Source organism: Acinonyx jubatus, chromosome A1 (assembly GCF_027475565.1).
Source record: "Acinonyx jubatus isolate Ajub_Pintada_27869175 chromosome A1, VMU_Ajub_asm_v1.0, whole genome shotgun sequence".
NCBI lineage: Eukaryota > Metazoa > Chordata > Mammalia > Carnivora > Felidae > Acinonyx > Acinonyx jubatus.
This window is the reverse complement of record NC_069380.1, coordinates 75,739,549-75,883,727: the sequence shown is the minus strand read 5'-3', so window position 1 is coordinate 75,883,727 and position 144,179 is coordinate 75,739,549. Positions and strand designations below refer to the sequence as shown.

General features: G+C 43.7%; 2 long non-coding RNA genes across 2 annotated transcripts; both read right to left on the bottom strand.

Moving 5' to 3' along the window:
- Nucleotides 1-31,714: 31,714 nt before the first annotated feature.
- On the bottom strand, nucleotides 31,715-125,617 carry LOC113601117 (uncharacterized). The gene is made up of 3 exons (XR_008296502.1): nucleotides 115,271-125,617; nucleotides 102,074-102,227; nucleotides 31,715-42,652 (listed from the first exon to the last, which is right to left on the bottom strand). It is a non-coding gene; the product is annotated as an uncharacterized LOC113601117 (long non-coding RNA).
- Nucleotides 125,618-128,509: 2,892 nt separating this feature from the next.
- Nucleotides 128,510-135,793, bottom strand: LOC128314638 (uncharacterized). Its single transcript, XR_008296505.1, has 2 exons — nucleotides 129,959-135,793; nucleotides 128,510-129,739 (listed from the first exon to the last, which is right to left on the bottom strand). It is a non-coding gene; the product is annotated as an uncharacterized LOC128314638 (long non-coding RNA).
- Nucleotides 135,794-144,179: the final 8,386 nt, after the last annotated feature.

The window sequence follows — 144,179 nt, the reverse complement described above, 5'->3', positions numbered from 1 at the left end:
ATTTTGGATTTTCAAACCAGCGGGGCAGAAGTTAACATCCTTGATTTGTCTTGTGAAACACACTTGGGTACTTGTTTCCAGAATAAATGATGTCGGAGATCTTAATTTTCTTCTCCAACCACAAGACAAAAGGAGCATAACGATGCCGATACTTAAGAAGAGGAGGAATCTGACCCAAGACCCAAAAGTCTGTGAGAGCCCAAGCCACGTATTCCACACGTGCTGCGATACTAGTATTTTGTAAGATGAAGAAGAAATGGCATTTTACTTAAGGTTCCAAAGTTTACAAGATAAAATGATCAATTGATTAGCGACCTCTTAAAGTGCTTTGAGTTTGTCAAAATTGCATAGTCTACGTTATTATATTTGCCATATGAAGTCAGATAAATAAGATTATGTCCGAAAGGGCTAAATTTAAGAGTATGGCTCTGGTTTGCATATATTTGCAAAAATTCTGCCTGGCAAAGCTGAACTTTCAAAATCTGAGTGAATTAAATCCACTTAGGATTTTCCCAAGGTAAGAAACCAACCATAACCTGGGGTTGGGGGGTTATTCAAATCAAATTAATATTTCCGAGAACTAACCATGTTCTTTGAATTCAATAGCATATCTTCAGCATATCATTAAACACTTACATGAAAATCCCCAGGGATTAGAGCTGAACCTGCTTCACATAAACCATCCACAATGACACCATGCTCCCTATTTGAATGAATGGGAAAATCTGAAAACAAAGTAACAAGAATCAAATATAAAAATAATGCCACAGACTTTTCGAGAACGGGTGGGTGCATACGGGCTAGGGGTGGTCAAATCAGGTTTGTCCTAAATCCAACCCAGTGTTTTCAAGGAACCTCTCACTGTTCTAAGAGAAAGGTTTTTCTCTTAATGGCAATTTTCCGTTTGCTTTCCTAATTTGAAATGTTAACATGGAAACATTTTACAGAGGTATGTTTTATATAAAACAATCTTCTTACAAAAGATTATTAAATTTACACACGGTTTTAAACAGTATAGCTTAAGTTAAAGAGGTAATATGAAAATTACAATGAAGCATTGTAAGCCCTATTTGACAACGTATTTTCCATTGTTACTTCTATTTTTTAATAAAATGAGCTTGAAAGCAAGTAAGACACCTTCATCCCTAACGGATATATCATTTTTTACATATTTATAAATGCATTTGAAAAACAAACATGTTGACAGGTGAGTCCTTTTGAATTTCATTAGTGAGATTATATTTGATCTTATTATTTAAGCCCTTTTCATTTTCCAGGGTTTCATCTTTATATTGATTAAGTTGAAATTTTTAAGGCAACAGTAAAAAAAAATGCATTTCTCCTGCACATGTTTTGTTGAATTCTTAGCTATTTTGTGTAATTCTGTTTTTAAAAATAGTTTGTAACGTCATATGCTTAACATTCTCAAGATTACTCAAAAGTTTCTAGGTCACAACATCCTTTTTTTTTTTTTAATGTTTTTTTTAAGTTTATTTATTTTTGATAGAGCACAAGTGGGGGAGGGGCAGAGAGAGAAGGAGACACAGAATCCCAGAATCCGAAGCAGGCTCTAGGCTCCCAGCTGTCAGCACAGAGCCCGACGTGGGGCTTGAACTCACGAACCACGAGATCATGACCTGAGCCAAAGTCGGCCAATTATCCGACTGAGCCACCCAGGTGCCCCTAGGTAACATTTTTAAACAAAATAGCTTATAAGATAAAAGTGAGCCCTTGGTTATCATACTTAACACACTTGCTTCTTGGGATACAAATAAAACCTTCAACAGCTGGCATTATTCTTTCATCAAAAAAAAACAAAAAGAAACCATGAAATTGTCTGAACTACAGAAAAAAATGTATGCTTTTTTTTTCTTCTCTCTCTCTCTCTCTCTCTCTCTCTCTCTCTCTCTCCGAAGGACAGAATGAAGCACAATGTTGGAAATTACAATAACAGGCAGACTTTAGGTCATTGTAAGTGGAGACATTTAGGATTTCAGCTGAACAACAGTCAAAATGGTTGCTTTGAGTTGTGGAAAGCTTTGTACCATTGCAATTATTTAAGGGAAAACAGAAAAACAAGAAAAGAAAAAAAAAAAAAAAACACTTTTCTGGTAATAGGGAGTCTTTATGGGCATGCAGTGGCCCTAAGAGCCCATAAGGTCTGTCTCCGGTCTAGTATGTTACATTCTGCAAAACCATGAGTGAGTCCGAAGACTACCTCTTCAGATGTGGGTACACACAGGTACCCAGGATTCACAGAACTTTTGGAACAATGCCCATTTGGGGCTGCTTTGGGGCAATCATGATAAGACCCATCCAGGCTCACACTGGAGAAACTGATTAAATGTTCTCTTGGTATAAGACATTAACAAGTCCGAATGCTTCTAATAACATCTCCTTATATCACACGCTGTGACCTCACCCACCAGTACGGGAGACGGATAGATACACATGATTGTGTCTTTCGTACACCCTGTCCCCCTGAGAGAATTCTGGAAAAGGTGAGAGGGCAGGGGTAGACATGGAAGGAGAAGGAGGAAGAAATACACACGGAGTCTGTTGGGGGGCAAATGATCCCTGAGATTTGAACCAGGAAAGAGTTCTTTATTTGGGTATATTTTCCCCCTCAAATAATAGCAGATATGAATAACACCCCCCCTGCCCACCCCTTGGGAGCCTTTCCTCATCCTCCAGATCTGACTGGGGCCCCGCTGAGTGGTCCCCACCTCCTGTGAGCCCTGCTCTGCTGTCACTTGTGCCCTGAGTGGGAAGTGACGATTCGAGCATCTGTGTGCCTAGGGAAGTGAGATCAGTGAGCAGGGGAGCCCAGCTTCCTGTGACAGAGCCAACATTTCTCCAACGTTCACTGCGTGTTGTGCATGGAGAGCCTCACTCGACGTTCGCGTAGCTCTCAAGGCGGTACTGTTCGTGGTGCCTGGGAGAGCACAGCACTGCATGGAGATGTGAGACTCTGGAATCAGAAGTGCCTGCATTTCAATCCTGGCCCTGTCATTACTGGCTGTTTATATGTCATTATATGGCTGTTTAGCTTAGGTAAGTCAACTACCCCTGCATGCCTCCGGCTCCTCATCTGTAAAGAGAGGATAGAAATAGTGCACGCCTCCTACGAGCACTAGGTACCTACTAGGAATAAGGCACTTGGAAGGGTGCCAGGCATAAGTGGACCGTAAGGCAATGGTGGTTAGTATTACGCTCATTTCGCAGATGAGAAAACTGAGGTTTGGGGACTCTGCGTCACCGGTGGCCAATGGGGAAGTCATCCTACGGTTAAACACTATGCAAAGATGCCCTAACATATAAAAATGTCTTATTCCCAGAACAGAGAACAGCCATAGGGGATGGACAAGTGTTGTTAGAAGGAATGAATGGTGGAAATACTGTCCCCTTAAGACAGCCACCCAAGGCAAGTCAGGGGCATGCAAGAGCCGCTCAGACACCTCCGGGGCCACAGGCGCTCAGACATCTCTGCTTGAGAAGCTGTTTCCACTGGGAAGCAACCCGAGAGAGACCTTGGTAGGAAGTGTTCGTTCCCAGCATTCCCAGCTTTTCAGACCATCGGTTCTTTCCTAATAAATCATTATCATTGCACACCTTCAACGGACAGATCCGTCTCCAAAACAAATCCTTATTAAAGCAACACGTTGTCTGCAAGATGTGACCAAACATCCAGGGGAGGGGACCAGGACACGTTCAGGAAGTATTCGTTTACCCAACAGGTATTTAATCTAGCAACTACTATGGACCAGACGCCACACTAGGTGTAGGCGTCTGTGACACAAAAGGAGGAAAGGCCAGGTACTTTCAGGCTTGCGGTCAAGGTCTTTCTTCGGTGGTTGATGCTGAGGAAATTGGTTAACCACTTAAAGACGGAGGACAGATTCTCACCTTGCACCACACAGAGAAATGAAATCTTAGGTGTCTTAACTGTAAAACAAAAAGGCAAACAAAACCCAACTGCAAGCTATGAACGAGTCATGATCTGACCTGCTGGTAGAATAGAACTTTCCAAATGCCGAAGCTCAGGAAAAAAAAAAAAATTAACTCAATATTACAATACTTGCAAGTCAAAATCTCATGAAAGTAACAAGCCAGGAAAAAATGTGGAGTAAAAAAGAAGAGGTCGGCAATCTGGAATGCATCCTGCCCTCTGCAGGACACAGCGCCCTCCTGTGAGCCCACCACGGCGTCACTCGACAACCAGCCCTGCGTTGGCGACTTTATTCCAGTGTCTGGATGATTGTATCTGCGTTCCCATGTGCCCACAAGTTCTGATAGTGATTTTAGATTTTCTCCCCAAACACTTGACTACCTGGCCTTGCTCTCAATGCCCAGTGGGGCTCTGACTATGTCCCTTCTCCAGCCTGGACCCTATCGTATCCCCAGGACAGGCTCAGGCCAGCCTGAACCATCTTTTGAATTAATATTTCCCTTTAATATAAATCCTACTGTTGGCGCCCTCCTTCAGATGTCAGATCTGTTAATTTTCCACCCATCCCAAAGTCCCTCCTCGCCGATGTGCTGCGAAGACTCAAGCATGCCTCAGAGCTTAGCCCACCAGCTGGTGACAGAAACACTAACAAGGAACCATCAGTGTTTATTTTAAAGGGCAAAAATACATTTCATCGTCTCCTAACCGAGGGGTTGTCCAGGATCTCCGTTAAGACACTTGGAGTTTTCCAAAGGACATGAGACACGTGTGGGGCAGAAAAAGTAGTTTGCTCTCATCTGCTAAAGGGTGAGTTTACAGATCCCTGATCTGGGCTTCCCAGCTGAGTGTGCGCAGAAAAGCCAGTCTTGCCATTGGGACCTCGTAGCGCGTTTCAACAAGTCTTATGCAAAGTTTTCTTCCCCGCGAGGTGATCGTATTTCCTATTTTTTATTTATTATTTTTATTGTTTTACGCTTAGTTATTTTGAGAGAGAGCGACAGAGAGAGCGAGCGGGGAAGGGGCAGAGAGAGAGGGAGAGACAGAATCCCAAGCTGACATCGCGGAGCCCCACGTGGGGCTCAACCCCACGAACTGTGAGATCACGACCTGAGCCAAAACTAAAAGCTGGATGCTTGATCAACTGAGCCACCCAGGCGCCCCAATATTTCCTATTTTAAAACTTGCATATTCTTTCACAACTTACAATACTAAGGAACTGAAAAATAATCAGGTGTTTGTCTCCAGTTGTTTACATGACGTTCAGGCTGGAGACTCCTGTCACAGCCCAGAAGCTAATTGAAACGGAAATGGGAAACAGCAACAGTGCACTTCTAACCCACAGGATCTACACCTCGTCAAAATTCAAACCTGGAAGTGTTGAGGGGAACCAGCAGGAGCGCCCTATAACCCCGGAGGCCAGAGGCCCGGCTTCTCCACGGCTGTGACTTCTATCAAATGTGATGTTTATTTGCACCAGGGGTTAGGTTACTAATGGAGAGGCCGGCAGCCTGGGAACTTAGTGTCATTTTGCATATTTTTCAATGAATTAGAAGACACAAAACATTGCCCGGGGTTTAGACTTGGCGATTTTGTGATGTTCAAGGGTATGAATTCTTTTCTAATTTTTTCGAGAGAAACTTGGAGAGAAGACTTTGAAAAAACAGATTATGGAAACCCTCATCTACTCGTGAGAAAGACATCAGACAAATTCCATTAGAGGGGCATTCTGCAGAGTTCCTGACCAGCCCTCCTCAAACCTGTCAGGGACTTCAAAACAAGGAAAGCTCAAGAAACTGTCACAGCCGGGAAGGCCCTAAAGAGACGTGACGATACGTGCCATGTGGCATCCCAGATGAGATTCTAGAACAGAAAAAGGACATGGGGCAAAAGTGAAGGAACTCTAGAGAAACTGAGGACTTCTAATAGAAATAGTTAATTATAACGAATTTAGGATGTCAGGAATTGGGAAAAATGGCAGGAGGCATATGAAAACTCTCTGTACTGTGTCCCTAATTTTTCTGTATATCTAAAACTGCTCTAAAATATCGTCTGCTTAAGACTAAAATTAAAAAAAAAAAAAAAACTATATTAAGATTGAAGTCTGCAGCTAAACCTTAAGCAAGTGAGACAATTCTGGTTGGTCCATGATAACCATTATTCTTTTAAGATATTTTTAATTAAAACTATTTTTTTGATGTTTATTTATAAGAGGGAGAGACAGCATAAGCAGGGGAGAGGCAGAGAGGGGGAAGGAGACACGGAATCCGAAGCAGGCTCCAGGCTCCGAGCTGTCAGCAAAGAGCCGGACGCAGGCCTCGAACCCACAGACCGTGAGATCATGACCTGAGCCGAAGTCGGGCGCTCAACCGACTGAGCCACCCCAGGCGCCCCTGAGATATTTTTCTTTGTATTGAAAAAAAATGCAACAATATATATTCAAATCCTTTTCCTTTTTAAATTTAGAGTCTTAATTCTATTGAGAATATTCTTCATTTTAAGACTAGTGATTGGTCATTGTGAAGACAAGAAAATTTAAATTATTTAGCCATATACAAGGGAGAGAAATCTAGTAGTAAAGGATACTTTGTGTGTTTGAATAGCTGGCTTTATCTTGAAAATATACAAGGAATATATAATTTATATACATATAATTTCTAATGGCTGCGAAAGACTGTACTAAGATGCATCATTCTTATCTGGCCAGTGCATTACTTTGGGACATTAGCGTTCTTTACAATCTTAAATGTTGTTTTTCAAAACCTCACTCAGCCAAGCATTCTTTCTATTCATTGTAGCATCTTTCTGTAATTATTTCCTTAACATAAATACCTAGAAATGGGACTTCTGAGTCAAAACTCTGAATAATTTTAGGATGTCTGTAAATGTTGCCAAATCACTCCCCAAATTTGTGCCTCTGCACACTCTATTGGGCCATGTTGGAGAGCGTCTGGAATGTCTCTCCATTAATCAGATTAGCCATTCAACCAAAATGCTTCGAGAAACACTTCTATATACCATGTTCTTGTCATAAAAGGTCCTATTGTCAAAATATAAAACCGAGTAAAGAGAATTTTCAAAAGAAATCCTTACATTTTAAAAGCATAATGTCCCTTGTTGCTCTTTACAAAATATAAGTTAACGTTGTGAGATACAAAATATATTACATAATAAGGAGAAAGAGACATGTATTGGTGCCTGTAGAAATATATGTCCCTTTCCCTTAACAACAGGACTTCAGTTAACATCAGTTCACAAGCGTGTTTGTAATTTTGATAAATTAGTAAATTGGACATTGATTAGTTGAACTCAGGGTTTACTTTACATAAAACAGTAAATATAACATAATTATTCTGGAAAGAATGCCTTTGAGCCCACAGAATGGAGTGCGTAAGAAACATTATTTTATTTTCTGCAAGCCGGCTCTCTGGCTCTCCCCGCCCCAAGCTGCCAGTGTTATGGGAAATACGGTCTCAGATATCACTGCATTACTCCTGTCCCCGGAGCTCTGGAGATTTCCCAGAAGCAGCCACCCGGGCTCCCACATGGTCCTTCCAGGTTCAGAGGCTCTGATGCCCCCCCTCCCTGGTGGGTTCCTTCAAGGTTCCGATTCCTGCTGGGTCGGGCTGGGGGTAGACCAGAGCGCCCTCCCCCTTCTAAATCCAGAAACAGCTCTTTCTCTGTCCGGACACTCAGTCCACTCAGAAAGCCCTTCAGGTACAATCCCTGCGTGTGCTTTCTTCCTGCAAAAGAGAGAAAGGAGGGGGGAGGAGTTTCTACTTGCCAGCCCCGCAGAAATTCCTCAGGCAAAATCTCCCTAGGCAACAGCTACCTGCTGAAATCTTGCAGAAGAAAAATCCAGAGGAAAGAGAAGACACAAAATCATATCTCAACCTTTTTCTTGTTCTTTTCCAAAGGAGGGTCTTGCCTAGTGCATATAGTGTTATCAGCTGTGCCGAGATGACTTTCTCACCCCCCGCCCTCTCTCTCTCTGGTGATCCAAATTCTCAGGAATTAGAAAGTTCGGGGGAAAAGGAGTTTCTGAATAATTTCAGTACAGAAAAAAAGAAAAAGACAAACAACTCGCCGGGCCAGGAGTTGAGCAGAGTTCACGGCTTCAGAACAGGATCTCCAAACGCCAGTATGGCTGGGCTCAGGGTTGCCGCAGACAGTTTAAAACAGGGGCGGTTTGCTCTGCTTTTTTCTTCTAGGAATGTCCTGGGCCACCTGGACCTACCTTCCCGCCTTAGCATCCTCGAGTGTTTGTATCTGACACTGGACCTCCCTCTTCTTTTCCTCTCAAACTCAGGCTGCAGGTGAGCTCAACACCTGTGCACCTGCACAGGGGCTGGAAGTGGGAAACCCTCCCAGAGCTGCATAGAGACGGAGCTGTGAGTGTAACAGCCGGGAGATGTGACTTCCACAGAGGGGAGGTCACGCTTGTCCCTAGGAAAGGAAGCTGCTATAGCAAACCAACAGAAGAGACAATTTGGAGCAGGCAAACGCCTTAGACCTTCTGTAAACTCAGGAATACAGTGTTCAAAGCGCTTCCTGCCATTCCCTCCCCACGAATGCAGAGCTACTCTGCTCACTTGAAAGGGCGGCCGTGAACATGTGGCAGCTGGGCCGTGGGTGGGGTACGACACACTTTTAAGAGTTTCTGAAGTAAGTACTTAAGCAGGGAAGCATCTGTTTACCATAATTTTCTACATAAAAGGTTTTTCTTTTCCCCACTTCAACTGAATACCCTGCCTCTTCACAGCCAGCCTGCTCCTGGAGTCAGAACGAATTAATCCAGCTCTGGACCCAAGTGACACATTGTTTATATGGCCATCGGTGCTCCCCGTTTGGCTCTGTTATGGTTGTGTATACTTGTCTCCTCTAGTAGACTCTGAACCCCCCAGACAGGGGGCCAGGCTTCTGTCCTAGATGCACTCACTCATTCAAGCAATGTCACTTCCTCCGCTCCAAGGACTACAGCTAAGTAGCTGAACTAGAGACGTATGCAGCAATTGCAAGCCAACGTGGGGGAAATCTACGTGCGGACGGCGCTAGATTTCACCGAGAGATCAAGCATCTGGCCCCTTCGAGTCCAGGCACGCAGCCTGGCAGCTTGGCACTTACTGAGGACTGTGTCTGCTGTGCCAAATTAAGTAAATAAGTGGTCGTGTCTAAAGTTCGATTTGGATGTGGATTTAGATTTAGATACTAGTCATGGAATGCCTGGCCCCGGCCCCGACCTGCCGGTTGACGACTACTGAAAACAGACGATCGGTGTAAAAAATGGGAATGGTCCTAAAAAATGATGCTAAAGATACGTGGGCAAGCAGCGTTCCTTGGATTTCAGTACTGGAATCCGTTCTCCATCTCCGCAAGATAATCAGGATGGTCGTGTCAGTTGGAAAAAGAGTGTAAGGGGATTATCTAGTAGTCCAACCTTCTTTATTTGTGGCTAATGACGCTGAGTCCATCTAGGCCTAATGACTGAAACATTGGTGAATGTTCTAGCCTCTATAACGATGGGTGAATTCATCCATCGTGGGCTTTTGAAGATTTTACTCACACCCCCACTATCTCAGCAATTAATATTTATAGACTACAATAGGTTCATGTTCTGTCTTGAAGTGTATTTAAGTACGTAAGCCGCCTTAATCTCACGTTTATAGCTCCTACAGGACTATTAAGATTTTGGTGTGGGAGCTAAATCTTTCCCATCTCTTACACTACTGTCCTCGTTGATTGTTATCTGAACGAATGAATGAGTGAGTGAGGGAGGGAGTGAATGATATCTTTGACTGCGTGCTAGCTCTATTTGGGTTCCTTGGTCCCGACACTTTTCTTCACTTTGAGCCTATCAGTCAGTTGAAGGAAATCTATCTAATCAGTGATGCCCGTTTCCCTCTAAAGAATCTGGCTCCCTTTAGGAAGTTAACAGAAATGAGTTTGTGAAGATCTGAGCAGGGTCTTAATGGACACATTGAGTAAATAGACACAAATTCTTGTGACCCAATAAACTTGTATTATTTATAATCATAACTCTGGATCCTTTATCCAATACTTTGCTCTTGGACCATAAACAGAATTAGCATGACGCATCCCAGGGGAAAGTTCTGTGAGACCGGGTGGACAATATCTCCCAACCTGTGACATCATTAAAACCTAATTCTAAACACGCTTCATTATTTGTAAAGAGTGACTCTGCAAAATTTTGGGCTAGTTAGTTCCCCCTTCTTTCTGTCCCGAACATTTCTAAAGCAATTTCGTAGATAAGTGCTTTTAAAAATCACAAATGACTATTAACTAACTGTTCATGAAAAGGAGCCCCATCTCCCCTGATGAGAAGCTAATCATGTTTAGACAAATTTAGGAGAGGACATTTTAGACCCAGCAACACCTAAAAGATCTCTTCACACATCATTTGGTTTTTGTTTTTTCCTTTTTGATGGATGGATGAACAAACTTTAAGGAGCTAATGAGCAGATAAAAGTTGAAATGGGTAAGGACAGTAATGTTAAGACAAGTTAAAAGCCTTTCCCGACACCAGCTCCCAACACTGCCTCCCCAGCCGCTTCCCCTGTGAACTTTTTGTGTTTCATTCATTTTGCTGGAATGGGAAATGGAGAGGCCAAGAAAAGGCCATATCCTGCTTCATTGACTAAAGCTATCCTGTAAGCGAGTTTAATGGGTTAGAAGTTAATACCAGTGACAGTTCTAAGAAAAGTTACCAAGTGTTTCCAGCGCCTGGAGAGGCTCCCTGGGGCTCTGACTTCTTAGCCTTTCCTTCCACCCGCCTAGTCTCCTATGTGTGGAAGCTTCCATGACAAACCAGGGGCGCGTCTCAGGCAACAAAGCCAGCAGCTAATAGGAGTGCCAAGAGCCTCATTAATGAAGGGTCTGGCAAAGAACTAGCAGTAATTACAGCTGACCTAAAAGTGGTGGTCACGTGAACAGATAAGCTCCTGAGAGAGACATCAAATTTCCTTTAAATTAAGCAAGCTATCATTTTCTTGGATTCGCCTTCTGAAGAGGGGTCTTCCTCTGCTGCGATGTGGGCCCTCTCAGTTACACTCACTTTCCCTGCACACTTCTATTTTACCACCTTCTTATATCACTTTATCATTTTCCCACATGGTTTCTTCCAAGGCACATGGAGCCATGAAATTCTTCCTGTCAACCGAGCACAAGAAAGAGCCTTTCGCTCGACGTCATCCAAGCATCTGCCTGGTGATACCGATTTTCACCTTTGTGTTAGAGTACCGCACGCCAGGGAAGAGTGCACAGTCCCTAGTCGTGCAGCTCTCTGAGCGTTTGCAAACTGAAAACACCCAGATTGAGAACGGAACATGACCAACTCCCGAAACAAGTGTCACTGAGCAGGTGGCTGAAGGTTGTGTGTTCTGGGCCTGTCCCCTAGCTAGAGGGATGGCTGGCAATCCTTGGGGCTCCTCAGCTTGAAGATGCAGTCCCCCCTCCAGTCTCTGCCTCTGTCCTCACATGGCCTCCTCCCTCTTCTGATGAGGACACTTTGGTGACGAGCTTTAACCTGATTACATCGGCAAAAACTCTATTTCCCAGTCAGGTCACATTCCCGGGTACTGGGGGTTAAGACTCCAACATATCTTTTGGAGGGACACCATTCAGCCCGTGACAATGTTTCCAGATACCCTCACACCCCCCATTCAGTCCCTACCCTTCCCCCCAACCCAGGGCAACACCTGCCATGGCTTCTGACAGCACAGGTTTAGGTTTTGAGCCATATTTCAGTGATATCTCCTATTAACTATTTGTGCTACCATATGACTTTCAAGGGTGGCTTCCCAAATGTTACTAGTCACTCAGATTCTCTGAAGCGGCCCCACCATTAGCATTCCTGATTACCAATGACTTACGTAAATAGCATATAGGTTGACAAATTAGTTAACCAATCGAAAAACTAATAGGTGATTCCTATGGAAGAGAAGAGGGGGTTCAGAGTACATTACCCCAAAATACGGCACCTTGGTATATTCAATATTCTGAGCTGAAGGGCTCTGAGGAATGGACTCCCCCTGCCCCTCCTCCGATACTGGCCGTAAGACCCCTGTGTGACAGGTGCCCTCCCCATACCCAGAGGAAACGGGAATCCTATCTCCAAGAGGGACGGCATGAAGAAGCTGAAACAATAAGGCTTTTATTTTTAATATTTGTTACTGTTTATTTATTTATTTTGAGAGAGAGAGAGAGAGAGAGAGGGAATCCCAAGCAGGCTCTGTACTGTCAACACAGAGCCCAATGTGGGGCTCGATCTCACGATACTGGGACGGTGGCCTGAGCCAAGATCAAGAGTCAGATGCTTAACCGACTGAGCCACCCAGGTGTCCCAGAACCAATGAGACTCTTTACGTTTCCCCCAATTTACTACCCTGACCTACTATTCTTTGACCTATCATATCCTTCCAGGACTGCCCACTCTCCATCCGACCTAGCACAGGAACACGGTTAACTCTTTCTTTGTGTCTTCATTTCCTTATGAAGGCTCCCATGTCACATAAAAGATGTGAAAGAAATGTGTGTGCTTTTCTTCTGTGATTCTGCCCTTGTCAGTCTAATTTCACACCAAGCCAGGGACCCTAAGAGGGTGGAGGAAAAGTTTTTATTCCTCTACTGAAGAAAGCAAAGGAAGTTCGTTTATAAGCAATGGTTCTATAGTAGGGGAGACGCTTTACACGGACGCATCAGATACATTCAGGTCAGCCCCCCACCGCTCGTAGCATCAGGTGTGCAAGAAATGTACCTCCCTAGTTTCTCATTTGAAGCCAGTGCTCTGCTAGGACAGTAGAATCGTAAATGCAGTCGATGGTATATTCCCTAGGGGTTGGCTCTAAGTTCTGGGGAGCCATGTGATGGAGAGCCCTGGGAAAGCTTTGTGGATCTCTTGGTCACCTGTCACTGAAGGTGTCCGCTGAGATGTCCGTGGCCTCTGACTATGGGCTGTTAGTCCACAGTGGGCCGTGAAATGGCTCAGCTCTCTGCTCTGTCTCCTGTGCTTCTGAGTTTCCCAAGAATCTTCCCGCTACGTCTAGGCTGTGGGAGGCCCTCGGATCTCTGAGCCCATTTCTTTGTTCCCATGTGTCCAGGGCTTTGCACCTCCCCAGAAGTCCCCAGGGAAGGGGAAGCATCCTGCTCTTACCCCCATGCCATTCCGCACAGCCACTCTACCAGCCCAGGGAGATCTTGCTCTCCAGGGCAGAGAGGGGACCTCCTCGTTTTGATCATTCTCCTGACCATCTTATCTAAGCCCCGACTTTTCTAAGTTCCCTTGAAGATTTTTGTTTTTCAAATATATCCTTATTCTAAGACAATGAACACAATGTGGACCACCTGGTTGTATACCTTGGGACAAGTTATTTATTCTAATTAAAGACTTTCCGTGTCTATAAAGAGGGAACCAGAACAGTCTCCAACCCCACAGCAATGGTTTTTAAGGAAAGGGAATTGAATTAGGTGAGTTTATCCTTGGAAACACTTTATAACTATGCCTGGCACATAGAGAGACTCCGTAGTGTCAGTTGGTTTTGATTCATGTACCACTAACAGCTTAAATGGGAGCGGGAAACAAAATAACAGTAGGAAACAGATTCAGTTTGCAAATTAGAACAGATAGTTGTTTCCTAAACTTATAAAAGTCATTCTAAATCCCATAACAGGATGGTGGAAGTGAACTGGAGTGAAATGGCAAGACCAGAAATGTGAATTATGTGAATTCGCTCCGATATGGCCGCTATTGGTATTCTGAGAGTTGGGGGTAGGGGATCTTTGCATGCGTGCTAAACAAAGGATTCCCCTCTCAGAAGGAACCGGCAAATAAGCTAGCACCAATTCTTTTCAGGAAGGTTAAAGCATTCGAACAAGAAAAAGTTAAGGTGCCCATTCTATCTAAATATATGGAAGGAGAAACAATGGCATCATGAAAACTATAATGAACGAACTTTCCAGACGAGCACAGAGTTAGCCAGTGAAGAGACAGCCATGGGCTGTCAACACCACACTTAGGCTTCCCTTGCTGGGTAAACACAGAAGGGGCGTGTCGGCTCTTCTGAATGGTTTCGTTTGATCACTTTCAGTGGTGTCAAATATTCTACAATTGAGACTCAGGTGGTGTGTTAAGTGACACTGGTCTCACTGAATCTAAAGATCACTTTCCCAGGAAACACTTTGTTTAGAGCGCCATACACCCAGTGGGGAGAATAAATATCCAGTGGAAGTGATCCCGATACCTAAGGTGTCCTGTGTCTGACACGTTGCCAGTCATCTCGGCTGGAACGCATGGAAACCCCAAAGGAGGTCTGTTCTGCTCTGCAAGTTATACTCTTGGACAAGTCGAGAGGCTTTTTGAAAGAGAGAATTAGTGACTAGCCATTCTTCCTCCACATTCAAGCGGGAGGGCCAAGGTAGGTAGAGCGTAGCAGGAGGGATTTAAGTTACATGGGGGATACAAGACACTCACACACAGGAGAAGGTGCTAAGCCCAGGCAGGTACGAGCAAACGTAATCGTAGGCTCTTCTTCAAAGATTTTGAAGGTCAGAGGAAAAAAATCTGTGGAGATTCACGTACACTGATGTTTCAAATTAAGCTACATGGATGAAAGCGAACAGTTGGGGTGAAGGTGCGAACAGAGATGCCCTTCGAGACGTCTTGTAGCCCACTATACGACAACACTTTTGAGAATGCAAATATTGAGAACGTCATACAGCACCTAGCCTTCTCTCAAACTTTCCGCAAATCCGCACTGGATTCTGCATTAAATTATTGCAGCGACTTGAACAGCTACTTTCTGTGCAGGAAGCCACTCCTACAAAATAATTTGGTGGCCCTCACAGAGACTAGCGAAAGCAAAAGTATTTAAAGATTCTAATATGACCATTAATTGATCACCTGTCCCATGCTTTAAATCATGAATTACCCAAAAAGTGCTTTCCCTGCCAGTGACTCGAGTAAGAAAGCTTGAGTTCATTGCTTTCTTTTCAATAAAATTCAAAATATTTATTGAAATAGAATCATAATGCAGTGATTATTTGTGTAGATGATATTTAATGATTTGGGGAAAAGCTGCTGATATTTCGGTCTTCGAAAAAGTAGATTACCTAACTATGTAAATGATCATTTTGCTTTTTTATTAAAAGACATGTTGATAAGTACAAAAAGAATAAAAGAATATAAATTAATATATGAGTAATAGTGCTCAGGAATAGAATTAAAGGTGGATTTTGTTCTTTCTCTCTCTTGTGTTTTCTAAACTTTCTACAATGAATATGTATTATTTTATAATGAGAAGCGAAAGCTATTATAAAAATAAAGAACATTGTGTCTTAATGGTGAAGAACAGATTAACATTCTCAAAAAGAAAATGTTGTCATGGAGCCCTCACAGCGATGGCTCCCCAACCCTCTCCTCCAGCCTGAGGGGAGGCAAACGTGTTTATGGGACCTAGCAGAGAGGTGATAACCATCTATTTAAAAATATCAGCTGGCTTCACCAAATGTTGCAGAAATAGCGTGGCATTTCAGGGTATGATGATTCGTGTGGGGAGAAACTTACTCTGATGAAACAGAGCTACCCTCACCAACACTGCGCCCCTACACCCAACCCAGGTGTGTCCAACGTGACTTGTAACAGAGCTGAACCTCACAGAAGCATACTCCAATAATGTGGCATTTGTGAACGTGTGGGCCAATTTTCACCTCAGCAAAATCCTTCTTTGTTACAAATAAATTACAGCGCCGAACGTTAACAGCTCACAAAAACCTTCTCAAACAACGTCACTTTTCCATTTATTAAAGCAAGTTCCTCAAGGAATTCCCTCACGACCTAACTTAAGGTATATGTACTTTGCAAGAATAAATCGTGTTTACTCCTTCAAATACAGTGTACTTTTTAAATAATCATTAATTTACCTAAAACCTTCCTATTAGAATCAGGGCGTGACCATGAAAGGGTGGAAAGAGATGTCAGTTTCTACCTAAACCTTGCCAAGATCACCAGCAAAGGGAATCAAACTTCTGCACTGTACTTTGTATACTAAGGGTCAATCTCCAATTTTTAAAAGTGTATTGAACAGAATATTGGATGTGACCAAAGTCTGGACTGGGGAAGTGGGCCTGCGCTTCATCCCAGGAGCACCAGCCGGTGGTGGAAGGTGACGAGATAACAGAAGCTCTAAGGAAATCCTTGGTTTCTTAAAAGAATCGCAGGGGACGTATTTACTCTCCAGGGTGCTGCCGCATCCTCTTAGAGAGGCCTCGCAACCAACAGGGCTGCTGAGTGCTGGAGTAGCAGCTGTCTCCGAGATGCTCCCCCGCCAAGAGCATCACCTGCGCCTGGGAAATGCAGATTCTGCTGAATCAGAAACTCTGGGGCGAGACTCCACACTCTGTTTATCAAGCCCTCCGGTGGCCCCGATGCACACTCCAGCCCAGGAGCCGCTGCTGTGGAGGTATAGTGACCGAGGGAGGCATCAGGCACGATGGCTGTGAAGGTCGTTGGCAATTAGCAATCCTCCCCAGATATCTTCCTGGGCCTGCAGTAGGATTGTACTGGCCTCGTCCTCAACATTGGGAGCGGCCACGTGGTTTGCTTTGGCCGATCACACGTGAGTGGAAACGCCATGTGTCGTGTCATGTTGGAGACGCCAGTTTCTTGCACCTGCTGGGTGCTGGAGGGATTAGATCTCCTAGGTCCTGGAGGGATTAGCAGCAAACCTCAGTGGGCGCCTGAGCAATAACGTACCAGCACTTCTGTAAGCCACCGATCTTCGGGAGCCGCCAGTTACCGTGGCGTAACGTAGCCTATCCTGACTGCTACCAGAGGCCCAATGACCATGTTATGCTGCCCAGACCATCCCACAAGTGCAGCTGATGATGCCACACGTGTCCCAGGCAGTTTCGCTGCCAGGGTAGCATAGAAGCAGCCCTGGGCTTCCCAAGAAAGGAAGGATGGGAGCAAAACAGCAAAGATAAGCAAACTGGAAGAAACAAATTGTCTGTTGAAAGAAGAGTTTAAAAATGTGTTTCTGATGACCGTAGGCTGCAACAAGGGAAACAGGTGACTGTAGCTAATGCGCACAGGTGAGGCTCCAAGACCAACCACCCCAGACCCCCTCGGCAAGACGTCGATGAAAGACCTTTCCATAGTGTCATAGAAGTGTGAGCCCCAGAGGTCATCTCAGAAGGAAGAACAGAAAGGGAGGAACAGAGGCAGCCAGAAAGGCTGAGCATTGACATTAAGAGCAGCCTTAAGGGAGGTAAACTATGGCCAAATATAATACCTGGAATTTGGCTTATTGGTGGTGTTGTCTACAACAGATGCAAAATTAAGGCACACAATCATAGTAAAGACAAATGTAGAAAGCCACACTTGTGCACATCTAATCAGTGCTATAATTTTTTAAATCTTCTAGTTAAGGAAACAAAAAATAACTACATTCACAGTATAATTTATGAGGGCAATGAAATGGAGAAGGGTGGGCACATGGGGCTACCTTAGAAAGGGTAGGTCTGGAAGGCCTTTTGGGGAAGCGACGCTCTTACTTTTGAAGCTTTTGAACTGAGTCCCGATGATGGGAAGGAGCCAGCTCCATGAGGTTCTAGGAAAAGAGAAATCCTGGCCAGGAAAAGAGTAAGTGCAAAGGCCTGGAGGCAAGTATTAGTGTTCAAGTGGCAAGGAGAACATCTTTTTGTCTACAAGTCCGGAAAGCTTTCTCCATCAGGATTGCCAAGAGAATTAAACCTTATGGAAATGACCTGAGTAGCAATGTTCTCAGTGTTTTCAAGTTTGGTACCATTCTAGATGCCCAGAAGAGGAGCCATTAGGCACGTTGCATGCTTAGGGCTCTATGGTTACTTCTGTCAAAGAACCACAACTGAGAAGGGCTAGCTCGAGGAAAGGATGTCAAGAGACACTTAGATGAAGTCAGCGAGGTAGGCAGGCAGTTGCGAGCTCAGAATCTTGAGTTTTGTCTACATACAATGGCAACCCTGGAGGGCTTTAAGCAGTGGGATGCCATTCTTCCATTTGTAGAAGCTCATTGTCTGCGATGCAGAATGGACTACAGAAAGATAAGAGAGACAGGAGATAAGACCCCCCATCAGGAGGCTTCGGAGATATTCCAGATGAAAGATGACAAGACAAAGATAGCCAGAGTGGAGGCAACGTGAAAAGAAAGTCCACTTTAGAATATAATTTAATGGAGGGGTGCCTGGGTGGCTCAGTCAGTTAAGTGTCTGACTTCGGCTCAGGTCATGATCTCATGGTTTGTGAGTTCGAGCCCCCACATCAGGCTCTGTGCTGACAGCTCAGAGCCTGGAGCCTGCTTCGGATTCTGTGTCTCCCTCTCTCTCTGCCCCTCCCCTGGCTCGTGCTCTGTCTCTCTCTCTCTCTCTCTCAAAAGGAAATAAACATTAAAAAATTTTTTAAGATATAATTTAATTTAGAGCCAGATTTGCTGGTGAGCTTATATGGGGCCAGGTGGGAAGGGAGAGGATAGGGAAGACGAGAGAAGAGAAAGCCCAGAATCAAACATGATTCTTGAGCAGGTCATGATTGTGATGCCAGCAAAGGACGTGGGGGAGCACTCGAAGGAGAATGGAATCCAGGATGGGAGAACCACGTGGACATGCCCGGTCAACAGCTGAATATATGAATTTGGAGCTCAGAGGAGAGACAAAGCCTGGATGTGTAAATCAGGGAATCATCAATGCATAAAAGTGTTTAAACCATACAATGGGATGGGATCGCCTAACCCTGATCATTTCACTTAAAAAGCCATTTCTTCCTCTTATTTGTGCTGTTAGTAACTTCTGCTTCCCGGAAGCCCCACCAGCATACTTCCCTACCTGCTGTGTGCTCTCTCTCCTCAGCCATCCTTCTTGATCATAGCTACAGTTTATCTTCATTTTACACAAACGAGATCATTCTTTTATTCAATAAACACTAAGTACTCATTGTGTGCAAATCTCTCTGTTAGGTGCTTTGGTGATTCAGAACGAATAAGAAATAGATTAGGAACTTCCAGGCTATAGAAGTGACAGGCTTGTTAAAAATATATATTTCTGACTGGCAAGGAATGAGTCTTAAGAAGGAAAAGCAAGAAAATGCATATTGGGACTTTTAGGACGTAGAGAGGTAACTTTGGGCTTCATGGATCTAAAATGTCTTTGTTGGAAAAGATGTATTTGAGTTGGAAGGAGATGCCGAAATTACGTCTTGACTTCGTTGGTTAGGTTCATGGTCCTTCGTGGCCCCCAGTCTTCCAAGATCTCCACATTTGCCGTACCTTTCATCCTCTGACTTTCAAACCCTGGGGTCTTTAAGGATTTTTCTTTTCCTGGTGCAACTCATCCCCTAGGCAAGCCCGTCTACTCTGCTGGCAAATCTATCCTGCCCCTCCAACTCTTGGACCACACAACATTTTTAAAATGGTGCCTGATGGTGCCTGCTTAGATTGTGCCAACTCTACTGCTGTTAGGATTAATCCCCACAATCCGATGCCCCGCCCTTAGCCTGCTTTTTGCCTCTTTACTCTGAACACTTCTCCAGGTTCTATTGAGAAGACGCCCTCCGTCCTACCTCACGGACATTATCTGTGAGGTTCCTTGGTGTTTGCTGTGCTTCTTCATCTCCACTCTGCTCTAGCACCCAGCTCAGTCCTAATACCTCCCGGATTAAACGACAAGTTCAGGAAGCCTTCTCTGACTCTGCAGGGCCTGCTACTACCCATTCTCACAGCAGCTTATATTTTTCTTTCATTGTCCCAGCAGAATTACAACAAATTTATCCGTGAAATACTTGCATTCTTCCTCCTTGTCCCAGGAGTCTATAAGCACCGCCAGACCTAAGTCAAGGTTGCACTCGCTCAACACTGCACCCCCAGTACATACAAGATCATAACAGGTGCACTTTAGTTTCCATTACTTGACGCCAGCCGGCAATTCCACTGCTTCCTGACTTGACCTCATGCCCCCCCCCTTTCTTGTACGCATCCACCCTCAACCACCCCAGTGCCATTTCTCCCGTCATGTTATACTTCACCTTTCCACCTGTTAGGACTCTAGCCATTTTGGAGGGCCGTTCTCTCTTCCGCCCTGATGGTGACATGCCCCCCCGTTCACTCCTGCCCAAGATGGTCTCTCCTCCTCTACATCTGTGGCACGTTTTCTGGGTCGCTCCAACTCATATGGATCGCTACTGCCAAGCCCTGTGATGGCTTGTGTGCGTGTATTATCCCTGACTCAGGTTTTTAAACTGTCAGGTGGTAAGGACTATGTATTCTATAACTTTGGTACCATAAGATTTTAGAATTTGGGAAGTAGTCAAATCACACTTGCAAAATGAACAGTTGCTGAAGAAAAGTTGGCGTTTAAAAGGTTAATGTTAAGTTATTCGGAAAAGTCTCAAACATAGCACAGCTCGTTCCTGAATGACCCTGGATAAAGAGAGAATTGCCATTCTTGTGTGTGAGCTATGATTTCCAAAGAGCTAAAAAAAAAAAAAAAAAAAATTCTGATCTCTGATGTTAAGCAACACAGGCAATTGTTCCTAATCCATTTGTTTCGAGGTTAATGGGGTCCGGCTAGAGTGAGGACAACTTATATGACCTTCCATGTGGAGATGCTCAGGGGACCTAGGCCATAGGGGAACGAGTTAGAGATACGGGGCTGTCTAGCTCATAGGACAACATAATATGAAGGGGGCATCCTGGCCACCTTCAAATATTCAAAAGGCTCTCTGGTGGAAGTGGCCCCAAGAAGCCTTTCCAGGAAGAATGAATTGCTATTTCCGGGAGATGGAGATTTCCTGAACATAAAGGCGAGCCTCACAGTATTCAGAACTCTCCAACGATCGAACGAATCACTTGGAAAGGTGCCGAGTCTCCCTTCTACTTGTTTACTGGAGGCATTCAAGAAGTCACGTGAGGGAGGTTTAGTCACCTGGGTGGTCTAGTAGTTAAGCGTCCGACTTTGGCTCAGGTCGTGATCTCACGGTTCGTGGGTTCAAGCCCCACGTCGGGCTCTGTGCTGACAGCTCAGAGCCTGGAGTCTGTGTCTCCCTCTCTCTCTCTGCCCCTCCCCCACTTATGGTCTGTCTCTGTCTCTCAAAAATAACTAAATGTTAAAATTTTTTTTCTAAAAAAGAGTCGTGAATATTTTAACAGAATTGTTACAAGGGATTTCAAACACAGCAAGCCGGGATTTAGCACTTTTCACACCCAAGATTCTTTGGTTCTATCATAGTAACAGCTAAAATGTACAGAGCGTTAACCACAGGCCGCATCCTGTCCCGCGCATTTTATACATGTCACCTCACTTCATTGTCACCATAACCATTACTACCCCGTGCACAATTAAAGACCAGAAAACGGGGGCGCAGAGACATTAAGTAATTTGCCCCAAGTTCCTACAAGGAGTAAGAGTTTGATTCCAGGACAGCTCATTGATTTTGGCTTTCGTAATCATGTGACAGATGTTGAGTCCAACAAGGGAAGGCCCTTGCCTGGAAAGGGCAGGGCGAAGGGCGAGGAGTGAGTTGATCTCGGGAAGGGCGTGCACAGAATGCTTTCTAAGTATCGCACATTCCACATGTGTATTAAACAGTCCCGTTTCAGTCTCAGTCCCTTCAGGGTGCTGTAACAGAAATCCCGCAGACTGGGTGGCTTACACACAACAGAAATGTTTTCTCGCAGTTCTGGTGTGTCCCACAGGGCGGAAGGGACAGGAGGCCTCTGTGGAGTCTCTTTCATAAAGGCACTAATCCCGTTCAGGATTCATGACCTGATCACCTCCCAAAGGCCTCACCTCCTAATCCTGGGGTCAGGATTTCACCAATACACTGGGGGTTAAGATTTCTATATATAAATTGGGGGGAGAGATGGGGGGTGCAGACATTCAATCCATAACACTCAGTAAAGCCGGAGACATGGTATTGGTGAAGTGAAAAAAAACCCTTCACTGGACTCATGCTGCCCAAGGAGTTTGGCTCTTGGACTGGATATCCTCACGGGTACTCAAGTGACAGGGCAATGGTTGGATGCAGGGTAGAAAAAAAATGGAAAATTACAAGCCAAAGTCCACAATAAGGCCACTTCACTGAAAATGAAGAAGCCTTCTTCTTCGTGAAGGTGCGTGAGGGTATAACCTGACGGCAGGAAGATGTTCTGCGACTGAGGTCATGGTCACTCGGTGGCCGTGGCCTGTTCGTTTCTTGGCGATGCTTTAACAAATCGCCTCAAACTTAGTGGCTTCGAACAACAGAAGTGTATTCTATTGTGGTTCTGGAGGCCAGAAGTTCAAGCTGGGTCTCCCGGGGCGACCACGGAGGCACCGCTGACTCTGCCTCTTGTCTCCTCTGGTTTCTGGGGGCCGCTGGCATTTCTTCTTTTGTAGCCTCACGACTGTAGTCTTTACCTCCACGGCCACATTGCCTTCTCCTTTGCGTGCACATGTCCTCCAACGTCCCTGTGCTTCTCTCTTGTAAGGATTAATGGGACTGTGTTTGGGATCTACCTAGATAATTCAGAAAAACCTCCCCGTCTCAAGATCTTTAATCACATCTGCAAAGACCTTAAGAGAAAGAGGCTTTCTCTTAACATACAAGGTAGCATTCGCAGGATCCAGATTAGGATGTGGCTATCTTTTGGGGTGCCTGTGTTCAGTCTGCTACAAACGGTCAAGGAGATGGACAGCAGGGTCCCTAGGAATGAGCTAGCATTTGGTTAGAACCGGGGTCTGCCGGGCTGGAGGCCAGCGCCTGTGTGTGTAAACAGTTTTATGAGAGCACAGCCATGCCAACTTGTTTACATATCGTCTCTGGCTGCTTTCCTGCTCCAGGGCAGAGTTGAGTAGTTTTGACAATAACCATATGGTCCTCAAAGCTGAAGATATTTACTATCTGGCCCTTTACAGAAAAAGTTTGCCAATCTCTGGCTTAGACCAAGAATGTGACAGAATCATCCTGGGGAGACGTTTTCATTTACAACCGATCAGCAGTCCTGTGTGGATAAGAAGGTCGGTGGGAGAAAAACCTACCAAAAAAAAAAAAAATCCTAAAAAATGCCAGTTTATAGTCTGGCGTAAAAATATTTTATTAAAATATTGAAGATAGAAAACAAGGAGTAAAAAGAAAATGCTGAGAAAATGGATGCTAGTAAAATACCTTGTTATTTAGTTAACAAAATATGTATATGTACACAGGTATGCAAATATATGTTTAGGAATTACATATTCATTGGCAAAATATATTGGCTTGAAGAGACTTTGCAAGAAGTTTGTGTAGGTGGTTAAAGGATAACAAAGAGTGGGAATACGATTGTGTAGCTGGGTAAAATAAAGGTAGGCTTCCGATGTTCGATTATGTCAACAAAGCCTGGAAAAATGTGGACAAATTGGGGAGGACAGAGACTGGCGGAGGAGAAGGGAATGGGAAAGTGATGAATGAGAGATACATCAGCTCAAAGGCACCAAGGAGACAGCGTTGGAGAGCTGGGGAGGAAGCTTCCCCTCAACGAGCAACATGGAGCCTAGTTCCTGGCCAGGCACCGTGGAGGAGGAAATGGATAGAGATGCCGAGAAATCTTGAGGTTAGAGATAGGAGCACAAAAGGAGTTGGGGAGCTTTCTAACAAGCGGAATGCGTCTCATCACAGATTTTAGAAGCACAGGGGTCTATACAGGATCCTGATTAAATTGAGACCCTGGGGAATTCGGTGAGAAAGTTTTATGAGAAACCCAGAGAGTGGGGTTGTCGGCTGGGTGTAAGGAAGTCAAGGCCGGGGCTTGGCTGTGGGAAATCTGTTTCACAGCTGTTGTAGGGAATGCACGTAGGGGTCTCTCGAGAGGCCACAGAAGGGTTTAAGCTCCAGCGGGGAGCACGGATTTGACCCGGTCGGGAGGGAGGTAGTGAGTGTGTGCGTGTGTGTGTGTGTGCGTGCACGCGTGTGTGCATGTGTGTGCATAAGAAAGAGAATTAGAGAAAGAGACAGGTATACAGAGAGGCAGAGACAGAGACTGAGAGGCTCTCCAGTGGCACTCTGCAATCCTGGAACAGGATATACCCACCTATGTGGAGCGAGGGCCTCCCTCAGCACACCGTGTACCACTAGGCAGGAACAGTCAACAAGGAGGGCAGGGGGGATTCTCAGAGATAGGACAGTGCTCCCACCACGGCCTCCATGTGAGTATGGCAGAAAGGCGCAGGTGCTTAGGAAAACAGGAAGGTGCTAGAGAGGAAATCTCTCTGTTCACTCTTGCATGCTTGGTGACGAGACCAGTTGCTGGCACACAGGAGGGTTCAGATATTTGAGGACGGAATTAATGAAAAATATACAGTTTTGAGAACCTATGACGCACCAAGGGCCACCCTCCCCCGGAATGAACGCCCCAAATGGTGTTATTTTTAGCACGCTTCATCCCGCCCTTACCACCCACTGATGAGAAAAGTGGACCCAGAGAGGTGGCCGCGTTTGTCAGACTAGACAGCGGCTCTCGGGCACAGCTGGGACTCGAACCCCCGGGTCCACCTACCCACTCTGAATCTGTCCACTCTCTTAGGCTCCCTCCCAGGGAGGGCCCCGAGCACCGCGGCAGGGCCGGAGAAGGGAGGCCTGCTCGCTTCTGCGCTTCTGACCGAAGCTCCGGGTTTGTAACGCTTGTGAAAAGCAGTGTCATTAATATCCACCCCTCCACATCTTACTGCTTGAACGGGGTCCGCTTGTGCAAACTTCCCGCGAGCAGAGGCCCCGAGATGCCAAGGTCAGGGCTGCCCATGGGGATGGGCCGTGGCGAAGGGAAGACGGAGAAAAGCTTCCAGAGGGAAGAGCTGGCTGGCAACCATGGAGACGGTCTACCCAAGGTCAAAGCAGCAATCAGAGGGGCTGCACTGAAGTGGAAGCTCTCGGGGATGGCGAGGAGAGGGAGCAGGAGTCAGCCAGCTGTTGGGGCACCAGCAGAACAAGATGGCCAAAGGCTCAGCTGTTGGGGCACGAGCAGAACAAGATGGCCAAAGGCTCTGCTCCAACGCCAGGCCTCCCCGGGTGGGGCTCTGGGCTCCCCACTCAGCTGAAAGCGGCGACCCACTCAACCAGGACGACATGGAGGTCATCTGTCTTGTGCTGTGTGTTCCCAGTGACCTCTCTGTGCTATAGTACTGCCTTCCCCTGCATCATTCGCTTTCTCCTACTATATCCAAGAGCAATCCTTTTCTGCCTGCGTTGCAGTTTGCCCTCGCAGCTTGCTACCTACGGCTTTGAAGGCCACCACGGTTGGCACAGGCTTATCCTCTGGGATAAGGCACAGTTGGCCCGGTAGCTGGGATTGCTCACGCTCCGTGGGCTCATTGTGGGAAGGCTCACGGCACTTGCAGAAGACTGAGTTCTCCAGAAGTGAAATTCCCCTGCAAGTCTGTCCTGATCGGAGTCGCTCAGAGGCCTGCATTCCACCACCGAAGCTGGGTGGCCGGGCCTCGTCCAGCCTGTCTGTCGCCCTCAGCTCTTGCACCGACAGCAAGCCAGGGCCACCCGAGCCTTCTCAACCCTCGGCCGCCTTCTGCCAGCCCCTGCTTCCGGGATTAGCCCGCATTTGATCCAGGAGCACTTTGGAAACAATTCAGCAAAGCAGGAAGTCTCGCGGACGCTGTTCCCGTCCCCCCTGGCCATTGAAAATGCAAGTCGGCCACACTTCCAAGGAAAATGTGGTGGAGCGAACCAATTAGCATCCACATCATAATCACCACTTTCTGAGCGTGCCGCGGGATGTCAGCAGCGCTTGGCGGGCACGGGCTCCGGGGTCCCGGGCGGGAGAAGAGGCAACAGCTGTATCCAGTCACAAATCAATCACCCACAGGCTTTTCAAGTGAATAAAAAAGGCAATCGGCAGCCAGACCCGGGGCTGTTTTCTTCTCCGCGGCTCCCTGCCCTCCCCTGCTTTCAAGGAGACCCTGTGTCTCTACAAATAAAAATATTAAGGGCACCCGGGTCCTTCAAACAAAGCAAGATGCGGTCCCTTTGGGGTGCTTGTGTCAGTAAATGAATGGCACTCCCCAGACTCGGGGAGAACAATATCAAATGTGCTTGGGGATCTTAATAATACCATTATTAGGGACAAGAGCGGTGGCGAAGTGTGTGTTTCTCCTGTAACACCTGGAGGGAGCCAAGTCCGGGGGGGGGGGGGTGGAGCAGGAAAACCAGTGTCTCTTAAGGCCATCTTTGAGATGCATTTGCCCACCCTAGAAGGGACCTGTGGGTCAAAGTCCTAAGGGAAGAAAATGGCCATTCTTACTAAAAAAGCAACCAAGGGGGGAAATCTTGGGGTTTCGCTTAGGGGGAGAGCAATGTTTTTACACGGAGAAGAGAGAGAACACCTTGTTGGCGCTTTGGGGGTTTCTTTGGAGAAAACTCGTGTTCTGTAAAGGAAGAGTCCCAAATCAGACAAATCGTTGCGCGTCTTTTGCTTCTGGCCCGTCACTTAACACTGAAATCTTAACTGAACTTCGGTCCAGTTGAAGCTCCGCTCCTAGAAGTTTGTGTTTTCGTTTAAACGTAGCAGGAGAAAAGGCTTCATTCCAGTCTTTTCGTGTGCGAGGGAGACGCCCTCTCATTTCCTTCCTCGGTCCTCTGTTCCCATTTGTCTTCTCTTTCTCTTGCCATTTTATAAGGGACTTATATAGAGTTTTATACCAGCCCTGTGTATTTTAGAGAACCGTGGAATATTAAAGTTGGAAGAGCTTTCAGCCACCAAGCCCAGTTCCCTCCTTTTATAGACAAGAAACTTGAGGCTCGGATACATTGAACCGCATCCAAACCCTACACCTAGTTAGTGGCCAGGGCAGAACAGCCCCTCCGGCATCCAGGAGAGTGCCGTGTGCACCGCTCTAGGGATTTCCAAAATTGCCTGCTTGCTCACATTCCGAAGGGCCCTGGTGAGAAACACGGGTCCCGGTCTTCTCTGCAGCTTCTGAGTGTGCGGTAATGACCTTCCCAGGCAATTGTGGGGGGCAGGCACTGTTTGGGAAACAACGCTGCTCTACCCTTTTCCCTCAAAGGGGGATTCTCTTTCACCATCTGCAGAGGGAGAGCAGGGTGCAGAGGTGGGGGAGAGCCTGGTTTCTTTTTGCTTCTGACAAGCCTTCACGACCAGAGAAGCAGAACACAGGGAGGTAATTTTCAGGCACAACCACTACCCCTCCCCCCGCCGCCATGACTTTCCCTTTGTCCAAATTCCCCAAATCTTATTGTCTCTTCAGGGAGCAATCCTTTGGGGGCACCTGGGTGGCTCAGTCGGTCAGGTGTCTGACTCTTGGTATCGGCTCAGGTCAGAATCTCACGGTTCGTGAGTGGTTCCTGAGTTCGAGCCCTGCTGACAGTGCAGAGCCTGCTTGGGATTCTCCCTCTCTCTCTCTGCCCTTTCTCTGCTCGCTCACTCTCTCTCTCAAAATAAATAAATAAACATTAAAAAAATCAATCCTCTGTTGCCTGCTTTGGGTTAGTTTTCTATTCGTAATTGCATTTATTGGCCACGTTAATAAATTGTGTGATTATTAGGAAGAGAAAGAATGTCCTTGTCCTTCTTATCTCTTAATATGGAACATACGCCTTATTAACTAATTGGCTTAAGGCTCATTTTTGCTTCCAATTTGCAAGACAAACAACAGGACAGTATTTCCCTCTTCTCCTGTCATAATCACCCAAAGCAATGAGGAGGATTACAAAAATAAACACACATTCCATTTTTATAGAAAATAGCAACACCTGTCAAAGAATGGGGCGCCTGGGTGGCTCATTCAGTTGAGCGTCCGACTTCAGCTCAGGTCATGATCTCGAGGTCCATGAGTTCGAGCCCCCCATTGGGCTCTGTGCTGACACCTGGGAGCCTGGAGCCCGCTTCCGATTCTGTCTCCCTCTCTCTCTCTGCCCCTCCCCTGCTCATTTGTGCTCTGTTTCTCTCTTTTTCTCCGATATGAATAAATGTTAAAAAAAATTAAAAAGAAAAAATAGTAACACCTGAAGAACCAGTAATATGTGAGAAAAGGCTGCTAAACACAATGAAGGTCAAATGGGGGTGGGGAGGCAGGGGGAGGGGAACGCAAATGTAGAGAAATGATGTCTGTGGCTGCAGACTTCAGATTCAGCCAGGAAGTCACTAGTTTTTCCAAGTAACTGTCTCATCCACACCTGATTTAGGGCCATGGGAAGGGGCTGGTGGTGAAGGTTACTGGGATCTGTGTGGATCTGTGGTTCAGCTGGCCGGGGGCTGAGTGGGGAATCACACGCACCACGTTCCCAGGAAGCCCTGTGCAGTTGGGGCAGAGTGGAGGGAAGGGTCTCTGCGTCGCGGGCAGTCTTTCAGCCCGTGCTTCTGCGAAATGAACTGGTTCGCCCACACAGTCCTATTTTATAAGAGGAGTTCCTGGGACTCATCTCATCCAAAGGTGAAAACGGGTAAGGCGAAGAGGAAGGGGGGAGGTGTGGAGGGAGGGCCTGGGCAGAACCACACAACTAGAAGAAAAAAAAGAACGAAGCAAACACTCATCAGAAGACAACGGCACGAACAGGTAAAAAAAAAGTACGACCAAATTTATAGCCACACACATGCTCAAAAAAGCAAATACATCAAATAAAACTAGATCACGAAATTGCTTCTATAAAACAAAAGTTCCATGTGGTAACATAAGAAGTCAGGGAAGATCCGCCAGGAAAACAGGAAAAGTTGAAACTTGATCTATCAAAGACCAGGAAATAAGTGGGAAACGACAAAGGACTATCTTGGAGATGAAGGCCATATCGGAGGCGTAAAAACAGTAGACGTTTTATGGAAACATAACAAAGGCCATGGTAAGTATAACTTAAGGAAAATGAGATGGAAATGAACTAAGTATTAATGGGATTAGAGAGAAAATGATTATGGATAATGGCAGGCAAAGGAAATCCAACATATGAATAATTAGTGTCCCAACCCTGACAAAAGGAGGCTCCATAAATTTTCCATAATTCAACAAGACTTACTGAGATGCATGTCTTAGAATGTCCACCCACCCAGAATGTGGGTGACACATGATTATTGTAAGGTCAATAAAAAATAATATGATCGGCACGCCTGGGTGGCTTGGTCGGTTAAGCATCCGACTCCAGCTCAGGTCACGATCTCACGGTTCATGGGTTCGAGCCCCGCGACGGGCTCTGTGCTGACAGCTCGGAGCCCGGAGCCTGCTTCCGATTCTGTGTCTCCCTCTCTCTCTCTGCCCCTCCCCTGCTCATGTTCTGTCTCTCTGTCTCTCTCTCTCACAAATAAATAAACGTTGAAAAAAATTAAAAACATTTATCTTTTGGTCTGTCACAAAGAAAGTAAACTTACAGCGTTACAAATTTTGCCATATCTTGCACTAAGCAAGTCTTAAGTATTAAGTAGATGATTCTTAACCCTTTGCTCCCTGGAGGGAAAGCACCACCCACCCCTACTGAAGACCCGGCCAAGTACAACAGCCAATCACTAATTGTGTTGTGTCCAACATCGAGAATCCCAAGGTGCCTCACCAGCAGGGTTACCGAAACAAAACAGTATTTTCTAATCATAATATAATAAAAAGTGCTTTTTAAAAAACAGAATGGGGCACCCGAGTGGATCAGTTGGTTAACATCTGACCTTGGCTCAGGTCATGATCTCGTGGTTCATGAGTTCGAGCCCTGCATTGGGCTCTGTGCTGACAGCTCAGAGCCTGGAGCCTGCTTCGGATTCCATGTCTCCCTCTCTCTCTGTCTCTCCCTTGCTCACACTGTCTCCCTCACTCTTTCTCTCTCTCTCTCGCATTCTCTCAAAAATAAATAAACAGCAAAAAACCAAACAAATAAAACAATAAAAAATCTGTCCACTTAAGATTTTAAAGGTTTCTATCTTAAACAACTATTGATAACAGAAGATGTAAAAAACCTTAGGCTCTAAAAAATAGTAACAATTAAGATATTATACATCTCAAATAGCTTAGTAGTTAATAGCTTATGTTGTAATGTAAATAGGAAATAAAATACTAAATTGAAGCATTAAATATAACATAATTTAATATTACATAGCTAAAATATTGTCATGTCTAAAGCCAGAGAAAAGGTACTGCTTTGAGTATTTATATTAACCATAATAAAGAATAAAAATACATTAGGTAAGAATCTAACTTGAAGACTCAGAAAAGGAAGGAAAAAGTCTGAAATGATTTATCAGCCTGGAAAGTGTGGACACCTAAATTAGCAAGGACAAAGGCAATCATTACTTCTCACCGTATTTCCTTTTGTACTATTTAGATGTTGCTCTGTGGGTATGTATTATCTTTTTTAATAGAGTAAATGCATTTTTTAAGAGCAAGTGATTTCTTCCAGAAGTAAACGATTCCGATGCTGTGTCTAGAAAATGAACCCACGTGTCGGAAAGGAAAGAGGCGAGGGCCAGGGTTGCCTTTGCAGGGTAACCAGTGTCTCAGAGGAGCCCCACAGCCCTCCCAGAGGCCCCCAGACCCCATCCTACACCATAACAAGTGGAGTGGAGACCACAGCCTACGCTGTCTCTAAATCCCACCCTGGATGTGCCCCAACTCACAGCCCGTCTCTGACCTGGAAGAGGGTTATGGGACACAGCTCAGCTCGGTTAAAACTCACAGGGCAGAAGTTTGGGGAAAGGCAGAAGATACGAAACCTAGTCCTGAAAGGGTGAGAGGCAATTCTGGAATGAAATCCGGTGACAGTCCTTATCAGCTCTGCAATCCCAAATGACAGGAAGCCGGTTTTTCTCATCCGAAAACTTGGAGAACAACTCTCACTCTGCAAGTTGCTACAGGTGCTGAGTGAGTTCGTGCAAAGTGAATGAATCGTGTGTGCTTAAAAAGGAGCTCCCTTCTTTCTGCCTCCCAGAGGACTCTCCTTTCCCTTCTGGGCAGAAACTCCCACCTGGTGAAGCCATCAGCAGGGGTGCAACCAGCTTTCACCAAATCTGTGAGACTGGCCCAGACCCAGAAAGAATGCAGTTAAAAACCTAAGATGGACATTAAGAGGATAAATTCTTCCAGCCGTTACTCTGGTTGCAATGATATAAATTGGTGTTTGTATTAGAAACAAACAACACAAAAAACAAACAGGAAATGATATAGACATCTAAAGGGAATGTGTTACCTGGGGGCATGCTGGGCTGAGGGAGATAATCAAGGAATGCGGGTCAAGACAACACAATGTCTCTTCCCCTCTCGGGCGAAGTGTTGCCTAAGCAGATTCACTAAGTGGGAATCATCTTCGTACTGATGACTTCTAAGACATCATCTCCAGTCGGACATCTCAGCTAAGCTCCAGACCAACATATAAATTTGCCTTTCAGACTTCTCCAGCTTGTCCCCTCGTGTTAATCCATCTGGGCGGTAACAGGAGGGAGAGACAACAAATACCTATTGCCCTCAGTTCCGAAGCCCAGGAAATCCGATGGCCAGGTGCTATAGATTCGGTATCTGGTGAGAGCCCACTTCCTGGTTCACATGGCAGAAGGGCAGAGGGAGCTCTCTGGGGTCTCTTTTATAAGGGCGCTAATCCCATTCGTGAGAGCCCCACCTTCAGGGCCTGATCGTGTCCGGAGTCCCTTACTCCAAATACAATCACATTAGGGGTTGGATTTCAACATAGGACTCTGGGGGGAACTCGAACATTGCCTAACCTCTACCTCAAATGCAACATACCCACCACTGATGTCCCCATGTTGACCCTAATCCCTTAAATATGCTGCTTTTCTATGTCCTGTCCTACCACTGAGCACAACCTGACGATCCAAGGGCTGACTTATGTCTTCTCTTTGAATCCTCGCAGACATCAATTCTCTCCATTCTACACCATACATTTACTTAAAGTCCAACCCCTCCTGTCCTTCCTCAACATTTTTAGTTTAAATCTTCTCATCTCTCTCCAGGAGTTATACACATTGGATTCCTCACAGTCTTGTGGTGACGCCCCATCCACTTCATCATCTACAGCAACACCAAACTGGTCATTCTAGAACCTAAAAATGATCAAATCGCCCCCAGGGCTACAAGATTTTCCATGTCTCCTTATCACCTACAAACTGAAATCTACAGTCCCTTGTACGGCAGACAAACCATTGTCATTCTTCAGCCTCACCTTCCCATGACCTAGCCACTAGTTTTTGTGAATTAATTTGTCGGATGCTACGGGTGATTTGGCAATTATTTATACAAATCAAGACGCTGTTTCTTGGCTTTAGTCTTTGCATCTGTCATCCCCTCCTTCTTCTTTTTTTTAATGTTTATTTATTTTGAGTGAGAGGGAGAGTAGGGAAGGGCAGGGAGAGAGAGAGAGAACCCCCAACTCAGAGCTCGATTCAGGGCTCCATCTCATGGACCGTGAGATCATGACCTGAGCCGAAACCAAGAGTTGGACGCTTAACCAGTGGAGCCACCCAGGCATCCCTATTATCCCCTCCTCGTAAAATATGTCCTAGAACCACTACCACCCGAGCTCGTGGGCTGCCTCCCCTGCGAGCCTCTGCCTCTAGCCACCTCCTTTGCCAACACTCAGCCAGCCGCTGCCCAGCTTCCCTTCCTGCTTCTTCCTCCAGGGCTCACGGTGAAAGCGCTCACCACATTGTCACAACTCTGACAGCAGGCATCATTTCCCCTTGTGATCAATTCAAGAGAAGGGATCTGTGGTCTTCATACTGTGATTTGCACAGAATTAGGAACTAATGAAATTTCATTAAATTCAGGGAGGCCTTTCTTTGCCTTCTGGCAGGATTTTGGAGCCCACCCCACACTCCCAGACAGCTGTCCTTTCCAAACTGTCATGACATCTGTAACTTGGCTGCCAATATTTCCCATCCCCGAGGACACACATACAGCATGTGACGACGTGGATGTCAGAATGAATATGTACAAGCCTAAATTCACCACCTCTCAAGCCATCCAGCTTCCTGCCCCTTATTTCTTCCTTTTGTCAGTAACATGCCCAATCCGGAGACCTAATGTCTTGGGGCCCATCACATTCATCCTTCTGTTTGGTCTCTTCCTTAACATTTATTATTCCACAGTATTTCCATGATCGATCTCTCTCTTCATAGTTTCATGCCACTCCGATTTGCTCCTTTATTTCAATAGTAGTCAAGGTGATCTCTGCCTAAATTTAGTCTCTGTCACGTAGCTGAGCCACACAAACTATGGCTTTCATAAAGCCATTCCTCCATTCTGAATTTCAGCGTTTTGGTATTTGCCTGACATTAAAAACCTAGTTCTTTTATAATTTTCCCCCAAATTTGCATGGGTGGCTCAGTCGGTTAAGCATCCAACTCTTAGTTTGGGCTCAGGTCAGGATCTCACAGTTTCATGGATTCAAGCCCCACATGGGGCTCTGTGCTGACAGTGTGGAGCCTGCTTGGGATTCTCTGTCTCTCTGCCCCTCCCCCAGTGCGTGTATGTGTGTGTGTGTGTGTGTGTGTGTGTGTGTGTCTCAAAATAAATATTTAAATGTTTAGTTATTTAACAATTTTAAAATTTATTTAAATAAAATATTTAAATAAAAAGTATTTAAGTAAAATATTTAAATAGAAGTTATTTAAATAAAATTAAATGATTGTTTAATTATTTAACATTTTTAATTGTTTGAAAAAAATAATTTGGCCCCAAATTACAAATCCAACTTTGTCCAACATAAATCACCCTAGCAAAGCTTTCTCTCTCGCTCTCTGTTTTGAGTTAGCCTCATTCTTCCCAACAAAAACCACACTCCCACCTGTGTTCGTGTGGCTTCATACTAAAATAGCTGACTGCTTCCTTTACTGTCCACACAGATCCTACTCATTCTTCAAGGGCAAACTCAAATTCTAGGTTCCCCTTGATTTTGATCCTCTCTGAATTCTGTATCAGATGCTTTTAGTGCAAATACTGTACTTTGCCACTTCCTAGGCATGATTCGTGTCCTAATCAGGGTGGCTACAACAAAATACCACAGACCGGGTAGCTCATACACGACAGAAATTACCTCGCACAGAGCATAAGGGCTCTGAAGTCCAGACCAGGGTCAGTACAGAGCATGAGGGCTGTCTCCTGGGTCCCACGCAGACTTCTCACTGTGTCCTCACCTGGTGGGAAGGAAGGGCACGCGGAGCTCTGTGGGGTCCTGACAAGGCACTGATATTCTCAGGAGGCTCTGCCCTCATGACTTAAGCATCTCTCAAAGTTCCCACGTACTAACACCATCACATTTGGGGGTGAGAACTTCAGCATCTGAATTTGGGGGAGGGGGACACCTTAAGTTCGCTAGCAATTCAGGTGTTCATTTTAGGAGTTACCAAATATATACTGTGTGTGTATTTGTGTGGGTGTGTATGAGTACAGAGAAGAATAAATATTCCATTGATTAGAAAAAAATAAAAATAAAAGAACCCGCCAGAATCCGTGTTTATTCCTCCGGCTCTGGTGTGCTCTCCTTCAATTTTTTTTAAATGTTTACATATTTTTGAGAGAGAGAGAGAGAGAGAGAGAGAGAGAGAGAGTCCGGGAGGGGCAGAAAGAGAGGGAGACACAGAATCTGAAGCAGGTTCCAGGCTCTGAGCTGTCAGCACAGCGCCTGACACGGGGCTTGAACCCATGAATCTTGACATCATGACCCGAGCCGAAGTTGGACATTTAACTGACTGAGCCACGCAGGCGCCCTCCTTTTTAAAATTTGTTTTTAATGTTTATTTATTTTTGAGAGAGAGAGAGAGATAGACAGAGTGGCATACTCTCCTTCAAATCTGAATTTTCACTGTGTAAGTCAGAGCCACAGGAGTAATTAACAAGCAGCAAGTTGGGCAATTGATCCCCAGTAAGTGGCTTGCACGATTTTAGAAGCTTTAGTTGAAATGGGTATCATGTATAGACGGAAAACTGCGCCGACCTAGCTTCCTACTATTTCTGATTTGCTCTGATGTTTGGGGACGGATCAGGGGCCTCATCCTCACCCTGAACACACAGAAATTATTTGTGTCGAGAGATATTTCATTTGAGGAAAATCGTTTCAGAGGCAAGGCCTATACTTGTGAAACTTTTGTATGTGGTCATACAAATTGAGAAGACACATTAACGGCTATTCACTAGCCATGGTGTTTAGGTTGAGACAGTAAGATATCCAGGTCGAGGGAGAGGTCCAGTTCAGCGGGAAGCAAAGGCAAGGTCGTAAGTCAAAAGGACGTGGGTAGCGATGATTAGACTGCGTATTGGAAACAGATGGAGTTGACTTAGCACGGCATCTTGACATCATCCAAGGAAACCATCTTTCACGAGCCTCCGCCTGGACCCCTTGTAAGGTCACCTGCACATCAGCTGTTTCCCAGGCTTCTGGGATGGTCTCTTGAGGATCCAGAAAATTCACCAAGATTCCCTGAGTTCTGTGGGCCTGCTTGACAGTTAACTGCAGCCCTGATCCCAAGGTGCTATCTTATGTCATCTATTTCTAGGACTCTTAACTGCTTGACATTGATCAGGAAGGCTAAAAGGTACATTCATGATTCAGCGAAACAATAGTTTCTTCAAATCTAGATGACAATGATAGGAGGAAATCAAAATCAATTTAGGCTAAAAAAATTATATTTCAACCTTCATTGAATATCTTTATTTTTTTTCAATCATATATGTTTATCTATTTTTGAAATGACATGGAATGGAAAAGATACAAAGATAGTGCCGTGCCCATGAGAACAGGCTCTGGGTTAAAATCCAGGATGCATCGGGTACTAGCTTGGCCATGTTGGACAAATTACTTAATGACTCTGTGTTTCTGCTTTTTCCCCTATAAGACAGTGAGGATATCAGCACTCAGCCCTGAAAGCTGTGTGACATTACACCTGGAACAGTGCTGGTTAGGCACCACAATCGTAATCTTATTGACCCACTAAACACCTTCTAACTCACCTTGGCATTCAAGGCCCTATATATACAAGGAAGAGCCGATCTAGAAAATAATCCTTCTGAACGCCTTCAGTAAGTTTGTTGTCTAGCTTTCACCTTCTATTAGCTTTTTGGTCTATGATCAGTTACTTACCCAAATTCATGAGCAAGTAGTAGACCTGCAATTGAACATGGGCCTTATTTGCTCTTTTTCTTGACTATTTCATAGAGGTTTTTTTTTTTTTCAAATCATACTTCATTGTAATAGATAATGTACATTCAGGAGTTCAATGGTAGCGTGATTAGCCCTGAAGGATCAGAGTAAAAGATGGGGAGGGCATGGAGGTCAGAATCACGGGGATGCCGACATAGAGGTGCTGACTGGAGGGGCAGATGAAGGTTCTAAGCCACGTGTGTTTACCCTAGTGTGTCTTCACCTGGGTAGTGATTACACGAATGTAGACGTTTATAAAAATTCATCATGCTATACACAAGCCAAGAAGCATCCGGGGCCACCAGAAGCTGGATGACGCCATGGAGGCATCTCCCCCAGCACCTTCAGGGGGAGCAGGGCCCTGCTGATGTGGGATCCCAGACTCCTGCCCTCCAGATCCACGAGGGATGCACTTCTTTCTCTGTCGATCCACGAAGGATGTTTCTTTCTCTGTCGTAAATGCTCGTCATCGTGACAGACGATGGCCGCCCTGGGAAGGGAAGAGGCTGGGAAGCAATGAGTGGGAGCCTCAGCAGGACAGCAGTTGGGGGGCTGGTGCCTCGCCTTCGAAAGGAGGGGCGTGGGAGGTGAGCCTCAGAGCCCATCACACGACAACTACCGCTTCCTTCAGGAGGGCTCATTCTTGACACTGGAGCCCCCGTCTTCGTGAAGTCCCCGCTAGCATCTGTCTTTCATGCCACACGCCTGGGTGGACCGCCAGCTGTTGCTGGGATGCCAGCGACGAAGGGAGTGTCCCAGAACGACAGACAAGTAAGAGATGTTGGAAAGAGCTTTGGTGGGAACATTAGGAAGATGTCTCATCTAACCAAAGGATGACTACAACCGGGGGGCAGTGTGAGGAGAGTGACTTTTGACGGAAACCCATAAAGAGCTGGCTGGGCGAGGGGCCAACAGTCCGGAAGACGAGACAGCGGGTCCAGGTTAGCGGGACTGGACGTGAACCTCAAAGGCTCGAGCGAGGAAGGAACGTGCAGAGAATGGCTCGTGGGCTTCCGTGGCTGGGTCTCTCCAAGTGTCAGCGCATCTGAGCGCATCCCTGCCCCTCACAACCCTGCCCCGTGAACCCATATGCCCAGAGCTCATAACCGCCGCTCTAACAGTCTGCTAGACCCGTACAACCATGCACAACTCACAGTTGTTACAATAAGGAAATAATTTCAAACTCCTCCCATTGGCGATGAGGCTACCATATAAAGAGCCGTTTGTTGCAAAAACAAGTCTCCGTTTTAAGTCTTCTCTTTCCCGGATATGCTATATGCATATATGGGTATGTATGGATACCCTACACATACACATATATGTGTGTGCACATAAAATATGATGAAATGATTCTTTTTAGTATCATATTGAAATCCCTTCGGATGAATATAAATGTATACATACGTACAAGTCTGCCTCCGCGTTCCAAGCCCGGTGCCACCAGTGTGTTGATAGTAAGTGGAAGTAAAGGGGGACTGATGGGTGGCAAAGATGTAAAAGGACAAGAGGCAATGAAAGTCGCCCCTGGACGGACACCATCCTGAGTGCCAGCCCCACTCCAAGCCCATCTTGCTCCTGCTTTGAAAAAGTATTTGCAGCCTCTGTCTCTTGAAGTCACAGAAACCAGTATGCGCCTGGCTTCTACTCTGAACAGCAAGCAGCTTGGAGGGAACAGGCAGCAGGGCTTGGAGCAGAGCTACGCGGGTGCCCCAGGACGGGAGTTGGGGGGGGGCAGAAGTCAGGGTACAAACAGCTTCAGAAGACTCTTCAGTAGACTCCTTAGGCTCGTGCGTCCTCCCCACACTTGTCCACAAGCTGCCACGCGGGCCTGTTGTGGGACTCTCCGGGGCTGGGAACTTTGCCCTTAAAAGCAAATGGACTTAACTATTAAGTGTCAACAAAGCTGCTGGGGAGGATCACAATTTTCATCAGTGTGCATAATTTTGTTGTCATTGTTGGTTATCCCTCTGTTAATTTACTACATTTAGGTAAACAAAATTCCACATGCCTTTTATTGCTGGGTCTTTTTGTTTGTTTTGTTTTGTTTTTTAGGTTTTTTTGGGTTGTTGTGCGTGTTTGGTTTTTTTTTCTTGTTGTTGTTTTTTGGTGGCTTTTGTTTTTTGTTTTTTGTTTTTTGTTTTGTTTTGTTTGTTTGTTTGTTTTTTTTTTTTTTGTGGCCCTGGCAACAGTCTAAGATCCTGGGTGTAGATTCACAGTTTCCTGGCACACCACATACATACACATATCGATACCTGTGAGAACACAGTTAACGCGGTGACAGATTTCACGGTAGGAGTGGTCATCAGGGCCTAGCCTGCCAGGCGCTTTGCTTGCTTCCTGTGCCTGTCACCAGTCTGCTAATGAGCTTGGCTTTGCAGAAGAATCATGGGGAAGGCACTAAAGGTAACAAGTGATCACTTGTTTTCTCTTTCTCAAAGGAAAAAAAAAACTGCCATGTAAAATAGAAAGTATACATAAGGAGATGAGAGGGAAAACAGAAAGCATACATGAGGAGATTAAGGAAGAATAGAAAGCATACACAAGGATGGGCGCCTGGGTGGCCCAGTCAGTCAAGCATCCGACTTCGGTTCGGGTCATGATCTCGCAGTTCGTGAGTTCGAGCCCCGCGAAAGGCTCTGTGCTGACAGCTCGGAGCCTGGAACCTGCTTCGGATTCTGTCTCTCCCAATCTCTCTCAGCGCCCGTTTACACTTTATCTTTCTCTCTCAAAAATAAACATTAAAAAAAAATTGAAAGGAAGAGAAAGTATACACAAGGGGGCATAAGAAAGAATAGAAAATATCCGTAAGGGGAACTATTCCTTCAATTCCCGCATCCATGTTCTTCCCCATCAGCTGACACAGAGGATGATAGGAAGAACATTCATGGATGAGGCTCCAAAAAGCTCCGGGATTTGTAACTCGCCGTGGACCCCATTCACATTTCTGCAGATACGTGCGTGAACGGCGAGGACCTTCCTTTCCTTGGATGTATCAAGACAAAGGCTCGTCCAGCAGTGGGTCCACCTGGGCCCAGAGAGCACCAACCTGCAGAGCACAGGGTCAGGGAGCCAGTGCTGTGCACACCCGCCATCCCACGGCCACATCTCCTGGTTCCAACCAACTGGATTTCTCAGTCCCTGGCAGAAAACGTCCACCTTTTGTTTACAAAATATTATCTATATAAAGACAAAAAGGAGGAAAATAACAGGAAAGCAGGCATATTTAGTCCTGTCAGATAAGTGCGAAATTGGCTTTTACAAGCTGGAAGGAAGCTGCCTTCAGGGTGTCCGAGGAAATCTGCACAAGGACGATCTATTTTCGTATTACAGAATTGAAGCCGTGCACCTGAAATGGATAAAAATAATCTCCTGTGTCTGAGAAACACACATGATCCAACGGGAACCTCTAAGACAACTATTTAGACTTTTTTTTTTTTTTTTTTTTTTACCATAGTGCACAGTCCCAAATGACTTGAGTGGTCTGATGCCTGCTAATAGGAGAGTATTGGGAGAGGGGTCTACAACAGAAGAGCTTCAGGCAGAAATACCAGGCGGACAGTGCGAAGGACTTTACTCCAAGGGAAGGCCGGCGAACGCATTGCCCTCGATGCCTAACTGCCTCCCGCGCCGACACCTACAGCCACGCTGTGGAGCCCAAAGCGTCAGCACCACAGCAATTTCCCACTTAAATCCGCTCGCTGCAACCAGGGGCGCCTGTGTGGCTCAGTTGGTCAAGCATCTGACTTTGGCTCAGGTCATGATCTCACAGCTCCCGGTTTCAAGCCCCGCATGGGGCTCTGTGCTGACAGCTCAGAGCCTAGAGCCTGCTTTGGGTTCTGTGTCTCCCTCTCTCTCTCTGACCCTTCCCTGCTCATGCTCTGTCTCTCTGTCTCTCAAAAAATAAAATAAAATGTTACAAAAAATTTAAAAACAAAATTACAAAAACGACGTGCCTGGGCAATAAATACGAATTGCCTATTGTAGTAACAACTATTTCTGCTGAGAAGCTAAAGCATTTTTTTAAGCATGATTGAATCGCACGCGGTACCCCATATGCTATTACAATGCCACGACGTGCTTACCATGACCGGATGTGTGAAAATACAAACCCAAGTGTCACACCCATGAGGTGCAGGACCGTAAGTCTCCTACTGGATTTGTCTGAAGACACTAGGTTTTCAAAATGTGTTCCATTTAAACACCTGTAGCATGAGCCCTAACGTAAAGGCAATTGAACGAGAATAAATGGCCCCCTCACTGCTCTGCTCACGTGAAGTTTTATTTTCTTCAAACAGTTACTTGCTTCCACTTGCCGAGATATTGTTTTGGGGCCAAATAAAAGGTCCTTTGTGACAGAGAGTGAGATGCGATCTCTTACGAAGCCTGGCGGTGTCTCGAGATCTATCCTACGTTCTTTATCAAGTTCGTTTTAATTATAAATGGAATACAGACCTCAAGGGGGAAAATTCTCCGTCAACACAGAAATACTTTTATTTCCAGTTTTCCAGCCGCTTTGCTGGTTTCTTCTTAGCGCTTCTTCCTTCTGTTACCCCACCTTGATTTCCTCCTATTTTTCATCCTGACCCGCACGCAAGTGATTGTAAATAGGCTTTCTAGAATCTGGCTTCCGGTTCTTTCTTTTCAGTTCACAGCCTGGGGAAGGCAGGCATGAGCCCATAAAAATACAATCTTTAATCTTAAGGACTTCCTGTCCAGAAAGGCGTCAGAGCAGACCAAATGGCACCAAGAGAGCAGCATGGCCCTCGGCGGCTCCCGGTGTGGATAAACAACCCTGATGAAGAGTTACGCTCTCTTAGGGATACTCTCGATGCTTCTGCATCAGAAACAGTCATCTTGCCTATGCTGAAATTTCAGTGTGTTTCCCTGGGAATAAAATGAAGCCTGTTCAGAGGGTGAATGCCAGAGAGTGTTGGATTTCCTTCCCTGGGTTAGAGAAACACAATAACTCTGTTATGGGCCTTCCCTCTGGTACCTAGAAACCACCAGAAGGCTGGGGGAGGACCGTTTTACTCAGACCCAGCTGTTAGTTTTTCCTTGTAGCTCCGGCGTCCTGAAACATTTGCCCAGTCGCTACCCCCTTGGCTTCCGAAAGGTCTGACAACGTCCCTCTGTGCCACGGTGGAAAGAGTCCAGTCTCAACCCTGTGCTTACGGATCCCACACTGGAGCGCGCATCTTGAAATCATGCCAGCCTAGGGCTTCCCACCTCTCTACAGAACCTCAGTTTGGATTCTCTCCTCCGCCTGCAAGAAACAGATACTCCCTGAAAACAATGGACTGTAAATTGAGAACAGTTAAGAATCAACATCAGTTTCTCATAAATCTAATTTCCAATTTCCCACCAGTCTGGACTCTGTGTACAAAGTCTAACACACACTCCCCTCTGGGGATTGCACACCCACCTTCAGAGACCCACCTTGACTTATTCAGCTGGTTTTTCTCGTCAGTGGAAAGAAACAATGTAATCCAGCAGAGCAATTGTAGGAGGAAGTTATTAGAAATGGGCAGATTTATTGTAATTTCTTTTTTCTATCCTGACTGGGTGTGGAAGGGGAGATGAACATCTACGTAGCAAATGCATAGAACATTTTTTCCATGCTAACTTGCAGCTGCCTGGATTAAGTGTGCATTTTTACCATTCTGTGGAAAAATATAGGAAAAGCGTCTAAAAGAAAGTATGATTATATGAAACAATCATTCATGGATGTAACCTAAGAATATTTTATTCATTTTGATGCAGCCAGGAAATAGAAAATAAGATTTTGTATCTGCTAATAAAAACTACCAAACATCATACAAATATTGGAGTGAATATAGTTCTTGTAACTAAAATAGTCCTTAAAGAGTTTGCTGTCATTGCGGGGTGCCTGGGTGGCTCAGTGTGTTAAGCAGTTGACTTCAGCTCAGGTCATGTCTCACAGTTCGTGGGTTGGAGCCCTGTTCGGGCTCTGTGCTGACAGTTCGGAGCCTGGAGCCTGCTTCAGATTCTGTGTCTCCTTCTCTCTCTGCCCCACCCCTACTCATGCTCTGTCTCTCTCCGTCTCTCAAAAATGAATAAGCGTTAAAAAAAAAAAAAATTAAGAGATAGAGTTTGCTGTCATTGCAAGGTCAGATTCAGCATAAATCCTCGAGGTCGGGCTTCTGAGATGCGAAGTCACTTTTACGGAGACATTTTAGGTACCATAAGCAGTGTCTGTTATTTCTATATGGTTGAAATCCTTTTCTTACTGTTGTGACAACAGAAGAAAATGTATGACGCTGAGATCTAAGAAATGCCAAGTGTCTCCTTTTAAAGCCGCTATTCCTTTAATATCCTTGCCATCCCATTTCTCAGCTCCTACGGTGTGATGAACACTTCTTAGACGTTTATGATGAGATGTCATCGTTTAGGTGGACGGGGATAAAGTAAGCTTTCTCTCGCGACTTCTCTACCAGGACGGCTCACCGGGAGTGCTTATGGCATCGTGTAGCATTTAATAGTTCACGCGGACTCTAGATCTCACTACAGAAGATTTTGATAATGACTTTAATGACCATATCAACCTGTGGCTGGAAAACAAAATATATAAAGTGGCTTACCTGCTAAACTTTATCTTTAAAGTAAATAAAATCTTGCTGATGTGGGTGTGTCCTGGGATTTTATTTTATTTAATTTTTTTTTCCAACGTTTATTTATTTTTGGGACAGAGAGAGACAGAGCATGAACGGGCGAGGGGCAGAGAGAGAGGGAGACACAGAATCGGAAACAGGCTCCAGGCTCTGAGCCATCAGCCCAGAGCCCGACGCGGGGCTCGAACTCACGGACCGCGAGATCATGACCTGGCTGAGGTCGGACGCTTAACCGACTGCGCCACCCAGGCGCCCCTGTCCTGGGATTTTAAAAAGCCTCCTTGAAAATTAGATTTTGCTCTCTGTATTAATAATGAGGAAGTTTAATACTTTAAAAAGAAAGAAAGAGAGGGGACGTCTGGGTGTCTCATTCGGTGTCTGACTCTTGCTTTCGGCTCAGGTCGTGATCTCAGGGGTCACGGGATCCAGCCCCGTGTTGGACTCTATGCTGACAGCGTGGAGCCTGCTTGGGATTCTCTCTCTCCTTCTCTCTCTGCTTCTTCCCCACACTCTCTCTCTCTCTCTCTCTCTCTCTCTCTCAAAATGAATACATAAACATTAAAAAAAAATGAAAATAAAGAAAGAGAAGCAGTGAGAGTAGAGAGAGCTCAGGACAGTAGCTGGGAGCCCTGGGTCTCCACCCTGGCTAGGCCAACATGACAGCAACAAATCACTTCCCTTCTCCAGGCCTCAGTTTCCCCCTCTGTGAGTCTCCTCTAGGATGCACGAGGCCCACGCCAGAGCCCAAGGGCAACACTCATCCTGCACACGTAGTACGTTCCGGCTGCTCTTCGCACACTCACCCCATGAACACTCCCAAAGCCCACGAGGCACGTGCTATTGGAGGAGGACCCTTCACCCCGAGAGGCAGAGCTCTGATTGAAACTGGGGCCCACTAAAGAACCAAGCTGCTGACCACTGCATCACACTGCCTTTTTGATCTGGGGCTCTGGCTCTCGTTCGAAAGAGAGTGAGAAAAGACAGTGTTGGCAAGAAAGGTCCGTGAGACACGTTTACAAATCAGGGAGACTCACTCTGTAGCTGTGCACGCACTGATCTGCCTGCCATCAACGGCTGGGTTTGGGCTTTGCCGTCCTATCAGGAGGCTGCGGGGCGGGGGGGGGGGGGGGGGGGGGGCAGACACACTTTCAGGGGAAATGGAGGGGTTCGGTGACCAGACGCCCGCCGTCTTATCCTGCGCCGTGACGTGTCCAAAACTGGACTTAAAAAGTACAAATCGTGTAGAATGCCCAGAGGGGAGCAGACTTCTACTAGTAGATTCCCGCTTGCAAGATCGACGGGGAAATTGTTCCACAAAACTGAGAACCACTGTACTCATCTACGAAAGAGCTAGTCAGCTTTTCTTTGTCTCCGCAGTGGTGTTCACAATCTTCTACAAGATTTAGGCAAAGTAGATTGTTTTTTGAGAAAAAAAGCAACAGCGCATCCCATATTTTATCACCATTAGTAAGCAAATGGTAACAACTGCAGGTGTGAGCACAGCAGGATGGTTTTCTGCACTCTCCAGTCAGGAGGAGAATTTCAAAACACCCGATGTGATGTCCTTGGGTCACGCCAGCCCGCTCTTCTTAAAGGTACAAAGTCACTCTTTTAGGAACAGCCTACTCAGGATCTATTATTTTTTCACGGACTATCCAGTCGGGATCTAAAACTCAACCTGTTCTCATCCACTCTTGTTTCTTTTCAAAGATTTGCAAATAATGGCGCAGACTCTCATTTTTACCCCCCGCCCCCCCCCCCATATCTTTTTATTTCAAGCCTTTCATATCTGAAGCTTGGATCATTGCCTTTGTTTGAGCTGCTTACAGATTATTAGGGTAATTGCTCGAAGACTTAAGAATTGCTATGCTGGAATAATTGCATTATTTTCCACTTAGCTGTATCTTTCTCTCAAATAGGCATACTGCTTCTGAACGTGTTTGGAGTACCTGCCCTCCTTTGTCTCACGGTGTGGCTCTCCAAGCCACCTAAGTGGTCTGCAAGGAGTGACAAAGGGCCCGGTGACTTTTCCAGAAGGGAATGGACTCCAGACACTGTTCCTGCTCAGTGATTCTAACCTGGCATCATCCTGTCATGATGATAAATTGTATGTACGATTCATAGCCGAAGCAGATGGGAGAGTGCTGGTTATTAAAATCTAAATCTGTTTTCCAAACAAAAAGAGGACTGTTTACTTCTCAATGAAACATAGACCCCTCATAAAGGACATTTTGAATATTCCAGTGTTACTCACTGAAGGAAGTATGCAGTAAGGGACACCTAGGCTCTAACAAAATTAAGGTTGGTTCTAAGAGAAGTAAAATAGAAGGGCCTCATTCATTTAGTCACCAGGTTCACTGAATGCCTGCTAGCTTCCAGGAATAGAAAGATTTACCAGAAAATATGTTGTAAAAATAAATAATATTTTTCTTTCCATTAAAATACTCAATTTGCGGGCAAATAAACCTGATGGTGTGTTATTATAGCCTCATCACAGAGAGAGACTGTTTTAAGATGTGCTATACGTCGGCAAAAAAGGAGATGAGATACATTTGGCTTTTAAAACACTTGTAAATTCACTAACCTTCCAGACTATTCAAAAACCCAGATCTCAAGATTTAAGCCCACAGGTGGAGCAAAATAATGTAAAGGTAAAATGAACTTCGTTTGTTGGCCCTGGGGTTTTATTCCAGCCACAGGGAAGGAAAATCAAGAGATTTGCAGGTCCGGATTTATTGATTTACTCATTCACTCTTAATTTAGCAACTATCGATTGAGCTCTAGTATGTGACAGTATTGTGGAAACTTCTGGAAACTATCATTAGCACATTATTGACCCCAGAAGTCCTCTTGGTTCCAGATGCATTCGTTGTACCTTTGGTGAAGCTGAAGGGTGTTAGTCAGTGAGATTACCTAGATGACCTCCGAAAGAACATTCATTAAAAAAACACAAATTCTATTTATGACCCCACCACGTGCCGGAGACTTCTCATTCATTATCACATATCTCTACAACAATCCCGAGACGTTTCAGGGATCACTTACAACGAACAAATCTGGGTCTTAGGCGGGAAATTCTGCCCGACGCCTCACAGATGAAGTGGCAGGGTGGAACTTGAACTTAGCAGTGAGTGACCCGGAAGTGCCATCCCATTTCAGTGTGCCACACTGTCCTCCAGGGAAGGGACACGGCTCTCCATCCAGGCAAGCGTGCAGTCCCGACCTCTGAATACTTACAGAAAAAAAAAAGTGCATTCTTCCATTTTCATGTCGGTACTGATTTTCTTTTTCTTCAACGAGTTACAGTTCAAGCATTTTATTTTCAGAAAATGTAACTATAAATTCCCATGGGCCAGGAGCTGCCGAAACTTACCAGAGACACCTGGTAATTGAAGGGACAATCTAAGGGGCGTGTGATGTGTCCATTCTTGTGGATTTTCTAAGCCATATTCCTGAATAATGCTATCATCAAAACCCAAACCACTAGATTATATTATCCTCTCTCTCTTAGAGAAAATTCTTCACACAGGTTGAAATTTAGTGCAATTTCCTGAGGTGGGAAGGGATGGTATAAAAGGCTTTCATTAGAAAACTTCACTCCTGCAACAAACCTTTTACTGAGGGCTTCCTTACACCAGCCCTGTGTCCGAAATTCAGTGTTGAACAGAAGTGTATTTGGCCTCTACTCTCATCAAACTTACATTCAATGAGCGCAAGATACAGAGAATAATCGCATACAAGTTACAACTCTAAGTACTTTGAAGGATGAAAACATGATGCTTTAAGAGTGGGTCATCATAGGGTTTGACCTAGGCAGGAAATTCTCCTGCAAAACCATAGTCAAAAATGATCCTGCAGAATATAAGCTATCTGTTTTTGTTAGAATTCATATAGGAAGCATTCTTCATAGAAGTAGGTCAACTAAAATATGTTTCACTACTTGGTTGTGTGTGTTTCTTGTGGGTCGTTTCTTTGTTTGTTTCGTTGGTTGGTTAGTGGTTTTTTTGTTTGTTTTTTGTTTTGTTTTGTTTAGTTTTAGCCTTTCATCTGACAAAGACCAACTCTACTCTAATCTAGTACAATATAATTCTCTCCTGAAAATACACTTTCTAGAAACTCGAGGCTAAATTCGCTGTCAACAGTATTAAGACATGATTCACTTACCTTTGTCACTTTTTTTGTTCTCTTTGTACTTTAATCGCTCTGTTTTAGATATGCTTTAACATTTAATATGCCGCAAACTTTTTTTGTAAATTGTTAAGTATAACTAAAGAGGACTGGTTAATAAACAGCATCTTTTTAATTGTCAACAGATTGGTTGCAGGATTTAATTTTTTTTTTTTTTTTTTTTTTTTTTTTTTTTTTTTACTGGAACCCTGGTTGAACCTGAACTAGGAGCTGAAAATTCCTTTGGAGTTCTGAGAAGATGGCAAAGGAGCATCAGTGGGTGAATTTGTAACAAAGCCCAAGGCAGTAAATCTCTTGGGATCACTCAGACCAAAGGTCTTAAATATCCTTCAGGAGGAAAAAGTCAAAACTTACAACAGTCTTTCACTTTTCAACTTTTTTTTTTTAATTTTTTTTTTTAACGTTTATTTATTTTTGAGACAGAGAGAGACAGAACATGAACAGGGGAGGGGCAGAGAGAGAGAGAGACACAGAATCTGAAACAGGCTCCAGGCTCTGAGCCGTCAGCACAGAGCCCGACGCGGGGCTCGAACTCACGGACCGTGAGATCACGACCTGAGCCGAAGTCAGACGCTCAACTGACCGAGCCACCCAGGCGCCCCTCACTTTTCAACTTTTTACAACAATGAAATGAAATGCCTGTCCGTTCATTCAACGTCCCACCTCACACCAGATTGGTGGAATCTGATCACAGCAAACTGCCTCACTGTCCATCATCCTCCCAGACTTAGGCAGGGAGAAACAAGGGAAGCCCAGTTCACAGACATCCGGGAAGGTCAGGGGTGACTGGTGTCACGCTCTCCACTGAGAAACCAGCATCAATGTCCACACTTGCCGTATGGGGAAGCCGCAGAGCCAGCGTCAGGGACACACACGCGTTATACACACACACACGCACGCACGCACACCCCTTAGGCTGCTCACACTTAGAGCAATATCCTCTTAGGAAGTTCTACGGGAGAATTACACAGGTTGGTTGAGAGTTACATCGGTCACATGAACTTCTCGTTCCTGCCCATTTCACTATCTGGCTACTTTTACCCAGGGAATCATTTATTTCACACAGTGAATGACCCTTCTGATTTGTTTCCCACTGGTTTCTTTTTCACTTTTATCGCTTTAGCTTTAGCGGTTCTGATGCCCTTATAGAAAGACCTTTTGCTGACTTCGTGAGATATGCTGATTAAAGGAAAAAAAATCCTTTTTCTTACATGACAAAAATGCTTAAAAACATCTGCTGGACTTGGTAGCTACTCTTTTCCAAAATCTCGATATCCAAATATGCAAAACGGCAGTGGCTTTTCCAATTAAAAACATTAAAGGTATGTCTATAAAGCTCCAATAAGATCAGGAAAGTCTGGGTAGCTGCAACCCATCTAGTTCCTTACGTTCTCCTTCTACCTTGTTAAAATTATATTTTGGTTATTGAGTTGGAGCAGGGAATGTGTTCTAGATGAGGCGCCTGGGTGGCTCAGTTGGTTGAGTGCTGACTTTGGCTCAGGTCACGGTCTCACGGTTCGTGGGTTCAAGCCCCGCTTCGGGCTCTGTGCTGACAGCTCCAAGCCTGGAGCCTGTTTCGGATTCTGTGTCTCCCTCTCTCTCTGCCTCTTCCCTCTTGCTCTCTCTCTCTCTCTCAAAATAAACAAACATTTAAAAAAATAAAAATAAATTAAAAAAAAAGAATGTGTTCCAGTTAATCCAAGGAAGCATGGAAGATACCATGTCAATGAAAGATTCTGACACAGGTCTGATCTGGATATTTACACAGAATCATAACAGAAACATTTTAATTAAGCACATTTTTTTCTCTTCCAACCAGATTTCACAGAGCAGATGGCCATCCTTCTAACTCCATTTCTGTATTGGATGTAAGAGAGGGCTATCTTGAAAAGTGAACTTGTCACAATTATATACCTAGTCACATTGATAACTTACTCCAATAGTCTTTTTTTTTGGTGCCATTATTTTATATTGTACGTACCCTTATCTTTGTCATGAAAGCTTACAACCACAGAGTAAAAATAATTATTGTCCATTTGTTTATGAAACATTAGAAAGATGAACTGAAGCCAGATTATATTCAGATCGGGACCAATTAAGAAGAAGCAATGCCTTCGTTGGTCCAACCTTAGTTCAACCTTTTGAAACAAAGAAACCAGTCTACACAGACCCAGGTGTCTGCCCTGGGAGCTGAGTTTCAGCAGGACTGTGCAGTCATTCACTTTTCCAGTACGAATGCACCACAACCACAACCACGTACAAATAGGTCATCACACCAGTAAGTCGACAGAGAAATGCGACGTATATGCGTTACCTGAATTTACCTCTTTCTTGTAGGTCATCTGCCTTTTCCCCCCCAAATGTCATTTTTACTTCCAAACATAGCTGCACTTGATAATTAGTTACAAGGACGTAAGAGAAATGGTCACTGGGATTTCAGAGGTTACGATTGCCCCGCCAGCCAACACTCTGGAACACCGATGGCGAACCATCAGTCTTTGCATCTAAACCCAGGGCGACTTAAATCAGGTAAAAGGAGGCTTCCAGAGCGTGCCAATCAAGGCTCAGCTCTGATGCTTGAATCACCTCCGTAAAACTGCCCCCAGACAAACATCTCTTCAGTTTTTAACTTCTCTAGGATGGAAGGCATGTGTTGCCTACAATTTTCCTACTCTTGAGTCTCCCTCTGCAAGATCTGTGTTTCTTGTGTTTCAGGAAAGTTGAGCTAACTTGAGTTCCTTTCCTTCCCAGCTACTCAACCTTCTCTAATGTGACTCTAGTGTCACATGGCCTAGCATCATGTCATTGGCAGGTGACTGCATTCGAGAAATGCAGTAAGAGCTCTAGGCAAAGCTTGTACTGGAAGAGGAGTACGGTTGTTCAGGCAAAAAAGGACCACACGAGCGATAAGAAAAAAATAATAATGCTGGGAAACTGGAGAAAAGTTACACGTGGGGAGAGACCACCACAGCTCCCCTCGGGTAGTTCAAAGCTCCTCATTGTGTGTCTCCAACGTGAGGTGTCTCGCTAGCCAAGCTAAGAACACGAAATCCATCCGCGATGAATGAAAAATAATCCATTTGGGAAGAATGATACCAAGAAGTCAATAAGGAAAATAAACTCAGCTGTGGTGACAAAAACAAAAACAAAACACAGAGGTGGTAGGGAAGAACAAATTGTTGGGTGACAAAATGGTAAGGTGCAGAGCATAGGGAGTGTAGCCACCCTACACCACACCCCTGTAAGATTTCCTCTTCTCTGAATGGAACCGAATATCAAAGCAATGTCAACACAAGCTCCTTGGTGGTCTCTTGTGACATAGCCTTCCCAGAATGACGCTATTTATGCCTATTTCTCAGATGTTCCCACTTCTAAAACTTTCTCTCCTCCTTTGCTTTAAATGCATACGTTGCTGTCAAATCTTTTCCATTATGACGGCATAAATCTTTTTCAAACATTTTAAACTTTTCCTAAATGAGATTTCTAATGGGAGGTGTGAACGGTTCTGATTTGGCAAACCCTCTTTCTAATTCGCTGTTTTCAAATCAACGAAGAACTGGGTCAAACAGCGCCATCACCGAAACTGAAAACTGTTGTATTGCTGCAAAAATCCCAAGAACAAACAGGGTGCGTGGATGTGTGGAAAAGGTGATTTTACGCAAAGGATGTTTTCCAGCTTCCTGCAAGGAGCTAATAAATGCGTGTCTGAGAGTTCACTTAGAGCGACCTAAGAAAAATGTTAAGCTTGGGTTAAGCACCGTGAGTCTTGCTCACCAGTAATATTAAAATAAAATAATCGATATCCTGGGAGTCCCTAGGAGTTAGCTGCTACATAAAATTCACCAAGAGGACATCAGCCCATAAGAGCCTTGTGATATAAACACACGGGCAGAGAGCAAGCCTCCATTTTGATTAGAACGCAGGAGTGACAATTGATGCGAGTACCAGAGGCTCCCTCTTCCAGCAAGCTAACGAAGATGTTTAAGCACAGCACTCCAGAAGGCAGTGAGAGCATTCTCCCCTATGTGTTACAAGATTGGCCAACTGTGGTCTGGGGAGCAATGATGGACATATCTGAGGGACCGATGTGAAATTACCTACAGTTGGTAGCACAAGCAGAGAGAAAAGAGGGATTAAAGAAAAAAACCACAACCAACAAGAGGCAGGACAGAAAGAAAGCCCTGTTGGAAGAAAGCAAAGTGGAGAACTGAGGTAATTCTGCAGATTCTTCATACGTAAGAACTGTGCGTAGGAACGATTCCGGCCATGGGCGTTGTGCCTACGCACCTCTTGATTGTTTCTTTATGTTGAAAACCTACTGACTGCCCTGTTTCTTTTGCCACTTGAAAATGGCATTTATGTCTTTATTTTTTATATTACCAGACCTTGAATTTTATTTTTTTATTATACATATTTTAAATATAATTTATTGTCAAATTGGCTTCCATATGACACCCAGTGCGCATCCCAACAGGTGCCCTCCTCGATGCCCATCACTCACTTTCCCCTCCCTCCCATCCCCCATCAACCCTCAGTTTGATCTATGTATTTAGGAGTCTCTTATGATTTGCCTCCCTCCCTCTCTGTTTGTAACTACTTTTTCCCCTTCCCTTCCCCCATGGTCTTCTGTTAAGTTTCTCAAGATCCACATAGGAGTGAAAACATATGGTATCTGTCTTTCTCTGCCTGACTTCTTTCACTTAGCATAATGCCCTCCAGTCCCATCCACGTTGCTGCAAATGGCATGATTTTATTCTTTCTCATTGCCAAGTAGTATTCTATTGTATATATACACCACATCTTCTTTATCCATTCGTCAGTTGATGGACATTTAGGCTCTTCCCATAATTTGGCTATTGTTGAAAGTGCTGCTATAAACACTGGGGTACAAGTGCCCCTGTGCATCAGCACTCCTGTATCCCTCGGGTAAATTCCTAGCAGTGCTATTGCTGGGTCATAGGGTAGATCTATTTTTAACTTTTTGAGGAACCTCCACACTGTTTTCCAGAGCGGCTGCACCAGTTTGCATTCCCACCAACAGTGCAAGAAGGTTCCCGTTTCTCCACATCCTCACCAGCATTTGTAGTCTCCTGATTTGTTCAAAAATGGCATTTAAAAGAAGGAGTGACAGGGGCGCCTGGGTGGCTTAGTCGGTTAAGTGCCCGACTTCCTCAGGTCATGATCTCTCGGTTGGTGGGTTCGAGCCCGCGTTGGGCTCTGTGCTGACTGACCGCTCAGAGCCTGGGGCCTGCTTCAGATTCTTGTGTCCCTTTCTCTCTGCCCCTCTCCTGCTCACACTCTGTGTCTCTCTCTCTCAAAAATAATGAACATTGAAAAAATAATTTTTAAAGAAGGAATAGAAATTGGCACGTGCAACTTTTGGTGAAAACCTATGACGGTCTTACAAATGTGAAGTTTTTATGGTGGCGGAGGAACCAAAAGATTGAGCCTTAAAACGAGCTGGGAATCCTTGGGGCTTTTGGAAGTTGGAAGGAAGATATGGACATAAATTTGTGGCTTTATTTAAATAAAAAGTATCGTGGGGGAGAACCCTGACCTTTGCAAAAGTCCCACAGCAAGAGGAGTGGGTCTACTTGGAATGAATGGCTCGGTTAAATTAAGGATGGGCTGACAGAAAATGGCTTTAATTATTCTTTCCTATGTCCCATTCTGCAGGCACTTTGCCAAGTACATTTTCAAAGAGAAAATGCAAACACAAAAATAAGATGCAAATGGCTCTCAAGTGTCCTAGTGTGTCTTACACAAATGTTCTGGGATTTTATTTTGGTTTTTAAATTTGCTACTTGTCCTTAAAAGCCATCACGTTTTTCAAAACCCTCTTAGGGTGGAGCACTTGAAAGTTCTTCAGCTTTCTGCGGGGCTGTCTGCCTATTGCTAAATGCATTTTTTTTTTTTAATGTTTATGTCTTTACCATCAACTCAAACTCTTAAGTTCAATGTCAAATGGAATGGTAGAACTCTTTCTGCAAGATCAGGGAGAATCAAAATTCAAACATTAACTAAAAGATGTGGTTTCTAAAGGGTTATAAAGAGAAGGTGGGAAGTGTGATATACTCCAGGGTCAAGAGCATCTATTAGGAAATGTGTCACTTTTTATTCTTTGTTCTTTTAAAAAGATAAAACAATTCAAAAGAGACTCTGTATTTGTGGAGTGTGATTATTGCCAGCTGTCTTTGTCTTGGATAATGTGTCAGGGTTTTGTTCCTGTTTACCTAAGTCAAAGAAAACAAGGTTATTGTGAAGGCTGCCCATGGCTGTTTACATAACATACCTCCTGATTCTGGAAACGAGTACTGTTTCCTGCTCAAAACCCAAAAGAAGGAATGGGACACGTAGTATTCTTACACACTAAAATCAGAGCAACAGGTGTGGTCAATAAAGCCTTAGGTTAATGAGAAATATCATTTCCACCTTCCCACTCTTAAACAACATTAGATTATTCTGTGAACTCACCGTGTACTTTTGCCTTTTCCTTTTGTCCGAAATACCATCCCCCTTTTCTCTCCTTTCTTCAACTAATGAACACCTCCTCATCTTCTAAGTATTCTTAATTCCAGTGCCACTTCTTCCGAAAGATTTCCCCCAACTATGTCAGGCAGAAGAAATCACCCCGTCCCCTGCATTTCCATAGCATTTTATAAACACTCATCTTTTAACACATCTTATGTGGTATCATAATTCAATGTTACAAGGGGAATGCCAATGTTAGACTACCAGTGTCCCCTAGCAAAAGCCCTTGACTTATTCACCCTTCTGCCCCTCGTAACTAATGGTACAGAAACTGACATATAGTGGTTGTTTAATGCCTGTTCATAGGATGGATGGATGGATGGATGGATGAGCAAACGAATCCATTACTCTAAATCAATGCTATTGAGGCCACCTGATGTCACAATTATATCAAAATCATAAGATCTTATGGGATTCTTATGCAGGAGGCAAGAATAGACAATCACAGACAAACATGAGCCAACTTAAAGAAATTTCTAAAATCTTTTTGAGTTCTAGCATTCTATGATTTTACGATTTTTAAACATTTAAGTGGTGAGCCATTTCCTGTGTCCCTTTGCCCATGGATGGTGTAGGATATATGAGGTAGTGGAGTTGGTGTTATTATTATTTTTTTTTGAGATTTTATTTTTTAAGTAATCTCTACACCCAACGTGGGACTCAATCTCACAACCCCGAGATCAAGAGTCACACACCCCACTGACTGAGACAGCCGGGCACCCCGCGTTGTGGTATTATTTTAGCATATTTCTCTCTTCACTGCCTTTTTTGAAGGAACCCTAGAAGTCAGTGAAGCAGACATGCTCTCTCTGTGGTCCAGCCCCATACTGGGTCGTTTCCTCTCGGATGCGGAGGCATTGAAGGGCAACAATCCTGGTCTGCTTGCCTCCGCCCCCCCCCCCCCCCCCCCCCGCTTTGTGTTGACTTTGGTTGTACTATTAACTACATCCTTTCATATCATCTGGAGCTTTCAAGATGAAGCATTTCATGATGTTTTCTTGCTAAGCAGATTTTGAATGTATATGGGAAAAGATGACAGGGACCAAAATAGCGTCTCTCCAGAGAAAGGAAGTTCACTTGGAGGTAAACATGGTAAATTCTGTTAAAAGATGAGGAAGAGGGAAAGATGACCATCAACACATTCATGAGCAAAACAGAAATCTCAGAAGAGCAATGCCTTACGCTGGCCTCGATTAAAGCTTATTAATCCAGAAACTTCTCTACAAGGAGATGGAACTGCACTCTAAGGACGCAAGCTGATTGGTTACAAAGAGAAGCGACTTCCTCCATCAGAGTATCCCCGTGTAAGGGTTATGTTTGCACTCGGACACTTACTTGCTCTACAAAGATTTCTGTTCCCACACGAGCCTCCATACAAGGTTATGCAGCGCCTCGAGGATTCTTCACAGACCCGGAGTGAGGATTCCATAAACACTGGGAATGTTTAGGACAGAACCAAGCAGAGACGGTAGTGTCTTCATTTCACACCCCACATGGGCCACACCAGCTGTGGTAAGGACGGCCTTGGCCTGGCACTTATGACCGTTCCCTTAACTAGTGAAGTCAAATCACCAGGATTCAAATATCTACCTTTTGTAACCTGTGCCAACCACTAGGAAGTTTTCATGAGAAGTATAACCAAAGCTTCTGCTTTTGACAAACTGAAATATTGATAAAAATATAAGATTAATGTTATGATATTTAAATAATGACGAACAAATGAAATGAAATGGTAGATTAATTATACAGTATGGCGTGGGGAGCATATCATCTTTTCTAAAGACACATGCATTGGGGCGCCTGGGTGGCTCAGTCGGTTAAGTGTCTGACTTCAGCTCAGGTCACGATCTCACAGTCTATGGGTTCAAGCCCCGCATTGGGCTCTGTGCTGACAGCTCAGAGCCTGGAGCCTGCTTTAGATTCTGTGTCTCCCTCGCTCTCTGCCCCTCCCCCACTTGTGCTCTGTCTCTCTCTGTCTCTCAAAAATAAATAAATGTAAAAAAAAAATTTAAAGACACATGCATTTAGCGCAGAGCATGCATGAGGTTGAATTCTGACTCTGACTTTCTATTAGTAAAGAAATGCTCTAAATCCCAGCTCTTTTTATTTTCTAAATGTTCACAAAGTTGTCATGAAAATGAGAAATAAAGTGTTTAGCAGCCAAATCTTAGCTATTTTTATAAGCTATAAAGGACTTCATGGAGGAGACAGAATTTGTGGCCATCTTCAAAGGATGATAGAAGTTGGGTAAATAAAGAGAAGTGGAGAATATACACCATTTGAAGAGTATCGTAAAACAAATTCTCCGAAGCCAACTCTGTTTCTCTTGCTCAGAAGGCAAAGGCTCAAAGATATACTTCAATTGTGCTTAACACATTTAAAGTTCATTTTCCTCCCAAATGAAGCATCACTTGTAATCTATCAGCCAAATACAGTGCAAGAAACCCCTCTCCACTTTCTCAGGTTTAATGGGCTAATTACTCTGGCTGAGTTCTAATCCCAGTTACTCGCAGCCTCCACGGGTGACTCTCTGTGATTCTTCACTCCAGATGTTATGAGGATTAACCAATCAATTTGAAACACCTTGTAAAAACATGTCAGGCTTTCTAATCCCTTTCCGAATTAATTCCTGTTCAATCCACACTTTTACTGCGATGGCTTTTAAGCTCCATGTGTAACGGTAGCGCACCTGACCCAGAAGTCCAAAATTCCTCCAGCCTGCTTGTCTTGCATTATTCTAATATTGCAGAAGCAGCAAAAACGGTGCTTCCAAACTCTACTTAAGCAAGGGACTTCCTGGGGAAAGATTGCCGGGAGGCTCTGCGCAGACCAATTTAGTATCGCCTCTCTTGTGTTTAGTCCCACTTAGGAATGTGTTGCCAAAATGTCGAAACCGTGCAAAACCAAGTTAAGATCACAGTGAGGATCGGACTTTGCTGCTTTAGTCATCTCAACTCCCACAAGATCCTGAGGTTCTCGATTTTTTTTTTTCCCATGAGAGGGACGTGTGAGCAATATTACCGATGTCCTGACCAGACTCCTAGCTATGACACCAGAGAAGGTTGAGCCGACCTCATTGCACAAACAGCCTTCCTCCGTCAATCTCATAGACCCCCACGGGCCACACTGCAAGCAATACCATCCCGGTATTTGGCAGAATAAACTGTTCCCAACCGAAGATCATCTGCACACATCTCACGGCAAATGATTAAGTTCAAACCAAAGACCCAATCTAACACACTACCAAGTTCAATGGGTCGATCGGGCCAGGCAGAGCACCAAAATGAGTCCCTTTGGCAAATATTTCTTTTCCTACTTGATGTGTCCACTTTTTTTTTTTTTTTAACGTTTATTTACTTTTGAGACAGAGCATGAACGGGGGAGGGTCAGAGAGAGAGAGGGAGACACAGAATCCGAAACAGGCTCCAGGCTCTGAGCTGTCAGCACAGAGCCTGAGGCGGGGCTCGAACTCACCAGCCGTGAGATCATGACCTGAGCCGAAGTCGGACGCTTAACCGACGGAGCCACCCAGGCGCCCCTTGATGTGTCCACTTCTAGTTAACAAGGAACAAGACTTAGTCACACTGGTATCTTTTTTTTTTTTTAACTTTAGCCACTAATAGGAACGATGTAAGTTGGTCATTTTCTAGAACTCACTTCTCACAGAAAACTTTTCTGTGGTAAGAGTTGTAAAGAAAATCCCCCATTATTGTTTGGGGGGAAAAAACCAAACAGATTTGACCTTGAAGTAGTATTGTATAACTATTTCCTGGATGCACAGCATTTCCAAGATACAGCAGAGCAGTGATAACTTGGGAATGTAAGCAGAAAGGACCGTGTTTTACTGATGAAACTACTTTTTCTTACTGTCCCTTAATCGTGCTATGGTGTAGCTAAATATGTTGATGCTGACGATACATTAGGATCTTTTTTTTTAATGTTTATTTATTTTTAAGAGAGTAGTAGAGACAGAGCGTGAACAGGGGAGGGGCAGAGAGAGAGGGAGACACAGAATCCGAAGCAGGCTCCAGGCTCTGAGCCATCAGCCCAGAGCCCGACGCGGGGCTCGAACTCATGGCCGCAAGATTGTGACCTGAGCCAAAGTCCGATGCTTAACCAACTGAGCCACCCAGGTGCCCCAAGGATCTTATCATTAAAATATATTCACTTCATACACACCCACTTTAATCTTCAGGAGAACTCATGGAAGCAGCATTGCCAGGGTAATGCCCTATTTACTTACACTGGCACGTAATTACAAAAAAACCCAAAAAACAAAAAACAAACCCTTAACTTACAAAACTTTGTGCGAGGACACCGCAGATACAGCCTTCTAGATAAACCAAAGTTCCCAAAGAATTAAAAACAGACATGAATCTGATTTGAGGAAGAAAAAGAAAAATTGTCAAAAGCTTCCGACCAGCAATGCCGCCTCAAAAATGCAGAAGAGTCTCGAAATGGTGACGCTCATCTGGCCGTCCTTTCTCAAGAATAAGCTGTGCCAGCAAAGTCGTTAACAAGGAAACCATCCGCTCGGCCCACAGCCTCTGCCTGCTCGCCTCACGTAACTCAGAACTCTCTTCCCTGAAGCAGAACTTATCTGACATCTCCATTGCTGCAGCCTGGGTCAGAACTCTCCTTTGAAGGGGTTTCAAAGTAAAACAAGATAAGAAGTACCTTTTCAAAAAGAATCCTTCCGAGGGAGTCCTGTGATGTGAAAGTGAAGTGCAAGAACAGAGATGTCTTCTCAAGAGCACTTTCTGGTCCCTTGAATAGATAAGAGGAGTAAACTCACCCAGGGGTGGGGGTGCTGGGGACAGAGAGTCCCACCAGATAAGAAACAGAGGGTGTCTGTTCTCCTGGGAGGGGACCCGTTCGGTGACAACTGCTGTTGCGGACAGGCCGCCTGTCCACCCTGTTAGGTCACCGGGAGTCCAGGAAAGACAGTGAAAGACACACGTGTGGAGTCCTGGAAATCTGTGAGCCACAGCCTGCTGGTAGTGTATGTACTGGGAAGAATGCAGCCCAGCTCTCGGGGGGGGGGGGGGGGTGGGATACTATAGGCCTGCAGTTAACAGTAACTGTTAACTCAAATTTTCCTCTACCTTTTCCCTCCAAACCACCTCTTTCTTGGAAAAGAAGCAGCAGGTGGTGATAGGCCTGGGTGCCCCAGGAAAGGCTCGGGGGCTGGGGAGTGGAATGGCCCCACCTGGGCTGAATCACCTAATGAAATATGTTGAAACCATCACAAGATGTTTCTTCTGAGATTGACAAGATTAGGCCTGGCCTGGCCATTTTCCCCCGGGGCCCTTGCTGAGAATGAGTAACGAATATACTCGGGGAACAGTTCCATCACTATGGACGCGTTTTGCATTTGGCCATGGCAGTGCTGTTCTCTATCCGGGCGCCATCGTTTGGGAGACCGAAGGCCAATGGCCCACATGCTCCTAGGCACCCAGAGAACCCTGTCAAGGGTCATCAATCCCTGGAGATGGTCTGGAGGCTGGTCTGAGGACAGGCTTGAATACAGCACTCTCTTGGTGGTATGATTCCGGAAGATGGACGGTCACGTGCTCTCTGACCATCTGAGCTAACCCACAGCCCTTTGCTATTGACCTTGGCCACTAGGTTTAACGATCCAGGGCACTGTTTGCCTTAACTAGATTTACTACGGTCTCTGCATACAACTCATTCTTTTGCGTGTGGAGTTTCCAAGAATTTATTCTCTTCAAAAAAAGCTACTTTAATGTTCCTATTTTGTCTGTATCCCTGATTTACATATTTTAAGCCATTAAGACCTTGATGTCCCTCCCCACTACTTTTTAAAAATAAGTTTCCTTTAGTTTCTGTTTTCTTTCTTTCTTTCTTTCTTTTTATCCCTTAAGTAGGAAAACTGGTCATATAAGACTTTGAAATAAATTTGTCACATCGGAACTGGTGAGAATTTTACCATATTCTTTGGAATTTGGTTACTTAGCTGCTGCTTTTTCTTCTTCTTCTCCTTCTTCTTCTTCTTTTTCTTTTTCTCCTTTTACTGAATCAATAAATGAATTTTTAATTACAGAGTTAAGTGTGGGGCTTCGTGGTGTGTAATTTTAATTCTCTGAAAGTCAGCCTGAACCCACCACTGGTCTTACCCCATGGCAACTGTCAGCGTCGGACTATTTATTTCTTCTACAGTTATTTAAAAGTAATTCTGTAAATTACCGTAAATTCTGTAAATATTTCTATAAAAGGTTGAGTCATACTATTAAGACATATATTTAAGAGGTGCCTGGGTGGCTCAGTCGGTTAAGCGTCTAACTTCGCCTCAGGTCATGATCTCACAGTTTCTGGGCTCAATCCCTGCATCGGGCTCTGTGCTGACCACTCAGAGCCTGGAGCCTGCTTTGGATTCTGTGCCTCCCTCTCTCTCTGCCCCTCTCCTGCTAGTTCTCTTTCTCTCTCTCTCAAAAACAAAAACACTTTTAAAAACATGTACTTAAATTGTCAGAAAATGCCAAAGCATTAATACAGGACATTAATTGTAAAGTTAAGGAAATTGATGTAATAGAAATAGTAAAAACTTTGAAGATGAATTCTTGGAAACTTTGAAGATGATACCCTGGCCAAGTCACTGATCCTCTCTGAGAGTGATATTCTATATCATAAACAGAGTAGGGTTTTGAAGACAAAATAGATAGAGGCTGAATCTATGCAGCTGAAATAAAAGAGAACGTTAAAAACTTAATTTATCTTATATATTAGCAAAACTTTCTGAAAAATCAGTAGTTTCAGTAAAAACCAATCTGACCTTCAACTGTCATTCAGTACAAAATATATCATTCATTTATGTAAGTTGCTTTTTCACTAGGATATTAGCATCGACTGTTTCTAAACAGAGCCAAGAGCTCGGAAATAAATCAGAACACTTGTAGCCTCCAGAAGTGCCATCATAAAGTTAGGGGCCTTAAACTCGCTTTCTCAGTCCTAAAGGAATTCCTTAAAATATTTATGGAAAATATGGCCACAATTTATATATTAGAAGCTACTATAGATACATAAAAAAGATTAGAGGGAGCAACTATAGATTAGTCATGCAAGAAGAAAAACAAGTTGCTAAAAATATATAGGAAAAAGTTTCAATTTCGAGAGCAATCAGAGAACTCCAAATTGAAATAAAAGACATATTATTTTAATTGTTAAACAAGCCAATATTTACTTTTAATGATCGTATTGAGTATTTACAGGAGTCAGGGAGCAAGGTGCAGTTGGCTCTCTCCTGTACCGATGACAGACATATAAAGCCGCACAGCCATTCCGAAAAGTAATGTGGGAAATATTTGATAAGTTCCTTAAAAAGTGTTGTCCTCTTTAACAAGGTAACTCCCTTTCTAGCATGCTATTTTAAAGAAACAATTCAAATGATGGGCAAAATTTATGTACAAAGATGATTCTTCCAGCCCTATTCATAATATCTAAAAAAAAAAAAATAGGTTGAGATATATGCAAATTAAAATACAGCTATCATTGAAAACTATGCCTGCAATTCTAATGAAAAGAAGTTCTAAAAAAATTATTAATATCCTGGGAAGATGCTCGTAGAACAATCTTAAGAGAAGAATGAATGATGCAAAATATTACATGCAGCTTTATCCCAATCATGTAACATGGTATAATATAGATGACAACATTATACGTGTAAATAATGCCTGCATATTTACATATAAACACACAAAATGTATCTGCATGTTTATGAGTAAATATATGAAGAAACTAATTTCAAGAGGCTCCAAGTAGTAGTATCATCTCTGACTGGTTTGCATATTACATTTTCCACTGTCCTTTCCTACTTTTTTTCAGAGTTTCCACAGTGAGTCCACATGATTATAACATAATCAGCATTAAACAGTATACTTAGAAAAATGACTCATTAAATACAATTAATTTAAGATGCTGTTCAGAGCCTACTTGCTACGTGTTATGGGCCCAGTTCTTTTGAAGATGGCCATGTGGTTTCCTGATGCATTACTGATTAGGATCTGTCCATGAGTGAATGTCTAGCAGCCATGCTTCTCTGCAAGTATCCCTGCCCCACCATGGGGTCTGTCTCACCTGGCATGTATCAGGTACCCCCACTGATAAGTCTCATCCTTAGCCAACCCTCAGAGGACCGGGAATGGAGAGTGGAAGCAATACATCCATAAAATGTTGAGAAAGGTCTATCTCTGCATATCTACGTTGAGCACATGACATGATGGTCAAGCCCTGAGGTCAGGAGGGCTGGTTTAGAACCTCAGTTTTGTCACTTGGTGGTGAGGTAATCTGGTAAGACATGCAAATCATCCTGGGGCTCAGTTCCAAATCAGAAGAATGGGAACGAACATCACACCTCTTCTGTGGTGTTGTTGTGAGTACTGAACGAGCCAATTCATGGACGAATGTAGAGTCGCACCTGACAATGATGTTTCATTGTTATGATTACTGTCATTTTCGAAATGATGCTTCTGAAGGCGAGGTTTCTCCAAGTGTGAGTCCCCTGACTGCTTGGACCAGAATCAGGAGGAAAACTTGTCACAGATGCAGATTCAACACTACAGAATAAGAATTTCCGTAATGCGTCCCGAGAATATATATTTTTGACGAGCTCCAAGTTTGTTCTTATATGCACCAAACTTTAAGGCATACTGTACTAAAAATGTTACTAGGATTATAATCCTCTCTAAGCGTCCCTAAGCCATCAAGGAAATGTCCAACAATGTTTCCTAACTCTGCATAGGTAGCTGGAAGATGCAAATGCCTTTGTAAATTGATATCTGACAAAAAAATGAAGAAATAAAACTTTATTTCTAAGTTCATTTTATTTCAAAGAGAAAAGCTTTCATTATCAGGAAAATTCATTTATGTGGGACACGTCATTCCTTGAAGATGCTAGTTAAAGAATGTATTACCGGGGCGCCTGGGTGGCGCAGTTGGTTAAGCATCCGACTTCAGCCAGGTCATGATCTTGCGTTCCGTGAGTTCGAGCCCCGCGTCAGACTCTGGGCTGATGGCTCAGAGCCTGGAGCCTGTTTCCGATTCTGTGTCTCCCTCTCTCTCTGCCCCTCCCCCGTTCATGCTCTGTCTCTCTCTCTCTGTCCCAAAAATAAATAAACGTTGGAAAAAAAAAAGAATGTGTTACCATATTAATGTCTACTTAGGTATCATTTTACTTGTTGTCTCACAACATGAGATAATTGCTTGAAAATAGACTTGAAAGTTTCCAAACTTTCTCTAAGCTATGGAGAGATTATGTCTACTCGTAATCAGGTAAATCTGTCTCCTTCTAAATAAAAAGGATAAAGTCAGAGGTTATATGCTCAATATGATAAAAAATGCAGTGTCTAATTTTAGATTTTTTTTTCTTGGCTGCCTTTCTTACTTATCATCTGTAACTCACAAACGCAAAGATTTTTAAAAATTAGTGTTTAAAACTAGTGATAGCAACTTTTGATGTCCAATGTTTTTTTTTATTTTTTATTTATTTTTTTTTTTGCAACGTTTTTATTTATTTTTGGGACAGAGAGAGACAGAGCATGAACGGGGGAGGGGCAGAGAGAGAGGGAGACACAGAATCGGAAACAGGCTCCAGGCTCCGAGCCATCAGCCCAGAGCCTGACGCGGGGCTCAAACCCACAGACCGTGAGATCGTGACCTGGCTGAAGTCGGACGCTTAACCGACTGCGCCACCCAGGCGCCCCTGATGTCCAATGTTTTCAAGTTGCATTCTGACTCACAAAGCCCGATGCTTTGCTTTTCTTTTTTTTTTTATGTTTATTTGTTTTGAGAGAGAGAGAGAGAGAGAGAGAGAGAGAGAGAATGCAAGAGGGGTGGGACAGAGAGAATCCCAAGCAGGCTCCACACTGTCATTGCAGAGCGTGACTCGGGGCTTGAACTCATGAACCTTGAGATCATGACCTGAGCTGAAATCAAGAGTCAGATACTTCACCGACTGAGCCACCCAGGCGCCCCAAGCCCAATGCTTTTCTGAGCAACTCCGCAGGCCAGCGCTCCAGAACATGTCTACGTGGGCTAAATCCACTTGTTTTTCTACTTTGGCTCCTAACGCCATGGGGGGAGTCACCTTAGGTCAGGATGGAAAATTCATCAAACCCACTCCGCATACAATTCAGGTATAAAGGGAAGGGAGTCCTACCCAACAAAATGCAGACTGACATCAATACACATGCCATCCTGGCCATTGGAGCAAACTGCTACTCAAAATCCAAGCATTCATAACTTTTAAAAGTTCTTCTGTAAAATAGGTTTACCTCAGCAAGCATTATCAAGACTGATTTCCATGGCAATTTTAAATTTCAGAATTTTTATCACTCCAAATGCATATTAGCAAATTAATCTAATTTATAGACTATACCTTACTTAAGTAGATGATTTTGTCTAGGTTTCCCTGAAATAAATGAGGATTTTGGATGACACTGATCTCTTTAATTATACTAAAGAGACAACCATCTATTTTAAGTGCATGCCATTCAGAGTTATTTTTAGTTCATGATAGATATCAAAATATTCATTTGAAAAGTTGAAGAAACCCGTGCTTATTAAATTGGGGGAAGATAATGAGCAAACTCAGGAAACTTTCAAGACTATGGCTACTAGCAAAAGTTACTCGTGTCAGCACCCAGATATGCCTCAAGTTCCCATTAAATGCTCCTGTTCTCAAAGACAGTCAGTCACTTAATGACAGTTACAGTAGACTTAAAAACTTTTTTTTTTAATTTGTATTTATTTTTAAGAGAGAGGGAGAGAGAGCAGGGGAGGGACAGAGAGAGACACACACACAGAATCTGAAGTAGGCTCCAGGCTCTGAGCTTTCAGCACAGAGCCTGATGCAGGGCTCGAACTCACAAACCATGAGATCGTGACCTGAGCCGAAGTCTCATGCTCAACCGACTGAGCCACCCAGGCGCCCCTGCAGTAGACTTTTAACGCATCAGAGGTCAGGATGATTTAGACATTTTAGGGGTACACCCTTTCTGTTCCCAAATAAATAAACTCAATTCCAACTGGCTAAAGCTATAATAATGCTGAAAACAATTGTCCCATGGTTTGGCCTCCATTAGTCTCTTAGAAGCTCATTGCCATCTGCCTTATCAAAATAATACAGTAGGAAGGTGAACTTCAGTGTGACATTGTGGATAAGTAGGTAGAGTTTGGAAAATATATGATTTAACACAGATGGGTCCCTCTCAATGAGATCAACAGGGAACCACCATAAAGGGTTCATCCACATGGGCTCATGGATGCCCCAGAGGATAGCAAGACACTATACAACCCCAAACGGTAACTGCCATTTGTTTGGGTGTGTTTGTTGGAGATGCATCCATTTATGAAATGGCATTTTCTCCCTAATCACAACATTCCAAAACCTAAAAAATTAATGCAGTCTTTTTTAAAGATTTTGACACGCTTTCTATAAGGCAGTTCATTTCAAAAAGGCCCCATTCGTTTAAAATGACATTGACATTGTCTTGACATTGATTGTTGTCATTCTGATTCTGATGAAAACTAATATCCTAATCATACCAAGTAAAATTTTATAAACCGAAAAAAATTATTTCTAGCTAATGATATTGTACTTAAATGTCCTCCCACTGAAAGAAAAATTAAAGGGAGGAGTTCTTGATGTTGAGTAGAATCAATTCTTCCATGTAGGAAAGACATAAAAAGGAAACCTCCTAACTCAATTCTTTCATTCATGACATCATATATTTTCCCCAGGAAGGACCCTCAATCCAAATGTGGCTGCAGGTTTATGTCTAATAGATGCTTATGTCCCCGTCCCCCATTCATATGTGGAAATTCTAACCCTCAAGGTGATGGTATGAGGAGGTGAGGCCTTTGGGGGTGATTAAGTCATGAGAGTGGAACCCTGATAGATAGGATTAGTGCCTTGATTAAAGAGACCCCAGAGAGCTCCCTAGCTCCTTCCACCCTATAAAGACACAGCGAAAAGACAGCTCTCCAGGAAACGAAACTTCAGCAGGTATTGAATCTGCCAATTCCTTGATCTTGAACTTCCCAGTCTCCAGGACAGTGAGAAATAAATTTATGTTATTTATAAGCCACCAAGTCTATGGTTTTTCTGTTACAGCAGCCTGAACAGACTGACAATGGCTTGCTCTGCCTCTTAGAGTTCCATAACTAAGTATGGCTAAGCGATTGGCTCCCACTTGCTGCTCTAGGAAGCCAACCAGCTGGACCTCCACCACCTCTCTTGAAGGCTGTTGCCAAAGCCAACACCCCACCCTCTCCCCCAGATCATTTGCTTCCACTCCATCCTTGAATCTAAACTCCTTCCACACACCTTTGCACACTTCTGCTGACTTTCATTGTTAAAGAGGAAGATGCAATTCAGGCTCTTGAATTAGATTCTCTCCAGAGCCCTAGTAATGCTTTGTACGTAAAAGAAGCTAAGTGAGGTATATTGCTACTTTATTCTATTATCACTGCATTTCCTAGCTTTTAATAGCCTAAATGCAGGCACTGGGTAACCGAACTCATCCTGTTGGGGCTCTCTCTCCAAACTCAAGAACCGAGGAGATTTGGAGACGATTTCAGAAAATCCTTTGCTGTCAAAATTCTTTGATTCACTTTCTGAAACTTAAACACTGATACGATGCTAGGATTTTACTAGTTAGCAAGACACCCGGGTGCTAGGCCTCACCACCTTTTATTACCTGGGCAATGCCGAGCTTGTCATTTAACTTCACTGGGTCCCGACCGCAACATTTAATTTAATTCGACAGACACTTAGCCAGTACCCACTAACAGCTCAGCACCCTGCCTGTTCAAGGAGAGGACCTATGCCAATGACCTGAGCTGTCCCTTCTACACGCTCAATGGTGTGGCTATTAAACACTTGAAGTGTGGCTAGTGAGACTGAAGAGCTGAATTTCAAATTTTAATTTTCATTACTTGACACTTAAATTGAAAAGCTGATATTTTATTCAGTCACTAGAAAAGTTTCACTATATTTGGAACAACCTGAGCAGGTAAATTTAATTTTTAGCTGTTAATTTTATGAAATCTTAATACAGGTTAGTTATTCCCAGTGAAAATTTCATGACCAAGTTACGATGTGCTGCAAAGAGTCCCACATTTTGAAAGCTAGTAAAAATAGGAGTACAAAATACCCATTAATAATTTTTATATTGATTATGTATTTAAGTGGTAATTTGTTGGATAAGCTTGGGTTAATTAAAATATATTTTAAAAATTATTTCACTGGTTTCTGGGGCACCTGAGTGGCTCAGTTGGTTAAGTGCCTGTCTCTTGATTTCGGCTCAGGTCATGATCTCATGTTCATGGGACCGAGCCCCGAGTCGGGCTCTGCATGAACAGCACAAAGCCTGCTAGAGATTTTCTCTCCCTCTCTCTCTGCCGCTCCCTGCTTGTGAGTGCGCGCGCGCTCTCTCTCTCTCAGAATACATAAATAAACTTAAAAAAAATCTTACAAAAATGATTTCACTGCTCTCTATTTCAAATGTTTTAATGTGGCTGCCATAGCTAAGATGTAGCTTAGATTATATTTTTATTGGCTAGTGTGGCTTTAGAACTCCAACAGAAACAATCCCATGTAACACATCTGCCTTATCTCTAGCTAACTCCGTGTCCCATGCAACCTATCTAGGCTTTTTCCCTAGAAAAAACCCAACTGTATTATTTTAGTCCTTCATACCCTGCTTACTTCTGGCTCTTCTACCAAAAACTGCTTGTCACAATATATTTGCTTGCTCTGCTGTTTCTCCCAGTATGTTAAAATTCCACGAGGAAAGAACAAACTTGCTTTGCTATTGTACATTCACTGCCTGGCATAGCACAATGTCACCAACAGAGCAGGGGCTCACATGGGTGTGTACAAAACAGTAAGTGTAAGCATTCCTGAAAAATGTCTACATTTAGCACTTGAGGTACCAAGCTGTTGTTTTTGTTGTTTTTAATATAACAATTCACCTTCAAGTAGAAAGACACCTAAATTTCTTTAGAAAACCTTTCCACGTTTTTAGAGAACCACAGGACAGGACTTATTTCATCAAAACCATTAATGGCAGTAAATATAACTTAGTTCTTAATATTTTCACCCCAATAATTTGAATTAAAATTGGCACATCTTTAGAAGCACACAGACCATTTTCTCCATACATAGACACAAAAATAGTAAGTACACAAATTAATTTCTCCACAGCAACTACTCTTCAAGATATAAAGGGATAATACTCAACTCCTCCATAAAATCATACGTTAGTGACGCAATTTGGAAATAGATACACCAGTTCGACCCTTTGTTTTTCCTCATTATATACTTTAACTTGTGCAAAAAGGAGACAGAATGACTTCCCTGGCATCTCTGACTGTCACTTATGGCTAACATAATACATAGCAAGAGGATTGCTATTTGTGGTTTAATTAGATTGAATTCCCACTCATAATGTTATATGTGTTTGCATATTATTTGCTAAAATGTAAAAATAATGGAGCAGTATTCTTTGAAAATTTCTTTTGCAATCTGAACTTCCATTACTAAATGGCTTTTGCTTTCATTTGTCTTTTAATTTAATTATTATAACAGCAATATTATCATTAAAGAAGAAATGAGCTCAATTTTCCTCTGTGTATGCTGATGTATATACTTACTAGGAACCCTCTGGATTCTGATGAAAGAGTACCTGAAAAATAAATAGAGCTCACAGCTGTTTCAAGAAAAATATTGTCTCTCTACCATGTTATCCACCAACACTTCTGCCCGAAATGTTAACAACTGATCAGATAACCAAAGTGTGAGTCCTGGGGGCTAGAAGCAAATGCCAAAATCTGCTTTCATTTCAACGTAGCCTTTTGCCAAAGAAACCCTACCAATGAGCTACTTATGCAAAATCCCAATACTCCAGAACTCAAAACACAAAAGATCCATTGGGTTCTATAGTTAGCTTGACATTAGCAGCAAGAACAAAAGATTAAAAGAAGCACAGGATGAATGTGTAGAATGAATTAGTAGAAACAAGATAATATATACACATTAGAATACAAAGAGAGACAATCACTTCTGGAATGGTAAGAACCTCTGAAAATCTGCCTCTCCATAAAGGCAATGGCAACATTGGCAAAATGATCAAAATCAATTTTGTCAGAACTGTGGAAATTATCCAAAGACTTGCAACAATCTGAAGAATGTTTATTCAATAAAAACAGCTGAATCACGGTAAGAACAGTGAGCTTTGGCACATTTTAATTTGCTCTCTTTCTATCTTTCACTCTCCAGCTCGGCAGTAGCCTTGAAAAACGACAGGCTTGCAATCATGATAGCCATGAAAACCAGTAGACTTGTAGCCACTGGCGGGTGCAGAAAAAATCTGGAATTACCCCAAAATCTCCGTTCGCAGAAAACTGTCATTGTTTGACCTGTCTGGAGGTTCCATGGGAACCTTGACTTGCAAAACTTCTCTTCATTCAACGGTGAAAATAACCTCACTACAAACAATCTCTTCTCAGAACATTTTTCAAAAACAATTACTCGCAATTGCTTAACACCGTGGCTGCCTGAGGAAGTGATATAGTTGAGGGAATGAAAAGCTGATCAAGAAACTTAAAGGAAAATCCAAGGAATGAGATGTACATAGAGTCTTTGAAGAACTCTGACATATTCCTGAAAATCAAGACGTCCACATGCATGTGCTATACTGTGGACAGGTTCAGGAAACAACTGAGTAAGCCTTCATATCTCACCTCTGGTGGACCTTGAGCTTCTGCACAAACAGAAAGTAAAAGCTATCAAAGAGTAGTAACCTGCCCCCTGAAGAGCTAGACACTCCAGAAGGCACACAGAGTGTATTCACAAAGCTGGGAGTTATTCATTCAAGGCATTTCAGGAAATATTGGTGTAATCATTAGCTGGTCACTAAGCTAACTGAGTAGAGAACTCAGTGGTCATAAACAAAGAATAGAGACTTTATAGAATTAGTTCAATAAAATCATTAAGCAAAAACATAGCAGGGTGCCTGGGTGGCTCAGTCGGTTGTGTATCCCACTCTTGATTTTGGCTCAGGTCATGATCCCAGGGTCATGGAATAGAGCCTTGTGTCAGGCTTGAGATTCTCTCTCTCTCTCTCTCTCTCTCTCTCTCTCTCTCTCTCTCTCTCCCTCTGTGCCTCTCCCCTGCTCATGTGCTCTCTTGCTGTCTAAATGCAAACACACACACACACACACACACACACACCCTGGGGTGGGGATCTTATTTACATATTAGACACATTATATTATTTAAATGCACAATTATAAAATTATATATATATATAAAATTTGTTCAAATATTCTTTCTTTCTCTCTCTCTCTTAGCATTCACATTATGCCTGCTGATTTACATATTAGACACATTATATTATTTAAATGCACAATTATAAAATTTTATATATATATATATATATATATATATATATATAAAATTTGTTCAAATATTCTTTCTTTCTCTCTCTCTCTTAGCATTCACATTATGCCTGTATTGACAGATTGGATTGTGTTACACAGGTCTCTGAGGCTTTGCTCGTGTTTTGTTATCATTGTTATTAATTATTATTATTTCCATCTCATCTTCAGACTAGATAATCCCAATTGACCTATCTCATAATTTACTGATTCTTTTTTCTGCCAGTTCAAACCTGCTGTTGAGCCCTCTAGTGAATTTTTCATGTCAGCTCCAGAATTTCTCCTTGGTTCTTTTTTTCTTTTTTATCAACTGTGTCTTTTTATTCATGTTCTTTATTTGGTGAGACATCATTTTCATACTTTTCTTTAGCTCTTTAGACATGTTTTCATTTAGTACTTTGGTCATTTTTATAATAGCTGATTTAAAGTACTTGTCTAGGGGCGCCTGGGTGGCTCAGTCAGTTAAGCGGCCAACTTCAGCTCAGGTCATGATCTCGCGGTCTGTGAGTTCAAGCCCCGCGTCAGGCTCTGTGCTGACAGCTCAGAGCCTGGAGCCTGTTTCAGATTCTGTGTCTCCCTCTCTGTGACCCTCCCCTGTTCACGCTTTGTTTCTGTCTCAAAAATAAATAAATGTTAAAAAAAAATTTAAAGTACTTGTCTAATAAGTCCAATATGTAGGCTTCTTCAGGGAAGGTTTCTACTGACTGCTTTTTAAAAAATGTGTATTGGCCATGCTTTCCTCTTTCTTTGCATGATATACATCATACATATCATATATATATATATATATATATATATATATATATATATATATATAATATATTAAGTAATCATTTAAACAGCCAAACTGTAGAAAGCCAAAGACCAAAAGAGAATCTTAAAAACAGCACGGGATAAGTCACTCATTGCATTTACAGAAGTCTCAGTAAGATTAACACCTGGTTTCTAATCAGAAACTATGAAAGCCAGAGGCAGAGGAATGACACTTAAAGTGCTGAAAGAAAAAGATTGTCAACCAAGAATTCTGTATCCAGGAAAACTTCTCTTCAAAATGAAGGAGAAACTTAGACATTTCCAGATAAATAGCTGGGAGACTTGTTCACTAGCATACCTGCTCTGCAAACAATATGAAAGAGAGTCTATTAGAGTGAAATGAAAGGACTTGATACAGTAACTCAAAACCACATGAAGGATAAAGAGCATCAGTGCAGTTAACTCATAGCTAAATATAAAAGACAATAGAAATGTTCACTTTTTTGTTTGTAGCTCTTGGTTTCTTCTATCTGATTTAAAAGACAATTGAATACAACAACAATGAGAAAGTTGTACCCATAGGCTTATAAGGTGTTAAGATGTCATTTGTATGACAATAATAGCAGAAAGGATGGAAGAGGCAACAGAGCTGTATAGAGGCAAAGTTTCTGTACACTATTGAAATTAAAGTGTTATTAACCTGAACTTGACTGGTATTAACTAAGATGTTAATTATAATCCTCAGGAACTTACTAAGAAATAACTCAAGAAATATAGTAAAAGGGAATTAAAACAATACACAAGAAAACATTTCTCTAACACATAAGAATGCAGTAACAGAGAAACTGATGAACAAAACTGACATAGATATTTAAAAAAACAAACAAACAAAACAAACAAACAAACAAACAAAAAAACAAACAAAAAAAACCCCATAGCAAAATGGCAATGTCCTGGGCTGAGTTCTGTCTTCCCCCAAATTCATATGGTGAAGCTCTAATCCCTAGTATCTCAGAACATGACAGTATTTAAAGATATGTTCTTTAAAGAGTTGATCAAATTAAATTAGGCCATTGGGATAGGACTTAATCCAATCTGACTAGTGTCTATAAAAAAGGAAACTTGGACTTTCAAAAGAAACACAAGGGATATACGTACACAGAAATATACCATGTGAAGACACAGTGACAAGGCAGCCATCTCCAAGGCAAGGAGAGAAACCTCAGAACACATCTAACCTGTTGACTCCTTAATCTGGGACGTCTAGCTTCCAGAACTGAGAAAATTATTTTTGTTTTATTATTTAAGCCACATCGTCTGTGGTTCTTTGTTATGGCTGCCCTAGAGAACTAATACAAGTATACGTCAATTCTACCTTATTAGTAATTACACTAAATGCAAGTGGATTAAAGATTCCCGACAAAAGGCAGAGATGGACAGAATGAATGAATTGGAAAAAGAAAAAAAAACAACAACCATGACCTAACTATATGTTCTTTCCAAGTAACACAGATTAGAAAACACAAGGGGCACCAAACACACACATGCGCACATGCGCGCGCACACACACACACACACACACACACACACACACAAGGGACACCTGGGTGGCTTGGTAAGCTAAGCATCTGACTCTTGATTTTGGCTCAGATCATGATCTCAGGTTTCATGGGTCTGAGCCCTGCATCTGGCTCTGCACTGACAGTGTGGAGGCTGCTTGGGATTCTCTCTGTCCCTCTTTCTCTGCCCCTCCTGTGCTTACACTCTCTGTCTCTCTCAAAAATAAATAAACACTAGAGATGCCTGGGTGGCTCAGTTGGTTAAGCGTCCAACTTTGGCTCAGGTCATGATCTCACAGTTCATGGGTTTGAACCCCATGTAGGCTCTGTGCTAACAGCTTAGAGCCTGGAGCCTGCTTCAGATTCTTTGTCTCCCTCTCTCTCTCTCTCTCTCTCTGCCCCTCCCCTGCTCATCTCTGTGTGTGTGTCTCTCTCTCTCAAAAATAAATACACATTAAAAGATAAATTAAATAAATAAATAAACAAACAAACACATATTAAAAAAATTTTAAACCACAAATATGTTGGAAAAGGGTGGAAAATATATGCCATGTAAACAATAACCGGAGAGAAGTGGAATAGCTCAGACAAAAAGCCTTAAGAAATGATACTGGAGACAAAAAGAACATTGTGTAATGATAAGAGAATCAACCCATCAAGAAAAAAATTCTAAATATTTATGCACCTAACAAAACCCTGAGAGAACTCAAGAGACAAGCCAACATTACAGTATTAATACCTGGACACTTCAACACTCCATTTGCAATAATGGAGAGAAAAGCTAGACAGCAGGTAACAAGGAATCACAATTCTTGAACAACACTATAGACCAACAAGACCTAAAAACTTCTATAGAAGAGTTCATCCAATAACAACAGAACACACATCTTTTCAAGTGCATATGAAATATTCTCTAGAATAGACCATATGTTAGGCCATAAAACAAGTATCCATAAATATAAAAGAGCTGAAATCATACAAAGTATGTTCTCCAAAAACAATGAAATTAGAAATGAATACCGGAAGGAAAGTTGGGGAGTTAAAAATACATTAAAATTAAATTACACACTTCTACATAATCAATGGGTCAAATAAGAAATCACAAGTAAAATTATAAAATACCTTCAGATGAGGGGCGCGTGGGTGCCTCAGTTGGTTAAGTGTCCGACTTTGGCTCAGGTCATGATCTCACAGCTTGTTGAGTTCGAGCCCTGCGTCGGGCTCTATGCTGACAGCTTGAAGCCTGAAGCCTGCATCAATTTTGTGTCTCCCTCTCTCTCTGCCCCTACCCTGCTTGTGCTCTCTGTCTCTCATAAATGAATAAGTGTTAAAAAGATTTTTTTAAATACCTTTAGATGAATGAAAATAAAAATAACATCCCAAGATATATGTGATGTGTCCAAACCTTAGAAAGAAATTTATAGCTGTAAGTGTGCATATATAAAAAAAGGAAGATCTCAAATAATTATCCTCGCCTTCTACTTTGAAATGCTGGAAAAAGAATAGAAAGCCAAAGTAAGGAAATTATAATAACTGGAGCAGAAATAAATGAAATAGAGAATAGAAAAAAAAACTACAGAAAATAAAAAATTGGTGTTTTGAAAAGATCAACAAAACTGGCAACTCTTAACTAGTCTGACAAAAAGAAAAAGAGACAAGACGGAACTAATTAAAATCAAGAATGAAAGAAGGGATATTACCACCATCTTTACAAAAATAAAAGGGATTATAGTCAATATCATGAACTATTCTATGCCAAACAAATTAGACAACTCAGATGAAATGGACAAATTCCTAGAAAGACATAAACTATCAAAACTGACTAAAGAAAAAAATTTAAATATGAAGAAACATATAACAAGTTTTAAAAAAAAAAAGAAAGAAAGAAAACTCCCCACAAAGAAAAGTTCAGGCTGAGATATCTTCACTGGTGAATTCTATAAGTATTTAAAGAAGAGTAATACCGATCCTTCACAAAATCTTTCCAAAACTAAAATAGGAGGGAGGACATCCCAACTCATTCTCTGAGACCAATATTACTCTGATAATAAAAAGACATCTCAAGAAATGAAAACTATAGTACAATACTCATTATGAAATAGACATAAAAATTCTCAATAGTGCACTAGCAAAAGCAATCCAGCAACCTCCAAAAGGGATTATATGCCATGACCAAGGAAGATTTATTCCAGCAAAGGCAAGGTCAGTTCAGCATATGGAAATTGATCAATACCATACATCACATTCATCCAATAAAGAAGCAAAAAAGCACATGAGCATGTCCCTTGAGGAAAAAGCATTTGACAAAATCCAAAATCCTCTCATGATAAGAAAACCTGATAAACATGTGAACAGAAGGGAGCGTCCACAACCCGAGAAAGGAATCTACTGAAAAGACTCACAAACAATATCATACTTAATGGATTAACAAATGAAAGCTTTATCCCTTAGGTAGGAAACAAGACAGGATGCTGACTCCTGTCACATTTACTCAACATTGTACTGGAAGTTCTAGCCAGGAAGATTAGGCAAGGAAAATAATAAAAGACATCCAAAGAAGAAAGAAAGAAGTAAAACGATTTCTATTCTCAGATGGCATGAACTTGGACATAGAAAATGTTCAGGAACACACACACAGACACACACACACACACACACACACACGGAAAAATACTGTAGGAACTAATAAACAAGATCAGTAAGATTGCAAGGTATCAAATCAATATACAAACATAAATTGTATTTCTGTACACTAATAATAAACAATCTGAACATAAAGTTAATGACCCCACTGACAATGGCATCAAAAGGAATAAAATATCTATGAGTAAACTTAACAAAATAAGTGTCAGACAAACACTGAAAACTACAAACATTGTTAAAAGAAATTAAAGGAGATCTAAATAAATGGAAAACCATTCCATGTTCATGAATCAGAAGATTTAATACTGTTAATACAGCAAATATCCCCAATTTGATTTAGAGATTTAACACAGTATCTATCAAAATTCCAGCTACTTTTATTTTTTCTGCATAAATCGACAAACTGATCCTAAAATTTGTATGGAAACACAAGAGAACCATAATAGTGAATACCACCTTGAAAAGGCACAACAAAGTTGGAAGACTGCATACTTCTGGAATTCATAATTTACTACAAAGCTGCAGCAATGAAGACAGTGAGATGTGGCGTAAGAATAGACATGTAGCTCAATGGGAAATAACTGAGGCCCAGAAGTAAACCCTTATATTTGCAGTCAGTTGATTTTCAACAAGTGCTGCTAGACAACTTGATACCCCCATTCCAAATAACAAAGTTATATCTCTATCTATACCATATACAAAAATTAACTCAAAATATATCAAACAACCTAAATTTAAGAGATAAATTAAAAAAAAAAAACTTCTTACAAGAAAACACAGGCTTAAATCCTCATGAACTTGAATGAGGCAACTGGACACCAAAACATAAGCAACAAAAAAATAGGGGCGCCTGGGTGGCTCAGTTGGTTGGGCAACAGACTTCAGCTCAGGTCATGATCTCACAGTTTGTGAGTTCGAGCCCCGTGTCGGGCTCTGTGCTGACAGCTCAGAGCCTGGAGCTTGCTTCGGATTCTGTGTCTCCCCTCTCTCTACTCCTCCCCTGCTCACGCTCTGTGTCTCTCTGTCTCTCAATAATAAATAGACGTTTAAAAAAATTTAAAACAAAAAGTACGGAAAAAATAAAAGATAATTTGACCTTCTTCAAAATTAAATGTTTTTAGGTTTCAAGGAACTCCATCAAGAAAGTGGAAATAAAAATCACAGAGTAGTAGAAAATATTTGCAAATTATAAATTTGATAAGATTCTTGTATCCAGAATATATAAAGAACATTTACAACTCAACAATAAAAATGCAAACAATCCAATTTTAAAATGGTAAAAGCATGTGAATAGACATTGTTCCAAAGAAGATCTGCAACTGGCCTATTAGTTGATGAAAATTTGTTCAACATCATTGGTCATCAGGGAAATGCAAATAAAAACCACAATGAGATATCACTTCACACCCATCCTGATGGCTATAATGGAAAAGATGGACGATAAAGAGTGTTGGTAAGGATGTGGGGAACTCAGAACTCTCATACATTGCTGGTGGGAATGTAAAATGGTTCAGCAGCTATGGAAAACATTTTGGCATTTCCTCAAGAAGTTAAACATGACACTATATAACCCAACAATTTCACTCTTGGCTGTGTATTCAAGAGAACTGAAAATACATACTCACACAAGTAAGGTATACCTGAGTATTCATAGCAGCATTAGCTGTAATGGCCAAAAAGTGAAAACGAACTAAATCTCCGAAGAATGAATAAAAAAATGTGGTATATCCATACAATGGATGATTATTCATCCATTAAAAGGAATAAAGTATGAATATATGCTACAACATGGATGAAACTTTCTCGAAGTTTATATCATGGTAAGTGAAAGAACATAGTCACAAATTATCATACACTGTAGGATTCCATCTATATGAAATGCCCAGAAGTGGCAAATCCACAGAGACAGAAATTAGATTAATGTTTGGCAAGGGCAGGCTGGAGGAGAGAAAGAGAAGTAATTGCTAATGGGCCCAGGTTTTCTTTGGGGGGTGATTAAAGTGTTCTGGAACTAGATAGTCATTATGATTATGGCTTCATACCCATGGGGGGTCTATGATACTATCTAGTTCCATGATTTAAAAGCAATATTAGCAAGATGTAGAACAGATAAAGGGAAGTGAGCCAAACACCTGGACCTTGTCACCTCAGCCACCCTCTGGACACCCACTGAGGAAAGTGATGGAGGCAGTGCCATCTGATACAGTGTCTACCCCTTGTTTTAGAGACGGAGACACTGAAAGACAAAGGTTAAGCTGCTATCACCATAACACGTAATTCGTTCTTGGCAAAATATGTCCAGGCATCAGGGTGAGATGACAAAGGCAGAGATGAGGTGCAGAGAACGTTCGGGAATGTTCAGGAAAAGAATAGCACAGTGTGGTGAGAGCCAAGACAATTGCATTTCTCTGATGAAGTCATTTAGACCCGGCATGAGTTTAAATTAGGCAGTGATGTAACCCCCGTTGTGTGGGAGCACGTCTTAAACACATCTGTCTCTTTCACAATGCCCTGCCCACAATAAATGTTTATTGATTCAATGAATGAATCAATGTTCTCCTTGGATGTGTTCAACGGCAGCCCCTGTGCTGGCATCTGCTACCTGCAGGATGGTCACAGGTGGCCCTCGGAGAGGAAATAAGATCCTTCTCTCTACCCCCACATGCACCAGCCCACAGGGAAACCCTGAGGGAGAGCTTCCAGAAAGCTTCTCTCCTTCTCCTCCGGGCTGGAGGACAGTGGCACGTTTCCCGTGCGTGTGAAACAAAAAGAAAAAAAAATGGCCTGATAACAATATACAAAGTTCACACTTTGGTCCTCAACTTTCATCTTTTTGGTCAACCAGATCAAAACTGAACTGGCCCATTCTATACATACAACAGACAGATGTTTCCAAGGGGTCCCCACCGGGCCAGCCTGGCCTTCACTCAGCACCCCAACAATTGGTACAGTCACTGGGGGTGAGTGTCTCTGAACTTAGTCATGGTGTTGGTTGGATGGGGACAAAAAGTATATGAACTTATCTGGTGAGAGACTGGTGAAAGAGCCTTCTAACCCGGAAGTGAGAGAAACCCTTTGTCAAGACATTTCCTAGTGTTCAATGCCCAGGGAAGACGTACACAATAGGGAACACACCAACAGCCAGCGAGGAGGAAATCTATTTATTTGCACTGTATTGTTTCTCGCATTAGATCATGATTCCAAGGAAGTGCTGTTGTGACCGTTTGAATTCTAAGCATGACGAGATGCAGGTTATGCCTCAAGATGCTAATGTGAACATCAACAATGGCGATAGTTTGCTTTAAACACACAGTCGTGGCATTATCCAGTAAAAACGCGATCACTCCCCCACCCCCCACTCCCAGACAATGGAAAGCAACCACCAGCTTAACTCTGGGGACATTTCACAGGATCACAAGTCTATTCCTTATTGAATAATCTCAAGGCAAAAGTCCGAGCAAATGTCTGCTTGTCATGGTAGAACTTCCTGGCTCGTTCTTTGTCCGACGTTAAAGTTATAAACACTTTTTATCTTTTCAGGTATACTTTTCTGTTATTAAAGTGGATGTGAAGAAAGAATTTCTTTTGGGACATCTGTGCCATATTGTCTTTCCTGAGGATGTAGCACATGGGAAGATGTTTAAAAAAAAAAAAAAGACTTTCGCTAGAGGGGAAAATACTCCTGACATTAGCCATAATGCACTTTGTTCTCATTATCATAAAATACAATCATTGCCCATAAACTTTCATGGAAGATATGGAGAGAACGTTCCGATCGCTAGGGAAAATTGCCCGTCTTCATATCCCCAAGTGGCTGTCAGCCTTGGCACAAGGACACATGCCCAGAGGATGTTGTCGGGTGATCAAAGGCCAGCTGCTCTGGTCCAGCCTCCTTCAGGGGGACGGGTCAGAGGTGTCTCTTGGACGGAAATTGAGCTTCTTCAGTTCCACAAATGTGCCTCCGACCAACACCCCTCTGCTCCTACACGGCTGACCTTTGCTTCCTCAGTGGCTTCGCGCTGGGCACCACTTTTTACTCCGTTTTAGAGCAGCTGCAGAGAATTCCTGTTTAGATTCATTAGCCCACCTTACATGTCCTTGCTACCTCCCTGGCTGCCCCTTCTCTTTCAGAGGGTGGGATTAAACAATAGAAATGCTTCCCTTGGAATCGAGAGCCACACTTGCCCTCGCTGCAGCACTCGGCAAAGGACTGGGATGAATGAAAGCCATGCTTCACGTTTTCAAAGAAAATGCCTTCTCAAATCAGATTTTGGATGACTTTAATTTCCCCCTTGGAGCCTCCAGTGGAATCATCATTCCCTTTATGTGGACGAAAGTACACTGGCTCCATTAACCAAAGACTACAAAGCTGCTGAGTGGAGAGCAAAGGACAGCTTGGCAATCAGATGCTTACGTAAAGGATCTTGTTTTATGGTAGCTCCTTCTAACGTTCGTGACTCTGCGCCAATGAGTAAAATGGGCTCCGTATATAAAGCTTGTTATAAGGTTATAATGAAACATCCTGGTCCATTAGTCCTCAAAGCATTAGGCTTTTTGTCGCTGTCTTTTTTCGGCTTAGTGGGCTGTGCTCCTCAATGCAGTGCACGGCTAAAGGAAATCAAATTAAATTAAAAGAAACAAATAAAAATAGAGCTGATAAGCACAAGCCTCACAGATTACCCTGTGGTCTCCATATAACCTCATTATTGCCCTAGTTAACTTTTCTTCTTCATCTTTTTTTAATCCCTTGTGAAGGATGAGTAAACTTTGATGAATATCACAAAAGCTTAAATAATTTAGATGCCAACTGGATACACCCCAAAAACATAAAGGAAAACAATCTTCTTCATTGTTTTCCATTTTGATGAATATGAATTTTATTAAAAAATACTTTATCATTTTTTATTTTTATTTTAAAAATTGTTGGGCATAGTTGATATATTATATATTTTTTTAATCTTTAAAATGTTTATTTATCTTTAAGAGGGAGAGAGTGTGTGTGAGCAGGGGAGGGGCAGAGAGAGAGGGAGACAGAATCCGAAGCAGGCTCCAGGCTCTGAGCTGTCCGCACAGAGCCTGATGCGGGGCTCGAACCCAGGAACCGTGAGATCATGACCTGAGCTGAAGTTGGGTCAGACGCTCAACCAACTGAGCCACCCAGGTGCCCCTATAATGTATTTTTTTATTTTTTGCCTTTTTAAAATTGATGTGTAATTGACATATAACATTAGTTTCAGGTGTACAATACAATGATTCAGTATTTGTATATATTGTGAAGTGATCACAAAAATAAAAACTTTAAATAAGCCAGATGTCACTGCGTAATTCTCTAAAATCTGGAAAATGCTTTCCCTCTGCATATAGAAGGTGAAAAGAAATTCCTATCCCCGTTTTTTACATGCTCTGGTCCCACTAGGTATGGGGACTTAGTTGCAAATCTAGAGGGAGGTCTCTAACTTTGCATATTCCAAAGCCTTGCTTATCCAAGATAAATGGGCCTAAATCACACTGTGTTGGTTGGTTCAAAGCATTGTTTTCACCACTATTGCTTGTGACTGTGTCTTTAAAATAGAAAGAAAGAAAGAAAGAAAGAAAGAAAGAAAGAAAGAAAGAAAGAAAGAGAGAGAGAGAGGGAGGGAGGGAGGGAGGGAGGGAGGGAGGGAGGGAGGAAGGAAGGAAGGAAGGAAGGAAGGAAGGAAGGAAGGAAGGAAAAAAGAAAGAAAGAGAGAGAGAAAGGGAGGGAGGTAGGGAGGAAGGAAGGGGAAAGAGAAGACAGAAAGGAAGAAAGAAAGAAAATGGACAATTATACAGATGACCCAGGCCAACATAATGCCCTGTGCTTCTCAAGAGAGACCCAAGGAAAATTCCTGGGGGCATTGAATAAATTGCCTTGGTCCTTCATTTTACAAGCACAGAAGTGGCTTTTCTGGACATCACACCTCTTAGGGAAAGCTAAGGACTTAGGGCAGTGGATATAAACAACCTCACTCTGTTTTTCCCTTCCTTGATTTTTATATGAAGCATAGGACTCGGAACAGAAAGAACTTTAGCTTTGGGACCTAAACCTGCATCTTGACTCTGTAACTTGAACAGCTATGAGACTGAGCAGATTACTTAGCTAATACAGACCTCAGTTCTGGATGCCTAAAAATGAGGCAAATGTAACTTCAAATCCATGCTGTAAGGGTTACATGAGACAGCATATTTAATGAACAGCTTTGTAGAGCATGCGTTCAATAATCATCCCTTTGTTTTCATTTGGATTGGCTCCTCAGGGCAGGGTGGAGAAGTCACAGATCTCTAAAGATCCTTACTCTTATGACCCCCCCACCAACCAAAACCAAAACCAAAACTGAGACGCAGAAAAATCACATCAGTGTGTCCACCATATTTCGATATGGTTATAGTGAGTCCTCACGGTTCACTTAGACACATTTTCTGTCTATTGTGGTGCTTCAACAAACTGCATTCCTCCTTATCCGTGCTTCTCTCTGTGTCCTTGAGATACATGGGAGCACGGGTTGCGATGCTGGTCGATCCATCAGAGGCTCACTTAGGCATTATGAAAGCCAATTCCCAATCCGATACAGCCTCTCCCTTTTGTAAACGTAAATTATATTTCATAAGCCTGGGAACATGCGAGATTGCCAAAGCCTTGATGACTTCAGTGCGTTCTCAGCCCTTGATTACAATTTGATTTCCTTTGGCATCAAAAGACAAACTATTTTAGTGAACAATGTTCTTCCTTTAGCAAGAGTGAGATCTAGTCACTTGGCAAAGGACCTGTTCATTCGCCAGATGACATGTCCGACCTCCTAGCCATCGCTGAGACACCCAATCTTACACATCTAAGGGTAGCGCGAAGAGAGGACAATGACAGAAGGTCTGTGGCTCCCTGAACTGCGCGTGTTGGAGCACCGGCTGGCTAATGACCGGGTCACCATTGGCTTCGCAGGCGCATCCTTGCCCGTGAGGTCGCATTTGGGAGTGAAAGCTATGCCTTTCACTGGTCCCTCGGCTGGACATTTAAGTTAGCATGTTTTGAAATATTATGCTCTACTCACTCTCCCCAAAATAAATAAACTTAAAATAAATAAATAAATAAATAAATACAATATCATGTTCTACTCAAAATGCTTTTTCTTCCCCTGATGTTTCTCGGAGTTTACTTGAGGCTTAAAGCTAACTGTGTGGTTTCGGAACCACCTAGCCTCCCACTCACTCCAGACCCCGACAAGCTGCCCTCACAACATCTTTCGGCTTCTCTCGACAACGTGAACGTCTTTCCTAGGGAGTTCCTCTGAGGCTTCAGCCTGTGCATGGAACCACGCTTGATTCCCCGGGGAGTATTGTTCGTAGTATTGCTAGCCTCATAGTAGTTGGCTTACCTCTCATCCTGCCAGGAAGGATTTTCCTTGTGTATGTGTGTAAGGAGGAGCCGGGAGCATTTCTGCTCTCGAACTGGGCACTGGCAGGCATGCTGGGCCTCAGACACTCTGGGTTCCCTTTGCTTTTCTCACGCTTGAGGACACTGATCACATAGCTTTGTCCCCAGTGCATTCCCCTTTGGACCAGTACTATTCCAAAGGAGAAAGTACCTAGTACTTTCGTATGGGATTGGGAACCAGCCTGCTCTGTTAAAAAGCCAGTATGTGAGCCCAATTACACACCTCTACCGAATCTTTAATGCTTCTCATCTAGAAAACGATCTGCAGGCTCTGGAACCTGATCCTTTGAAAATCTCCAACCAATCAGACCCCGATGCTGGCTACCTAGAGCTCTCTAACCCAACTTGTGCTATAGGACTCTCCCCATGCCTAAGGCCTCTTCAATTCTGTCCTGAAAACATATCTGTCCTCTGTCCTATTCTCACAGAAGGCTGTTCATTGCGGGTTGATGGACGTCAAGTCTAAGGTACTAGCAAATCCTCATGTATGAATGGTTCCCCTCTCACGTGCTGTATGTTTATTTGAGCAAAAGCACACTACAGACAACGAATGTAATCCCACAAATGTTGACTTAATTTGGTAGGAGTTTCAGGCACCAAGATAGAATCTCAGCGGAAAAAACATATTGTGAGGTAAATGGGACTTTGGGCATGTAATTAATTATATCACATAGGCATATGTCAAAGTAGGTTTAATTATTTGCTAACTAACCACGGCACAGAAATAAAATGATCTGAGTCAAGTGTGTGAAACACCAGAATTATCCATATTTGGGCACCCTGATGGAAAAAATCAGGCCATCACTTTTTTTTCAAACTTAAAACTTCTGGGACACCAATGTCACCACTAACAATCCAATAAGAACTTGGCCTGAGTGGATTTTATAATTCTTTTTTTTTTTAAACAATGGAAGATTCAGTCAAGAGGTACCGTAAACTTGATGGGGAGAAGGGGGAGCGATTTATTAATACTTCAATGTCTTTGTCTTCAATATGACACAGTTGAGTAGGTCACTCAATAACATTTTTGATCATCTCCTACACAGGGGTAATTCGACAACGATAGAAGACTTCATTCCTGACCTCAAGTTGTTTCTAATCAAGCAAAGAAATTAAGCATACATATGAAAAATGACCTATGTGGCATGCAAAATATGTTCTGATGAATAAAGAAGATAAAATTTCTGAGAAACGTAGGAATGACTTCATCATTTGGAAAATTTAAAAAAGATCTCTGTAAACCTCTACTCATTTCTAGCAATTCTGCATGTCCGTGGCAGAAAATTTGGAAAATACTGAGTGGTTTATGGAACAACATGTGAAACAGTAAAAATCCCACCCTCCAGTGATATGATTAATTCATTCTATTCAAATAGGAAATTTACTGAGTACTTACATATGTGTGTGATACGGCATTAAGTTTACAGAATTGAGATGATATTACATAGGACGCGATCATGCTTCTTTTCGCTTATCATTAAACTATAACTTTTCCCCCATACCATATAACTTTTTCAGAAACACATGTCTCATATTTTTGCCAAATTGTCTGTTAGCATTACCTAAGCAGAAAATGGGAGAAAATCAAGAGCAAACCATATATCATGTTGGAAAGCATCAGGTATAGTTAAAACCATCCTTATTTAAGAAAGAAATATACTCAAACACACACACAAACAATATTAAAACAGAAAGGAGGATGAACGCTAAAGGAGTCTACAAAAAAATGCCAGGCAAACGGCACATTGGAACACCATCTAAGGACTCAGAAGAAAACAATATCTCTGAACATTATTAAACAGAACCCATAAGAAATGCTTTCAAGTTTTTCAAAATTCTTCATAACAATAATATTGTTTACAGCTGTTGCTTCTGAACTTTTTAGCAAAAAGCATCATTTTTCATATGAGGGATCCCACTATAGAAAATTTGATAAAGGGTAGGCTTGGAGCCAACCAACTGTGGGTGGTCAAGAAAAAGCTCAGCCCCGGTTTCAGATCAGTAACTGTCATCCTGAGCTCCGATTGGCACTGTTCGTATCCAGGAGATTAGAAAGTCCTTGACCTTCCTACTCCTTCCCACCTGGCCCTTTCATGGGCAGTATGCATTTCTGGGGAACATCCAGAGAGAGAATTTCAACTATAACATTTGGAATTGGCCTTCTAAGAGTCCCTCCCAACTTAAAACAACATTCAAGAGGACGGGGGAGTAGAAGTCTCTCTGCTAACCAAGTACAAGGAGATTTGGATTTGTGGTCAGGCCCGCCCTCGGGCGTCCCCACATGGGGTTTGGATGTGAAAGAGCTACTACAAGCCAAGGTTATATTATGTCCTGGCTTGACCTGTAACCCATACAGTTGATTTATTATTATCTCTGTTGGACTCATGAGAAACAGGTTTGGTGAGGCACATTGTGGAAATCATACGACTTGTTGGCACGGACAGCTTGCTAAGTCCCAGCGTGGTCTCCTTCTCCAGGCTGAGCTCTTCTCTCTGCACAAATGAAGGCAGACTCCAGCTAGGGGTCCTTTCAAAAGTCGCTTTAGGGCAGTTCTCTGGGTTTTACCTGTTTCATGTTCTTATTGTTTGGGCAGATTAAAAATAAAACATATATATAGAAATTAGATTTCAAAATAAATCAAAACATTATGCAAGGGAAAATTCCCATAAAGAAATATAGCACATGAACTTTGCGTGGCGCCCTCTAGAGGGTGGGACAGAGTGATTTATTTATTATCGCCTTCGGTATTTGCGAAATGGCTATCAATGGATTAATAATGGAAAAAAACCGAGAGCTTATTTGTTAAAAAGGAAGGGTGGGTTAGTTAACTTTATTTCTCTGTCATGCACACACTGAGTACACACGGGAAGAAATACACATACATACTGAGGATTTACAATTCACATATTCCTCTATATTTTTAAAATTTTTTAGATTTTCTATAATGACCACATAGTAGTTTTATAAGTGAAGAATATGACAGCTATTGTTTTTCAATGAAAAAAAAAACCTGCCCATTGTTTTCTCTCAAATCCTACCTAGGACAAATCAGAATTGAGCACGGTTGGACCAGACAATATTTCATGCCAGCATTTACAGGATTTCTCTAACCCAGAAGTGAGATGAAAGTGCTTTAAGTAACAGAGTCATCAGTTTTAAGAACTTTATACAGGCTACACACTGTTAAAGGGATATAAATGAACCCTATAAGAATGCAACTGTCATATTAGGTAAACTCAGTAATGCATTGCCATTCCATGGATGAGGAAACTGGGGCCTCGAGTTTAGGTATCCTTACCAAGTTAGTAGAGGCTGGTTGAACCCAGGCGGTCTGTCCATAGACCACGTGCTAACCATAAAGTGACCTTTCCTTAGAGACAGCACAGAGGAACACGGTGATGACACGTGTTTCCAGAAGACACGAAACAGACTTGCTCACAAGGCATCGTGCATTCCTCCCTGGCAACTGCGAGGCTCGAGGTTGTCAGGGCGTCCACCCTGGTGTCTACACAAATGATGAGGCCATTTGCAGAATCAGAGTTCTTTCACTAACTAGAAGGAGGCGCTTGGTGCCAGGAAATACTAAGAGTCTTAGCACATTGTGCACCAGATGCTTCCACAGTTCCACAGTTATACGACAGAAAAAGTATATACATGGTTGCGTGTGTGTGTAATTTGTTTTCGTTTAGTTACAGGACCAAAATTTGACTTAGGGAGGGAATCATTGGTTGCATCGCTGGTATCACTTCCTTTAGCATCTTGACAATGATTTAGAAAAGGAAAAAGGAACAATAGTCTCACAATGTTCTTTTCCACGGGCGGGGGAGGGGGGACGTGAAAACCAAAGACCTATTAAAGTTGAATGTGAGAACCTTCCATTTTCTGACACATCCTCCATGCTGGGAAGAACTCATAATCCTAACCAATTACTGATGAATAGAATTTGAAAGATTTGTGAGGACGCCAACCTTGGACATGAGCAAAGAAACAAATGCCCTCACGCGCGTCTCTCCAACAGGGAATCACCACTTCCGGACTTGCGTGGAGCAGGGATGGTGGCTTGGTCACTCAGTTACTCCTTCATTCATTCGTTCATTCATCATTCATTCATTCACGCATGCAGGCAGGCATTCGACAAATACATGTAACCATACTCTGAATGTCGGGTACTGCAGAGAATATATTTGTGAACTAGCTAAAATTTAAGTCTTCAAGGAGTTTCTCCTAGTGGGTGAGGCCAGTAAGAAACAAACAAATAAAAATGTGAACTAAGCTCAGGTAGGGATAATGCTATGCCATGAAATGAGGCAAGTTAACAAGGAGGAGAGGACAGATTTGAAGAGATGAGTTGTGTAAAGCTCATGGGAAGAGAAGCCCTGGATGTGGGAGCTGCAGTTCAGATGCTGGGAGGCAGGACTGGCTCCCGTGGTCACAAGCAGTGAGGAGGTGATCACTGGTACGTGATCCTAACCCCATGGGTGGGTCTCAAACCGGGACAGTGCTTTCAACTCTGGGCACACACGGCAATGCCTGGAGACACTTCTGATTGTCCTCTCCCAGGAGGTCAGTTTTCCTGGTGGGTAGAGGAATGCTGCTCAACACCCTACAATACACAAGACAGCTCCCATCAAAGAATGAGTCAACCCAAGACACCAGCAGTGCCCACGGCTCAGAAACCCTGTTCTCACTTCTTCTCTTTGGTCTTTTACGGACTTCTCCATCCTCCCTGCGATTAGGGGGGACTGCAATTAGCAGAGAATTTAGACAAGAAACCGAAACAAGCTTTTGTCCCAGATTGTATACCTCATGAGGAAGAAAGATGGGCGAACTGACCGCATAGTCACTGCACTAAATGAACAGGAAGGTGCAACGTGTAACATATGGTAAAAAGTTTAATATGGCATCGTTATTACCTTTATAAAATCTCTAGCTGCAATATTAGGGAATGCAAATAAAACGCAGCATAGATTCCTTTTCCACCTTGAACCCTCCCATACCTTAGTGCCATGACATAACCATGTCTCATACAAGGCAGCACAATGCTTTCCAATTTGTATCCTAGAACGTGGGCAGCAAACGGTGCAGTCACCACGAGCAGGAAGAAGGGCAATCCAGGAAGAGTGAAAACTCACAAGGTGAAGGACAGGGAGACAAGATACAGCTTGCACGGGATGCAAATGAGACGGGAGTCAGGAGGTGAAGAGGCAAACAAGCAAAGAGCCTCTGCGCTATCCGGACAAGACCGTGTTGTACCAACATCCAGACCTGCCGCACAGAGAACGGAAGGAGAGAGGAGTAGAGGAAACCCAGGTGAAAATATATACAGTTTCTCCAGTACCTGCCAAGGGAAATGTGTTCATGTCTGCTACCAAGATGTCTAGGGTTTGGTGGGGCCATGTTTGGGCGGGGGTGGGGGAATGAGAAAGTCGTTCGTATTTTGGCAAAACTTATTAAAGATCCACGCCAAAGAGTGTACATCTGCCCTTTCCTGGCCTCCCTCCACTTTCCCGGCGGTAAACCATCTCAGATGTCCCGACTCCGCACTCGCTCACAATCAGCTGGTTGTGAATCTTTAATCTTCAGGATTAAAGAGAAACAAGAAAACACTGGGTGTCTTTTTCTCAGCCCTGGTCTTACAATTTCCTCATTCATTCAGGGATCCTGATGGCTAGTACTTTCTCTGCCTCGCACCCTCACCTCTCTTTTCTGTGTTTAAGAAGTGGAGAACCCAGCCGAGAAACCAGGAGAGAAGCACACAGGCCTCGAAAGTTAGGTTCAGTTAAGTTACATCTGTGCAAATTAAATAAAATACGGTATACAGGCCCATAAAGATGCTTTGATAACTATGTCTAGCATAAATGTATACAGCTCATGAGATTTTTTTAATCGGCCTGAAAATTTGGATATTTACAGTAATTGTGGTAATGCTGATGACACACACCTGCCAGTTGTATTTCCCACCAAAATATGTATCTAATTAGCAAAGACAGTAAAAAGTAGGAGACACTCGGTGCCCAAGCAGCATGAGACCTTCTGATAAGGGGATAGGAGACTATAGAGCAGATATTATTCCCCTGGGAAGTAGTATTACGTATTTATGACTGCATCTGCCTAGTTTCACAGTTCATTAACAAGACAGTCCAAGGGGCGATTGCACCGTTATTGCTTATCGCACGTATTGTCTGTGCCGCTGCATAGACACATACATCCCTGCATAAATAGCATGCGGTTCGGCTGCGTTCAGAATCAGTCATCCTTCTTACAGGCTGATAAATGTCTCCGCACATCACTGGGTAAATGTACATTGTCTAGCGTTAGGGGGAGCGGAGAGCCCAGAGACACAGGAGCTACAGCAGTTCAGAACCAGAAAACAGGAGTGAAGGGTAGTGAGTCCCTCCCTTACCCGTGGACAGAGGAGACAGGCCAGTGACCTTGGAAAGGTCTAAGACACATCTGGTGCAAGGCTTAATGCTGGCCATGAATGGGTGGGAAAATAAAGTTGATAAAGATCAAGTCTAGACCTTAACAGAGAGATTCATCTTGCTTCTGTTTGGAATACACAAAGTGGGTGTGTGTGTGTGTGTGTGTGTGTGTGTGTGTGTGTGTGTGTGTGTTTTAAGAAGGGCTGCCTGGGACGTGAAGCTAGCGTGGACGCTGGGGGTGGGGTGGCGGGGGGAGGGGTAGCACAAGTTCATCATCCTCTTCTGCTTGGGGTTCCAGGGCTCCTCCGGGCGGGCGGCAGGGAATCCTGGACAAGGTTCCAGGAAAGGGACGGGTGGGCGTGGCCCCGCAGGGCTGCGGGCGGACAGGGCCTTGCTTTTCTTTTCCCATCAGGGTCTAAATTTGTCTCCATTGTTTCTTTTCTTTTCTTTTTTTTTTTTTTTTCCTCTCTCCTACTAAAAATGGGACTTGGGCCCAGCGAGGGACAACAATATCTTGACAGAGCGCTCTGATGATCGGAGACAGGGTCATCTGCATTGTCCGGGCTCCATGTGCCGCAGAGATTACGCCCGGGAGGAACAAAAGAAATGCGCAACAGAAGCGGGCGCAGCGGGTAAACAAGCGGAACGTGACCCGCTGGGACGCGCGCCTTCCTGCCGCCTGGAGTCGTCGTGAGAAGTCATTCCTCGCCTCCCGCCCCTCCCCCCGCATCAGCCGGTGGCCACGCAATCCAGAATCCGGAGAGCTGGGTTCTCCTAAAGCTCAGGCCCTGGGAGTGGGTTCAGCACGGTCAGGAGCTGCGTGAGCGGAAATTTAATCAACGGTCTCCTCGCACTAAAGGGGACCCCGGTGGCCTCCAAGTTAATACAACTTACAGGAGTTCTATTATGACTGGGGGAAACCGACTCGACATAGACTACAGGACGGTGTACTCCAATATTTTTCATTTATATGGGATATTAGACTTCCTAAATCAATGGCACACAAGTCAGTGACCCAGATGATACATTTATTGTGCTGTAATAGAGCAAATCACTTCTGGGGCATCCAACAATATTTCCCTCTGCCAGGTTTCCGGCTCAGCACCGGCCTGAAAGTCGGCTGTCAGGCCACTGGGCACCTTTGCTAATATGAGCACTTCTGATTTTAAGAATCCTGTATCTAAAAACCCGATCGCCATAAAAGTTAAAAAAAAAAAAGTGGGCACTGTTTCTTTATTTCAGAGGTTCAGAGCAGGAAAATCTAGTCACCTAGTAGCCTTTCGTGGTATATTTTATAAGATAGAAAGAATGCAAATATCCAAAGCCTTGCTAAACTGGATCAAGTACCTTGGTACTTTTAAGACATTCGTTTCTTTTCGTTTAATGTTTGCTTATTTTTGAGAGAGACAGAGTGAGAGTGGGGGAGGGGCAGAGAGAGAGACACACACAATTCCAAGCAGGCTATGAGCCGTCAACACAGAGCCCCACACGGGGCTTGAACTCAGGAACAGCGATATCATGACCTGAGGTGAAGTCAGGCACTTCACTGACTGAGCCACACACGCGCCCCCCAAGACATGCGTTGCAATAGTCTCTATCGTTGTTGTTGCATCTTGGGAAATAAAGACAGGACAACAGAACTGAAGTTGACACAGACCTACCAGCCGAGACTCCTGATGTCCTCCGGGTGGTGCTTGCCAGAGCCCCTCCAACCCCCCTTCTCTGGGTTTGCTGATGCTATCAGTCCTGAAAGCAAGTTATGCATGGCGAGCCGCTCCCAAAGAGCAGATAGAAACTTGATAAGGACAAAGATGTGTACCCACTCCCCTCAAGTGAAATTCGTAAAGATTTTACTGCGGTTTTTGCAACATATTCAACTTTCATTTAACTTATTGTGCAGTATAATTTATGAACTCCCAACACTGAGGTTGGCGTCCAACATACGGGGGACCCGAAGAGAGGAATGAATGTGTGTGCAGAAGGTGGTGATAAGTGAGAGCACAAAAGCTACCAAGATGTGCTTTTTCATAATGTTATTACCGCTCATTTCAAACTCCCGTAATCAAATTTCCAATCTTCGCGTCATTAATCACCTTTTCCAGATACCAAGGAAGTAAAACGCTTTGCAATAATGGCCCTAGGTCATTTTGCATCCACTCATCTCATGTGCCTGTGATAATACTATTTCCCTTTGATTTTTGCAGAGGAATGTTGAACCTGTCATCATTAGGTATTTGGATCTGGAGGGGTGTGGTGACGAACATGAGGCCACGAGGCCCAAGGCAAGCAGGGGACATGCTTCCAAAATACATCAAAGTACCCATTAAGGTCATTTTACATGGGTGTTGAAAGTCAAGAGATAATGTCAGAAAACAAATGTTACCGGGATCCTAAAATCAGAAATAAGTGGCTCAGGTGGAATTCGGATTTGGGGAAATTGTACATCAGGCCCTCGGGGTTTCTTCCTTTTTCCACCAACTTCATCCCGGGTCTCAGTGAGATTGAGATGTAAGAGGCAATGACAAATGGAAAAGTAAAACCAAAAAAACTTAGGGTTTAATATACATTATGATTCACCTGATCTCAGGGGAGGAAAAGACTCTCTAAGAAGAAAACCATGAAAGAAATGCTCAGAGAAAAACACTGTTTAGACTTATCTGATGCTTGCAGTGTATCAGACACTGTCATATGCACTTCATAAATACTAACCTCTCTATCAAATGTATGAGGTATACTCTAAATTAACCCCACTTTGCAGCCGAGAAAACTGAGACAATAAGGGAGGACGTGATTTACTCAAGATGCCGTCGCTTACGAAGGACAAAGACAGGATCTAACCCAGGTAGTCTGACTTCTGATTACATACTTTACACTCTCTGGAATCCGTGCCTGGACTTTATTTAAAGAATGCAAACATCTGTGAAAAATATCTAAAAAGTAAACAGAAAAGTATAACAAGAGAGCCAGTTAATATCTGGAGAGTCTAGATCAGTGGACCTCAAGTCTGGCAACAGAATCATCTGGGAAGCTGAAAAAAATGCCAAAGCTAGTAACCCCAACCCAGGCCAACTGAACTGGAATCCCTGGGGAGGATTCTGGCATCGGTAGTACCTTTATGAAAGCCCCAGACGATTCTACTATGCAGCCAACGCTGAGGGTGACTGAGAGATAAGAGAAATTTTAGAACATCATTTTAACTTAAAAAAAAAAATTGAGCCTCAGTAAATGAATCACAGAAAAATTTCAAGTGGATGATGGAAAATGATTACTCTCACTGGCAAGCAGAGAGAGATGGTTTCGAACAATGGGATACCATTTAGTTCCTATCAAATTAACAAAAGGTTTTTAAAAAAATGTTTGACAATGATAATGGTGAGGATAATCTCCCTTTTTTAGCAAAAGAAACATATTAGGTCTATAATTTCGCACATACTTCCTAGGAGTATTCGATGAATGTGGATTAAAACACTAAAATTGATTCTGCTGCACAGAATCTATCTTAAGGAAATAGAGATGGGCACATTCAGTTATTACAGCGTATCTGTAACGGTATTATTTATAGTGGCCAAAATGGACACTTGTTCACGGCGAATGTCAGGAGAGTGGATAATTACATTATTGGTACATTGGTACAGACGGTGGACGAAGGCACAGAGTCATTACAAAGTCCCCTTCCTGAGCAGGAGATACGCCTATGGTGTAACACTAGGTGGGGAAAAAAAGAGATACAACTAGGCACCTTATGTTTCCCATGTAGGATATACATAATAAATTCCTGGGAGGAAACCGGTGAAACATGCACAGTAGTTATTCCCTAGGTTAACTTTGTTTCTTACAATCCCTGTAAATTACAGTGGACATTGAGGAACCTGTTCCAGCAGACTGGGTGACCACTAGTGGGGGAGGGCAGTGAGGTCATTCAGACACTGATCGCATCATTCTGCTGAGAGAGCCTACGTAATTCTGAGCCCCATGGAATGCTGGCTGCAAATCTACGGACCCGACATACGAGGCAGACACACAGAGGTGGCATTCACCCGTGCCAGGACCCTTGGTGAAATATTCACCCTCTGTGCTTTCGGCTCACGGGTCACTTGCAGCTACCCATTTACTGGTGTCATGTTAGTGCGGAAGGGTAAGCAGGCATACGCAGATATTTCCAAAAGTCTAGAAGCAGAATCTATGTTATTGGAGCCCATTGAACGACTTTTAACATATTTATGCAAGTTATACGTGGAGGCCAATTAGCATACGTGAATCAACACTGCATTCCCAATACATGCACATGAATTCCATGCGTATGTGAACATGTACAGCTATAACTTCTGAGAGTCAATGATATGTCAAACCTTTGGAGGTATGTCACCCATTCAAAAGACCCCTATGTCTGAGGATCAGCTGACACTCATAACCTCTGCACGTTGAGTGTTTTCGTGCCCCCCCATTCCAACTTCCAGAAAAGCCCAGCTGTACACAAGCAAGAGGAGAATTTTCTTCTGGGTTTAAGAGATATAAGGAACTAGTGCATACATATATATATATATTCAGTTTATAGTAGTATATATAAGATATATTAAGTATATCTTAAGTATGTATATATGTATATATATGCATATACACAGACACTCCTATTTTTTGCTGAAATTCATCATATAGAGAACCTTCCTTCCTGAAGCTGCCATTTCCTCCCTGAACTTGTCCGGTCAGTAATAACATCCCACCAGGATTAACTAGAGGCCACTACACAATTCCGTAGATGGGATCTAAAATGACTTTCACACTGAGAACAAAATCAGCCAGGCTTCAGCAGGAAGCTAGAGCAAAGGAGCAAGAGTTAGACCGAGACTCTCTGTTGTTTGTGTTTCTCCCACGTTAACAGGTGTCACGGGGAGAGGTGGCTGACAGCCCTGAGGATTAAGAGGCCTAGGGTGGCCTGCTACCATGCACCATCCAGCCCGCTAATGGTAGGATACCTGTGGCCTGACTGTCTTTTCAGAACTTGGGGCTCATTTGTGCAGCTGGCTGTGAAGACATGGGAAGCTTTGACTCTCCTGGCTTTGTCGTGGCTCTCCCCCGCTCCCCTGCCTTGTATTCTGTGCCCACAAAGCCGAAAGGACCAACAAAACAACGTGGAAATGTCTGGGTGGGCAGCAGATCTGCGGGTACGGTCGTACATCGTTGCCATCGGTGTAAGAGAAACAAAGCCACTAGTCCCCGCTGTTGGTTTTCCTAATTCAATAAGTGAGCACGAAGGAGGGCAAGCCCATCTCTCCCGAGAAGTATGGGCAACAGGTTGCAGAAGTGTTTTGATGTGGCAAAGAACAGGTTCCTGCCCAGCTGTGGAACACGCAGAATGACAACAGAGGAGAAATCGGACAAATCACAAGCTGAGAGGCTGGCTCTTTGGTTAAAGATGTCTGCCTGTGGCCTGTCAGTGGCTTTCAGAGTTAGAATGCATTGGGATGAATATGCCTTGAGGGATAAAATCCCCACCTTGCATAGGAACCTCTGATGTGTGGACTTCTCTGCGCTCCAAAATTAGGTCTGCATTTGGCAAGAGGCCAACAAAAGGTAACATCTGTCCCACCCTCGATGAGCTTTCATCAAAACTACAAGGATGAGGACAATGCTAATGACAATACTGCCGATGTAGCTATTTCTACACCCCCCATCACCTTGTTTACTTGTTTCAGAGAGAAAGAAGTGTCTCCTTTCTCGTCTTCAAGACTGACGCCGCCCCCACCTGCACGCCACACTTCATCCGAACAAACTGGGCTTGCTCCCCGTGGGCCTTTCTCTACTGTACATCTGACCTCTCCTTGTCCACGCCATCTGTGCTCCCTATGGAACGAGAGCCCATGTTCAAGCCGCTTCCTTTAAAGTTACAAGTCTTCCCTTCAAGCCCACACACCCGTCTCTGTCCCACCCTCTCTCTTCTTTCCTTCGTAGCCAAGCACCTAAGAGAATATTCAGCCCTGCTTGCCTCAGCTCTCTCATTCCGTCCGCAACCTCAAGCAATTATCTTCTGTCCCTACTGCCCCGCCGCAATTCTTTCACAAGGCAGAGTTTGCTGGCTGTCACCTGGCTGGACTCGGGTGTCTGCACTCAGCACTCTACTTAGTATATTAGATGTCTTATGTCCGTAGTGTAGACCCTTCATCTCTAGACACAAGGCCACAACAGCTACCTAATTGGGTCACGTGGTTTCCAACTTCATACGTCTGTAATCCGACCTCCAGGCTTCTGCCCAAGGATCTTCCCCAACCCCAATCCAGCCATGAAAATCTTTCAGTGAGTCTTTACTGTCAAAAGACAACATAAAATGCTGTTGGTGCACATCTACTCAATGCTCTGGGTGCTGCACTGTGGCAGGCACTGTGTCGGTGCAGGGCACAATGGAATAAACAGACATGATCCTTGCCCCGTGGAGTTTATAATCAGAACGAGAGACAATTGAAGAGCAGGTAAAGTGACAAATGGTTTAGCTTCAGACTGTGATGAGGGTTACCAAGGCAACAAATCCTACTACAGAAATTAAAAGGAGGGGGGAAAATTTGGATAGGGAGGCGAGGAACCTTCTCTCTGAAAAGGAAGCATTAAAGCAAAGTGGAATGGGGGCGCCTGGGCAGCTCAGGCGGTTAAACGGCCGACTCTTGATTTTGGCTTGGGTCATGATCTCACGGTTTGTGAGTGTGAGCCCTGCATTGGGCTCTGCCCTCACAGCACAGAAATTGCTTTGGACCCTCTGTCCCCCTCTCTCTGCCCCTTCCTCACTCGTTCTCGCTCTTTCCCTCTCTCAGAAATAAATATACATGAAAATTTTTAAAAACAATAAATAAAGCAAAGCAGAATTAAGATCCAGGTGAGGACTCAGGGAACACATGATCCAGGAGCATCGAAGTCCCTGATTCAGGACAGTGCTCGGCATGGCAAAAGAAGGGCAAGGAGGTTGATGTGGCTGGACAGCAAGATGAACGGTGGCAAGAGGGAAGGCTGCTAAAGTAGGCAGGGGAAGATCCTGTGTGGTCTTCTAGGCCACTTCTAGGTCTTCTAGGAATTTGGATTTTATAATACGTGCAACAGAAAGCTTTTGAAGCACAATCAACAAGGGAGACACAATCTAGTTTTGTTTTTGACACAAACTTCTGGCTGCGTGGTGACCAATGAAATGTGGAACTTAGCAAAAATTATTAGAATGGGTCAGGCCAGTGACAACAGCCCGGACTATGAAGGTGGCAGCGAAGACAGAAGGAAATAGATGCAGAGCAGGGTTGTGGGGCTTGCCGAAGGAGCAGAAGGGAAGGCAAGAGGGTGCCAGAGTTTCTCATCCTAGCCACCTGGTGGGTGGGATGCCATCACCAAGATGGGGATGATGGGGAGGAACAGATTTGGGGGAAAATTCGGAGTTCAGCCGCAGATATGTTAACTTTGAGATGTTTAGTTAGAGATGTACTGTAGATAATTAGAAATATGAGTCAGAGGAACTATCTGGCTGAATACATAAGTCATCTATACATGAATTATATTTATAGCCATGGGGATGGATGAAATCATCCAGCAAGAGGGTGGCAAGTGAGAAGAGTGTGCAGAACAAAGAAACCCCAAATATTTGAGGTGCAAGAGACGAAGGGATGCCCGAAGAAGAAACAGAAGAGAAAGTGCCAGTGAGAGAAGAAAACAAGAGAGGGAGGTGTGAGAGTGGCCAAATGGAGAAAATGGTTCAAGAAAGAGGAGTAATCAAGCACGTCAGTAAGATGAGAGTTGAAAATCAATCATGTAAATGGGAAGAGAAGAGATGACTAAAACACATCTGGAAATGTAGAGCTAAATGAATAGATAATCCAGCAAGGCAGAGCTACAACTAGTAAGCTACATAGGAAACATACAGACCCTCGCAATTAATCAAAGATGTAAATGTCAATGAAAAGCGCTTTCGCCAGTAGGTTAGTAAATCAGTTTTTAAAGTTATAATAACAAAACAAATACCATATGACTTCGCTCGTATGTGGAATTTAAGAAACAAAACAAAGAAAAGAGAGACAGAAACAAAAAAATAAACAAGAAAACCCCCAGACTCTTAAATATAGAGAACAAACTGGGGGTCACCAGAGGGCAGGGTGGGGGAGCGGGGGAGAGGAGGGGTGCACTAGGTGATAAGCACTGAGAAATCTATAGGATCGTTGAATCATCATATTGTATACTCGAAACTAATGTAACACTGGATGTGTTAATTATACTTGAATAAAAAAAAGTTATAATAGCATGATGCCACCTGAAGTATAGCAAGGTTGGCATTCTATGTATTGCTTTTGACATTGTAAATTGATACAACCCTTTAAAAGAAAAATAATTTGGCAGTAGATATATTAAGAACTTTGTTGCAGGAATTGCATTAATGGGAATCTAGCCTAAAAAACTAATCTAAAATGCTTGCATGCCCCAGGTTGTTCATTCTAGTATTATGTATAATACTAAAAACAAAATGCAAGAAAACAAAAAAATTAAAAAAAAAAAACCCAGGAAAAAATATCCCCAAATAGTGAAATAGGTAAATTAGAGTGTATTTACTTAAAGAAATAATATGCAGACTAGAATACAAAGCATGTTATAGAAGGAACTAAATAATGCACGAAAGCATATTTAAACTCTGATTACAATGTAAATGTTTTATTCCATTCCTACTTAAATTGTACCTCAGTAAAATTACCTGGAAAGAAAGGCACTCAGAAAAACAGAGTAGTTTTATAAGGCAGGTGCAATTATAGTTGATTATTTCCATCTATTTTCTGTATAAGCTATAATATGGTTTGTATCCCTTTCATAATAAAGAAGATTTTATTAAAGATTTTTGGCAACATTATTCTCTTTTGGCCATATGGACAATTCTTTCATGACTATAATTTTGAATAAAAAGGGAGAATATTAATATTTATGATCTTTATATCACAGTTGTGGGATTTTTTTTAATGAATGCAAGACTACGTGTGCTGACATATTTATTTTGAGACCCAAGTTCCTTGGTTTATTCCATTTATAAATTTGTACCTTAGTGAGTTGTTGTAAATGTGTTCTGAATCTGCTTGGCTAGCAGTTGACAATCTCTTGAAAGATCTTTACTTTCAGGGTTTTTTTCCATTCCTACTTTGCCAAATCACCAGTCTCTGAGGCGGCTGCCTCCTCCATGAAACCCCCTCAGCTCTTTGAAAATCAAGACCCCAGATTCCTTGGGACAGAAGCAGAGACCCTACTAAGTAAATATTTTCAGAGCACAGGGGCCAAGAGTCTGTCAGCCCCAACCTGAAACCACATTCCCAGAGCAAGGATTGAGGTGACAGACAGATGGTTTTTCCAGTTTCAGTGAAGGATCTGGGCTGTGGAAGTAGGGAGGGGCCATTTTGTACCTTGTATTCAAAAGCATACACAGCAAATTCTGGTGAGCTTTTTCTGAGAGGCATTCCATCCAATCATTGTATAAAAAAATAAAAAAAGAAAAGAAAAAAGATGGGGACGTCTGGGTGGCTCAGTTGGTTAAGTGTCCGACTTCGGCCCAGGTCATGATCTCACGGTTCATGGGTTCGAGGCCCGTGTCGGGCTCCATGCTGACGGCTCGGAGCCTGGAGCTGCTTCGGATTCTCTGTCTCCCCCTCTCTCTGCCCCTCCCCCACTCATGCTCTGTCTCACTCTGTCTCTCAAAAATAAACAAACATAATAAAAAAATTTTTTTTAAAGGAAGAAAAGTAAACAGGAAAGGATGAGGAAGGTAGAAGAAAAAAACAAAAATGCCTTTAAACAATGACTGCAAATTGTCTAAGTCAACCCCCAACTTTAATTTTGGAGAAAACAAATTTAATAATGTCAAATAAATTTACACTCACTTATCTCGACAGGAAACAGGAGGCAAGAAGGAGGGAAGAGAAGCCTGGAAGTGATGCTGTAGACACCATGTGTGAATTATTCAGGCACAGGAGAGAAACTGAGGCATAGGAGGAAAAGTGGGGCACGGCTCAGAGAATCTGCGGAGAGCAACGAGGAAATCTATGATCTTCAAATGTGATCTCCAAACGGAATAACAGGTTTCTGCCACATTCTAGTTAAGAGGCAACATATTATTGAAAACCTTTATGTGTAACGCTTTTCTAAGCACAAAACACTGTAATGCAACTTTTAAAACACGCTTTCTCAGTGAAGAGAGCGCCCCCCGCAAAAACTGACCAAAGCTAAAAATGACATAAATCACATAGAACTATCCTTTGCAAATTCATCGTGTGAAGTAATTAAGGAAAGCATGGCTGAGTTTTAGGAGTTGAGACTTTGATCTGACAGGTGGAAGAAATATAGTGAAACGAGTCGGGATAAGGCCGTAACGTCAGGACTGAAATCGTTTGCTGTGCCAGTCACGAGCTTAATTACTTTTTTTTTCCCACTGACAGTCCCAAATTAAAATAAACGGACCACATCGAGACAAATCTCGGATGCATGTAGTGCTTAAGAATATATTGTTCCTGAGACAGCAGTAGCTTGAGGGCCGTGAATAAGGTTGTTCCTTCGGTGTCTCATGCAGAGGGCGGGGAGGAGTAAAATGGGCCATGGATGAAAGCAAACAGCTAATACTAGACCAACCTCCGTGGACAGCTTGGGGCTGCTTGGGGGCGCTGGGAGCTTTGTTTGTGGTCCTCTCTGTATGCGTGCCAGTGGGAAGGCTTTGGAAGAAAAGACAGCCTGGGGGAAGTGGAATAGACAAATGCCCTGTGGTCACCCAGCGTACTGAGCTGATTCCTTTCTAAGTGCAGGTAAATTGTTTTATATTTAGTGACCACGATCGACTCTATTACAAATTAATGAGGGGTCGGAAGCTTGATTGGAGATTGTCTGCCCACACATTTGCCATCATCGTGAAAAAAAAATAGACCAGTCGTAACTTGAAGCAAGGAGATGGGTGAGGATGTGGGGCTGCAAAGCTCTGGATGCCCTACACACGGGCCGCCCCATGCCAAGGGGTCCTTCTGAGGACTTCCCTCCCGGTTCCTGGGCCCTTTGGTGAACTCACTGCTAGCGTTCTCACTTTCTCAGAATCCATCACCGAGAGAGTTCTCGTGTCACCCGACCTTCTTGTTTTTAAATCCCCAGTTTCCTCGTGTTTTCCCAAGACGCATTGTATCTCATTAGAATGGCTCGGAAAATAGTCGTGTCCCGTGGTGGTAAACAGGAAGCGAGTGCGCCCTCAGAACCAGGGGCCGCTGCCCTGGGAGCCTTCAGGCTTGTGACGCAGAGATAAGAGGCAAAGAGAAACAGTCCTGAGTGTGTGGCGGTCTGACCAACCCCCCTGAAGAGGCTCAGCAAACATTTCACACACGCTTCATTCCAGAGACGACGTCCCTTCCTGCCCACACGCCATTTTCATGAGAAAAGCGTGTGAGGGTCTGTCTGCGTGGTAGTGTGGTCTTGTGTCGGCTGTGAACACCAGCACCGCGAGAACATGGCGCCTCCCTTCCCCGGTCACCAGGGGACCCATTCTCTCAGTAGATGACCCCCCCTCCTCCTTCACAGAGAACATGGCTGGACAAGATGGCTCCCACTTCTAAGAGTCCCTTGTCCTCCAACCCTGCAGACTTTGGTCCTCTCTGTGTCTCCAAGACCTCGCCTCATTCAGCCACTTACTAATGGCCATTCCCTTCGCCAGAATTCCTGCTAGGCACCTTTGGTCATCTCTGCGAAAAGCTAATCATGAGAAGGCACCGCTTCGTCTGGACGACCCCTCTTGGTGCCACACCAAAGCTGAATCTCATTGCCAGGGTGACCCCTCCCCACACGGCCCTGCCCTCTCCCCAGTGTCATCAGCATGTTACTCTGTTCCTTCAAACCCCACTGTTCTTCTGGGTCCATGCCAGGTCGTTTTAAGAAACGCAAAGAAAGAGAGAAAATTAAGAAGACCTAGCCTCAAAACCGTCGCCTTCCCTAGCGAATTCCTTTTTCTCATACACAAACTTTCTGGAAACATGGTCTATATTTGTCTAGTCATCTTCATCGCCTTCCACGTAGTCCTCAGTCTCCTAAAATCTGCCTTTGACCTGATCTCTTTGCTGAGATGATGGTCACAAAAATCTGGTTTGCCCTTTGCCACCATTGCTGTGCTCTGATGTGGCTGGCCACTCTCTCTTCTCAAGGTTTTCTTGCCCCGCCATCAACTGCTTTCTTCCTGCCTCTCTAACTGTTCCTTCTGGGTGTGCTTCAGCCAGCTCTTTGAATATTAAAATCTCCCCAGTAAATGTCCTAACGTGTTTTCCCTTCTCACCCTAAGACTCACACTGGCTGGTCCCATTCATTCCAAGAATTTTCATAACTCTCTCTCTCTGCCAATGGCTATCTCATGTGAATCTCCCAAACTTCAAAACTATAGAGCCAACTGCCCAATGGACATCTCTCCTGGGAGAGCCTACCTGCACTTACCATCAACAAGGTCTGGAACTTGTTACAGCTCAGTGAGGGATGTAAGTATCGACTCAGCTGCCCTTGCTGGGAACCAGGGCAGTACCTTGATTCTTTGCTATTCCTTCCCATCTGCCTACAAACTAATCAACAAGTCGCATCTATTCTGTTTGCTAAGTGACTCTCGCCTCCACCCAGTCGTGGGCTTATGCTCACTACCTTCTCTCCAGAATTCTACAAGTGTCCTAATTGCTCTTCCAACCTCCCTTCTTGCCCATTTCTATTCTGCTTTCCAGAATTATCTTTCTACGACACAAGTGTGGCTTTTCCCTCTGCTGCTTAAAATCCCTCAGCCGCTCCTTGTCATTCAAATACACCATGTAAAACTCTTTAAAGTGGCTTGTACGGCCCTGTGTAACCTAACATCTGTTTTCTCTGTCCTCGTCTGTCACTGTTAACTCTGTACACGAACTTCCTCTGGTTTCTAGAGCACATCTTCCCTTATACCGTCCATCCCACATAACATTCCACCTGCCTAGGACGCCAGCTCTCTGACCCACGCCCGATCACTACGTAGATCGAACCCTACTCCTCCTCCTCCACAGTTCAGCCTCGCCATTACTTCCACCGGAAAACCCTCACCGACCCCCAGCATCCCACCACCTCCAGGTATGGGATAGGTACTGTACAACTTAAGGAACATTATTGAGTCACATAAATTATGAATTCAAAGAAGATTCTAGCAGGGCTCCTGGGTGGCTAAGTCAGTTGGGCGTCCGTCCAACTCTTGATTTCAGTTCAGGTCATGATCTCGCAGTTCCTGGGTTTGACCCCCACATCGGGCCCTGCGCTGATAGTGTGGAGCGTGTTTGGGATCCCCTCTCTTCCTCTCTCTCTGCCCCTCCCTACCCTCCAAATAAATAAATAAACTTACAAAAGACAAAGGAGGTCCTAGCTTTAGTCGCGGGAGATGCAGAGCTCCGTTTTCCTCATGCTTTAGCAATGCTTCACTCCGGTGTGGAAGACGTTCTTGTGTGACTTGTCTTCAGGAGGCAGGAATAATGCCCAGCCAGCATCTTCGCTGCCTGCTGTCCCACGGGATGAGTAGCGACGAGAGAAGAGTAGAATACCAGTTACATCAGGGAACGAAGGAAAAACATCAGACTAATCCAAACAAGTATCATTTAAGCCTAGTCGACGATGCTGAAACGTATCATGCATGAGGTCCTAGACCATTCTTGAAGCCATCCATCGTCACTCTCAGCCTAAAATGACCGTTCCTTTCTACCAATCATTAGATGGGTTGGGGGTATTTACTATGGATGGGATGACAAGTACTGAGAACACACTATCAAATAAGACATGGTGTGTCTGACCGCATCTGGACAGGCTGCAGGTAAGTGAGCAGGGACAAAACAAGGACCGGTTGTTATGGTGGAAGGAGAGGCTAGGACGCCACGGGAGGCGCAAAGTCCTGTTTTGTAGGTAGAGATGAGGTCAGAACAACACGTAGAGGGCCATTTACACCTGTTCCGGGACCTGGAGTTCATCCAAAGGGAAGCCGATGATGAGTTTTAGGACGAGAAGACAGGCCGGTCCATGGAGATCAAGAAGGAGGTAGAACTGAAATGGCTTTTGCTAAGGGCATTGAGAATGGGGAGGGGAATGAGGGGGAAAGATTGGAAAGCTGCCCAGAAAAGTACAGAGGACTCGGGGGTGGTTTAGGAGTGCATAGGGAGGGAGAAGAAAGCATCCAGAATGTTTCTCAAATGATCCTACTGAGTTATTGACTGAGCTCAGGAAGACAGTGTGGGGCAAGGTGCCTGTAAGTAATCCTTACAGTAGCACCAATTCTGGCCCTTGATTACTCTGCACCCACAAAGAAATAACACAGGAATCAGCTTCCGTTACGTTAGAAAAATGATAAATCCTGATAGGCACCGTGACATCTGTATCCCGCTTCTAGGAATCTACTAAGGAAGACAATTAGGAGAACAAAGAAGCTGCAGAGATTCCTTCCCGAGAATTCTACGAGGTGGACTAGAAAACCACAGGTGTTGTTGGATGGTGAAGGAGGGTTCTGTCCAGCTGTCAGAACACCGTTTTGTTTTTTTTTTTTTTTTTATTTCTTTTCCAGACTGTTCGACTTAACAACTTCACAATGACAGGATGGCAGAGACCCTTGATGCGGCCTTTGGATTGTTGAAGCATCTCATTTTCATTCTAATTCATTCCAGAATAGTTTTCTTCCTATCCAGAATCATCTTCTGAGGAACTGAAACCATGAATTTAGCAATTTTGCATTGCCGGGAAGCACATTAATGAAGAAAAGTAAAAACTATAAATAGTCTTGATGATGATAAGTAATCAGATCAAATACCACAATGAATGCATTCCACTTAAGTACTTTGAATTCTTTCTTCTTTTTTTAAAGTATCAGAACATTTGAAAATCAGGATATAACTTTCCTTCATGAAATACCCAGAAAACTGCCTGCATTTTAAGAAACCAAAAGACAGCAGTGAGGTCAAGAGGAAGCTAAAGAAAGATACTTGTCTGCAAACTAAAAATAAAGTTGACATGACCCTGAGAAGGAGTAAATTAAAAGTATCATTTAAAGGTAACAAAGTTCTGGGGCGCCTGGGTGGCTCAGGCGGTTGAGCATGTGACTCTTGGTTTCGGTTCAGGTCACGATCTCACGGTTCGTGGGTTCAAGCCCCCCGTTGGGCTCTGCACCAAGAGTACAGAGCCTGCTTGGGATTCTCTCTTACCCTCTCTCTCTCTCTGCCTCTTCCCCACTTGTGCTGTCTCTCTCAAAATAAATAAATAAACGTTAAAAAAAAAAAAGGTAACTAAGTTCTGGGTCTTCCTAACCCAGTTGAGTTACTATTCCCTCTTCTCTGCAAAAGAAAAGCTACTGAAGAAAAAGTTCTTAATGGTGGCTGTGCTATTTTCAGTCAGGCTGCCAGTTAGGTATAAATGAAAAATGTATTTGTTCAAGTTCTGTAAATTGGGGGAAAATCGGGGGATGGGATTGGTAACCTGACGAGAGAGAGAATGAATGGGGATCAGAGAGAGGCCCTGAAACTCACCAACAGACTATTTGTCTTGTCGCTTTATTGTCTCCAGATGGAGCCATTAAAATCGCACAACACAGAAATAGTACATTAAGCTATAGCCCGAGTTCAATCTTCAATTATATGCCTTTTGATTAACACGGAAAACCGTATTCAGATTTGCTCCTCCACCCACAGTTTTTTTTTATCTGAGTTGAGGACGTCTGGATGGAAATCAGAAACGTTATTGGAGTGACCCTTTCCTCCGGAAATCTTCGCTGAGCGCACGATCCGTGAAGTTGCTCTCCCTTAGCCCACCTCTCCCGTCTGGTTTGGCCCTGTGCGAATGTATCATGGAAAAGCCTTCGAGTGGGAGGAAACTGATGTGATAGATAGATGTGTGACACAGTTACTCAAAAGGGCAGTTCATCTGAGCGTGTGTGCATGGATGTACGGAACAACGCCTTCTAAACACTGTCATGACTGGGACAGCGGATAATGTCATTTACAATGACATAATTTTTCAATCTTTTCTAGGATTGCAAAACAGTTCATGAAGAGAGATTGTCTCTTGCATTTAGGCGAGTGAGTGGGAAGGTTAACCTAACAACCACAAACAGCCCATCCTATTTTTCTCTCTGCATCAACTAGATTCTTAACTGAATTGATCCACGGTCTCATATTTACCGGAAGGCAGCTGGAGTCAGCTCTGCGGTTATGATAGCCTCATACAGGCCATCTATTTGTGTCCTGTGTCAGCTCTGCAGAGACACTCCCAGAACGAGTCAATATCGCCATCTCACACACATTTCAAAACATTTTCCTTTCTAATTTATTTTATGTAATTCTTTTTTATTCTTTTCTGATTCGTTTTATGTAATTCTTTTTTTTTTATTTTTTTTTAACGTTTATTTATTTTTGAGACAGAGACAGAGCATGAACGGGGGAGGGGCAGAGAGAGAGGGAGACACAGAATTGGAAGCAGGCTCCAGGCTCTGAGCCATCGGCCCAGAGCCCGACGCGGGGCTCGAACTCACGGACTGTGAGATCGTGACCTGAGCTGAAGTCGGATGCTTAACCGACTGAGCCACCCAGGCGCCCCTATGTAACTCTTTTTTATTCCAGAACCGTTCTCCTTTCTCTTTCCCCCTCTATTCTGACAAGGTAAACGAAGCACCTTGCAGCAACCTGGAAACTGGTTACATTTCGACACATGGTTAGAAATTTCACATTGGCGAGAAAAAGACTTTGGGAGTAAAACAAATGCATTTTAGGAAGTTAGTGAAGAGGAGATCATCAGTCTGAAGTATGAGCAAAACCATATTCTCCCGAAGAGCAGCTACGTACTCATGGGGCGGGGTGGTCTCAGAGCTAAGGACAGGGAGAGTCTTTTTTAAGGTTAAGATTTCAGACGGTGCGAATGAGGGTGCCCTCCTAGTCAGATGTAATAGGGGGCAGGAGTTGAGAGCAGGGAGTGCTCAAACTTGAGCACAAGAGTGGGCCGGAGGGCTTGTGAAAACAGATGTCTGGGCAACAGTCCCCAGAGCTTCTGGCGTAGCTGGTCCGGAGTGAGGTTAATGGTGCACTTCTGAGCCTACAGGTCATGCTGAGAAGGCTGGTCTAGGTACAGGGGGACAGATCCCAGGACCTCCTAGCCTCCTCCACCCCGAGGGGGTCCTCAATCAGTGTCCCCACATAAGCAGCATCTAGAAGGGGGACATTTGATTTGTCCTTCCTCCCTGCCTTCTCAGTGACTTCCAAAGGACTAGATCAGGGTTCCTTGACAAACCCAGGCCAACGATATACCATGTACTTTTGTCTTTTTTCTGAACTCCAGAACAGTTCACATGCAGTATTATAATGGTTTCACTTGTACAATATAGTGATTCACCAGTTCTATACATTTCTCTGTGCTCGTCACGGCAAGTGTCCTCCTTAATCCCCATCACCTACTTCCCCCATCCCCCATCCCCCCACCACCCTCCCCTCTGATGACCCATCAGTGTGTTCTCTATAGTTAAAAGTCTGTTTCCTGGTTTGTCTCTCTCTCCTTCCCCACCACCGCCCTCCCCACTCCCCTTTGCTCGTTTGCTTGGTTTCTTAAATTCCACGTATACGTGAGATCATATGGTATTTGTCTTTCTCTGGCTGGCTTATTTCACTTAGCATTATGCTCTCTAGCTCCATCCATGTTGTTGCAAATGGCAAGATTTCATTCCTTTTTGTGGCTGAGTAATATTCCATTATATATAAATTGGCCGCTTCCATAATTTGGGTCCTGTAAGTAATACTGCGATAAACACAGGGGGGCCCGTCTCTCTTCAAATTAGTGTCTTTGCATTTTGGGGGTAAATGCTGAGTAGTGCCGTTACTGGACCACAGGGTAGCTGTATTTTTAACTTTTTGAGGAAACTCCATCCTGTTCTCCACAGCGGCTGCACCGGGTTGCATTCCCACCAACAGTGCGCGAGAAGGTTCCTATCTCTTCACATCCTGTCCAACTTTTCACCTAATGTCCGCCTCCAGAAGTACCTTTCTTTCCAACCTCTCTTTGCAAAGTATTTTGATCTAGGGGCAAGAGCAAACAACTTCTACAGGGTCGTCCTATAATCTGGTACACCATCTGCTACTAGTTTCACGAGCTTGAGTAAGGTCAACCCTCCAAAGCACAGTTTCCTTAGGTATAAAAATGGTGGCGGCAATAAAATATAACCTATACCTCTCCAATGTCATGTGAAGATCAATGAGACAAAGACAAAGCCCCTTTGGAGCTGCGATGCACGCCAGAAATTCCAAGGGCTGTTGTGATAGATTCCTGAAAATCTTTTAATAAAGGGAACAAGGTTCTTTCAGAGCAAAGAAAGAGAAGACTTAAAACGCACAGCTACGTGGAAGGCGAATAAACAGAAACCACGATAAAACAATTCAGTATAAAACAAGAATCCTGTCCGGTCATCTGAGTGTTTCCAGCCTGGCTGCTGAAGAGAGCCAGAAACCTGAAAAGACAGGAGGAGAAAGTGCGCGAAGAGGAAAGAGGAGGTCGTGATGATGGGATGGGGAATGTCACAGCCTCGTCTGAAGTCTTTGGCCCTGGGCGGAGCGAGGACACGGGAGTGTGGGCTTGCTCCTTTCCAAAGCCTCCACCAGCGATAGAGAGCTTTGTGCTTTTTGGTTCTGGCCAATGCATTTTAAAAGAATTTTCAGTTAGGGAAATGGTCTTTTAAAGCCATCATCCTCAGAGGGTGCAATATTTACATGAAACAAATATTGCCTTTCATTGAAGTGATAATATCTTTTCTGCTGTTCCACACCTCTTAGACCTGGAAGTCACAGGAAACCTTTTCTGTTCCTATCTCCTCTCATTCTATGAATTTTTGTGTCTCAGATGAGTCATGTATAATTTGGTTATTACAATATTTATCTCAGAGAGAGATTAGGAGCCTTAGCCAATGTTTTTCGAATAGTCAGTAAGTCCCCACTGTAAGATTCAGAAGGAATGAAAATGACATTAATATATTATAAATAATCAAAACCCAGTAGCAAAAGAGATGATTGAATTCCAAAGGTTTCCATCACTCTTTCTCAAAAACAAATTTTTTTAATAAATGAGCTCCTGCTGGACGTCTTCTTTCTTGAGTGATAATCTTTCCATTAGTGGGGTAATTTGCAAAGCAAAACCTTTGTATTTCCTTGTTTTTCTTCTTCTTAAATATATAAAAGTTCTGTGGACAGGCTATTGAAGGGGCCGTTTTCCATTTTCAGTACACGGGAGCTCCAGGCAGTGGAGGAAGGGGATGTTGTATACATCATGTGTGTGTGGTTTTGCTGAGAGAGAGAGAGAGAGAGAGAGAGAGAGAGGCACCCCCTGAGACTTCTATCACCAGTCTGGCTCTGGGATCAGTTTAACAACTTGCTTTGAATGCATATGAGTCCCGACTGCTAAATTTGCAAATGCCTCCCCATAAAGGTTATGCACCCACTGTAAATGCAGCATCTATTCAAAAAGACAGTCAGGTTGGTTGCTAGGAGATGGTGGGATTCTCTTGGAGACAAATCAGCCCTGACAAAAAAAAAAAATTTTTTTTTTACATAAAGACCTTTTAAATATAAATACCTTTGACAGGAGCTATTATTATTCACTGAGTTCCTTCACATCTGAATAAATGGCAGAAAAATGATATTATTCATATGCCATTATACACTAAAGTGTTAAAATAGAAGAATCTTATTCCCTCCTCTCTCTCTCTCTCTCTCTCTCTCTCTCTCTCTCTCTCTCTGTTATTGCTAAAGAGAAAGGAGAAAGCTTTTTTGTTGTTGTTGTTTCTTTCCCTTGGATTTCTCTCCTTTCCTTTTTGGATTCCCAAAACCTGGGATTCCCTCTCAAAACCTGACACCAAAGATGTGGATAATTGAATTTTCCTTCCAAACCCAAACGCCGATTTTTAAAGGAGGATAGTAGTGGCGAGGAGGGGCCTCTCAGCAAGACTGAAAAGATACAAGCAACTTCCCCAAAAGGGGGTTCAGGGCACACACGTGGGGGTCTGTGTTCCTTGATAGCGGGCACCGTCCGATTTCATTTCAATGATGTTTGCAATGTTCTTCCCACTGGGTCAACTGTAGGCCCAGCTGCCCTATCTGTGGGTCCGTGTGCTCGACTTTTGCTAGCAGTGACCCTAACAAATAAAATGTGCAGCAAGTAAGAACTTGCTGTTTATAAACTGTGTTGTGGGTAAATGAAGTTGCAATCTTTCCTAATTTAGTGTGCCCTGCCCGTCCATTGAGGACCTGAGAATCTCCCAGCTGACACACACAAAGGCACAGGGGGACACAATGTGGGGCCAGGGCCCTGCCTCCCTTTGACTAGAGCCCCAGAGACTTGTCGCCCCAAAGCCCACAATAAGGGATCAGTGTTGAAACACATTTCATTACCATGAGAATGGCCACCCCCAACTCCAAGTGTATTATTTTTGTTGTTATTTGGAATACTGTACAAAGTTTCTCAAGAATTTTTTTTTTTTTTTTTTGTAGCGTGCCTTAGACTTGGACAGAGCCGTGGTTCCTTACACAAATATTGACATGAATCCCTTGGTTTATTTAGCATTTTCCTGTGAAAGGCGCAGTATGGTAATGTCCCTTGGTCCCCTTTCACACATTTGTTCTGACTCTTGGCACCAGGAAGTTCTTATTGTTCTAATCAATGCTCACTGGCCCAATGACATTTTTTCCCTTTTAGTGACAGACATGGTATGTTTCCTTTCCTGAAGTTCTCATGAGAGTTTCTTGTACTATGTTCGATAGACACCCAAAATAAAATTAAAAAAAAAAAAAAAAGGCAACACATTTGCGGGTTCTTCTTTTCCTGGTTCTGTTTTGCTTGCCTTCTTTGTCAAAGCCTCCCCAGCCAATGCTGCTGCTAATTGTATAAAACGCCAGGATGCCAAATTAGAAAGCCCCTCAAAATTCCAGTAACTTGCTCTAAATTCATGGTACATGAATCCACTATGGCATCGTGGCAATAGTCCCTTTGTGAGTGTGCCAAGGAGGTTACCTTTTGCTTTTTTTTTTTTAGTATTATTTTTAATGTTCATTTTTGAGAGAGAAGGAGACAGAGCATGAGCGGGGGAGGGGCAGAGAGAGAGGGAGACACAGAACCCAAAGCAGGCTCTAGGCTCCGAGCTGTCAGCACAGAGCTGGACGGGGGGGCTTGAACTCAGGAACCACGAGACCATGACCTGGGCAGAAGTGGGATGCTCAACTGACTGAGCCCCCCGGGCTCCCCCATTTGGCTTTCCTTTTTTTTTTTTTTTTTTTTTTTTTTTATGAAGGAGCTTACTCCAGTGTCTGGCCTTTCCAGTTCGTTCATGCACTCCCTCAATTATATAATTTACTGGTCAGATAGCATTCTCTCTGCTTGTGATGATGATTTCGATTTCAAGAGTTGGTTAGTGTGCATTCCTCGCTGTAACGGAACCCGTTCCTCGATTTCTACATTGAAATGCGGAATACAAATGTAAGCAACTGGAAACTGCCAGAATATGGAGCCTCCACCGACCGCAGTGGGGGATGGGAGATGTGCTCTCCAGGTTGGGAGGAGGAGACTCATTTGACCCTCCCTCCTTCGCAGCTCCTACCCATTCCGTATTTATCCAGGGGACCCCAAGTATTGCTGGGCCTGGTAAGTGGGGTAAAATGTAGCAAAGAGCCCTGCACTAAGCCCTCAGTGGGAAAGGAGCCTCCAGGAGACTAAGAAACTCAGGGCCCACGTCAACTTCACAAGGGGGAAGAAAGGGACCACCCTGCCCCTCACGGCTTCTTCTTAGCTCCTTTTTGTCAAAAACATCACATCTATTTTGGGAAACTGGTTTGATCGGAGGAAAACCACTGCGGGTGAAGGCTCCAACCCCTAGAGATTCTGGGCATGTTGACAGAAGACCTGTCAGGCACAAAGGGCCATGAGCAATCCAGCTAGATCAGGACCACACTGGTTCTCATGGCCCAGGAGCCAGGCCCAGAGAAGGATCTGTACCCTGGCTCAGCGCCCAGCCAGGCTTCCAGGCCCAGGAAAGGGTGGCCCTGTGCTGCCCGGACAGGCTGGGGTGCATCGTAGAAAGGTCAGGGAGAGGAAGCTTTTAGGTAGCATTATCCAGCATTTGTGACAGCACTGACCGTAAGCATTCCTCAGTGTCTCTGCCCCCCACCCCGCCCACCATCCCCCTGTGGTCTACTCTCACCCCAGACCAAATCAAGTCCCCTCCTCCCTAAAGGGTGAGCCAGCAGAATTGTGGTCTGCTGTGAAGGTTTCCAATCGTCTCTCCTTGCTGTCACATTCTTTTGCAAGTTACACTCCAGGTATGATTTATTTCTGGTTCATTTCCGGTGACTCAGTTACACAGGATGCAAAATTACAATAATAATGCTTGTCTCCAGATAATGAATAAGGGGTTTGAATTTCTCAGAGCAGAGATGTTATACAAATGCGAAGTATCATTACGACGAAAATCCATGACTAAAGAAATTAAATTTCCTGGAATGTTTTATATCTAACAAGAATGCTTGTAATCCTCTGCATTTACCGCTAAACGAGGTAGACTACAAGAAAGAAGATATTTAAAGGGAAGGCATGAGTTCACTGGGGAAAATTAACAAATGGGAAAATTGCGGCACTGTATTCTGTATTTTATGGGGAAAGAGAGTTTGGTAAACACGCAACAGGAAACCCTGTTTGATTTCTGCAAGGGAAATTTAACCAGTAACAGACTCATGTCGAATTTTCAAAGGAGAAGTTTCTCTACTTGTTTACCTTTTGATATGTGGCTGAAAGAGGACACCAAGGCCTCAGCTTTAAAGGAGAGATATCACGAACAGTTTACGCAGGTCTGCAAAAAACTCAACAGCCACCTGGGCATAGAGAAAATGAAAAACCGTACCGTGGAAAAAAGCCGAAGAAAACATATACTAGGAAGGGGTGACCTATCCTGAAGCATTTCCCAAATTCAGTCCTTCTTACTGTTTCATAAACACGTAAGGCAAGCAAATGCAGGGGTGTGTCTTTTCCACGCCAAACGTGTTTTGAGAAAACGCGACCTCTCGGCCATTTTCCACACCTACGTCCATCTCCCTTTTTGTTGTGGGGTACCCACTTCCGGCCTTATGAAATCACAACAAAGGCAGAACCGGTACTTCTGGACATCGCATACACTCGTGACATTGCGCACACCGACTTAAAGGTGTTTCCTCTCCCGAGGTAATGGCTGGTATTGCTTTGGGCTATCAACCCAAGAAATGTCAACTGACCCAGCCCACCTCCATCAGAACTCAGGATTCCTCTTTGAGCCTCCACCATGAAACTGCTAGAACCATGGCATGCCAGCGCATTTCTGTGCTTCCTGACAGACAAGAAGGAGACTGCGAGGTTGGTGGCAGGGTTGGGAGCAGTGGACAGAGTTTGCTCAAAAATATATATACCCTCTATCAACTGCAGCTCTCTTACCCCCATAAACACCTCTCATCTTTCAGTCCTGAGAGAGTTCTCTCCGTGTTTTGTGAGTGCACTCTTCCTCCAGGCCATCCTTGATGGAAGTGATGTTCCCTCATCCCAGTGCAGGGCTGTTTGCAGATCTGGGTACCAGACTCTGCAGAACAAGAGGCTGATGAAGAGGCTCCCCAATGTCTCCAACCTGGACTGGGGTGCACTGTACCTACATCGGCTTGACCCCTGACCCCATACGTCGTGCAGAACCCTGAGGTCAAGCCCCTTCACCTTACACACATGTCCTCACCCGCATCCCTTTCTGACACACCGCTAAAGGACCTTTCCTCAGACAGATGTTTCCCACCTAGGATCTGCAGACATGTCACTTGACTTAGCACTTTGGAACTCCCTTCGTACTTGACATATACGGACAGATCTGGAGCTTTCTAAGGGAGTCCCAGAAGATGGAACCCACCTCAATGCACTCACTCAATGGCAGCAAAGACTTCACTTATATAAATCATATAAAATGAGATTTGCTCAGGATTTACTTTGGGGAAAAACAAGTATAGTGGGGAAGCTGAAGAAAAGAGGCAAGGCAGTATATTTTAGTACATTCAAGTTGAAGTCATATTCAATTAGTAACATTTTTAATCATTTAATTGTCAATATTTCAAACCTGTAGGCAGGTGCCACAAAATGTAACACACACCTACTGACCTCCCATAGACATTAAACAAATACTATTATTTTGCATATTTGCTTCAAATATTTCTAGTTTGAAGAGATTAAGTTAAATATTTTAAATTAAACAATGTCCTTCGTCCTCTCTCTTACTCATCCTTCTCCACGAAGGTGGCTTCTAATCTAATAGTTGTGTGTGTTATTCCCATTCTTGTTTTTGTGACTTACCTGTGTAAGGATGAATATACAAAATATATCTGCCTTTGCTTCTGTGTCTTAAATTTTTTATAAAGGTTTTTGTGCTGTTCAGTAGCTTTGTAGCTTGCTTTTAATTTTGTTTTAAGTCTATGTATTTATTTTTGAGAGAGACAGAGACAGCATGAGCAGAGGAGGGGCAGAGAGAGGGGGAGAGAGAGAATCTCAAGCAAACTCCACACTGTCAGTGCAGGGCCCGACACGGGGCTTGAACCCGTGAAACCACGAGATCACGACCTGAGCTGAAATCGAGTCTGACGCTAAACAACTGAGCCACGCAGGCACCCCTGTAGCTTGCTTTTAGACTCAATAATATTTTCCCACTTTATCCGTATAGTTATACGTGGATCTAGGTCTACACACATTGTGTACTATCTCATCCTATGATTAGACCTCCGTTTCTTTATTCATCACACCAAGAAAGGATGTGAAAGTTGTTTCTACTCTTTACTGCTCTGCACAGGGCTGCAATGATGATCATTTCACACGCCGTCTTGCACATTTTAGAACAAGACACGTAGAAGTGAACTTGCTGACGCCTTCAACTTTCCTCCAGTTTGTCAGTTTCCCGTCCAAGAGGTGATGGTAAATTCGCAATGCCCAGGGATGAGTGCACGTTCCTGTTTCCTCACATGCTGTGAATATCTTCTCCAGTCTGGTTTCCAATTAATATTAAGAAAAGCCAGTGGTTATGATAGGTAACTTATAAAAATATCTAGAAATAGCTTTTCTTTGGATAAAGAATTTCCTTCTTTTCAGGGCTGAGCATAAGGTTACCTACGATTATTTAAAATGTTATGGTGTATATACTCCTGAATGTTATCAAAAGACGTAACAGTCTTTAATGTTCATATCTTGGCATCCTTTTGTTTTTATGAATGTTGCTAAAATTGATTTCTACAATAGAAAGAAGATTCCATGTCTGCTAAGTCTGAGTGTGAAATGTAGAATGCCAGTAGAATAGTCTCCAGCAACTACTTATCTTAGAAATCATTTTATAAAACAAATCCTGTTCTTGGTGACATAATTTGTTCTCTGCCCAGAGTACCAGGGAGAGCTTCATGAGAAGTAAATGTAGATCTGTGTACATATGTGTATATTTGTATGTGTCAAGGGAGTATCTTTATTTTAATCTTACACTCCACTTGATAAATTAAACTTTGAGGAAACTATGTTTTTATGGCACCAATGTAACATATGCATCATGGAAAAGTAATTTAGTTATGTCTTAATTCTTCACTCATTTCCACTAAAATAAATACAGAACAGATTCAGAAAACTGATGCTGAGGACAGACTTAGTGAATCTGTAAGCCTGTGGCTGGAAGCCTAAAATATTATTTTGAATTAGGCTATTAACTCATTTGAGATAATTCTATCCAGATTTTGGTCTGTATTTATTCAACTGATTTATTGTCTGTTTTTCTCCCTCCCAAATGGGGCTCATTATGTCTCTTTAAAGCAATGTTTTCCATGTTTTCTACCATTTTTTATTTTTCAGGGTACTTTATATCCTAATTATTGAGTTATGTATCATGTACTCCTAATTATGAAACTTAGATTTGCTGTGTTTCCACTTTAGTGGGTAAGTTTGGAGGTGTGTACATACACACACATACATGGCCTCAAAATGGTCTCTTTAAAAGATAGCGGTTACACTTTTAGAAGCTTTGCTCCCCTTTAACTACTCGTACGAATTTAGGGAGACTTCTGACACGCAAAGGGACTCCCCCCGCGTGACTGGAAATACTACAGCCAAACGCAGCCCGCTCGGCAATCTACCTGCTGACTTTGTGGATCTTCCCCAGAAGAACTAGGCGAACGAGGTGGCCTTCTCTTTACAAATAGCAACATGGGGACGGAGCCTGGCAGTGTGGGGTTGGGACCTTGTCTCCGTAACTTGCTGTGATCTTGTTAGAGTCACTCAGTGTTTGTTGATCCGTCTGTTAGAGTGAGAACACCCATCTTCTGAGGTTGCTGTGAGACTGACTGTCCTGGCTGAGAGCAAGACAGAGCAAGCACGCAGTAAACACGAGCTCCTTCTTGGCCCCAACGGCGTCTCCCTGACTTCTAAGAACATCCTCATTAGCAGGGTCCTCCCTTAGTTTTCCCACGAACTGGAAAGCATCCCAAAGTAAGAAAGCGTTATGTTGATCAGCTCTTACCAACGGCACCGAAAGTCAGGTACTCGTGAGCCCTCTGAGACGCAACTGAAGGAAAAGAAGATTCTCTGCCGTGAGTCAGGCCTTCGTCACATTCCCGGGGAAACTTTGATATCGTCACAGCCTCACAGGTACCAGCAATTCCGGAGGTCTACCTAAGTACCACGGGAAAGATCATCCTAATAAACTGTAACATAGCCCAGGGAATCAGACCTTCCCATCGGGAACAGCAGGTTACCTTTTTATAGAGGCCGACAGCTTACAAAGGGTTTTCATAGGCTTTATTGGCTTCCCGCTCTCTGTGTGAAGGTCAGGCAGATGGTTTCTCCCTCTCTTTTCAATACAAAGGACACTGAGGCTCAGAGAGGTCAAGAACACAAAGTGATGGGTGGAGATGGGAGTTTAGAGTCTCCTGACCAGCTGGATCCTATTACGCTGGGTGGAACCTTATGAATTTGTCATTTTTGTAGTAGAATTGAAAAGTGCATATGGTTTTCTCTACACAGTGTCATCTTATTCAGAAACAGTGTAGCCACACAAGGTCACAAACTAGCCAAAGCACAACTAGGAAATCTAATTACGGGAGGGACTGAGAATCCCGCAGCATGGGTGGCTGGCGTTAGGTGGAGACCCATCAGAGGCTCAAACATGGAGGCCCATCTCTCTCTCTCTCGCTCTCCTTATCTGGGCAATCCTTGTATTGGCTTCGGTGCTGGCAAGCCCTCCTCACGTGGGCTGAAGGCCCCAAGTTTCCCTGGTCCTCACAGTCTGAGATGTCAGCAAATAGAGGGCTCCTCTCTCTTGTTATGTCCCATGATGTCCCGGTCTGAGTCTGCAGCCTAGCTCAGGTCACCATGTCTTTGATGGAAGTTTGGGGGATGTGTGATGAACTGCCCTATCAGTAACAAAAGGGAGGCGAGATGTTAAAGAGGAGCTCAGTTCCCAGAAGAAAGGGGGCAAAAGGGCCGCCCAAGCCAAAACAGCACATGTGCATTGCACGTAAAATACACATCGACGGAGTGTCTAACACTCGGTCCAATACGGCACTTCGACTCACCCGATACGAAGAATCAAAAGAGAGAAAAGCAGAGTCAAAAGAGAGAAAAGAGGGACAGTGACTAGAAAAGGCAGAGAAAACTTAACTGGTCAAAGACCAAGTTAAAAACAACACCAAAAAATGGCCAGTTGGATAACTACAGAATAGAATTCATTCACTTGTAAAGTGGAAATGTATTTCCTTGACATTGGTAACATTTTTATCTAAAAAATAGGAAAAACAGTCAAGTTTTATGGAGAGATTTTAAATACCAAAAGTCGGCTTTTGCTCACACAAAGTCATGCTTAGTATTTCATGTATCAAGTCCTGGGGTGTCGTTTGAAAAGTAAATAATGCTCACTTACTGGACAGCCCATCTCCATGGCCCCAAATTCCTGTCGAGCAGGAAGCAGAATTGATTTCAGGTCAGAAACAAGCAGGCTATTCGCATCTGCCCTACAGATTCTGCTGGAAGAGTAAATGGGAAAGAGCCCACCCTGCCTTCGCAACACATTTGGGGCTAAACGTAAGAAGCACCGTGTTAGCAAGGGAAGCAATCAGTTCAACCTGTGTGTTTAATATTTAATATGCTCGATTTCTTTCATTTTTTTGCAAGTAAAAACTAAAATTAGATATTCCAACAGTTTCCTCCCACACCCCAATCAGCTACTGGGCATCACACGGATGCATATGATGCCCATGTAGACGCTGACGTGGCTGCATGGCCCCAGGCAGGGCTGGCCCAAAGCTGTGGAACACATTATGCTCTTACTGTTTATTTTATTTTTTAATGTTCGTTTATTTTCGAGACAGAGAGAGAGAGAGACAGAACATGAGCAGGGGAGGGGCAGAGAGAGAAGGAGACACAGAATCCGAAGCAGGCTCTAGGCTCTGAGCTGTCAGCACAGAGCCTGACTCGGGCTCGAACTCATGAACCGCGAGATCGTGACCTAAGCCGACGTCGGACACTTACCGACTGAGCCACCCAGGCACCCCTGCTCTTACTGTTTGAAGCAGCCCACTGGTGACATAGAGAGACGCTTGGGAGAAAATTCACTTCAGGAATATTTCCTGACTTTTTTCAAACTCATAGAACTGAATTACTCAAACGACACACTGAGAAGTCATAGTATTCAAGAATGATGGTCCTATGCCTTAACGAAGACCTTAAAAAATAATTTCAGAAGTATTTTAGCAGAACATTTTAACTGAATTCACTACTTTCACCCCCAAACCTAAGTTGTTTCTTTGATCAATGAGTAATTACATAGAGCAAATTTTTCATTTAAATGCCATGACACCTGATCTTGCCACAAATACACCAGAAAAATGAAGTCTCGAGCGTGTCTTGTTTTTCATAAACCTTTCAAAGGCTTCATATAGCAGCCAATGCTCATTTTTTCTGCACCATATTATTACCCTAAAATGAAGATGAGCTCTTCATTTTAACTGTAGACTGATAAAAAATTTTGACATCTACACATTTCACAGGGAACAAGTTGAGAATTTCTGCCAGTAAGTAAAGAGAAAATTCCATTAGAAAACACAGATATCTCTACATTTTCAAACATAAATGGAGTGAAGTGTTCATTATTAGACTTGAAATTATCAAATCAATTCCTATTTCTGTTCAATAGCAAACGCATTTTAAGGAGACTGGAAGATCTAACTGCTCTGACTCTTTTTACACTGACTCCTAAAATCTTCAAAACATCTCCAATCACTTGCCTCACCTTTCTAAAGATGGGTATAACTCATTGTTTTGTAAACAGTAGAAAATTTTTTTTTAACTTCCGAATAATGCCCTTGAGAAATGGGATAGTCACCCATTAATACCACGACTAGCATTTCAGGACACTGCAGAATAACTGTAAAGAGAATTCAAGGTGAGAAGAGAATCATGCATGACTCAGTTTGATTTCCAGTTGACTCAGCACCTCAATAGTATTCAGTATTGAGGTTTACTGATTATTTCGTTAGCATTAGGCAAGGGGAAAAAAAGACATTAGTTGGCCATGTTTTGTTTTTCCTACTAAAAGATACTGTTTTAAGATAGTAGAGTGAGGGGCACCTGGCTGGCTCAGTCTGTTAAGCGGCTGACTTCGACTCAGGCCATGATCTCGAGGCTCGTTGAGTTCGAGCCCCGCGTCGGCTCTCTGATGTCAGTGCAGAGTCTGCTTCGGGTCCTCTGTCCCCCTCTCTCTCTGCCCCTCCCCATCCTCAACAATGAAGAAACATTGAAAAAAATAAAATAAAATAGTGTAGTGAGCACCAAAGATTTTAAAATACATTTGCAAAAGCTATTTTCTTCTTTCAACTACTATGTTTAATTTCAAGAAAAATTTATAACTCGGCAACGGCAATAATAGTGTTTGCTGTGTAAAAAAGAGCAAATGGAGAGTACATCTGACAGATTAAGTTCTATTTCAGGGCTTAGTTACAAGTAAAGGAAGAGGGGAAGGAGAGAGCGGTGAAATTACAGAAGGATCATGTGTTCCAAGAGAAATCCATCATCCAACTCTTGCTACAGATCTCAGTTGATAGCATCAAAAGATAAAAGTCTCATTTGCCAATCACATCTCCTAAATAGGAAAACATTTTAAGTGCCAGGCAGAACCCGGGTTATAAATGTTCAGATGTGCTCCAGATTATGTCCTCAGGAAGTCTAAGTTACGTGTTCTTCTAAGAGAAATCTTAAAAGGCATAATTATTGAAATGATATTACCCTGAGCTTTTCCAGACTGTTCCTGTAGACACAAGATTTTCCTGTGGTTTAGGTTCTCGCCCTCGACTGGCCACTCAGTGCCGGCCCTATAGTTTCCTGTTCCTGACATCCAAGTCACCTTAATTATACAATGGCTTTCATTTGCTTTTCATGTCAAATTCAAATTTGAATAGGCTTCTAGTATTTGCCTACCTCTAAACAAATAAGAGAGACCTGTGTGGTGAGAGGTCTGTTAATCATATTAGGTGAAGCACATGCAACTAGAAACAAAAAGAGGGAAGCAGAACATTATTTTGATCTTCAAGTATCCAAAGGATTGCCAAGTGAAAGTGACATGATACTGATCTTGTTAACTTCAGATGGCTTAACTAGGACCAAGCAGGTTTCAGCCCAGGAAGGAGCAGACTTCCACAGTCATGGTTGTCCAACACTAGAATGAGCTGTCTGGTAGAGAATTAAGTAAAGGCGGTTATTTCCCTGGTAGAAGAATAATACAGGGATATCGTAAGTGGGAAATTTATTAATCTGATCACAGCCAGGGAATCTTGCCACTCCAAGAGAATCTGACTTCCTCCAGACTTTTTTTCAGTCCCTCGCACCATATATCTGCCACCTAAGTCCACCCTCCAGTCTATCCTATCTGATAACCTGGCTTAGATTGGACTTTTTGCTCCTGTTTGTTAATCACCGAACTCTCTCTGTTTCAGCCCGCAGTAACCTCCACGCTACATGATCATAACCAAACTATTTAACTGCTCAGGTCTTCAATTTCCTTTCTACCTCAAGGGGTGGGTTGCGAGGAATAATTATATCATTTATGTGAGGCATTTAGCACAACCCGTGGCACACAGTAATTACTAAATAATGCTTGCTATTATTAGCTATTATTATTGTGCCCCCACTCCCAGCTCACTGTCTCCAGGAGGCATGCACGCACTAATCAGACCCAGGTTTGGTTGACTCACTGGGGCAAATTTTCTCACTCTTTGGCATGCGGTTATTTCCAGCTGTTTCTGATTTGCTTAGAGACATTTGGAAAGAGCAGTAGAATTGCCAGGGACCCCCACATGAGAATCCTACCTGTAAAAAGCAAAAGTCTATGGATCTTGGTGTCACTCAGTCCAGAAGTCTTTAGAAGTACAAAATGCCCCCTTGAAGCAGAAGGAACATCAGGCTTTCAGTGGCTTATAATTGGACATGCTTATAACTGAAAGTCAAATCAGAAAGTAGCATAAACAGCGGGAGAGACTTCCCTTAAAAACAAAAGGAACCACAAACCCAAATTCAACAAAATAACACGCCGGTACTCCTCCAAAGTGCCAGGGACAAGGAAACTGAGACATGGCAACAGGTTAAGAAGACCAATGAATGGGGACACTAAATGCAACACGGAGCCCTGGATTGACCCTGGAGCAGAAAACAGGCATTACTTGAAAAATTGGTGCAATTCTAACATGGCCTGTAATTTCGCTAATGGTATTGTATCCTCATTTGTTTCCTGAGTCCGGTCATTGTCCTGTGGTTGTGTAAAGTGTTAACACAGAGGATGCTAGAGAAGCCGGGTAAAGAGCATTAGGAAACTCTTTGGACTGTTTCTAGAAATTTGCTGTAAGTCCAAAATTATTTTAAAATAAAAAGTATAAAACATGTAAACTGTAAACATTTTTTAAGGAAGCACATTTTATTTTATTTTTTAAATGTTTGTTTATGTTGACAGCAGAGAGAGAGGGAGAGGGAATCCTGAGCAGGCTTCACACTGTCAGCACAGAGCCTGGTGTGGGGCTCGATCTCACGCACCATGATGTCATGACCTGAGCTGAAATCAAGAGTTAGACACTTAACTGACTGAGCCACCCAGGGGTCCCTAAAGGAGGGACATTTTAAAGGGAGATATTATAAGTACTAATACTCTTATCCTCCCGTTAAGCACATCCCTGAAATAAAGAGGTATAAAACTTGTAAAATCAATTGCTATGGACAGAATTGTGTTCCTCCAAAACTCTCCTGTTGAAGTCCTAATCCCCAATGTGGCTGTACTTGAAGGTGGGGCCTTTAGAAGGTAATTAAGGCTAATGAGGTCATAAGGGTGGAGGTCAGCAGGATCCTATCCTGCTGAGAAGACCACCAGAGAACTCTCTCTGTCTCTCTCTCTCTCTCTCTCTCTCTCTCTGTCTCTCTCTGCCATGTGCAGACACAGTGCGAAGGCTGCAAGCCAGGAAGCAGGATCTCACCAGACCCTACCCGCCCGGACCTTGACCCTGGACTCCCGGTCTCCAGAACTATGAGAACATACATTTCTGCTATTTAAGCTGTCTGATCTGTAGGGCGGCCTGAGCTGGCTAGTACATCAATGTATTTTCTATTCCGGCCATTACAAACTGCCACAAACTTGAGGGCTTGACATAGTACAAATGTATAATCTTACATTCCCAGAGGTCAGAAGTGTGATTCGAGTCTCACGGGGCCAAAATCAATGGTCAGCAGGGCTGTATTTCTCTTGGGTGCTCCTTCCCAGCTTCTAAAGACACCCTGCTTCCTTGGTTCCTGCCCCCTTCCTCCATGTTCAAAGCCAGCAACAATGCATCTCTGTGACCTTGCTTCGAATTGTCTGTCACATCTCTCCCGGACCACCACCAGAAAGGTCCTGCCCTTTTAAGGATTTGTGTGACTCGATGGGTCCACCCTGAGTGTCCAGGATAATCTCCCTATTTCGAGTTCCATACGTTTAATCACATCTGCAAAGTCCCCTTTGCCTTTTGGCAACACACCCCCAGGTTCCAGGGGTCAGAGAACAGGCCATCTTTGGGTACCATTACCTGCCTACCACAATCAATCTCTGTCATTATAAGAAAACTGAGAAGGATTCATATTCACAACACAGTTAGGAAAATATAAAAACATTTGGACCAAATCAAGACGGTTACCGGGCCCCGGTACACAACTTCCCTGACTCACGAGCACAGAACAGCATGGCCAGGAATGCCACATATACACATTCTGGCCTGGCAAACGAGGAGGGAGAAAGGAAGAACAGGAAACACAAAACTCGTTCATTCATGTTCACGTGATGTTCTCTCAGGTGCCTTGTGGAGAAACTTTCTCTGCAGCCCTAGGTCAGAGATGACAACGAGGGGAGAAATACGCACTTACCAATCGGTTTACAAGTCAGCTTAAACCCACCTTTCTCGTCAAACTGATGGACTCGGGCCAAAATGAAAGGCAGACCAGATACATGGGACAACACAAATGTATAAAAATCCATCATTTCCCAGGAATAAGCCAATTAGAAAATATCATGGAAGAAAAATGGCATTCACCAAAGTTACTCAAATCATGAAATAACTAATAAAGTATAAAGAAAGGCATAGAGGGGCACCTGGGTGGCTCAGTCAGTTAAGCATCTGACCTCGGTTCAGGTCGTGATCTTGTGGTTTGTGAGTTTGAGCCCCGCATCTGGCTCTTGTTGTCAGTGTGGAGCCTGCTTTGGATCCTCAGTCCCCCCTCTTTCTCTGCCCCTCCTCCACTCACTCTCTTTCTCTCAAAAATAAATAAACATTGAAAAAAGCAAAATTACAGAAATTTTAAAGTTATACCAAGGGACAGGGAAGCCTCCCTCCTTACATGGGGGATATATGTCATGCTTGAATAGAAACGTTCTGGTTCGGGGCGCCCAGGTGGCTCAGTCGGTTGAGCATCTGACGTGAGTTCAGGTCATGACCTCACGGTTTGTGGGTTCGAGCCCCGTGTCGGGCTCTGGGCTGACAGCTCGGAGCCTGGAGCCTGTTTCAGATTCTGTCTCCCTGTCTCTCTCTCTGCCCCTCCCTCACTAGTACTCTGTCTCTCTCAAAAATGAATAGACATTAAAAAAAACAAAAACAAAGAAATGTTCTGGTTTCCAGCCTTGAGGAAGAAGGTCAGAACCACAACAAGCTATACAAAGGAAGAAATGCAGTTTCATACCTTGGGCTGGTCAGTGGCAAGTTTTCGATCCTATTAGTGTCTATTTATGCTAAATCAAGTACTTTGCCCAGAGCCTGCTTGATTGTTTCCTTGAACACAACCAGGGATAAAGCAGCCTGCCCCATTGCTTTTGTATGTGAAGCTTTCATGTGTGAATCTCAGCTCTCCCCACATGAACTGAAACCTCAAAAAATAAGAATAATTTTTACGTAGCCTCATGATGCCCACTCCAATTCTTATCACTTTGATTTACTGATATTGAAATTCTAAAATTCTAAATTATTTGCTAAGGAACAGCTGGTAGTGGATGGGAATTATTTTCCATTTTATAAGAACGTCTACCCTACTGTTCCATTTTTTAAGCAGCCTAAGTACTGTAGGATACATTAAAGGGTGAATAGGCTGAATTGATTTGTCTTGACTTTTTTTCATTTTTTAAAATGCTCTTCATATGGACTTTATTATCATGAAATCTGCTTCGCATTATTAAAACCAGCAGGGTAAGACATTGACAATCATAGAGGGGGTTTGTAGTTTATTTTACATTATGGCTTAAAATGCCATCTTGGCCCTTTATCTCTAACATCCTTAAAAAGATGAGAGATTTTCTAGAATATTGAAATTCTAAGTATTGTTACTATATATTTTAGGTTTCTCTTTCTCAGATAAATATGTTTAAAGTGATCATTTATAGGGGAGCCTGGGTGGCTCAGTTGGTTAAGCATCGACTCTTGGTTTCGGCCCAGGTCACGATCTCACGGCTCGTGAGTTCAAGCCCCGTATAGGGCTCTGAGCTGACAGTGGATAGTCTGCTTGGGGTTCCTGCTCTCTCTCTCTCTCTCTCTCTCTCTCTCTCAAAATAAATAAATAAACTTTACAAATAAATAAATGAAGTGATCACGTATAGGTTGGAATAGCGAATCTGTCACGTTTGGAGATTTGCAACTTCATGTGGAGGAATTTCGCATGCTTAGAGATTATAATGAAAATCATGAACTCCAGGTATTACAGAATTAAAGGTGTTCAAACATTATAGACAAAATATGCAAGAAGTAATTTTTATTACTTCTTGGTAACTGGGAACTCTCCCAAATCTGCTTCATCATCTACCTGTTCTGGAAAAACAAAATTATTATAAAGAGATTAAAGGCACTACAAAGGCTTTTACCTGGCATGACCTCCTTAGCTCTTTCCTTATGCCTCCAGCTGGGCAGCTATAATCCTGTGGTCAAGTGGTGGCATACTTGCCTCAAATATTTTTGTCATTTTCATGATTTACAAAACCTGCCCCACTCTTCATCCGGTGGGGAGCAAGACACCACGGGGTACGCATGACGGAGGCAAGGAAATCCCACAAGCATTTCTAACACTGAAACCGGAAGGAGAGGTGCAATCCTAGAGAACATGAGTAGCTGGGAGAGTCCAGGATAGCATGGGACAAGAAGGTGAGAGGCTTACGTAAAGAGATGTGCTCTTGAAAGCAGGAATCATCCTTGGGTGAGGATAGGTGAGCTGGTCACTGTGGGATCCATTTCCCTGAGTGAACGGGAAATATTGAAACCTTTGCGCCTCTCACTTGGTGTGTAAAATATAAGAGGAATAAAACCGACGTTTCTTGCAGTCTTTCACCCCCAAGGTAGTCGAGCTGACCCTGTGGCCTCTTCTTTCATTGTAGCTCCTGTCAGCGAAGCCTTGTTCTTTTCTGTCTACAAGTGTTTTAAAGCTGTTTGGGGAGATAATCGTATCTCTATGGACTGTTATAAACTTCAGGAAAATGGCAGTGAGGTCTGACCAGTGCTGGGAAGCCTGAGATCTGAGACAGAGGGAGATCAGAGTCTGTATAACCCAGTATTTCTGGAGAGCAATATGTAGACGGTGAGAATGGTCCTTGCGGACGGCTGGGGCGTTCTGTCTCACAAGACCCCTGTTTCTTGTCCCTCGCTCATGCCCGGCCTGAGTTGTCCGAGCAGATCCAGCTCTCCTGGGCGTGGGACAGTGGAAGAAACCACCTTCACTAGACCTTTCTTCTGCTGCCTTCTCTGGGGACTTTCCGTGTAAGTTAGAGTGCGGAAGGAGGATGGAAATCGAGTTTCAGAGTGAATTCAATGGAAGTGTCTGTTGTGAGCGTCTGTTCCAACAGTGTTTTCGGGGGGATCTGAATCAAGCAACGTGGGCTTAAGGCAGAAGGACTTGACCCTTCTCACAGAGCACAGTACACTCGATGCCCAAGGAGGCGAGCGCATCGGCTTCAAGCAGCTGGGTTGACCCAGCCACAGTCAAGAAGGTAGAAATGGCCAAGGCGCCCACGCCATAATCCAATTCTGAAAGAAAATAAATCGCTACCATTTGAGGTAGAGGGTGAGAAAATGTGGTCTTAGAATCCGGAGTTCCACTCACAGATACCAGTGAGAAGAGTGTATAAGAAACCAAGAACTCTGCTGGAGGCCAACGCTTGCTTAGAGAGTAAGGAGAGCCAATGCCATTAAGTAGTTTCCAATCCTACGTAGATCAAAACAACCACAGCAACGAGTGTATTGGCTACAATACAGAATTCTGCATTTCTTTTTTTTTTTTTTTAATGTTTTATTTTATTTTGAGAGAGAGAGAGATGGCGGGCACAGGAGTGGCAGAGAATCCCAAGCAGGCTCCGCAGCTGTCAGCACAGAGCCTGACATGGGGCTCGAACTCACAAACCGTGAGATCATGACCTGAGCCGAAACCAAGAGTCAGACGCTTAACCGACTAGGCCACCCAGGCTCCCCCAGAATTCCGCATTTCTAAAGTATGATCAGAGCTACATGAGCTAAATAAGCAGAAAGAGCCAAGGTCATAGAAGACAAAAAATATAAGCCTGAATAAATATATTATAGACACGGGGTACCTAAATGTTATATCTCAATCCTGCGTGCTCTGACCTGTTGCCTCTACTTTGGTTTTCAGTGAGTGGGGAGGAAGAGCAAAGTGCAACATGACTGAAGTGTGCAATTTCACCCAAGGGATTCAGTCTTCCTTGTGTTTTTCTCCCCTCATCCAGGCCCCTTCCAGTGGGCTCCTCCCCCCTGCCCCTGCTTTCCAGGCCCCACCAGAGAAGTAACTGGTTAGCACATGCATCATCAAATGATGCTTCCGTGTAAAATAAAGAGTCACACAAGGAACCTGAGAGGTCTTTCCCCCAGATATATAATCTAAATAATTCTTTTTCCCCCCCTTAATATAGATGGTGTTGTTTTTAGTCTGTTGTTTGTTTTTGGAATTACGGAACAAAAAAAACTTTCCCTTACCTGAGGCTCAAGTCCTCAAATCAACTACCCTGCAAAGATTTAGGAAGTTAATTATAGAAATAACATTTCTTTGTCTTGAACTATTGTGCAGCTATTGGTGTAAAACCGGATAGCAACTGCTTGCTTTACCCTGAGGCATTAAACTGCAATGGTTGGGAGGGAGGAAGGGGGGAGGAGGGAGGGAAGGGGAGAGGGTGGAAGGAGGGAGGGGAAAGGGAGGGAGGGAGGGAGAACAGGTGGAGGGAGGGAAGGAGAGAGGAAGGAAGGAGGGAGGGAGAGAGGGAGGAAGGAGGGAGGGAGGGAAGAAGGAAAGGAGAGAGGGTGGAAGGAGGGAGGAAGGATGGATGGAGGGAGGGAGGGAGAGCGGGAGAAAGGATGGAGGGAGGGAGAGGGGAAGGGGGGAGGGCACCCAGGGAGGAACGGAGTAGGAGAGGCATTGAGGAAGGGGAGAGGGGGAGCCAGCCAGGAGTGTGAAAGGAGAAGCCTATGTCTCCTCAGATCTTTGTCACCTTGTCGACACTGCCTCCTGAACTTGTTCCTTAAGAAAGTACTCAGTTTCCAGAAGAGCTCTTCGTTCCCTAAACCCAGACGGTGAGCCTGCAGGCGGTAGCCTGAGAATCAGCCCAGGCCTCCTCAAGATCCCACCTGCCCCATTGCGCTCTTCCGGTCCTCGCATCAAACTCCCGGACGCTTCAGCCAACAGTAAAACGCAATTATAAGGAGGAAACCTTGATCTCCCCCAAATATGACTCACGGCAAACACTTCTGCCCTTAATGCTTACAGCCCTGACAGCATACTTTTTAAAACCCTCTTAATGATACTCTTTTACTTATTATTCTCAGGATAGAAAAAAAAAATCCACCACGATCGAGCCTCCGCTCACCTTGCTTCTTTATTTTTCCTTTTGGTTCTACCAGAATCTCGTGGCTTTTTCTCACATCGGCCCGTTACACCCGGGCACCATGGGCTACCCTGTCCAAGGTCGACCTACTGATAGCCTACTCTGGGGAAGAAAGAGCTTTTTCCACCCACAAAAATGAAATCTGTCCAGATTTAATCACTCGGTTAAGAATAATGCAGTGGACGACAATACTTTTTTTTTAATTCTCACTAGGGACCAAAGGATGTTTAATTAGGCATTTAAAAGCGACTGTTAACTTATACAGACCTCATCACAAATGGTTTTTCAACCAGCTCAGTGATCTGAAACACCAATTAGTTTCAATTCACACTTATTATCTGTCCCTCGATAAAGCATTTACTTCAGAATGTAAATTTCTTCATATTCAAGAAGGTGTTGATGTTTTACGAGGCTAAGAAGAATATATATTTTTCGTCCTTCTTAAAAGGTGTCCTGCAAGATATCTTCCTCTGCATTTTCTTTTTTAATTATACACACATGTGGAACTGCTTCCTTGAAAACGCCCCTTGTGGAGACTGATGTTCTGGCTCGGAATCCTATTTATTCCCTTGAAGCCTTTGTGGAGGGCCTGTGATTTCTCTCCCAGGACCCTCAGCAGCTGCATTGGTCACGGACCTACGGGACTCCGAGGCCAGGCTCCCTTGACCACTACATAATGTATGGCCTGTCTGAATACCCTTGTCTCAAATGGATTGGACAGCTCACTGCTCACTCACAAGTCCAGCTTTTGGGGACACCTGGGTGGCTCAGTAGGCTGAGCGTTCAACTTCAGCTCAGGTTATGTATGATCTCTCGGTTTGTGAGTTTGAGCCCCACGTCGGGCTCTGTGCTGACATCTCAGAGCCTGGAGCCTGCTTCGGATTCTGTGTCTTTCTCTCTGCCCCTCCCCTAATCATTCTCTTTCTCTCTCTCTCTCTCTCTCTCTCTCTTTCTCAAAAATAAATATTAGAAAAAGAAAGAAAGAAAAATTTTAACAACAACAAAAAATCCAACTTTCAGGCAACAGGATGCACGTAAGGAAGTTTATTAGTCAGGTTTTTCCAGAGATAGATAGATGATAGATAGATTTTTGGGGAACTGGCCCACATTAGTGTAGGACCTGGCCAGTCCAAAATCCGTACATGGGGTCATCAGGCCAGAATTGCAGGGGAGAGTTAATGTTGCAGCCTTGAATCCAGATTCTGTAGGGCAGCAGTCTGGACATTGAGGTAGTCATCTATGTTACAGTCTTGAGAAGAAGTCTTTTCTTCTTTCGGAAACCTCTGTCTTTGCTCTTTTATTTTATTTATTTATTTTTAGTTTATTTATTTTGAGAGAGAGAGAGAGAGAGAGAGAGAGAGAATCGCAAGCAGGCTCTGAACTGTCAGCACAAAGCCCAACACAAGGCTCGAACTCATAAACCCATGAGATCATGACCTAAGCCAAAATCAGGAATTGGACACTTAACCAACTAAGCCGTGTCCCTCAGTCTTTGCTCTTAAGGTCTTCAGCTAGAACTAATGAGGCCCACCCACACCACAGTAGGTAATCTTCTTTCTCCAAAGTCTCATTTACAAATCTATCACATCTAAAAAATACCTTCATGGCAACATCATGGCTGGTGTTTGACCAAACAACGGGTCACTGTAGCCTAGCCAAGGTGATACATAAAATTGACCATCATGGGAGGAGACCACACACTAGACTTGAATGACAGCTGTGTCACTTAAATGATTTCAAGACCTTCCTTGGGCTTCAGTTTCCTCATCTGTAACACCCTTCAATGGCAGTAAATAAACAAAGGAGAATAATTATGCCATACGCTTGTCTCAAGGATGAGAAGCATTTGGTTTCTCTTACTGCTTTCTACTTACTGATTCTCTCTTACTGATTTGCTATCAATCGTGTACTACAGGGACATAAGTCAGTCTTCAAGCCATCCAAATTTAAATTCAGACAGTCATCAAACTTATCACATTTGTTGTATTCAAACAAACACTGTCTGGAGGTAGGGTTCAGGTAGATTCCAGTTGATTGTGATTTGGGGGAGCCTCGGTCTTGAGGGTCTGTATGGGTATATGCTCAACACACAGAGTTAACTTGAACCCTTCAAAAATCTGACCAGATCGCCTTGTGCCAGGAAGATAATTTATTGATGTTCAATGGAAGTATGACTATATAGTGTGAAGAATACTATAGTAGAAGTTATGTGCCCTAATTGTGTGACACTGAATCAGTCACTTGACCTGTCTTCACCTCAATTTCCTGTCTAGAAGATAGGAGATTTGGACAAAATGACTTCAACATGCCTTCCCATTTCCAACTGGAATATATTAGGACTCATGTTTTCTTCCTGAATGGTTTATATTCATTAAGGAGTATTTGATGTTGGTTAATTGAAATGTGTTATGCTTTTAAATGGATTAGGCATAAAGGTAATCTGAAACTGCAAATCTAAAAGAGTCTGTTTTCCTGGGCTTGAGGTCACGCAGCGTAATAACTGTTTATATTAACTGTGGCAATGAGTGAACTCAGCTAACGGTTCCATTTTTATATTGTCTCCTCAAACTTTTTTTTTTTTTCAACGTTTATTTTTGGGACAGAGAGAGACAGAGCATGAACGGGGGAGGGTCAGAGAGAGAGAGGGAGACACAGAATCGGAAACAGGCTCCAGGCTCTGAGCCATCAGCCCAGAGCCTGATGCAGGGCTCGAACTCATGGACCGCGAGATCGTGACCTGGCTGAAGTCGGACGCCTAAACGACTGCGCCACCCAGGCGCCCCATACTTTTTACTCTCAAAAGATCTTATGGCTAAATCTTCCTTTAGCCAAGTTGGTTTCAGCAATTTTTCTTTGACAGTATCTAAGCTGATACTTATTAGACCTGGCCTTTCTCTAATTTAATACTCCACAGTGGAATACTCTACTTCTAGGGATTAATGGTCCATATTATTACACCTTTTTGATCAGTTTAGATTCTTCTCCCTATCTTTAACTGTTCGGTCTTTGCTTCTAAACTGCAAGGTGCATTAGAGGATAACATTGGAAACAGGACTCGTTTCAGAAACAGCATCCAATGGTAAAGCCATATTTTGTAAAAAGAACAAATGATTGTTAAGTGAATAAAGAAGTCGGTGAACGAAGACTAACGAGGGACTCGTCCAATGACTGCTAATCTTCTCAGTCTTTGTCGTGTGTCCCCTAGTGTCTACCACGGGGCATACACAATATGCCAAAAAGAGGCTTGAAAGATGAGAGAAAACATATCCACGAAAAGAAGGAAAAAATATCTGAGTGTTGGCTATAAAGCCATATACCCAGCACTGTCTTCACATTTTTCTCACCCCGTCTACCATTCATTCGACAAATATTGCTTGAGCACCCACTGTGTGTCCGGCACTCTGTTACCACTGAGAACATGAGCAAAATAGGAAGGATCCCGGTGCTCCCAGAACTTATACTGCCTCACCTCGCTACTAAAAACAGGCAAATAAAGATGATGCCTTTATTACAAACTAAGATCTCAGGAAGGTGTTGGTTTTGGTTTTGGTTTGTTTGTTTAAGCAGAGTTGTTTTTTTTTTTGGTGTTGGGTGTTCGGTTACATTGGCGTGGACACCCACTTCAGTCATCAGATCACCTTTCTCTCCTTTGAAATAAAGAATGTGAACCACGGGACTCATGTAAGATACTTGGGCTCTCACCTACACATGGCCGAGACTGTCAGGGGGAAGGAGTCTTTCTGGGCTTTGTTATTAGTAATGACCTCAGAAGACTCACCGTGGACCCATGAGCAACTCAAGGAAACAGGTGTCCTTTTAGGCCCCCGGCAATGCCAGTTGGGGATCAACCCGGGTAGGTGGCAGCTTCAACCCGCATACAAGTTTGTATGGTATCCCTGCGGGTTTGTAGCCTTGGAGGGTTGGGACGTTGTATCCTTTGAATTTGGCAGGTAGACATATTCACTCACAGACTGCTCCTTGGATACTGCTTTTGGGCCTCTGTCAAGTATATTGGCACCAAAAATAATTTCAAGAACAAAATAATTGATTCAAAGCCTTCATAAATACGGAGTCAAAAAGAGATAAAATGCCAACTAGTCGATTGAAACAGGTATCGAGCGCATGAATAAAAGATTTTGTAGGAAATGTGGTTGGAATTACTGGCTAGCATCAGGCTTGGGGTTTTCAATGGTTTAAAATTATTTACGCTGCTTAGCAATCATTGATGGAGCCCTTGCTACTTGCCAACACGGTACAAGACCCCGGGACGCAAAGATGGGACAGATACAGCCCCTACTTCACAGCAGGGCCTCAAACACCAGTCAAATTTGGTTTAGTGCACAGAAATTAACCACGTAAGCATTTGATTCAGCTGTATGCCAAAAAAACATCGGTTTGACAATTATGACTACGTCCCTTTTCAACGTTTCTCCTTCTGAACATGTAACTACGTTTATGATGAACGGTCATTAAAATGCTCGGCACACGATCTTCATACTCTATTACGAATGCTGTTTCCCTATGTGAAAATTGGCAAACTCATCATTGTTGTTAATCAGAACATTAAACTAACCACATCTTCCCAAGCAGTGTTAATAACAAAAAGATACTAAACTTGGAGGAGAGACTTATCGTAAATGTTATATTCCATTAGAAGCTTTTCAGCCGAGAGGATTTCCAAGCATATAGTTTGCAGGCTTTTCTGCTATCCTCTCCTCAGTCCGGAAATGAGGACTGTTGTCCAAATGATTATTTTATGCACAGGAATCCTGCACCATCACCCAGCCTAGCATATAAATGCAGATCATTTCCTTCTGTCACGCCTGAAACCCTCTTCTCCTGATTACATCAGTCAGACGAGATGCCTGCCGATCGTCATCTCAAAGATGGTTCCAGAAAAATGATTTTGAAGACTCTTGATAAACCTCCTCAAAATTCCACTTACAGTCCAGATAGAAGGTACCTCCATTTTGCAGTTTGGAAATTCACTGAAACTCTTCACCCCCACCCTAGTCCCTCTTTCCCATTTCTATTCACAATCTGGCTGAGCCATAAGTAAGATTTAAAGCTGCGCGGGTCTTACCTACCAGAGGGAAATCCTGTGTTAAGCTGAGCTTAAATTTCATTTGCTATCATTCAAATATATTTTTTCTTAGTCTATTTTCTTATTCAGTTTTCCTGCCAACTCTTCTCCCTCCACAAATAGCAATGGAAATAGCTTTCCTGATATTCAGGCACATTCCAAGTTACATAAAGATTAATACTAACGCATCTGCACAATTAATTCAAATGTCCCCAGCTCCTTTCTTGTCACTAGCAAGACAGAATAGAACAAGTGAAAAAAACAGATTGCTAATCACTGAAAGGATAATAACTCAACAGGTAGCAAATTACGATACTGTAGACAGTATCATTTATGCATTTATTTAGAACATTTGTTTAATTTGTTTCAAAAAAAAGGTTTCAGGTGGCTTCAGCAATTTCTAAAGTATATTCAATTTTTTGAGAGGAATCTGTAACTGATAACCTATATAAGTGTTGGGTAGAAAAACTGGACAGATTACACCCAAAGCCCATACACAGAGCAAATGCACGTCTCACACGGTAGAAATGATACCCTGGCTGGTCAGGAGTCAATGGACTCTGGAAACAGTTTCAGTTCCTTCAGACTTCCGTACTTACTTGCAATTGTGGAGTTTTCTTGACAGCTGAGATTTCTTAAGGCTCCAAAACAGTTAGCGTCACATAACAGGGAGCCAGTGCGTTGCTGACCAAGAAATGTAGCTGCCCAGGTGATGCTCACCTCCCCCTACACCAGAAGCTCTAGAATCACAGAAAAAGATTTCCTTCTCCCTTGGGGCCTATTTGGAAACAAGCATTTGATGACCTCAAAACTAGGTGCTCACTTTGGTCAAACTTCTTAGATTCGTTGTGACAGAGGCCAACGCTGTCCCTCTCATTTTATTCATCAAAAAAGAAACAAACTAAAAACCCTAAAAAAAACAAACAAACAAACAAACAAACAAAAGTGAGATGCCTTGTTTACACCAAGTCAATTTATCTGGGATGAGTGAGAAAAAGAAATAGTAAACCACTGACTTCCACCTTCCATTGTCCTTACCAATCCATACATCCAGTACTCCATCAAATACATTCACGAGGAACAGACAAGGAGGCACAATTCTTGTGAAATGCTTAGGAAACTGACACATTTCTTTCCCGCGGCAATTTCGTCTCTCTTCCTTACACATTTTACAGGCAAACGGCACAAATATTTATTTCCTCCCCATTTCCAAATCTATATGCTAAAAATTATAAAAGAGCAACATTTGCCTTAGAAGCTCCAAGTGTCGTCTTTTGACACCTATTTTTTTCTCTTTCTTGACATCCTGTCCCTCTTCAGGTTTTGAAAACTGTACCCCTCATTCAACCTCACGTCGGGATTGTATATATCACTTTCATGCAATATAAATTGATATCATTGGGCTATCTCCGCCAACTATGTTTACTTCAGGAAAAAGGCTTTATTAGCAGTTCAAGCAACTGTGTTTCCTTAGAAGCACAGCATGGTATTGTCCTAGACAGGCCTGCTGATTTCTAGAGCAGAATATGCTGAGAGTTCCTTCTACTGTTGATAAAAAATATCCACCATGTGGAGAGTGATGGTGAGCCCTGAAGAGTCTGGACAAGGACAAAAAGGAGAAAAGTGGAAATTATCAACCATCTCCAAGCATATGGCCTGGTAGAGAGTAAGCAAAACAAATATGCAAATAGTTGGAGTAGGAAGCACAATAATCCAGGCATTGGTAGAAATATGAAATGATTCAAGAGAAGGAAATTTGTATTTATCATGCGCCTTCTAAATACTCAGCATTTTGTACCCACTTTCACAGATAATCTCACAGTACCATTTCAACGAGAGTTATCACCCTCATTTGAGAAATGGGCAAACCAAGGCTAACTCAGTCCAATTTGTTCCCCCAGATCATGTAGCAAAATAAGTAGCAAAGCCAGAGACTCAGCCATGATTTTTCTGGTTTCAAAGACTATGTCCCTTCCGCTCTACAGCGCTACCTGGAAATGAAGGAGGGGCCCTATCTGGATAAGAGAAAGAACTTCCTATAGTGAGTGGCATTTGAGGTGGGCTTGGGGGAACAGAGAGGATTTCAATAGGAGGTGCTTGAGAATCAAGAGGAAATTCCAGGCAGAGATGCGGGCGTGAATAATAGCATAGAGATGATGAGGGAACAACCATTCTGTTTCAGGTTTAGGTAATGCAGAGCAGTATAGACAGACATGATCCTAGATCCACACTGCCTGGGTCCTAAAGCCCACCAGATCACTGTGCCATAAGGCCTGAAATTGGGGTTCAGTATTAAGTGCCGCCTTGACATTTGATACAATCCGGAGGGCTTCAAACGGCCTAACCACACACTCTCTTCCCCAAGTTACTCTTGCAGATAAGGTTCCCCAGCCAAACATCACTTCTTATCACGGGAACAGACAGAACGCCTGCTTGTCCCAGGGCGGTGGGGTTCAGTTCCCTGCCAGCTCACGGAACAACTCAAACAAGCCAGCCGCGTCCCCCCACGGGAACCAGGGGGCACCCCGCCCTCTTGTTACTACAAACCCCGCCCGTCCCCTCTGTCCTAAAAACACCCGTGTGGTCCCGCAAGGCAAGCGGTGTCCTCTACCCTGGAGCCGTGAGAAGCACTGACAAATAAACTGCTGTGTGTCCATCTGTCCAGCATCGCGTGGGCCATCCCCATAACTTGAGAGTAGAAATCCCTCCTTCACTGACAGAGTAGAGAGGAGAAAAAGAAAGTAACCACCTTTAGCCATGTGACTGAGGAGGCCACCCCACCTCACTGTGCTTCTGTTTCCTCACTGTAAACGCGCCGATGACAGTATTACCTGCTTCCTAAGGCTGTTTCTGCGTCTGGCCCAGAGTGAGCGCCAGGGAAGTTTGGCAGTGCTTAATCCAGGACTTCTTATGTGTCAGTCTCTGCCTCAACGTGTCACATGTTTTAACGGATTTCATCCTCACCATAAACCTCCGCAGCAGATCCGGCTATTATCAGTCTGTTTTACCATCATTGAGGAAACTGAAGCCAGGAGTGGGGATCACCCAGCTGCGAAGCGGTCAAGCCATAGCAGAGATTCAGGCAGCGGGGTTCCAGAGCCCTCCCCTGTGTCAGGGGAGGGCTGACAGGTCCCCAGGTGCACCCCCCTGATATTGGAGACAAGGGCAACCTACATGCTCCTTGCCACGGCACTCAACAGCTTGGACTGTAATTCTCGGTTAATTTGCTGCCACCATCCATAGAAAGCAGGCTCCCTGAAGGGCGGGACAGTGTTTGTTGTCCCTTAGGGGATCTCCAAGTGTTCCTAAAACAGCGCTCAGTGCACAGGAGGTGTCTGGTCAGAGGATAGTCACATCCCTGCTCTGCCTCCTCCAGCACTCCCTTTGGGAAACTAGCCCCAGGGGTGCCTGGCGGGCTCAGGTGGTTAAGCAGTTAAGTGTCCGACTTCAGCTCAGGTCATGATCTCATGGCTCGTGAGTTCGAGCCCTGCATTCGGGCTCTGTGCTGACAGCTCGGAACCTGGAGCCTGCTTCGGATTCTGTGCCTCCCTCTCTCTCTGCTCCTCCCCCACTCATGCTGTCTCTCTCTCCCTTTCAAAAACAAACATTAAAGAAAAAAAAAGACAATAGTCCTGGTTGTGAGGGTTCTGGTCTTCTTCTCCTTCTCATTTGGGCCCGGTTGGCCTGTCCCTGAGATGGAGAATTTCTCTAAAGCTCTGTCCTAGGTCCTCCTTAACTCCGTCCCTCTGTGCATCCTTCTTCAGCAGGCTCAGAGCCACACTTTAGAGACTCCCTTCGGTCTGCGGTTGACCTGAAAGTCTGTATCTTTGACTCCCCTATCTTCCTCAAACCTTACACCCAGGTGTCTGATGTTCATCCCCCATCAACTGCCTGATCCTACAAATTCAACATGTTTAAAATTAACTCCTCAGCCGCACCCCCCACCCCCCGCCATCATGGTCTCCTCCCGTGGTCCCTGTATTTGTAAATGTGGCGTCTTTTTTCAAGCACGCAGGCTTGAAATGCAGGGGGTCCGTGAGCAGCACGCTCCCAGAGGTGTGCTGCTCGCAAAGTTTTCTCGCCGGAGCTCTCCTGTTCTGACCTCTGCCACAACACCACGTGGATCCTCATGGCCACCGGCTTCCTTTGGCTTATGGTTGGCGCTAACTGGTTTCCCTGCTCCAGGTTTTCTCTGCTGCTTTCCACCTCCACACTGCCTCCTGATTATTAATAAGCCAAAATCTTAGCTCTGAACATTTATGGAGGAGTTTGGGGGCCCGATGAGACTTTCAGTGGGTTTGAAAAAGGAGAAGAGATAAAGACAAAATGCAGAGGTGACTTTTCCGAAAAGGAAACGTGTCATCATGAAAGAAATCGCAGAAAGCGAAGGAGCATTTCCATTTTGTTTTGTTCATGAAAACATAGATTTGAGGTCAACCTTCATTTACAGATGATGTCATCATAAACAGATAAAAGAAGCAGCAGCTAGAAAGAGGGAGCAAAGATGTAAAGTGAGGGCAGACCACGGGATGAGATCGCAGGCACTGGCGACCCGCTTGCCTCTGGAAAGAAACGCCATGCCCTCTGCAAAATTTCGGGTTGAGAGGGAGGCAGGATCGCGGTGGAGGAACTCTGACGTGGACCGCACCCCGAATGGAGAACTCGAGGGAAGTGGAAACCGAACAAATTGCTAGAGACGCCGAGGAACCCGGCAAGACCCGAACACCAACATCACCCCGCTGTGATACCACTTCCAAATTTTTCAGCTCAACCTGGTGGGCTCAGTGTTATGTTCCAGGCCAGTCCTAGCAACCCCATTCAATCACCCAACATCCCTGGAATGCTCAGCATCTACCAGGTTCACGCTACCCTCTGGAATCCTCAACCAGGGCTCCTGCCAGAATTTCCATGGGAAAAGACTCGACGAAAAAGGAAAACCGTAGCAAGAATTGTTTTTGACGTAAACGAGCACTGTGCTGCTTCCCACATATTAGGGAAACAGTTGGATTACACATCAGGGTCTGGAGACTTCAAACAATGCCACCAGGAAGTTAATGGGACTGGGACAAGGAAATTGCTATGAGTCTCCACTCCATAAAATAAAGAAATAATGAAAGTGTAATTTATCACTGGAGAAACAATGGGGGCTGAGCTGATAAAATACCCAAAGAAACTACGCAAACCACGTGATCATTGCCGGAATGGACAGGTCATTCTTGTGTTGAAGGTTAATGCTATTCTCCAGAACTAAAACCAGGGGAGGAAATGTCATTTTGCAGCGCGCTTCTGACTGTAACTCAACCACTATGTGTGTATGTGTTAGGGTGTAGAGTAAAGGATAGACGTTGTCACCTTTGAAAAGACCACTTTGTGCTTTTCCACGTACATTTGTTGTGTACACATGTAGGTCGAGGGAGCTGACCAACAGAGCCTGCCCAGGAATTGGATTTTCGTTTTTGAAATTGTGTAAAATAAACTGTTGCTGTTGTTTTTTTCTAACAGATAATTAACATTTCACGGAGTCTGGATGCCTGCTGTGGAGGGCAGCTGACTCACTGAACCACAGTGGTATCTCCCCGCTCCTGGCCTCCCTTGGTGGGCAAGGCTGAAGGGTTGGCTTTCAATAAAACTGCAAAGGAGGTTGTTCCTCCAGAGCCCCGAGTCTCACTGTCCCCTCCTCTCCTCGTGAGGTGCCCTATACCCTCCCATCCTCCTCCACCCCCCAAAACCACCTCTGAGGCCATTCATTTATACCAAGGTAAGCGAGAGATGGCCACGAAGTACCAAACAAAAGCACTGTTCACATGCCAGAGCTTGTACACCCCAATGACGGCGAGCCCTGATGACGAGCCCTTCCCGGGAGTCAGCTGAAAGGCTCTAGCCCCCAGCACATCTCCCACCACTTGGAACTTGGAACCACCTTCAAAGAGCGTGTCTCATTTTTTCCAGCAGACTCCGTGGTAGCAGAACTTCCTCCTCGGAGGGTGATTTTCATTTCTGGAAATAGCTAAAAGTCATTCTGAACCCAGCCCGCTGAGAAACTTGGGTAAGAGCTTTGTTGGTCCAAGATGATTTCATAGAAATTCCTTGTGAGTGAAAGCACTTGAAGAACGCGAGGCCAAGCAGGGACAAGGCCCCGACGGGCTCCGTGAGACTGGGATTCTCCACGCCACACCGGGCCTGGCAGCGGTGGGAAGTCGGATGACAATTCCAACGGTAGGAGGCTGGGGAAAGCAAGCACTCCTGTCCCTTGCTAAATAGACGCCAGCTGACATTCTAGTTCAGGGGCCAATGAGGCTGTGTCATGCTGGCCCTGCTGGCTTCGCCCTGCCTGGGCTGCCCTCCTGTGCTTCCCCCTCTACGGCACAGACATTTGGCCAGGTGCCTCCAGGTTAAAGACAGCTTTCCCTCAGACAAATTCCAGTTCTTCTCATCAACTTCAGACACTTGTTTAAAGCCCAAGGCCCTAGATCAAACGTAGACCCTCGGATCCCACCCCACACCTCCTGCTCTTTAACAGGTTGGGAGGGCGGGGTAGGCAAGTCAAAGTTGAACAAACATGCTTTCCATCTGGGTTTTCTCGAGTTACCGGGCCTCAGAATCAGCTGGAGAGGTTGTTTGATGATGGCGTGGCTGAGTTTCTGATTCAGGAACTAGGCCCCCCAAACTAATCGGAATCCTTCTCCTTCTAGCTCCATCGGGGCAGTTTGGTAAGCTTTCCAGATCGTCGGCGTACTTAAGGAAACACAGTGGTTGGCTCCCGAAAACTCAGTGACCGTCAATGCCAGCTTCAGTCACTTCCTGTTTTCTCAGCAAACTCTCACTTTGGGGTGAATTTCCTTACTTGGTTCAGCAGCCCACACACCTACAGATGTTGGAGGGCTTTTTTTTTTTTTAATTTTTTACGTTTATTTATTCTGAGAGGAGGGCTGGGGGGGGGGGGAGAGAGAGAGAGAGAGAGAGAGAGAGAGAGAGAGAGAGAGAGCATCCCAAGCAGGCTCCACACTGTCAGCACAGAGCCCCATGCAGGGCTCGAACTTACCATGGTGAGATCATGACCTGAGCCAAAATCAAGAGTCTGATGCTTAACCAACTGAGCCACCCAGGCATCTCTGAAGGGTTTCCTTTTCAGGCATCCACAGGAGCGTTCCAAAATTTTCTCGTACTTCTTCCCAGTTTCCAGGGCTGCGCACAGGATGACTCCCGGTGGGCAGCCCCAAACACCAGAGCGAAGTTCAGACCCCCAGATGCCCAACGTTTCAGAATTTCTCACTTAAACCTGACTGACTGCTTGACCTCGAGAGAAGAAATCTCCAGCCACAAGGTGCCAAAGACACAAATCAACTTTACCTTGACTTCTCAGTTCACCAGACGCGCTTTTCCTTGGTGGTGTGTTTATATTCTTTGTGCTAGACTTTGAGGCTCTGTTTGTAGGTTACATTATAAACAGCATACTTCATCGATGGCCACCACTGTTCTTAAAATAACTGGCAAAAATGTAAAAGCAATGGTTACGGATAGGTTTCAACTTGAGCTCTGAGTCCCAGATACTCGTAGTGATGCCGGAGTCCTGCGTTGAGAACGATTTTGAGGCAGACATCAGATTCGGCACCGGAGTGCAATGATTGATTAGTGATGTCTGTCGTGGAAAGGGGGATAGGAAGTGGCAACACACTCTTTGCCATCCTTGGTTTTCCAACATACATGTTGCTGAATTTTTTACGGGGATTTATTCCTGAAGCTAAGGGATGTACCCACAGGGAAGTAAACTGTGTCTTCTGGGAAATGTGACTATCCCAGGTTCCCTAAAATCTTACAAAAGACAGTGCCTCCAGCTCCACTCTCTGTAGAAACATGGCTACCAAGGTCCATTCTAGAAGTTATGACAATTCCTTTGGTGCCCACTCACCACACCCACTCCTATGGGGAAGCAAGTTACTCTTGCTGTTTTGTAAATCCCACTGCCTGGTTCCTGGTTAACACTTAAGGAGGTTTACAGAGTACTCCCCCTCCCCTAAAAAAATAAAGTAAATCTAGAGCAGTGATTGCCAACTGGAGGAGATTTTTCATCATTACAACTCAGGGGGAAGGAGCTGGCTTCTTCTTCTTGCTGGCTTCTAGTGGGCAGAGGGCAGAGGGCAGAGACGCTACAAAAAATTCCTACAATGTACCAGACAGCTCCAGAGAGAAGAACTATTGGGCCCAGCTATGAGTAGTGCCGAGGTTGAGAAACACTGATCTAGAGAATCGAAATTCACGTCTCTGAGTGCCTGACACAACCAATAATAAACCCTCAACCCATGAATCACTAAATGGAGCATGTAATTCTTCCAATAAGAGGAAAAGGAACCCAATTCTTGTTTTTGACCTAGGGAGAGCTCTATCCATATGCCGTCTTCATCGGATTAAAGGAAACTATATTTATAAATTCCTACTGCCCTAGTGTTTCTGCAGAACCAGACATACGACTTACGCCTTTTTACATGAGCAGAACACCTGTGGCCACAGGGAATTTGTTCCGGAGACATGGTGGGGAGGGTGATTTGCCATTCCTCTCACCACCAAGAAGGGTCAGACTAAACAAAGCCCTCCTTATGCCCCCCTGCTTACTTGCAGTAAATGATAATGATAGTTCTTTTCCATCTTTAAGATCAAAATATTTTAACAACTTGTGATTCCCACACCTATAAAAACGATGTGCTTAAAGTGCTACAATCTTTAAAAAAGTAAATATTAAAACCTCAGTTCATTTAAGACATCAGGGGAAAAAAAACATTTTTTTTTCCTTTCCTGATCAAATAACGAACAAAATCAGCTACAACGCTAGGTTTTGAAAACACTTTAAACTGTAGCATTTTATTGTAAAGAGTCTGTGGCTTTGCGAGGCAAGCTGAAAAGTTATGATAACCAACTGGATCCCAGAGGGAAGAGTTTAGTTGTATAAGCACTGGTTTGGGGAATGCATATTCTGTAGAATCAAAGATTCCAATAGTAGCTGGGTTTTCTCAACCCTAAATTCTTCTAAGATGCATAATTGGGTATTGTACAGTTAACTGAGAAGGACCTTTGGAGAAAACAAAAACCGAAGTTCTTTCAGATCTTCATGAGCATGAGAAGCTAAGCTTTCAACTCCAGCCAAATGCCATTACCATGAATTTCTTCCAATATATTGTTTAGTCAGAAAGCCCTCTCCTTGATATTACATGTGGTCCTGAAAGTTCAAAATTATAAACCCACATTCCAGGACTCGCAATCCCAGAGGCAGACTGCGATCAACACATGACATGTGATATCTACATGTTGTAAAAAGCTACTGATGATAAGGTTGGACTGTGGGGATTTGATTAAAGTCTCCACCGAGTGCTTTGTGAGAACAGTGGTGTGGATAAGCGTGGGTAGGTCCCTCCAAGGGGATGTAAGAGCCACCTCGGGAAGAATGGTTATGACACAATTACAAGAAGGGTAGTGTTTCCTGCTCAAAGCCTCCAGTTTTGAAAGGCATTTTGGATGCTTTGGGGCTCCAGAATAACCCTTTCCTTGGAAACTTCACACCACAAGCTCAAGGACTGTATGACTCCCCATCGCTGACAACTGTCGTGGGGACTAGGTAGCAAGGGCTCCAGTGCTACCTAAGACAATCCACTCAAATGGATCCCATAGCTGCTCACAGCTCTCCCTCTCCTTCCCTGTCCTCAATCCTGACCTCATCCCCTTCCCTGCTGTTCCCCACGCCACCCATCTTACCAAACCCTCCATTGTCACATTTTGTTCACAGCACCGCCCTGCCTTCTTCAACATCTCCCCACCATAGAGACCTACATCAAGCCCTCTCTCTGGTTCCTGCTGATGCTGAGACAAGACAAGACGACCTTGGGCTTTGGCTGCTGCGCATGACCTCATGGAGGTGTTTTTCCAACTGGATTGCTTAAGCACCCGAGACTTAAGGGGCAGCTTGATGATGAAGGTAAATTTCAGTTTGGCTTTGAAAAGGTGGTCTGATCGACATGACAGAGGAAAAGAGAGGACTTTTTTTTAGTGGGGGGGGGGGGCGGTTTTCTGCATGAAGGGGTAGGAACAGAATTCAGAGGCAAAAATGTCAGGGCATTTCTAGCAAATACTTTGTCCAGAAGCTCAGCAAGTAAGCTGGAAGCAATGCTTAAAGAAAAAAAAGTTTTGTTTTGTCCAACAGGCTGGAGGAGTTATTAATGTTTTGAGGTCAGAGTGGTTACACGATCAAAGTGTTTCGGGAAAATTAATTAGATGGTGTTATGGGTTGGGATGGAGCGTGGATGGAAAAGGAAAGTCAGTTAGGGGCTCTTTGTGATGAGGAGTGACGTAGGGAGGCCTGAGCCTGGGTGGTAAGAGAGCAGGAAAAGCATTACAGGAAGAACCAGCAGCCATGCCCAGGCTGGGTCAGCTCCGCGGGGGCAGGTGGCAGGGGGCAGGGGACGGGGATCGCAGGTGACCCCGGGGGCGACAGGCCTGCACTCCAGCAGCCGCCTGGTCGGAGGGGCTGTGAGGCGTCTCTGTGCTGCTGGAGGCCCCCACTGTCTTCGAAAAGGACACACAGTGCCACCTCCTAGTCGCGTGTCGTCTTGGGAGATGATGCCTCCCTGAGTCTCAACGCATCCCAGCGCTGGCCCGAGGCTGCCCCCACCCGCCACTCTGCCAGTCCTGTTGAGTCTGACCACATTAAATGCCGCCTTTTAGAACTGATCTTCCCTCTGCGTTTGAAGCACAAAACCTCATTTTCTGAAGCAATCCCGAAGACGCCATCCTGCCCCAACCCTTTGCGCTGAGCCCTTCCAGCCAGCTGAATGGGCCTGGTGAGAATAGCCTGCTTTTGTGGAGTCTGATCGGGATCCCAAAGCTTTCACTTCCTGTCCGGATGATTGTGGGTAAGTCACTTCAACTGACCGGGCCTTGGTTTTCCCATTAGAAAAAGTGAGGCTGACAGCAATTATGCAGCAACACTAAAAAAATTAAACACTATAAAAATGTGAAAACGCCTGGCGGACTGTAGAACGGTTATATATTCATGGAGAAAAGAATAACAACACAATGCGCATTTTGTCGTTATTATAACACATATGGAACTCTGACATAAATATTCCCAACTTGACTATGTCTAAGGAGTGGACAGAAATGTATATATTTACATATAGTCACATATGTGCATATTACATAAATACATTGACCTAAGGAGTCAATAAAAACTATAACCACAGGGTCACCTGGGTGGCTCAGTCGGTTAAACCTCTGACTTTGGCTCAGGTCATGATCTCACGGTTCATGAGTTCGAGTCCCACGTTGGGCTCTGTGCCAACAGTTCAGAACCTGGAGTCTGCTTCGGATTCTGTGTCTCCCTCTCTCTCTGGCCCTCCCCTGCTCGCTCACTCTCTCTCTCTTTCTCTCTCTCTCTCTCTAAAATAGATAAACATTAAAAAAAAAAACAAACCTGTGGGGACCCTGGGTGAAGTGTCCGACTTCATTCAGCTCAGGTCATGATCTCATGGTTCGTGAGTTTGAGCCCCGTGTTGGGCTCTGGGCTGATGGCTCAGAGCCTGGAGCCTGTTTCTGATTCTGTGTCTCCCTCTCTGTCTGCCCCTCCCCCCACTCATGCTCTGTCTCTCTCTCTCTCTTGAAAATAAATAAACATTAAAAAAAAATTAAAAGAAAAAACTGTAACCAGAAATAAATCATCCTGCCTTTTAATCCATTGCATAAAGACCCAAACACACACAGGCTCAGTTCATTCAAACATTACTCTGCACGATTAGGGTCCCAAACCCCTCCAGTCGTGAACATGCCCATGAATTTAAAGGTTAAAAAAAAAAGAATTAATTGATTCTAATAGCAGTCAAAGAAAGAGAATTTTAAAATATCAGTGTATCACAACCCTTATAAATAATTAAGCTAGTATTT